Source organism: Dermacentor albipictus, chromosome 5 (assembly GCF_038994185.2).
Source record: "Dermacentor albipictus isolate Rhodes 1998 colony chromosome 5, USDA_Dalb.pri_finalv2, whole genome shotgun sequence".
NCBI lineage: Eukaryota > Metazoa > Arthropoda > Arachnida > Ixodida > Ixodidae > Dermacentor > Dermacentor albipictus.
The window spans coordinates 52,489,246-52,633,424 of NC_091825.1; the positions used below are offsets into that span (position 1 = coordinate 52,489,246).

Genomic DNA, 144,179 nt, shown 5'->3' on the forward strand with positions numbered 1-144,179 from the left:
CGGTCCCCAAACGATATTGGACATACCTAAAGAACTTGGTCGCACCTCCACAAATTTATCAACGAATGCATATTCAAGTACGTGCTGTGCGTCTTAAAGAACAACAACTGCATTGCGGAATTACCTCACACAGCTGCAGTTGGCACATGAGAGACACCGTAGATGAGGGCTCCTAAATAATTTTGACAAAATCAGTTTATTAAACGTGCACCGAATTTTCAATGTACAGGTATGTAGAATTCACGTAGCAGTAAAACGGTTTTCACATGGCAGGTATCGAACCTGCGATCTTGTGCTCGTGCGAAGAAAAAAAGAAAAGGTCAACACATCGATTCGAATTGTCTTTACTGTACGTTGTAATGGCACACAAAATTACTAAACAGGCAACGCGCCTCGCCTCCGCAAAATCCGCCGCCCTTCAAGCCACAGCAGGCATCTCGTGACGTCACGTCTGTCGGTTCACGTGACCTGGCCAGCGGAAGGCACTGGCACGCCCCGTCATCACTGGAGGCCCTTTCGGACGCGGCTGAGCAGTGGGAACTGCTCCTTATGCTGGCACTGGCAGTCGACGTCGTCCAGCTCAATGTGGTCTACGTAGAGGCAGCCCCTGTCCCTCGCTCTTCCCGCCTGCGTTAACGCGAATAATTTGATAATTTTTAAATCGGCGTTCGACATAGCGAAGCTGCACGAACTGTCGTTTGTGCCGTCGCACACAACAGAAGGGCTCCGGGCGCATTTTGATCTCATCTGCGTTTGTATAAGGAGACAACCATTTTTTGCTTTCCGTCCTTGTCGACATACGGCCGCTGTGGATGTGGATCCAACCCGGAACACTATATTCACTTTCCAAAAAAATAATAATAAAAAAGGTCGTTCTGTAGTTCGTACCAACGTCACCTCATTCACTAACTTGATATAAGTGCGCAGTTGGTAGCGGTACAATTTGTGACACTACCGACTAAACGAGCTGCTATTCAACTGTTATTGATGGGCGTCAGCTACCGATTCCAATCGCAGCTCGCACCACCGGGTAAATTGTTGAGCTGGTGGAGGAATTTCGAGGCGGTGCCGGTTCTTGCATTTTCACAGGAGTACCAAGCGTCTGGAAGGGTAATTCACTAACACAGCGCGAAGCTATTTTCTCTTTCGTGCCCCTTAAGCCCTCGTTTTTTGTCCATTTTCATCCCGTATGCCAAGCATCCGCGATCTTCTTGGTAAAGTATGTATTCATTTGAAACTGCAAGTAAAGTTATAGTAAAGTTGTATGGGCGATGTGTACTGTACCTGCAACGTTCCTGGTGTGTGCGTGGGTTTATTACAGCGTTTGCAGTAAATCAGGTATCCGAGCACTGCGGGTCGTTGTAAGCGCATTTTAGGGATGACCTAGAGTATAACCCGCTGTCTCAAAGTATAACGGCCACTGAGATAAAATTCAGTATACATGGGGAAAGTATGCCCGACGGACATACCAAGTTCACTGGTGTGTGAATAAGTTGCAGCCATTAAAAAAAAAGAAAAGACTAATTGAGCAGTTGGTGGAAAGTGTCATGTACAACCGCTATCTGATATGTTTACCAGTGTTCTAAGAGAGCTCTATACTTCCCACTGAGTTTACGTTTGGTAAAATATGGAGAGCATTTAAGGCAAAACTGACATTTCTGGCTTAATTATGAGCTCTACGAATAAACAGAGCGCTTCTTTTCTCCCCGTTTACATGCGTTACGCGAGGCGTCCGGGGAGTCCGCAATAAACTAATTGAGCGAGTCACCTTGTTTACATTTTACAAAAAATAGGGGGAAGGTTATGGGTCATATGGATGCAAAGTTTTAAACATCGTGGGTTATTTACGGCCTTTGTAATAAAAAAACCTAAAGACGAGCTTTCGAGCGTTTTAAACGGCTTTTTTATAAAACGGCCTAGAATTCAGTTTACTGTACTGGAAAACTGTAAAAGCCCCCGAGATCAAATTTGATGAACACGGGGAGAACGTTATGGGTTATGCGCACGCAAAGCTCAAATTAGTGGATGGTGCAGGGCCTTCGCAAAAAAACATATTACGCAAGCGCTCGAAAGCCTTGTACGCCAGCAGCTTTTTAAGGTGGTTTAAAATTCAAGTGGTCTTAGGTGGTTTTAAATTTACAGCTAGCTGAATTCTTAATGTGACTGCTTCAAAAAAACGACTTCGCTGTAAATTGAGCTGTAATCCTGTAACGTGTACAAGTCCGAGGCTACGCTACCAATACAGTGAGCTCTTTGAAAATGTACATTACTTGGCATTCGGAAATGAGATTAATCTTAAATTCTTTTTTCACATTTTAGAGGCGTGCGCGCTCGATTTTTCCCGCCTATAGAATTACATAAATTGTTTTTTCAACCTCAGGGGCAAGGAAACCCTATAGAGGAGCGGTGAATTAATAAAAAGAAATCTGAAGCAGCAGAAGCTTGATGTGGGCGAAGAAGAACATGTACGGCGGACAGGCGCCTGTCCGTCGTACAAGTTATTATTTCGGTCCGCGTCTTTGTAGCGCTCATTTCTTTTCTTCAAGTGTAATAAAAAGAAGCACTACATAAACACACAGCGTATAATATTAAATATACAAAACATAAAAGGCTACGCATACAATATTATCGAAACAGGTTTTCGTGCATTTGGGTTTAATTGGAGTGGGATATATTCTTAAATATAAGAAATGCAGTGTTTAAAATGGTTTTAGTGCCGCGTAAATTATTTACGGCCATTCACGGCAAAGCATATGTGTGAGCTAAGAGGCTACTATAAATATCTGCGACATTTCAAATTGTTTTTACGTATTTAAAACTCTCGTGAAGACGGGGTCGATCGCGCCCCGAATAATTGCAGTGGGTATTAAAGTGCACGAGGTTTAACCTACAATGCGAGAGAAAGGATTTCGCACCTTGCCCCAGGAAAATAAGCCAGCAGCACAAATATATTCTTTCTTTATTGGCGGGGGGGGGGGGGAGGAGGGTGAAATGAAATAGGCTTGCAGCGACGGGTTAAGAGCGCCCGCATCGCAGTTTTCGCTATAGATCTCGCTCGAGCACAACTAATTACGAGACTATTTGTTTGGTTAACACTATAAAAAATATATTTCTAGATAAGTATGCACGGGAGGTGTACTACGCAGGTTACGTTTACTTTATAGTTATGTATTTGCAAGAGCACTGCAGGCCTGAAAACGGCCCTTGCAGGAGGGACATCAAGCATAAGTGTCAATAAGAATATATATAGAGCATCAAAATCAAATAGTTATACAAATATAAACAAGCAAACATGCTACGAAAACCGCCAAGAAAAACCTAGTTTGTACAGTCTTAATAATTGGCTAGAGTGGTGAATCGGCCGATCTGGCCGCCATCTATTGCAGCAGAAAAAAAGAAAGCACAGGCCGACGGCGCAATAAGACCACGCATGGTCGGGACTCGGGACGCATACGAGGGTGGGTGCGTGATAGCGCGCACCCTTAAGTGGAACCTAGCAACCAACGCGAGGTAGCAGCTGCGGACGCAGGTGTACCGTTCGCAGCCGGCCACGTCACCACTCGAGACAACTGCGATTCAGGCCGCACCAAAAGTTTACGAACCATGCGAGCGCTAGCCCAACTACCTCTCCGCACCGCCTAAAGGAGCAATGTGTTTTCTCGTTAATCGTCGTCCTGTCACTTATCTGGTGCAGCGCAGCTTCCTTCGCCGTCAAAGCACTACGCTCAACAGCGCGCTCTCATGTAAGCAGGACGGCACGCAGCAGACATCAAGTTACACGGCTGTCGAGACAGAAGCGCGTCACCGTGGCTGCCGAAGAGCTCGTTGCGTGAGAAAGGAGACAGGAAAGCCTCGTGCCATTCAAGAAACTCGATGCGCCGGAGTACAACCAACGGACGCTCACATGTCCGGCCTAGCGCCGATTTCAACGGCAGGTGTCGTACAGGCAGCGTCGCGCAGACGCCGTTTGGTCCGTACACTTGTGCCATTGAGATGAATGAATGAATGAATGAATGAATGAATGAATGAATGAATGAATGAATGAATGAATGAATGAATGAATGGCACGGTCAGAAACTCGTCCACTTCGGAGCCCCTTTCATCGACGAGAGAAGTTTCCCTTTGCGCGCCGCGGCGTACCTTCTCCTGTATTTGGTCCGGGGTGTCGTATATGATGTAGTCGCCCCCCTTCTTCTTGCCTCGCGACTTGGCGTCCGTGATGACCTCCGAGGACGCCTTCTGGGTCTCGGCCTGCGACAGAAGGGTTCGGGAGTGGTCAGGATAATGATCGTGAGGCCGATGACGCATTAGCTGACTATAAGTAAGCGGGAGCGAGAAGAACACCGATGGGACCGCATTTTTGTATAAAGCGACAGTTTTCATTATCTGTACTTCGCCCGTTTTGGATTGTTGGGCAATTTCGCACATACAAGTGACCCAGGTTGTTTGCTAGCTTGGACCGGTAGGCATATCTCTTGCTAAGCACTAAAGCACTAAGCTAATCTCTTGCTAAAACAGCATGGCCCACAGGTTATGTGAACTGGATAGACCCCATGCCACTGGTTGCTGTCTAAGCATAGTACACAATTTGGGCAACTTCAGCATGAACGGACAAAAATGAATGGACAAACGGGCATGTGCCCCCCCCCCCCCTCCCGCCCTCCAGAACGGAAGTCTCAGGCTGTCACAAGAGTGAGTGAGTGAGTTAATAAGCTTTTATTGGGTCCAGCAAAATGCGATAAAACGCGCACCCGGCTAATCTCACGACGGGACTGACAGATCTAGCCTGCCGGCCCGATCGCGGGCGCGCTGGACGGCAAGGATTTGGTCCTCAAGGACGGGACTTCGCAGGAGCGCGTCCCCCTCTTCCTTGGTGAACGTCGGGCCCAACGACCCGCACTCTCACAGCATGTGAGACAAAATAGCAGCCTCACCACAGGCCACGCATGAACAAGTCGGATAAATCTCGGGATATACGCTGTTAAGGGACGCCGGATTTGGGTAGGAGTTAATCTGAAAGAGTCTGAGCTTGACCGCCTGCGGCCTGCTTAGCTTTGGGTGAGGCGGTGGCAAAACCCTTCTCTCTAAGTAAAAGAATTTAGTAATTTCATTGTGCGTGATAGGAGCGTCCCTGTGTCCGGGGAGAGAGTCGCCCGATCCGAAGGCAGCGCGGTCGCCAAAGCCACGCGCAGCCTCGTGGGCAGGCTCCCTGAGGTTCAGAGGAACCCCCTCAATCGCCCCAAAGTGTGCAGGGAACCAAAGGATCGAGTGCATGGAGGTGTTGCCGTGTTTGGCGCGTATATCATCATCATAAGCAGCATCAGCATCATCATCAGCCTGGTTAAGCCCACTGCAGGGCAATGGCCTCTCCCATACTTCGCCAACTAACCCGGTCATGTAGAAATTGTGGCCATGAAACTTCTTAATCTCATCCCCCCCACCTAACTTTTTGCCGCCCCCTGATACGCTTCCCTTCCCTTGGAATATATATATATATATATGCGTACTACGTGCTTAATACTATCCTTGACCGAGCAGTTCTTTACAAATAGCCCCCCCCCCCCGGTGTACATATTACTAGCAATCTTTCATGGAAACGACGCATTGAACACATTACGTCTAAAGCTAACCACATGCTTGGCTATCTCAGACCCCCCCCCCCCCCCCCATCACATTTCTTTAGCGAAACTAAAACAAGAACTTTACGTCACTTATGTCCGACCTAACCTCGAATACGCATGCTCAATATGGGACCCTGGGCATGCTACTACAATAAATATCCTTGAAAGTGTGCAAAATCGATCGGTCCGATTCATTCTTAACAATTACTATCGTACCACTAGCGTTACTAACATGAAACTTGCTTTTGGCATTCCCTTTCTCTCTTCCCGAAGAAAATTGTCTCTCCCTCTTTCACAATATCGACTATCATAACAACGAGCTCAAGTCCCGGTACATTACACCAGCATCTTATATCTGCGGACGTGTCGATCATCGCTTCAAAGTTCATGTACCTACGCAGCGCACAGTCACCTACTCATACTCATTCTTGCCGAGAACATGTCTCGAGTGGAACCGCCTGCCTGCGTCACTATTCGCTATCACAGATACGGACCGTTTTCGCAGAGCACTAATAAATGAATTATAAACCTACTTCAAAACTGCTTCACTATACCGCGTTGTCACCTATTGCTATAGTTTCTCTCGTTGCTTTTATTCCATGTTTTCCTTTTTTATTCTTGTTACTTGATTTTTAAGTGTTTCTTCCTGCTGTGTTACTTTTGTGCTCATTTACCTGTAGTTGCTGTATTTTTTTGCGATATAGCTATCTTCTTCACTTCTCCTTGTATTTATTTTATATGTACTGATATACTAAAACCCCTCCCATCTATAATGATTCTTCTAAGTCCTGAGGGTAGTAAATAAATAAATAAATAAACAAATAAATGCACTTGTAGGTTGAGGACGCACGTACGAAAAAACGACGATTCATTTGCTACGTTTCGGCCGGCGCCCGGCCTTCTTCAACCCTTCGTCAGGCAGGTGCCGGACCCAGGCCGAAACGTAGAAAATAAAGCATTGTCTTTTTTTTTTTCTTCGTACGTGCGTCCTCAATCTACAAGTGCCTGTTCAAATACCGGATCCCGGCAAACTCACTATAATATATATGTATCATGAAAGAAAAAGAACCGCGACTTCAGACGCGACGTTAAGACGAAGGAGTGGACAGGACGAGCGGTACCGTTCGTCCTGTCCATTGCTTCGTAGGACGTCGCGTCTTAAGTCGCGGTTCTTTTCCTCTTCAAACAGGTCGGACCAACTGGCCCAAGGTTCCCCCCTCCTTAACATGAAAAAAATAAAGAAATATTCACGCGCTTAACAACAAAAAATACTATTGTAACGTTTCTGCCGGTGGCCTGGTCTTCATCAGAGTGACACACACACACACACACACACACACACACACACACACATATATATATATATATATATATATATATATATATATATATATATATATATATATATATATATATATATATATATACGAGAAGAAAGGGGGTTAACCGAGGGACCCGATAATTATTAGTCATATTGTCACAAGCTGTCATGAACCACGCCTGCCGCTTCAGTGGAACAGTTTAGCGCCCACAGCCCCGCGCATCCATTGGTCACTGAGACCACGCAGTGCGGAACTAATACGTTTTTCTTGAGGCAGTTCCGATGTACAGGTTCCACTGCAGCATCGAACGAGAGAGGAGTCGGAGATGAACAGGCGACGGCAACACGCATCGCGGATAAGGCGGGCACAACTGTATCCTCAGACACGCACAGCACACTCTCCGGGCAAGCTTCACCTTCTAAGAGCACAGGTGAAACACTGGTGTCGACACTGAGTTCTCCCGTCCGGCAATCAACATTCGCACCACACAACTGCAAAAAGTCAATCCCCAGAATCACGTCATGCGAGGAGCGAGGAAGAACAGTAAACTCTGCATTAAAAACTTTCCCACCCAAAGACACATCCACGTTACACACACCAACCGGGTATAATGCTTCACCACTGACTCCACGGAAACTTGTGCACTGGTCCCAACGAAACATAACCTTGCGTCCCAGAAGGCCTTTAAACCCCACACTCATGACCGAGACAGTTGCTCCCGTGTCGACTAAAGCCATTGTGGAGACCCCATCAATCAGTACATGAACCTTATTCTTTAACATGAAAATAGTTGGAGGCAGTTGAGTCGGCAGCACACATTTTCCAGCGACCTCACCTCCATCGGCCGCGCTGGCTAGTTTCCCGGCGGGGGCGACACGAAACGGCGCCGAGGCGATGGTGACGTGAATCGCGGCCGAGGGGATGGTGATCGGGAGGCTCGGAAGGCTGGTGGTGGCGTCAGAGTACGGTCGGAGGCAGGGGAGCGGTAGCGGTTCCGGGTTCTTTCTGCTCCAAAGTAGGTCTCCTGGGTGGTGCATCGGTCCTCTCGAAAGTGGCTTCCTGAAGAGGAGTCTCCTGGCCACTGAGTGCGCAGTGTACGACCGCTAGACCGCGTAGTCGGCGCTGACGATCCGTAGTTTGATGCTCGGCGTCGGCTACAGTACCTAGCTATATGGCCAGGCATGCCGCAGCAGTAACACACTGGCGAAGGGCGAACTTCAGAATGCGGATTGAAGTAATCTGCCGAAGACATCGGTTGAGGGTAACGAGGCTCTTCCCCTTGAAAGTCGTAGGTAGCGGCGAGTCTTCGTGGACGAAAGTTGCGTGGGCGTGAATCAAAACGTTGAGGGGGCGAATCATTGCGTGGTGGTTCGGTCGTAATGTAATGCGGTTCGTCTCTGGAGCCGATAAGATCCGCGACGTTCACCGAGTGGTTCCAAGTAGCCGAAGGGGGTTCCCGAAAAGTGTCTCGGAAAACGGAGGAGCTGCAACGAGGCGCCGCATAACGTGCCTGTTCGTCATGTCGCTGGAGCTCCTCGCGGACTATCTGGCGGATGGCGGACGAAAGGTCTGGGAGCAGGGGACTCGTGTCAACACTTGCTACAGTCGTTACATTGGCCAGCCGTCCAAACTTTGGTGTAATTCGGCGAGTCTTCAGCGCCTCGAACGTACGGCAGTGCCGTATCAGTTCTGATACAGTGTGCAAGTTCTCTTTACCAATGAGGAAGTTGTACACGTCTTCCGCTATTCCTTTTACCACGTGCCCCACTTTATCTTCCTCTGTCATTTGAGGGTTCCTCTGTCATTTGAGGGCTTAAAATGGGAAGTCTGCATGTGCTACTTAGACGATGTTGTGATCTTCGGGCGAACGTTTAGTGAGCACAACAAACGTTTGGATTTGGTCTTGAACTGCTTGGAGAAAGCGGGTCTTGTGCTCAATTCAAAAAAATGCCGTTTTGGGGAACGGCAAACTCTTGTGCTAGGCCATCTGGTCGCTAAAGAAGGCATCCGACCAGATCCGCAAAAGACTGCGGCCGTAGAAGCATTTACAGTACCCAACTCTGTCAAGCAGTTAAGAAGTTTCTTGGGCTTGTGCTCCTATTTTCGCCGCTTCATTCCCCGGTTTGCTGACATGGCTCATCCCCTTACACGCCTTCTCCAAAAAGGCGTTCCCTTTGAATGGACTGCAGATTGCGACTCATCATTTCGCCAGCTCAAGTTACTGTTGACATCCCAAGCAATTCTTCGCCACTTTGATCCTTCATCACCAACTGAGATTCACACCGATGCCAGTGGCGTAGGCATCGGTGCTGTGCTAGTTCAGCGTGTTGGCGACCGAGAGCACGTGATCTCTTACGCTAGCGGGTCCTTGAGCCGCTCCGAGCGCAATTACACAGTCACCGAACAAGAGTGTCTGGCGGTCATCTTCGCTGTGCAACGGTTTCGTTCGTATCTCTATGGGCACCCCTTCACTGTCGTAACAGATCATCATTCGCTATGCTGGCTTGTGAATCTGCGGGATCCCTCAGGACGACTAGCGCGCTGGGCCCTCCGTCTACAGGAATACGATTTCGTTATTTGCTACAAAAGTGGTCGGCGGCATGCTGACGCTGATTGTCTCTCTCGGATGCCACTTGAAACAACTGAATGTGATGCGGACAATTTTGATGAGTACATCGCTTTTGTGTCCCCGGACTTTCTGGATATGGGTACCGTCATATCCGAGCAGCACAAGGACGAGAGCTTACAACCGCTCTTCGCGGCAGCACAGGAGTCACCTGCGGGCAGTCGCTTTCGCCCACGGGATGGTGGCGCGCTGTATAAGAAGAGCTACTCGACCACCGGTGCACGCTACCTCTTAGTTGTCGCCACGAACCTTCGCCACCAAGTATTACACGCCATGCACGATGACCCAACTTCCGGTCATCTTGGTTCCACACGCACACTCTACCGGGCTCAAGAACGTTTTTACTGGCCTAAGATGCGGAAAGATATCGAACGGTACGTCGCCAGCTGCTCTAAATGCCAGCGCTACAAGCGTCCGCCACAAGCGCCACATGGCCTGCTTCAACCAGTTCCCCCTTCTAGCGTCCCCTTTGAGCAAGTTGGTATAGATCTTCTGGGCCCTTTCCTGCGATCCTCCAAGGGTAATCGTTGGGTTATCGTTTGCGTAGATCACCTTACCCGCTATTGTGAGACCGCCGCATTGCCATCGGCCACAGCTACAGAAGTTTCTATCTTCTTGCTGGCTAACATTATACTCCGACAAGGACCTCCTCGCATAGTAATCAGCGATCGTGGGCGACAGTTTACCGCGGACGTGGTTGAAGAAACCCTTCGTCTGTGTTCATGTAGCTTCCGCCATTCTACGCCCTACCATCCACAAACTAATGGTCTGGTCGAGCGCACAAACAGAACGCTTGCCAACATGCTGTCCATGTACGTCGATTCAGCACACAAGAATTGGGACAGTATCTTGCCTTTCATTACCTATGCCTTCAATACCGCGAGACACGAGACCACTGGTTACTCACCATTTTTCCTTCTGTATGCTCGTCCGCCGCGCTACACCCTCGACACAATATTTCCCTACTTCGCTCATGACAACGAATCAATTGATGAGCTCCTATGTCGAGCAGAAGAAGCGCGACGCCTCGCTAGGCTACGCACCATAGCATCGCAGGACCGGTCCAAGATACGCTATGACGGGCGTCACCGCCACGTTTACTTCGATCCTGGTGACCTTGTGTGGCTCTGGACGCCGTTGCGGAAGCGTGGCTTGTGCCAGAAGTTTCTCGCCCACTACGTCGGCCCTTACGTTATTCTGGAGCGCCTCAGCGATGTAAACTACCGCATTGCGCGTCTCACGAGCAGTGGACGACGCTCGGCCAAGGCTGAAGTGACACACGTCGCGCGTCTGAGGCGTTACAATCCGCGAGATGACTGACTCTCCCGGCGGGCTTCGTCTGCCAGCGGGGAAATGTCACAAGCTGTCATGAACCACGCCTGCCGCGCAAACAACCAGATGAAAGAAAGAAGAGAACGACGTGAGCCAGGCTGCCGCGAGACCGCTCTTCAACAACCGCGCCTATCAACCAGATTCATCTGGTTCTGCATTAAAACACCGCGTGTGTAACAATATAATGAGAAGCCAACAAACACTGACACCAAGTACAACATAGGGGAAATTGCATGTGCTTAATAAATGAAATAAAGTAATGATGAATTAATGGAAATTAAAGTGGATGAAAAAACAACTTGCCGCAGGTGGGAAGTTGTTGTTGTCCCACCTGCGGCAAGTTGTTTTTTCATCCACTTTAATTTCCATTAATTCATCATTACTTTATTTCATTTATTAAGCACATGCAATTTCCCCTATGTTGTACTTGGTGTCAGTGTTTGTTGGCTTCTCATTATATGACTATATATACATATATATATATATATATATATATATATATATATATATATATATATATATATATATATATATATGCTGAGACTCGTGCTCTGAAATCTTTATTTCTGATGATAATCAGTCTGCTCTTTGATTCCTTTCTGTGTGCTCCCCGGTAAGCGAAATGCATGTGTCCCACCACTTCTACCACGCCTAGTTAGAGAATGAGTCAAGCCATCCCCTGACATCTGCTTAAAGAAGATGGTCTACAGTGCGTTTGTACACCTTGTTCCATGTCTTACTGTTCGTAGTCAAAACAGTGCGAGTTTTTTACCGTTCTCGAAGAATCGCAACAATCCACTTCCCCGTTTTACAGTCTGGATTCGGCCCTCTTGGAAATATTTATGTACCTCAGAATAAAAAGTAACGTTGCTTTGACGTGAAGCGAGGTATAGTAAAGGCCGGTGAAGATATTAGGGGCGATTTTGAAATGGGTGTCATCTAAGCTTGGTAGAAACGGCTAGACGCATGCATTTCACTTTATGGGGAGAATATAGAAAGGGATTCTTAAATAAATAAATAAATAAATAAATAAATAAATAAATAAATAAATAAATAAATAAATAAATAACAACATCAGAATTACGTAAGCTGCGCGCGCTGAGACGTCTGACGCGGTTAACATTGATCCGTTACACACCGCTTCTCTCAGGTATACCACTAATTTGTGAGTAGCACTTCTCCAGAACCTTCGTGAGCGCTGCAAAAATTTCAGGCATACTGTGAGCTTTTACATCAAATTTGTCCACTTTTGACGCTGTAACCAGGCGTAGTTTACAGAACTGCGATATCGACTTTTGGTTCTGCGTTCCAGATTGGTAAACGTAGTGTTTCATTTTGTTTAACCATTCCAATCTTCGTCAACTTTTGTATAAGTGCGAGGCCTTAAATCAGAACTCTGCTTGAAGTAGTTTCAAGAATCTAACTTCCTTTCTGGACAGCACATTTCATTAAATAGATGAAGTGGGCATCCTATAAGGGCATTCCTGCGGTTCCATGTCTTTGCCTATTTTACAATATTATACGTTATTAGTTTTGATATAGCGATTACTCTACTGCTAACGTTTAACTGAACTGGTCACCCTTTATGCACAATGAATTATGAAATTCCCGTTTATTACTCGACGCTGGTTTTAGTGTTCATTCGCACCAACAGCCCACTGTAACGGTCGTTCGGTAATTCGCGCTGTTGAGTAAACCATTCCGAGAAATTTGAGAGTAGTACTTTTTTTTAAACTTGTGGGCAACTTTTAGGAAAAGACGCACGGAATTTCACGCAGATCCACCAGTGCGTCCCTTCGAACAATTCTTGGTCTCAATTTGATTTAATTGCCTTTAGTTCTCTGTCTGTGGCGATGGTTTGCAAATAGCAATATTTTACAGATGTTCATAGTAGTTTACAGTGCTGCGAGAGGCTGCCAGTTATGTCATCATGTCGGCTTTTGCACAATTGTTATAATCAGCCCAAATTATTTCTAACTTTCTATACTCACAGCTTCCATTTACCCACAGACTAGACTCTGACTGCGCATTTCAGCTAGTTAGCTTGCTTAATCAGCCCGTAACAATCACTGCAAATCATTCGGGCAAATTGTGATGGCCACGCGCAGGATAGATAAGGACGCGACATGTATAGTGCGATACCAACAAAAGCTGCTGGCGCGGAAAGAATTACGATTAGAGATCGAACGGCAGATTACGGTAGACGAAAATACATAATAAGTGCGCGGTAGAGAAATGCAGCGCGCCAGTAAAAAAGAGAAATAAGTCAGAACTTTCAACTGCTAACTCTTTCAGCATGCGATGGCGTGTTCAGATTGTGACTTGTCCACAGCTTAGAGCGCGAGTGTTCTTGCACCCTCTCATTTATCAAGGTGACGTGTCGAGGCATCTCCTAGAAAATCGTGATTTCATGCACACTGTGGCATGCTCCCGCACGCTCAACACTCGTTGAGCTTTCTGTTAGATACCCCAAAACTGGACGAAGCCCGCCTGTATTGCTATAAAGAAAGCGTGGCCGGTGTTGGGATCGAACCCGCGTCTTGCAACACAGCGGACCAATGTTCTTAACCATTACCACGATGGCGCACGCGCGTCTCTTGAGCGACAGTCGCTCTTTGAAATGTCTTGCGCCTTCGGCACGTGCCAGTTATCTCCCATTATTCTCTCGCGACAGCGAACGGTTTGAGACGTCATGCTATACTGCACTACCTTCGGTATCGAACCACATTTTCTGATAGAACAAACAGCACTGCATTCAAGACATCTTCTGTTGGACGCCTCCAAAGCTACGGCATACGGCAGGCATTATGCCAAATCCTAACTGGGGGCTTACCACTGTCGTTGAAACTAAAAGCAAAATCGCTGCATTATACCGGTGCTGCCGTAAGGGGCTGAAACTTGTAGGTTAACGAAGAAGCTCGAGAAAATGAAGTACCACGCAAAGAACGACGTAAAGAAAAAAAAAATGTTAGGCGTAACGTTACGAGACATGAAAGCGGTGTGGATCAGAGAACGAACAGGGATAGCGGACACTCTAGCTGACATTAAGAGAAAGAAATGGAGCTGCGCAGGCCATGTATTGCGTTCGGGAGATAACCAGCGCCCCATTAGAGGTACAGAATGGGTGCCAAGGGAAGTCAAGCGCAATCGATAATGGCAGAAAATTAGGTGGGGTGATGAAATTGGCAACTTTGCAGGCGCAAGTTGGAATCAGCTATCGCAAGACAGGGGTAATCGACAATCGTTAGGCGAAGGCTTCGTCCTGCAGTGCACATTAAAATAGGCTGATGAAGATGACCTCCAAAACTGCCTGAAGTTAGCCTATAATGCTATCGCCCTAAATATTCTCATATAGTACACTTCGCCTTACTATTTGTGTGCAGTGCGGAGAAAGCTACTTGTGGCAACTGTGCCACTTTATTACGAAGGAGGGAAAGCACGGGGAAGGCGGGAGATGGAAATTCAAGACGATGAGCAAAACGAGAACAAGGTGGAAGCAGGAGCCAACGTTTCGACAAGTGGACTTGTCTTCTTCAAGGCAAGTCCTGGTCAAGCCTTGAAGACAAGTCCACTCGTCGAAACGTTGGCTCCTGCTACCACCTTGTTCTCGCTTTGCTCATCGTCTTTATTGCTAAGGAGGAGCGCTCGCGTGTGTCGCCCTAGCTGTAGCGCTCTCCGAAGATTGGTTTGAAGGGACATAAGAAATATTAGCGGCACAAATTTGGCGACAAATTTGTCGTTCCCTGGAAGATGCCGCCTGTTCTTCAGGACTGACTAACGTCACTAGAAAAGCTAGCCTCCTCACACGTTCTGATTTTCCCTTCAGGGGGCATCTAATAATTGCATAACTGAAGTCAGCAGTTACTCCAAAGGTAACATCCCGTTTGAAACTCTTTGCCTTGCACCACTATCGGGACACTACTACTGCATGCCCAGCGAAATGCACCGCTTTTACAGGTGGTATGTTTCCGCGCTGTGGAAACATATTTCCGCGAAATCCATCTCATGATGACTGTTGACATTAATGCGATTAGCATTCAATAAAAATAGCCACAGACCGTACAGCTTGATTTGCAATCTGTAGCGGAGGGACATTCAATGGCATTAATACAGGTATGCCTTACAGCGACGCCACTACCCCTTTGGAGGTTACAAAGAAATCTTCAATTCGTAGAATTTGAGTTCAGCATATGTGCCTTCGAATGAACTACCGCCGATTGCCTTGACGTCTATTTCAGGCATAAAGCTTTTATTCTCTGTCGGCTAGAAGAGCGGGAATTCTCCCTTTTATCAGTCGGACATGCACTATTGCAGGGCGCGCCCAGCGATTGCAGAGCGCCGTCGAAGAGTTTGTCAGCCGGCAGCCCGAAAAGTGCCCGAAATACAAAAAGAATGCTAATCAGAATAAAATGAAGTTGCATACATTGATAACTGAAACAGCAGTGCCTTTCAAGACAATTCAGATACACGTTTCTCAAAACTGGCCTTATGCATACGGTAGATAAATTTTCGTCACAGGTTAACTTCGATTCTGCAACTGCATGGGAACTACGATAATAAAAGCTTATAGGAGACGTTTTGTAATACAGTAATGCCAAATTTCGTGCAAAATTTCACGTTCGCACTGCCGTGAATCTCATTGAAAACTCATTGAAATACATTTTCATTTGATCTCGAGTCCTTTATTGTTAGTATTCAAAGGCATTCGTTGCGGAAACGATCAGTATTAGTCTGTCTTTTGGTCACGTAGCTGCCAGACTGGTTGCCGGACCAGAATTTTCAAAATATTTTGTCGACTTCACCGGAGAGCATGTTCTCGACGCGAAAGAAAGCGATTATATTTGCAACAGCGGTTTATGATGAACACGCTTGTACGGGGCTCCAGATAGATAGATAGATAGATAGATAGATAGATAGATAGATAGATAGATAGATAGATAGATAGATAGATAGATAGATAGATAGATAGATAGATAGATAGATAGATAGATAGATAGATAGATAGATAGATAGATAGATAGATAGATAGATAGATAGATAGACAGACAGACAGACAGACAGACAGACAGACAGACAGACAGACAGACAGACAGACAGACAGACAGACAGACAGACAGACAGATAGATAGATAGATAGATAGATAGATAGATAGATAGATAGATAGATAGATAGATAGATGGATGGATGGATGGATGGATGGATGGATGGATGGATGGATGGATGGATGGATGGATGGATGGATGGATGGATAGATAGATAGATAGATAGATAGATAGATAGATAGATAGATAGATAGATAGATAGATAGATAGATAGATAGATAGATAGATAGATAGATAGATAGATAGATAGATAGTCTTGTCCCACAACAATTATCGTCACGTGTCGTGCCCGCATTTCCTTTCTTCAACGATGCGAGCCCGGCACTTCCAAGTCACGAACGGCTTATGCATTATCAACGTGACACAGCATTCTCGACGGGAGAGTATCGAGCGCTGAGTTTTCATGAAAGGAAACGAAGCCAAGGCAGATCACTATTGTTGTTGTGTGGCAAGATACGACCCAGAGGGTGTAGGAGATCGCGAGAGGCAGCGCGTGGCTGACGCGTGGGCTCGAATCACAGCCGCAGCCGCAGACAGACGTCCGCTCATGCAGCGCTTCGTTTCCATACAGACGACGCGCGGTACTCCCGCGCCATCTCGTAGCCATCGTCACCGCAAACTCCGTATTTCGCGGCATTGCGCTTTTCTTCTCACGCTTTCGCCGTACACCTCCTCCGCTTTCCGCCTCATGGTTGCGCTGCACCCTCTTCCTCCGTTTTCCTCCTCGCGGTCTCTTCGCTATCGCCGTCTTTCATCCTCGGTCCGCGATCGCTCCTTCATCCCTTTGCTGTGCTCGTTCGCTCGGTTACGAGGACGCCGACGGAAGAGGCTGACGCTCGCCACAGGAACGGGCGCCCAGGAGCTGGGCTCTCAAGATTTGCTCCAGGCAATTGGTATACTTTGACGCTTACCCAAAACTCCAAGGCACTTCGCCAAAATCGGTGAAGATGTTGCTTATAAAGATGATTTCCCGGTTTCCAGGTATTTAACGAGCAGCTCGCGGAGAAAAGCTTCCTCTTATAGGAAATGTGAAATTACATTACTAGAACTTCCTGGCCAATTTGATGGTGTGTACTAAACTTTTGTTTTCGGCCGCTAGCTAGATGAGAAGAACACACTGAAGGACACACACTGACGCTTTGTGTGTGTGCGTGCTTACCTTCGCTATGTCGCATGTAGCAGCCAAAAGAAAAAAAATGTTTAGTCAAATTAGTATTACGGAGACAATTACAGAGGGGTTTTGGCAGAGAGATTCGGCGATACTTCTTTACCGGGACAGGCCCGCCTAACGTGCCATATGCGAAACAGTGTTTTCGACGAATATACGTTCCGAGTCACGTTAGTTTGAATACTGGTAAGTAGCTCTTAGGTGCAATTAGGAGTACCAGTAATTAGGCGTTCAGACGGGGCTACCTTGCAGTATCGGTAGAGGGAGCAACTTTGCGCCGACCCGCCCTTGCCGCTGGCGCCAGTGTAGAGGATGGCGCCCAGCATGATGGACATGCACGGCTGGTCCCAGGAGCTGATGATAGACTTGATCTCGTCCTGCATAAAACCAGCTCTGCAAAGTCACACGAGGCTGCGAAATTCACCGCCGTCGTCACCAACACTAATTACGACCACTGCGGAACAAAGGCCCTACGCAATGTTTCACAACTGCCTTCGTCCTGTGTCCCAGCTGTGTATCTGCGACGCCTACAAGTTTACTCTCCTGTTCAAACAGCCACTAATCTGTTCACAGTGCCAAATGCGTGCTAGACTTAATATCGAGCCGCTAATCATGCCCAGAGCCATAACATTGCTAATTCCCGCTTCTCGCAATGATAAACTTTCTTATCCTGATAGACAGGAATGAATGGATGAATCATTGACCCAGAAATTTGCATGCGTACAGTATCGGGGCTCGGATAATGCGGCAAAGTGAACCTGGATCACCTCTGGTAGATGCCTTGATTTCCAGTGTAGCTAATTACGCTGATTGTGACGATGAGGTCTCAAGAGTTTCACCTGCGCTGTGGAGACGAATGCTTGATCAATATCGGGAAGTGGTGCTCACTTTGTCAGGCGTCACCTTACGGTAGTTATGCGAGGGCTAGATGTCGTCGGTGTAAATGCGCGTCGAGCGCCCGTGCAACACTGTGGCGTCAATAGCTCTTTTTTTCCCTTTAACTTTTTCTCTCCGCGCTACGGTGCTTTCCGCTGCTTTTATATGCGCTAAGTAGATCCACTGATGAAATCAGCTTGCTTTACAGTTATGCAACCCAGGTGGTGGGACGCTAGAAATGGGGAAGCCTAAATTATGCGAAAAAGCTGACCATCACCTTACCACTTCAGCCACTAAGCGATGAAATGAAAATTGTTCGCTGGCACTGGCTCGCACATCTGACACCCATATATGTGGGACGTGTATTCAGACATTGGCCAAGATCAGTAGCAAGGAGACGGAGGTTCGAAAGTAGCTAGGTGGCGTCTGTCATTATTAAAGGCCACACTACACGTACGCGTGCCTGAACGCGAAAGCTCGCGACCACGCGCATCACGCATGCGGAGATGGTGCAGGACAAATCGTACGCGTTGAAGCGTGGCGCGGGCACAGGTATCTATAATGTTTACGCACGCTGAGCGTTTTCCAACATGGCGGCACCCATGGCTCCCGCTTCAGCGCGAATTCTCGTGGGTACTACGTTCTCACTCGCATTGATCGCCAGGAACCCTGAAGGAAGGCAAAAGATAGGAGAGAGCATACCGTAACGCGAATGAAATCTGGTGGCCAAACACGTGATCTCACGTCAAAGTGCGCGGTTGGTTTTAGTCTTGCCGCTCTGCAGGCAGAGCCACGGCAAGGCACCTGAACAAGCGTGCACCAAATAAAAACTAATGGCATAGCTACTGAGAACAAAACGTCGCAGTAAATCTCGATTCTTGCTCCGTGATCTCGACGCAAGAGGTCACGTGTTGGGCCACCACCATGGCTTCACGGAACCCTCGCTTGCCAAGGCTGGCTGCGTGACGTAATGCTCCCCCCTACATTTTTCCTTCCTCCATGCCAAGAACTATTGAAATGAGCTTTGGCTTTTTATAAACTCACCTCAAACGGTAGTTATGAGAGCATAGCGCATCCGATTTGTGAGCTCGATCTGCGATTCCACCGCCCGTATACGCCTAACGAGACGCACCCGCATAACGACAACATGATTATGGTGGCTAGAGCAGTAGGTGTGCCGACCGGCCCCTCTGGAACGTATGTTGCCCCTTCTCCGCATCATGATGCGAACGTGGCGCTGCGCTCAGTACTACAGTTCTCAGCGGCGCATGTCGTGTGGTACTTGTGGCAGACGGCATGCAACATATAAAGGACGCAGAGCGAAAAGCTGTAGTCTGTAGCCTTCAGTTTGTGCAATGAGGAGATACAGGTCTCCGCTATTGCGTGTTTGCAAGTCGCTAAGATATGTTGAAGCTTCTACGACGAACCGATGAGCGAGGTTTCGGAGAGACTTTCTGGACCTTCACTTTGAATCGAACTGCCAGGTGTGCTACATACTATGGTTTGACAACGATATCTCCCAAATCAACGGAATACGATCCGAGGAACGACACGCGGCCCGACTATTCTCGTAGCACGTGTGCGTCTCCTGGTCCAAAAACATTTCTGTGTAACTCTGTGTTGTACGTGGAGTCGTACCGCCGTGCCGCCGCTGGTCAAACACCTTCACAGGCTGGAATGGAGTTTCAATTTTTTCGACGTTCTGTTCTTGGCGCTTCTTGTGGACTCAACGCCTCGCGGGAAAGCGAACGCATTTCGATCGCAGGCGATCGAAACTCTCGCTCGAGAAAACGCAAGCGAGCGCTTGCTAGCAAGGGTTACGTGGCATCACGGCAATGCCCTCTCCCCTTCACGCAATGTATACCGAAGTAGCGCGTGTTGCCTTTCGACGGCTCAGCTCCGTGGAGGCCATATGGCGTCACAGCCAATGGAAATGTGAGCTTAGGTGTCGTTTCCTTGCTACAGACGACAGACCCGAGACTTTTTCGCTCAATGGACCTTTTGACTCTTTCGCATCAAAAACAAAAGTCGAGAAAGATAATCCTTGGAGCGTCCATCTCTGGAAAAGTGGGAATGACTTGGGACTTTAGCAGGAAAAACAGCAAACTATGGACCAGATATGAAAAAACCAGACGGCGGCGCTGGCGACTTCACTTCATCGGTTTTTACACGACTATGAGCGAAGAGTGACGACGCGCTAAAACTCGCTCAACTCCGAAACAGCGCCGCGCGAGAAACAAGAAACAAATACAAACTGCCTACGTCCATTTCACCATCAAGGAAAAGTCGTCTCGCAGGTTGATATGAACGCTATAAATCAGTGCGATGTGCACACCCTTTGTTCAAGCTCTCCACGCTATCGCACTGCAATCAGTTGAACAAGAACTTATTTCAAACTTCGCTGCGGAATGAGCTAAGAAAAAGAAAAGCCATTGACAGAGTTTGAGGTATGCTGAGAACTTCGTACACACACACACACAAAAAAAGATGGCAGCTAAGCGCACTATAAGAAAAATCGATCAGAACGCTTCCTTCGGGTATGTTTATCGTCAGCGATGCAATTATAGCATTTGAATGGTGGTGCACTTGTAATTTGGTGGTGGGAGATTCTATTTTTGAGAGGATTGGTAAATATTCTTTAAGGTTTTGTCATTGTGAAATATGTGTACATTGTAAGATTGGTGAGAGGTGTAAATATTTGTTATATATGTATGCAAGCCCAGGTAGGAAGTTAAACAGAACTCACTCAGACTCTCTCACAAATGTACTTTTTTGGATAGGGCTCGCTCGGACCTAGTCACACTAAAATTCTACTGAGCCGGGCTTACTCGGGCTCAAACACCAAAATTCCGCTCAGCCGGGCTCACGCAGACTTACGGGTCAGTCTGAGTCTTAGTCAACTCATGAGTGAATTTGCCGACATATGTATACAAGCGATGAGGACACACGTTTTTGCGACGGAAGAAAATTCGTAATATTGGTAGTGTTCGTAAATTATGTACCTTATGTACAGGCGCCGACAAAAGTGATATACTCCACGCAGCGGGAGCTGGAGCAGCGACACACTGCATCGCGACGCCATCTACATTGACACGAGTCAAGCGACATGCCTGTAGATAATAAAGGGCACCCATGGGCTGTCCCGATCCCAGATGCTGCCTGTAGATGGCGTCGCGATGTAGTTTGCCGTTGCTCCGGCTCCCGCTGGGTGGAGCATACCACTTTTGTCGGCGCCTGTACATTTGTTCAGATTGGTAACACATTGGGTAAGATTCGTGTGCTACATATTAGTTGTCAAATCTGACGATAGATATATACGGCATGTGCATCACGAAGTACTCGCGCGCGGGAGGGTGTTCAGAAATTCGACTTGATAAAGTGCGCCATTGCTTTCTTATCGCGTGATCCGGTTTATACGTCACTAGAAGGAACCACCGCTGAAACGCGCCATGCAGGAGCTATGTACTGCAGGTGGGCTCCTGTTCTGCGCTCCTTCTCGACATGTTGCGTGATCTAGCGGAGCGCGCGCACGACGCTCTCTCTTCTTTGTGTGGCCTCCATGACTGCACCGGTGGCGGGCCGGTGCTGACTAACACTGCGAAGTGATCCCTCGTTGCCCAGACCATGATTCGGGCCGTGCGGATACAGCGTCGGGCTCTTGTACTCGAGGACCCATGTTCGATACCGAAGAGCACGCACGATTTTCGAGGAATTCGTTGGACGGCCAGAGTAAAGAGCATTTTTATAGCGCGCACATACTGAGGTAATTGAACGGGCGGAATGAAAGATCGCTCTTTCACTCTGCCTGTCTCTTTTGCACTAGTATGCGTGCGCTGTGAACATATTCAAGATGCAACGTTACCAACTAGCCCAATATTCAACCCTTGGAGACTGTCATGAGTGAGTGGAGAGCGACAAAGAACTGCGGTGGAGCGGCAGCTCCAAACACCGTCGAGTGGCCGAAAAGGAAGACGGCGTTGGCAAGCGGTAGCACGAACGGCTGTACGTGTGAGAAAGATGATCAACCAATCAGTGGTGGGCACGAAACCACGGGTACGAGAAAGGAGAAGAGAGAGAGAGAGACAGGCTGGAACGCTCGGGGAAGAGGTCGCTCGAGGACGGGGGTTCGAAGATCGCTAGTGTCGAGGTCGGGGTCCAGATCCGAACCCGAGAGCCGCAACAGAACCAGGACGACCCCGGCTGTCCCAAGAGAGATCCGTCGAGCACAGGGCTCGGCTATTTCTGCTGCACCTCGTGCTGTCGGCGTTCCTGCTCCTGGTACTAATCCTGAGCTCCTGGTGCTGATCCTCAGCCACCGCGAAGAGAGCAGAAGTCACCTGGGGGTGACCGGAGGCCCGGAGCGACGCTGGCGAGAGGCGCCACGGGGGCACCGCGAGCCAAGGAACCAGTACGTGCGCAGCTCAGCTGTGGCGGTCGCACTTGGACGACTTTCGACTCCAACAACCTTGGACTGTGACGCCCGGGGCTGGCTCTACCGTGCGCCCGCGTCCCTCGTGTGCCACTGCCCGCTACACCCCTACCGCCGTCAACGCAAGTACCAGTACATGCTGGCAACGTACTGCCCGAGTAAATAAGACTTTCGGCGATCGAGTTCTTTTTTTATTTGTTCTAGATCGAGAGTCGTTTGAACTTCTCGCGTGGACTAGCGTGGCTAGTGGTACTTTTTTTATGTACTTTCTGTTTGCCGTTTAGTGTTCTCTTGTTATTTTTCTTTCTTGCAATGAATGTTAAGATTGTTCTGGGGAAAAATGGCTTCGCCTTTCCTGAACTGAGGCTCTGCCTCAGTTTAACAACTCGCACCCGAGGAACCTGTCACCACAGAGGCTAAAGAGGCTCAAAGCAAGACGCCAATCACACAGAAAGTTGAGCGAAGGGATGCGGCGAAGCAAATGAACACACCATGCGGCTGATGCTGTTGGAGGGGAGGGCGCTGCAACTGCCAGAGCCCGGAAGGTAGTGGATCTGGGCGATCGTTGTATCCACGTTCCTGAAAGACAGAGAAAGCGGTTGCAGGCCAGATCGGGTTGGGCGCGATGAGGTTACACAGGCTCATCTATAAAACACAGCCGGAATGGGAACAAAGACCAAAACGACTGCAGAAATGTTCCTGAGAAAAAAACAAGAAAAAGAAGATTATACGCCTGAAGTTACCACCCTTAACATGCAAAGTGTACGACGGTATGCCTAAATTGTGATGTCAAGCTGCACGCGCATGTGTCACGGGTGACCATGCACACTTGTTTATCACAGTGACGCTTCTAAACGCACCCGGCACCGGCCAGATGGCGTTGCAGCTATTTCAGCTTCCTACAACGTCTGCCGATACCAGCCGCCTAAACCAGAGGACGCCGGGTCAAATCCTCGTCGCGGTGTTCGCATTACGATGGGAGCGTAATGTAACACCATCCGTGTACCGTGCATTGGGTGCACGTTAAAGATGCCCGGGCCGACAAAATTCGGCAGGGACTGCTTACATGTGGGAATGCGAAAGTATAATACCGTTTGTAGACATCGGAACCTGACGAACGCGCTCAATTTATACACTGATGGCGTGGAGTCGCCTTCTCCCCAGTGGCTGCAGCGTCACGTGCCCAATGACTCGCGCACTAGGTCACCCCTTTAGTCAGCCAGATAACTGCGACGTGACGTGTGTAATGACGCACGCACTATACACGCGGACAACTTTCTGCGGCAATGAAGGGAAAGCTACGGTCACGTGGCTGCTGCACGTGTGCTACGGCAGTAGCCCGGCAGCGCTTGACAGCGCTTTTGGTTTCTCGGCACCGACGCCGAATCGACGCAGCGTCCACGTGCGACAGTTTCGCGTTTGCCCAGACGCGGAAGGGAAAAGCCGCAAGTAAACTTGTACATTCAGTTGTGTGTTATATCTTATTTACCTGTTGCTAATGAGCGGATAATATGCCGATAATGAATACCTTTTTCCGCAAGCGGGTTAGTCGAAAGTGGACGTGGAGGAGCCCGAATGGTGAGACTAGAAATGAAATAGACTTCATACTCTGCGCGAACCCTGGCATCATACAAGATGTAGACGTGCTCGGCAAGGTACGCTGCAGTGACCATAGGATGGTAAGCACTCGAATTAGCCTAGACTTGAGGAGGGAACGGAAGAAACTGGTACACAAAAAGCCAATCAATGAGTTAGCGGTAAGAGGGAAACTAGAGGAATTCCGGATCAAGCTATAGAACAGGTATTCGGCTTTAACTCAGGGAGAGGACCTTAGTGTTGAAGCAATGAACGACAATCTCATGGGCATCATTAAGGAGTGCGCACTAGAAGTCGGTGGTAACGCCGTTAGACAGGAAACCAGTAAGCTATCGCAGGAGACGAAAGATCTGATCAAGAAACGCCAATGTATGAAAGCCTCTAACCCTCCAGCTAGAATAGAACTGGCAGAACTTTCTAAGTTAATCAACAAGCGTAAGACAGCGGACATCAGGAACTATAATATGGATAGAATTGAACAGGCTCTCAGCAACGGAGGAAGCCTAAAAACAGTGAAGAAACTAGGAATAGGCAAGAATCAGATGTGTGCGTTAAGAGACAAAGCCGGCAATATCGTTAATAATATGGATCAGAGACTTCAAGTGGCTGAGTTCTATAGAGATTTATACAGTACCAGTGGCACCCACGAGGATAGTGGAAGAGAGAATAGCCTAGAGAAACTTGAAATCCCACAAGTAACGCCGGAAGAAGTAAAGAAAGCCTTGGAAGCTATGCAAAAGGGGAAGGCAGCTGGGGAGGATGAGGTAACAGCATATTTCTTGAAGGATGGTGGCCAGATTGTTCTAGAAAAAGTGGCCGCCCTGTATACGCAGTGCCTTATGACCTCGAGCGTACCAGAATCTTGGAAGAACGCTAATATAATCCTGATCCATAAGAAAGGGGACGCCAAAGAATTGAAAAATTATATACCGATCAGCTTACTGTCCGTTGCCTACAAAGTATTTACTAAGGTAATCGCAAATAGAATCAGGAACACCTTGGACTTCTGTCAACCAAAGGACCAGGCGGGATTTCGTAAAGGCTTTTCAACAATCGACCATATTCACACTATCAATCAGGTGATACAGAAATGCGCGGAATATAACCAGCCTTTATATATAGCTTTCATTGATAACGAGAAAGCGTTTGATTCAGTCGAAACCTCAGCAGTCATGGAGGCATTACGGAATCAGGGTGTAGATGAGCCGCATGTAAAAATACTGAAAGATATCTATAGCGGCTCCACAGCCACCGTAGTCCTCCACAAAGAAAGCAACAAAATCCCAATAAAGAAAGGCGTCAGACAGGGAGATACGATCTCTCCAATGCTATTAACAGCATGTTTACAGGAGGTATTAAGAGACCTGGAGTGGGAAGAATCGGAGACAAAAGTTGATGGTGAATACCTTAGTAACTTGCGATTCGCTGATGATATTGCCTTGCTTAGTAACTCAGGAGACCAATTGCAATGCATGCTCACTGACCTGGAGAGGCAAAGCAGAAGAGTGGGTCTGAAAATTAATCTGCAGAAAACTAAAGCAATGTTTAACAGTCTCGGAAGAGAACAGCAGTTTACGATAGGTAGCGAAGCACTGGAAGTGGTAAGGGCATACATCTACTTAGGGCAGGTAGTGACCACGGATCCGGATCATGAGACTGAAATAACCAGAATAAGAATGGGCTGGGGTGCGTTTGGCAGGCATTCTCAAATCATGAACAGCAGGTTGCCACTATCCCTCAAAAGGAAAGCGTACAACAGCTGTGTGTTACCAGTACTCACATATGGGGCAGAAACCTGGAGGCTTACGAAAAGGGTTCTGCTGAAATTGAGGACGACGCAACGAGCTAATAGAAAGAAGAATGATGGGTGTAATGATAAGGGATAAGAAAAGAGCAGATCGGGTGAGGCAACAAACGCGGGTACATGACATCTTAGTTGAAATCAAGAAAAAGAAATGGGCATGGGCCGGACATGTAATGAGGAGGGAAGATAAGCGATGGTCATTAAGGGTTGCGGACTGGATTCCAACGGAAGGGAAGCGTACCAGGGGGCGGCAGAAAGTTAGTGGGCGGATGACATTAAGACGTTTGCAGGGACAACACGGCCACAATTAGTACACGACCGGGTTAGTTGGAGAAGCATGGGAGAGGCCTTTGCCTTTAGTTAGCTTTAGTTTAGAGACCTTTAGTTAGCCAGAAACATGCTGGTCTCGCGTCGCGGAGGCCCGCGTTCGGTTCCCACCCAAACCGCACGACTTGTCGAGGCACTTTTTTGAATGCTTTGGTGGGTTTCTTTCAGGCCTAGAAAAAGCTTTTATATAGCACGTATTGAGCAACAGAAAGGTGGATCAGGAATTTTTCATGATCGCCTACTATTCTCTGACTCCCATTTTTGCTCAGATAAGTATAGTTTATTCTGTAATCAGATGAAATACAAGAATTGTTTGACTTGCTCGAAGCGAAGGCAAACAACATTATTTTGACTGTGTCCAGCTACGTGGCACTCGCACATTTTGATATTTTGGCGTCAGTTACGTGGTATAACCTGTATACTACGATCGTTGCAGGCAACTACGTAGGCAAAAAAAAAAGATTAGCGTCGGTATGAAAACCTTTATCAAGAACACGTCATACGACAGCAGATACCCAAACGACCCATAGCAATCATAATGGAATCCATATGCAATCCAAGGCTTCTTACGGTTTTGCCAATGACGAGCTATAAAATATTAGCGCTTTCTTGAAAGACTTCATTTTATGTACACAGGGAGCCTGCCCGCTGCCTCCTCTGCTCCCTCTAGTTCTTATAACGTTCATTTCATACTCGTTGAATAATTAAACCAATATTTTCCGGCTAATTTCCCTTCACGACAGAGAACGGGTGCGAGAAAGTGTGAACGAACTTCTGACGCTGCAAAAGCAAAGCAAAACAAGCAAGCAAAGCAAAGCAAAGCAAAGCAAAGTAAGCAAGTGAAAAAAAAAGAAAACAAATAAGTTGGTCGCGATGCACTTGTATCAAAATGGGGATGCGCTGTATGCCGGAGAGCAGCGAGACAGACGCGAGGCGAAAACTCACGAAGGGACCATTAGTGAAGTAAAAAACAAACAAACGAAGTAAAGGGCCCCCTAGATAGTTAACATGCATACTTATTTGAACACGCGAATTGAGTTCAAGTTGGAGGCAATCTAAGATGCTTAGCTGACTCCTCACGAGCATCTTCGTTCTCTCCAAAAGACGTGTTTTTTGCATGTTATCTATAGTGTGGCTAAAACATAACACTCCGATTTATCTCCGCATGTAAAATGACAAGCCGTACCTCGAAAAAGAAGAAAGAAGACGAAAGAGCCTTCTACTACCTCACCGGAAACGCCAGTGAGTGCATCACGAAGCATACTTATGGACTAGCGCGATTTAAAAAATATGGCGGTAAGGTTAGAATTTACACTTCTATTAGCCTAGTTGTTGCCTTAGCATTCAATACGTTTCCGTCTAATATGTACCGCGTAGCCTCTCACACTGAAGCACCAGTGCATGCACTTCTTTTTCCTCTCCCTTTCTCGTCTCTGTCGACGCCTCTGCGAACTTCACGCGAGAAAACAGGACCTTACGTGAGGCTGGCGGACTTGGCGAGCGTCCCACCGGGGGCCTTCCAGGAAACAGGTATGGCGACCGTGGCGATCACCCGCTGGACCTTGTTGACGGCCGTCTTCACCGCCTGTGGGAGACAGAATGCGCAGCGGCTCGGCAGGGCTCGACAGTTGCCAGCGTTCAGTGAACGACGGCGTCGACTACGACAACGTTCTTCTTCGCAGCAGTTACTCATTTCACACAATACCGTAAGAGCTATTATAATTAGTTTGCGGCATTCATTGCTGCGGTTAGCAAGGTGTTCATCGTTACGTCTTTCTGCCTTGTTGTTGTGCTACTGCAATTTTGGAAGAGCTGTAATATTTGTTTGGAGAATTTGTTTCCAAAGTCAGTTTCCAAAGTCAGTTTCCAAAAACTACGCCTTGACACAACAATGAGCCCATTGTTGTGTCAAGGCGTAGTTTTTTTATTATTGTTCATTGTTTGTAATGTACCGTTACTGTTTTGCTGTATTACGCCGGTGCCTGTTGTATGAACTCTTTGATGCACAACTACTGCGTTAATGTTTTGCTGCATTACGCCGGTGCCTGTTGTATGAACTCTTTGATGCACAACTACTGCAAGGGCATACAAATTAGGTCGACACTATCAAAGTGAAAAGTTATAACCCTAACAGTAAACTTCAATTGCATGCCGTTCATAATCCCGCAAAAGATCACGAAGGTAGGCCATTGCTTGTTAGGAATGGCCTGCCGAGGTGGCAACGTGCAAGTTATTTCAGCCCGCTGCACGTGTTTCGATCCACCCGCGGTGGGGGCGCCCTTCAGAGAACCAGCGAGGACAGCGCTAACAAACCGTGAACTTCCTTTGGAGAACTGCGGACTATGGCAGCTCGGGAATTTAGAGGCGCCGGCTGGGTTCGGGCGCGACCACCTGGCTACGGGGACGCAGGACAATGGACACCACGACGACTGCGCTGCAAAAGTCGTCTGCCCGCGGAGCGGGCACTGAAACCTGTGTGTGCGTGTGCGTGTTTGTAAAACGTCCCGCAGAGAGGCGGCTTGTTTACAATGTCGTCGAACGTTTTGCCTCGCCTAAGGATCTAGGGAACACGAAGTGTTTAAAAACGGTGGTTTGTCGGCTGCTAGGTGTGCTCGTCGTCGTGCTCTGCGCTCGTCAATGTACTCGTGAGCTGTGTGCTCGTTTGCTGTATGCTTCGTCTTGCGGGCTCCATTTGGGAGACACGCTAGACTGTGTAAATGTATCCCATGTTCAAATGTAAATAATGAAAATAAATCCTGCTCGCCTAAGTCGCGACGAAGAGTCAAGGTCCTCCTTACAACTACGACCGCCATCGTCCCCAAATCTTACACCCTACACTACAGCAGGAAGCTACAGTGAAAATACAACGCGATGTATTCTGAAAATGTAATCATCATTTATCGTCAATTATTAAAACTTGACCCTTAATGACTGCTTTTGGTGTATTACACAAGGAAGGATCTAGGAGATCAGTAACCACTATGCCGAGAACTGTACAAAGATATAAATGGCAGAAAAATAATTTGGTACATACGTTCTAAATGTGCGAACAAAACGAGAAGCGAAAACTCAAATTTACACAATGGAAACTACACATCGAGTTATCCCAATGCAGGTATATATGGCAATATGTCAACCATCATTTACGTGAAAACGAATGCAGAATTCTTTAAGTGCGCGAAGGGAACATTACAATAAGGTTACATTAAACAAAGTGACATCACAGCGATGGTGGAATAAACGTTGAAATAACATGACAGCAAGTGCTTAAATTTAACAAGATTACTCTAATTTACATAGCCTCTGGTATCGGTTGCAAAGTTCAACAGCAGCATATAAAAGTGATTTATTAAAGGCAATTTTGGTCCTGGGCAAACGTTCAATACTATGGCTCTTCATGGGGCCCCCAAACACTTTTTATCGATGTCGAGAAATGCATTTCAAGTTGAAATAGACTATTTCAGAAGTGTTTTGCAGCGAAAAGTACTGCAATGTGTTCAGCAGAAACAGTGTTGTAGGCAATCAAATATTGCCCGTGATTCACTTCGCGGTGCTCCCGCTCCTTCTTGAATGCCTTGCACTCAGAAAGCCACGGAGGAGCAGAGCCACAGCACTACGCCTGATGAACGTCACCGCGGCTCGCCGTTCAAACGTTTCTTATGTTCACGTAGACGCCACTGCTTCCAATTTTGGCGCCTATGACGCGCCAGACTCCGATGCGACCGCTCAACTTACGCTTTAGTTCACGCTGTCTCATCCCTTTGCTGTGTTACAATCTACTAGATAGCTGGGCGCGGCTGTGTTCTCTCGAACTGAGTGGCATGAGCAACACATTTCCTTTTGCACTTATCTCTACGGGAATCACACAACATCCGAGGGTCGAACGAAACGTCGGCAGTGTGCACAGCGGGTAATCAATGGATGCCGCACTGCGGACTCGCGTTGAAAGGACTCCTAACATAACGAGCTTCGACCACGATGGCGACACACCTCGGAAGTGTGCAGATCCAGAAGTCGACTTCCCGTTCCAGTCGGATGGTGGCACTCGGGCAGTCTAGCCACGCGCATGGAATGAATGAATGAATGAATGAATGAATGAATGAATGAATGAATGAATGAATGAATGAATGTTTGATGTTTAATGGCACAATGGCCAAGTATGGCCAAAGAGCGCCATGTCCGTAATTATGAATTCTATGAAGTTGGTGTGTCGTGGCTGAAAAGGGGCCTTAAATATAGTCGCTCTAAAGTGCGTAAAATCTGTATAATAAGATTATGGAGATGACGCATGACGTGACGTGAGATGCATTTCAAAAGAATGATACGATGTGTAAAATATATCAGGTTATAAGATTGGCTAGAGCACTACTGCCTCCTTAGAGCCCTTGAAACACAAGGGCCTGGAGACATGTGCTACGCAAAACAATTATCGCAGCGCATCCTCTGAAACGAGGATGCTCTACGAAGTTAATGGGCTTATAACATGCAGAACGACATCATTTAGGAAGTTGAGGAGTGCTTCGGTGTTAAAAAGCGGTTCCTTACCAAGGAAAATAGCCGGGTGTAGAGGGATGTAATAACGTAAATTTTTCTTTCTCTCCGTTTCGGCTTCCCTATACTCCAGCAGCAGGTGGAGGACTGTCAGCCTCTCACCACATCTGCCACAAGTTGGAGGCTCACTTCCAGTAAGTAGAAAATGATGGGTCCCAAATGTGTGTCCTATTCTGAGACAACAGAATAGGACATCTGTTCGCCGTGATTTTGTTGCGGAGGGCCAAGAACCTAACTGTGGCTTTATCACATGCAGTTTGTTATTTATTTCTGCATCCCACATGCGTTGCCAGTGGTTTCGCAGTTTCTTTCGTATGTAAGGTTTCAGATCTGCGAGAGGCACCGAAGAAGTAGTATTAACAGCAGGGGATGCAATTGACGAGGCCATCTGGTCTGCCAGAACGTTACTTTCGATTCCTCTATGGCCAGGTACCCAGCATATAAATGCTGGTTAGATCGCTTTGCACAGGCCCGAATAGACCTCACTAAGTACGGGATTTTTATGTTTGCAGAGTGACGTTAAGGCCTTCGCTACACTTAGGGAGTCTGTATATATAAGGGCTTTTTGGAGTTTTGATTTCCTTATATGCTTTACAGCCGACAATAATGCGTAGGCATCTGCCGTAAGGATACTTGTTTCTACATCGGATTCCGAGAAGGATGGACCGATGGCTGCATAGGACACTCCGGCATGTGACTTGGAAGCGTCTGGGTAGAACTCTGTGCACGAGTGCTTGTGCTGAAATTCTAGGAAATGCATTCGGATTTCGACCTCTAGAGCATGCTTTGAAACTTTTAGAAAGGATACGTCACATTCTGTCACCTGCCAGTCCCAAGGAGGTAATAGCTTGGTTAGGCGCATTGATGATGATGTGTGGTGTTTAATGGCGCAAGGGCCAGGTTTGGTCAAAGAGCGCCATGACAGGTGGTAATGTTGACGATGTGTTGGTGACGTGCACAATGAACTCATCATGGTAGATGAGATATGGCTGTAAAAGGGCCTAAAAACTTCCGCTGTAAGTGGAGTAGAATACATAGGTGCTAAAATAATGACGATGACTAGGGTTTGAGATGGGCTATGGCTATGGACTTTCGTTAAAACATGATGCAATAAAACTTAACATTGACAAGAGAGTTTCAAGAGAGCCCTTGAATGCAGGGCTGTTAGTCGTGTGCTAAAAGTTACCAGGCCAGATGATTTTCAGGGTGTCCGTTTCAGCTAAAAACTCTAAGACTGTTTGCAGATTAAAAAGCGGTTCATCGCTAAGAAAAAATGCAGGGTGAAGGGGTAAATTGTCGCGATATGCAGCAGGGAAAAACTTTTTCCTGTCTGTTTCTATTGCAGGGCACTGAATAAGAACATGGAGGACAGTGAGATTGTTGCCGCACCTAACACAAGTTGGAGGATCGCCCCCATTCAAGAGATGAGAGTGGGTACCGTATGTGCGGCCTATCCTTAAACGGCAAAGAAGTACTTCCTTGTACCTTGCTATTTTACCATTTACCCAGTTCCCCAGTTTTGGTTTTATTATGTGAAGCTTATTCATTGCTTGTTTATCCCATTCGCCTTGCCAATGATTCCGCAATTTACTGCGTAGAAAAGGCTTTAGGTCTGTGGCAGGGATGGGGATATTGGAATCTGCATCGCTAAAAGTTACTGACCCAGCGCTTTCGTCAGCAGCTTCGTTGCCTTTAATACCTTTGTGACCAGGTACCCAGCATATCACAGTCACTTGATTGCACATATATAGGGAGCACAACAGACTATACAGCTCACTAAAAACTGAGTTTTTATATTTTCTTGGTTTAAGTAGGGCTCTGACTACACTTAATGAGTGTAAATACAATAGCCCTAGCCAGTTTTGTGAGCCTTATGTTTTGAACAGCCGAGAGTATAGCGTAGGCTTCAGCTGTAAATATACTTGTGTGTGGATTTAGTGCTCCGGATACTGAAAATGAAGGTCCCAGAGCTGCGTAGGAAACACCTTTAGAGGATCTGGAAGCGTCTGTATAATATTCTTTACAGGAGTACTTCTCCTGAAGTTCACGAAAATGGAATTGTATATGTGCTTCTGGCGCCCTCTTAGATACTTCTACAAAAGAGACGTCGCATTCAATGGTCTGCCATTCCCATGGTGGGAGCAGGCGGGTGGGTGCCATTAGGACATTCTCTGGGACTAAGACACCTGTTTCTTCTGCCAGTGTTGTCAAACGAAGGCTCAACGGAGGTCTAATAGCTGGGCGGTTACGAAATAATCTGGCTGTAGACTCTTCATGAATAAGTGAGTGACATGGATGCTGAACGTCTGATTTGACCTTGAGAGCATAGGAGAAGGTTAAATATGTCCTTTGGAGATGTAATGACCATTCATTACACTCCACATACAGGCTTTCTACGGGACTTGTCCGAAAAGCGCCTGTAGCCAGGCGTATACCCAAGTGGTGAATGGGATCTAGCATCTTTAAAGCACTAGGTGCAGCGGAGCTATATACTATTGCTCCATAGTCGAGACACGACCGTATAAGGCTTTTGTAGAGGCTCAAAAGGCATCTCCTGTCACTTCCCCAAGATGTGCGGGACAAGAGCTTTAGCAAATTCATTGTCTTCAGACATCTCGCTCTCAGATATTTAAGGTGAGGGACAAATGTTAGTTTAGAGTCTAAGATGATTCCTAAAAATTTATGTTCGTGGCTGACAGATAGCCGTTGTCCATTAAGATAGATAGCAGGGTCAGGTAATATACCTCTCTTTTTCGAAAATAGAAGGCATGTGCTTTTTTGGGGGTTTAACTTGAATCCATTCTCGTCAGCCCACTTAGATATTTTGTTTAGGCCAAGCTGTATATGTCGCTCACAGATAGAAATGTTGCATGATTTAAATCCTATCTGTACGTCATCCACGTACACTGAATAAAACATTGTTCGTGGTATGACGCTATAGAGGGAATTCATTTTTACGATGAAGAGCGTGCAGCTCAGTACACCTCCTTGTGGCACACCTGTTTCCTGTGTAAATTGACGAGATAGCACTTTACCAACCCTCACACGGAATGTACGATTAGAGAGGTAGCTTTGGATCAGATTCAAGAGATTGCCTCTGACACCCATACAAGCCAGATCACGAAGAATTCCATAACGCCAGGTTGTGTCGTATGCCTTTTCCATATCTAAAAATACGGCTAATAGAAACTGCTTGTGCACGAAGGCATCTCGGATATTCGCCTCCATACGGACAAGGTGATCTGTCGTACATCTACCCTCCCTAAAACCACACTGCAAGGGGTCTAATATATTATTACTTTCAAGATAATGGATTAGCCGTCTGTTTACCATTTTCTCAAAGAGTTTGCATAGGCAGCTTGTCAGGGCTATAGGCCTGTAGCTGCAGACCGAAGTTGGATCCTTGCCCTCTTTAAGAATAGGAATGACGACTGCTTGCTTCCAAGCAGATGGAATGTAACTGGCAGAGAATATGGAATTAAAGAGTGATAGTAGTGTTTTATGTGTTTCGGCGTGTAGGTGTTCTATCATCTCATAAACTATTCGATCGCCTCCAGAAGCTGATTTATTGCAACAGTTCAATGCAGCCTGAAATTCCACCATGTTAAATGGCCGGTTGTAGGGTTCATTTTTATTTCCTTTCCGGTTCAGAGGCTGTCGTTCCGCTTGTCGCTGATATCTCAGAAATGTATCTGAGTAATGCGATGAACTAGAAATGTACTGGAAATGTGCCCCTAGCGAATCAGCCTGGTCCTCAATAGTGTCTCCTTGTGTGTTTACTAAAGGTAGAGGGTGAGTTTGGCGGCCTTTTATTTTGTTGACCCTATTCCAGGCTTTCCGTTCGTCTGTATATGAACTGATGCTACTGGTGTAGTTTTGCCAACTTTCCCGTTTGGCCCGGCGGCGTGTTCTTCTACCTAGTGACTTTATTTTCTTGAAATTGATCAGATTCTCGGTAGTTGGAGATTCGCGAAGGTGACTCCAAGCCTTATTTTGATTTTTACGAGCTTCTTTGCACTCCGCATTCCACCAGGGAACACGTCGCCTAGTGGATGATCCATTTGATTCAGGGATACAGAGTGACGCTGCATCAACAATAAATGCGGTCAGATATGCCACGGCGTCATCAATAGAAAGTGCAGATATGTCTTCCCAAGTCATGCGGGTGAGTTCTTCATAACGCTTCCAGTCGGCTGACTCGACTATCCAGTGGGGGACGCATGGGGAGCATTGATCCTTTTTTGTTGATTTTATGAGAATTGGAAAATGATCGCTCCCATATGGATTTTTAAGCACGTTCCACTCTAGATACGGTACGAGTGTACCAGATGCAATGCTCAAATCGATCGATGAAAATGTTTTGTTTGCCACGCTATAGAATGTAGGCTCTTTATTATTTAGTAAGCATGCACCTGTAGTGAAGAGGAGGCTTTCTACTAAGCGTCCCCTGGCATCACAACGACAACCTCCCCAAAGGGTGTTGTGTGCATTGAAATCTGCGACGACAATATAAGGTTCGTGCAGTTCATTAATGAAGCTTTGCAATTCCGTTTTTGAAAGATGGCAGTTCGGGGGGATATATAGTGAGCAAATTGTTACTAGTTTATTAAACAATATCGCACGGACTGCAACTGCCTCTAGGGGTGTTTTAAGCTGTAATTGCCGGCATGCAACACCCTTATCTACAATTATTGCCCCACCGCCAGACGAGGCGAAGGCGTCGTTGCGGTCTTTCCGGAAAATGGCATACTGTCGGAGAAAGTTTGTTTGTGAAGGTTTAAGATGTGTTTCCTGGACACACAGCACCTTTGGGGTGTACCTATGTAAAAGTTCCTTAATGTCGTCTAGGTTGTGGAGTAAACCCCTCACATTCCATTGTATTATCTGTGTATCCATAATGTATGTGTTTTGTGCTGTGTGCCTAAGAAATATAGCTTAGCTCACGAGGCCTTTCCAGGCCCCTTGATGCGAGCTCTCTCTTCCCGGCGCGCTCGAGGGAGCCGCGCCGTTCCTTGGGCGTCTGAGACGCCGGATTTGTGCTCGTATCAATTACCTCATCTGAGGCGGTGGATACTGCCCGCGGAGCGGGGATTTTCGCGGGAGTGGTGGGCCGATCTGCACGAGCAGTGGCCCTGGGTTCAACAGGCCCGAGGGTCTGCTGTTCCTTGTTTGCGGGGGCTGGAACAGCGCTGGCTGTTCCGGCCGGGGGGGGGGGGGGGGGGGGCTGATGGCGTGACCGCCCTCACACTCCGTGTGACTTCGGCGGCCGCCGAATGATGTAGCGCTGCCCCCCGGCGCGCCACATCAGTGTAGGACGGACTACATTGGTTCAACGAGAAGCGCTTGCGCGCCTCTTGGAAGGAAAGGTTATGTTTGACTTTGATTTCGATTATTTGGTTTTCTTTTTTCCATGATGGGCAAGAACGAGAGTATGCGGGGTGGTCCCCTTCACAGTTAGCGCAACGTGTGGCGGAAGTGCAAGTGTCGGACGAGTGTTCGTTTGATGCACATTTTGCACATGTAGTGCGCCCTCGGCAACTTTGCGAACCGTGCCCGAACCGCTGACACTTGAAGCATCGGCGTGGGTTGGGAATGTATGGCCTTACCCGCAGTTTGCAGTATCCTGTTTCTATTGAATCTGGTAAGTTGCTGGTTCCAAATGTGATGATTATGTGCCTGGTTGGTATTTCTTTGTCATCTCGCCTTATTTTTATCCTTTGTACCTTGACGACGTTCTGTTCTTGCCATCCTTCTAGTAATTCACTTTCGGAAAGTTCGATAAGGTCATCTTCTGAGATGACACCGCGCACTGTGTTCATCGACCTGTGTGGTCCTACAGAAACGGGGATGTCCCCAAAAGCTACAAGTTTTGTTAGTTTGTCATATTGTGGCTTGTCGCGAACTTCTAGTAGAAGATCGCCACTTCCCATCTTCGTAACTTTATAACCTGGGCCTATTGCTTCTGTGATAGATTTAGCTACAAGAAATGGTGATATCATTCGGACAGTCTTGGTTTCGTGCTGGCTGTGGACAACGTGGTATTTAGGGAAGGACACTTTCGGTTGCATGAAAAAGTTGAACTGTTCATCGGTGCGCCCCCTCTTCAGGGAGCGATCAGGTAATGGGGAAAAAGCTTCTGCCATAAAAAATTGGAAAATTCGGCGGCGATGGTGGCCACCCACCACGGAGCCCAACAAGGGGACGCTACAGGATTGGAAGCCTGAAGACGCCAGCCATGCATCGCCACTATAACCTACTATAAAATACCCAAGGTTGGATAATTACACCAGGTTAACCCTTGCCGCCAGGAATACGGAAGTAATTAGAAGTGAAGAGAAGACAGGAAAGATGGAAAAGTGGGAGAGAAAGACGAAGATTGGAGAGGAGGACAGGAAAAGGCGACTGCCGATTTCCCCCGGGTGGGTCAGTCCGGGGGTGCCGTCTATGTCAAGCAGAGGCCAAAGGGGTTGTTGCCTCCGTCGGGGGGCCTTAAAGGTCCAAACACCCAGCATCGGCTCAACCCCCAGGATCCCCTTTTCCCCAGACACGGCTAAGCCGCGCACGGCTACACGCGGGAGGGTCCAACCCTCGTGTGCTCGGGTCCGTGGTGTCGCCACACACCAAACGCCTGCTGACGCAGACGCCCCTGCGGGGGGTTAGGCGCATTAAGCGATGCTCAAGGTGTGGGACATGCATTTCGACGCTAAGCTCTTTCACACACAGCGAGAAAGGCTGTCTTATAGAGGGACGACTGCTGAAAAGTGTAGCACACGTCATATAGGTAAGGGTATTAAAACATGGATGTTCAAGATTAGAGTGCACTTTAAGGAAATATGTAAAGCTGATGTTTGATCTCTCTAGGTGGAGCGACCACTCATTCGATCGGGCTTGTTCTGAAAGCGCAAGTGGTTAAGCGGATATCTAGATGGTGAACAGGATCCAGCATCCTTAGCGCGCTGGGGGCGGCAGGCGGCAGACGGCAGGGGACGGCACCATAATCCAATCGTGACCGAATTAGGCTCTTGTAGAGATTCATAAGACACTTCCAGTCGCTACCCCATGTAGTGTGGTATAAAAGATTCATTATGTTCATTGTTTTAAGATATCTTTCTTTTAGATATTTGATGTTTGGAATGAAAGCGAGTCTGTAGTCAAGTATAATACCTAGGGATTTGTGCTCTTTGTTGATACGTATTTGTTGTCCACACAGTTCTAAGCAAGGATCCGGGACCAGGCCTCTCTTTCTTGTAAAAATAACAAAAGAACTTTCGTTAGGATTGATTTTAAATTCATTTTTCTCTGCCCACATTGCCACTTCGTTCAAGCCATGCTGTGCCTGTCTCTCGCACACTGCGAGGTTACAGGATTTGAAAGCCATTTGAATGTCGTCCACGTAGACAGAGTAAAAAGTTGCCGGTGGTAATGAAGCACGAAGCGTGTTCATCTTCACGATGAAGAGCGTGCAACTGAGCACGCCTCCCTGGGGTAGACCAGTTTCTTGCGTCAAAGGACGTGGCAGTACATAGCCGACTTTTACCCGCAAGGTACGACTGGACAAATAGCTTTCTATTAGGTTTAGCATATTACCATGGATGCCCATTTCTGACAAGTCTCTTAGGATTCCGTAACGCCACGTTGTGTCACACGCATTATCCATATCGAGGAATATGGATAAGAAAAACTGTTTGTGTACAAATGCGTTACGGATATTTCCTTCAATACGTACAAGATGATCAGTTGTGGAGCACCCTTCTCTGAAGCCACAGTGATAGGAATAAATTATTTTGCTCAGTTCAAGGAAATGAATGAGCCGCCGATTAATTATTTTTTTCAAATACCTTACAAAGGCAACAAGTGAGGGCTATCGGGCGGTAACTTGCCACCGAGGAAGGGTCCTTGTGTTGCTTCAAAACAGGGACCACAATAGCTTTTTTCCATGCAGTTGGAAGGTATCCTGCAGCCCAAATGGTGTTGAAAATTTTGAGTAGTGTAACTTGGGTGTCATTGCTTAAGTTTTTGATTATTTCATACATGATTCTTTCAAATCCCGGTGCAGAGCTCTGGTATGCGCTCAAGGCAGCTCTTAACTCGGTAATACTAAAATGACAGTTGTGCGGTTCATTCTGTCGACATTTTCTTATGTGTGGCTTACATTCTTCTATTTGTTTATATTTCAAAAAGGATTGCGAATAATGGTTTGAGCTTGACACGCTCTCAAATTGCTCCCCAAGTGAGTCTGCCTGATCTTGCAGAGTATCGTCCTGTGTATTTACCAGAGGGGGTGAATATGTTTGTCGCCCTCTTATCTTATTAACCCTGTTCCAGACTTTGGCCTGATCTGTATACGAGTTGGTACTCGATAAAAACTTCTGCAAACTTTCTCTTCTGGCCTGTTGGCGGGTTCTCCTGCCTTATGATTTTACTTTCCTAAAGTCGATATGATTCTCTGCAGTGGGAAAAGCGCGTAGCGACCCCGATGCTTTATTCTGTTTCTTACGAGCGATCCTACATTCGTCGTTCCACCACGGGACACGCCGTATGCATGCCAAGCCACTTACTTCAGATATGCATTTAGTTGCGCATCTATAATGAAGGCTGTAAAATACTGCACAGCAGCATCAATTCCTAAAGAAGACATGTCATCCCAGATACTAGTGAGAGTTCGAAATTTCTCCCAGTCGGCTGTATCAATCTTCCACTTAGGAACCTGTGGTGGATATTCGTTTTCTTTAGATGTTCTTAGCAGTATATTATGGGGAAGTGATCGCTCCCGTAAGGATTATTGGCAACTTCCCATTCAAGTTCAGGCAGTATAGACAGGGAGACTATGCTTAGATCAACTGAAGAAAACGTTCTGTTTGCAAGACAGTATTATGTGGGTTCCTTCTTATTCAGAAGGCACGCACCAGAAGAGAAAAGGAACTGTTCAACAAGACGACATCGCGCATATATAGGCGAGTCGCCCCAGAGGCAGCTAGCTGTGGGCATTGAAATCGCCAAGAACAACACAAGGTTCTGGCAATCATCTATAAAGAACTGAAATTCATGTTTATTTAATTTGTAATGTGGGGCTATGTAAAGCGAGAAAATGGTGATGAGTTTGTTTAGGATAACAGCTCGAACCACCACTACTTCAAAAGGCGTTTGTAGCTGTAAAAGTTGACATGCAATGATTTTATGAATAACAACGGCAACACCACCCGATGATGCGACATCTTCATCGCGATCTTTGCGAAACGTAACATAATGTCGGGGAAAGTTTGTGTGTTTTGACTTTAGATGTGTTTCCTGTAAACACAGCACTTTTGGATTGTGTTCGTGGATGAGTTCTTGCACATCATCAATCAAGGTTTTTAAGAAGACCTGTGACGTTCCATTGAAAAATTTGTGCATCCATATTGCAAGCAAATAGGTGCTGTGTGTACAGAAACAGAAGTAGTAATTGCAGAGAACAGAGATTAGATTACAGAGCTCTTTGGAGGCCCTGTAACTGAGGTTTTGTCCTTTCTGGAGCGTTCGAGGGCGCCTCGCCGCTGCTTAGGCGCTTGGTGTGCCGTGAGGATAGGTGTAGTGTCCATTGCCTCTTGTGAGGCTCCGGACACGCGCTCTTGCGAGCGAGAAGTTTTTCGGGAGAGTCTCACCTCGGAAGGCAAGACCCCTGCGCCCACCAGCCCGGAGGTCGATGGGGCTCCCTGTAAAATTTGGCTGCGCCGGCTGTTGCCAGCGCTGGAAGGGGCCGGGGAGATTGGGGCAGCTTTGGATGCGCCCACCTTCAGGGTCGATGGTCCCTTCTGCTGGGTTGGTGGAGCAGCGCTAGCTGCAACCGTCGCGGGGGCAGATGGCGTAACTACCGACTCACTACTTGTGGGCAGGACAGCCGCCGCAAGCCTTTGTGTCGATGCTCCCTGACGCGTCACATCGGCGAAGGTTTTCTTGGGCAGGTATGAAACCCGCCTGCGTGCCTCCTTGAAAGATATATTCTCTTTTACTTTAATCGTTACAATTTCTTTTTCTTTTTTCCAGGATGGGCACGACCGCGAGTACGCGGCCTGCTCCCCATCGCAGTTTACACAGTCGAGAGCGTTCTCACAAGCTTCAGAGGTGTGTTCATGGGCACAGCATTTCGCAAAAGTTTGGCGGCCTCGGCAGCTCTGCGAACTGTGGGCAGAACGCTGGAATTTGAAATATCGGAGTGGATTTGGCAAGTACGGCCTAACACGGAGCTTTATGTACCCGGCCTCAATTGACCCGGGCAGGGCACTTGAATTGAAGGTGAGTGTTAGGTGTTTGGTCGCAATTTATTTACCATCTCGCCTCATCTTTATTCTTTTCACATTAACGACATTATGCTCATTGAAGCCCTGCAGGAGCTCTGCCTCTGTCACTTGAAGCAAATCATCGTCTGAGACAACGCCGCGGGTAGTGTTCATAGTGCGGTGCGGAGTCACTGTCACTTGAACGTCCCCGAATGACACTAGACTGGGTAACTTTTCGAATTGTTTCAGATCATGGAGCTCCAAGAGGAGATCTCCACTTGCCATCCTTGATGCCTTGTAACCTGGACCAAGAGCCTCAGTTAAAGACTTTAAAACTAGAAATGGGGAGATTGTGGGTACTTGTGTATCTGATTCTTCCGAGTGAATGACGTGAAATCGTGGGAAGTTGGGTCTTTGACACCCAAAGAACTGAAATAAATATTCGGTGCGCACTGTTTTCTGAGGGCGATCAGGGAGGGAAGGGAAGAAGCTTGCCATAGAAGAATGTTTTTTCGGCAAGAACGCCAGCCACCCGCCATGCAGTCCTACAAGGGGACGCTGCAGGACCTGTGACACACGGCCTGCAGACGCCAGATATACATTACCACTATAACCAAATATGACATAACCTAGGTTGGTTATTCACACAAGGTGAACCCTTGCTGCCTGGAAACATTTGAAGGGGAAGCCAGAAGAAGACAGTAAAAGTGGAAAGTAAGGGAAAGACGAAGGTTGTAGGGAGAGAGAGACAGGAAAAGGCAACTACCGATTTCCCTCGGGTGGGTCAGACCGGGGTTGCCGTCTACGTGAAGCAGAGGCCAAAGAGGTGTGTTGCCTCCGCCGGGGTGCCTTAAATATCCGGACACCCGGCATCGGCTCAACCCCAGGATCCCCTTTCCCCGGACACGGCTAAGCCGCGCACGGCTACACGCGGGAGGGTTCAACCCTCGTGTGCTCGAGTAGGTGGTGTCTCAACACACCAAGCGCCTGCTGACGCAGACGCCCCTGCGGGGACAAATGGGGATATTGTACGGACGCGCACGCGCATGGAGCCACGTCACCCACAGAAAAAATACCCGGTTGTCCTCAACGAGCCGCAGCGGCCGAGCGCCAGCAGACGATAGTCGTCTTCTTCAGAAATACGCTCGGAGATTTCCACGTATTTCAGTCTGTTTATATATAGTAAACTGCGTCAATAAATGTTCACTGTACCAGCTGGAAGAAGCGCACTAATGCAAACACGCTTCTTGATTGATGTCCGCTATCGGCCAGTGGAAGCGCTGCATGGCAATCTGCCTGCTGACGTGAGGAGACAGTCAATGGGTAGGCGTTCAAGCCGACCTCGGCCTCGAAAAGGCAAGACTGATTTTGTAGATCAGTAAACTTGGAAGGTCCCAGAAGGAACGTCGGTAACATCAAGCGCACCAACCACACGGGAGGCATATACGGTAAAAAAAAAAGAAAAAAAAGAAGAAGGCAACACCCCGTGTACATCGTGCAAAGCCCTACCCAAGCCACTGTCATCGTCCATGGATGATAAATAAAGTCTTCGAAAGCTGTCAACAGAAGGCTACGAAAGCAAGAAAGTGAAGGCGCCTCGCCAATTTTGAAAGCGTAGTCGTTTCCTCGCGAGATGTATCTGTGGATATACGCCCTTACAGAAAGCATGGTGCACCGAACACGTGCTGGCTGCCTGGCCTACTAGACAACCTTGGAAATGGGATGTACGTACCCATTCTTGGCCAATCTGCCACACTTGATATGCTGCGGAGACACAACGCGCGCGAAACCTTAAATGTAGCTAGATATGTGACATACTTCTCTGCGCATATACCTCTAATCGATGTTCATGCCTCTGTAGCGTTATACACTGCACTCATCCTAGTAAAACAGACAGCTAGCAGCTACATGCGACAAGGCTGTAACCGTGGCCATCCGCTACTGATGCTACACCTTGCTAACTGAAAAACGCTTCGCGTCATATAGATTTTCAACGTTACGCGCTGAATCTGCGTGTGTTATTCTACTGCGCGTCCTAGCACGTGTGTCTCTAGGTTATAGTCCACCGTCTACACTTGCTTCATCAAGCGCGAAACTCATACGCGAAATTCTGGTGAGCACAACACACTCGAGCCACAATGGAGAGCAGTGTTATTTATTCCCTTCCTTCTGGTGCAGCTCGTGTGAGTGTTAACAAAGGCGGACGTTGTACTATTTCGTGCAGTAGAGAGAAATATCGCAAACCACAGTGACGGTAGAATTTTAAAAATCTCCTCTTACAAATAGCATAATTGTACTCCTTCAGGCGAAATAGTAGATGTCGGTATTACTTGCGCGAGAGATCGGATTGTATAATCAATTAAGTCTCAAAAATTCCCAATACCCTTTGTATTTAGTCAGGTTACAGCCCGTATTGCAATTTACGAATTGTAACCGGTGAGTTTCGTTTCTAAACTTTCTGTATGGTCTAAAGAGAAAATTCCCGCACATATTCGCTGCAATAATGCGAATGTCTTGAGTAAGCGTCTGCGTTGTCTCCCGTCCTGTTGCGTTACCTCGAACTCTGGTGGAGAATTTCAAATCGAATTTCATAGGGACCGGGAGGAATTAGCGCGCAAGGACTCACGCCGATGGCGGTGTTGAGCGCGGTCATCTTGCCGGCGTCCATGTAGTCGGCGACCGGTATGCCGCGCACCTCGATGCCGTCGAAGTGGCGCTTGAAGCGCGAGGGCACGTTGGCCATAAAGGTGTTCAGGCTGCGGCCGAACCCGTCGGTGTTGGACGTGACCACGGCGTAGTCGACGGACACGAGCGCCTGGGCCCCGTCCACCGCCCGCAGCCGTTCCACGCTCAGGGCTGAGCCTGGGTCGATCGATCGATCAATCAATCAATCAATCAATCAATCAATCAATCAATCAATCAATCAATCAATCAATCAATCAATCAATCAATCAATCTGTTTGTCTATCCATCAGTCTGTTTGGCCATCTCTCTATCCATCAGTCTCTGTCTGTCTGTCTGTCTGTCTGTCTGTCTGTCTGTCTGTCTGTCTGTCTGTCTGTCTTGTTTCGTTATCGTGATGACATCGTCGTTTCCTTGCCTGGATATATATCAGGATATGCCACGTGATCCCATGAATGGCATTGCATGACATGACATAAATGACATGACATGCATATCACGATCTGCCCTCTTACGCTGTCATGGCCGCTCTTTAACTGGATATATATCGTGACATGCATGCGATGCCAAGATATGTTTGACGTGATATGCATGACATGAGAAACCTTTCTTTTTGTCGTCTCGCTGAAACTCACGTAACCCGCACAACTGTTTATGCAAACACGTTTGCCCATCTGGTGACCGACGAGCACCGAACGATGCTGGATAACCAGCTGCCCGTAATATGATTTGCACAACATCGATTCCCCAGAGTAAGTGGCATCTGCGCAATTCCTTTCTTCTGTCACTCCTAAAATGCCGAAGAGCATTTCAGCGATAACAAGGTGCTTTAAATGGGGGAACATTAATAGGAACCTTCACCTCAGGGCGAACTCCGATTTTAGTGTTCGAAATGCACGTGAAACACAGAAATGCCTTGATGAGACAACCGCTGGGGCAACTTGAATGGAGAAACTCGAACTGTACTAAAGAGAGCGGACTTTTTATTCAGGAGATTGTAGGCCTTACAAAAATTGCCGTAAATCGGCCAGTTTCAAGAAGAAAATATAGAAGCACGGCGTTTACAAATACTTCCACGAAAACATATATCGCAGTTGTGTAAACGGCATTTATCAGAGTCTCGAGCAGACAAACTTGGCTTATAATATTACTGCTTACGTGCAAATATTATAACCTTCACAAATGTATTGTATAACTGTTACTCATAATTTAGGGCAATATTTGAAAGTGGTGCATTGCTTTTGTTTTCATATTTGCAGCAATGCTCATAGCTTCTTCTACTCGCTATTTTGTATTCTATAGAAATATTTGGTTGTGGTTATTTTTTCAACCTTGTAGCTCTATATCCTACCTGTAATACGTCTTCTCAGTGCTATAAGTATAAATAAATAAATAAATAAATAAATAAATAAATAAATAAATAAATAAATAAATTTTGCCAACCTTATATTTATTATTACGACCATTTTACAGAGTTTTGATGTCCTTTCTTATTGATGAGTTAGTTCTATGCTTGACAGTTAAGTTTTCTAGAAGTTTGAAAATTTTAAATGCGCAAATAATTCGCAACCTAAATAAAACAATTTAGTTACTGGAAAGAATGGACATTGTTTTCTTTTTTTGAATGAAACAAACCTGATCAATATCGCTGCCGTAGTTCCCGAGAAAAAAAAAAACGATTTCTCCATTCCCATGCATTTAGGTAGGTGGCACCGAGCTAAAGCTTCCACTTGGGCGACGGGCAGATATTCGTAGTAAATCTAAGCCGCGGACGCAAGAATCTCCAAGAACGAGTGAGCGCAAAAAAAAAAAATCATTTTCCGTTTTCCGTTCGAACCGCAGTCTACGGACAGTTAATGCGTTAGCAGTAGCAGTGTCAAAGTGGAATATATAAATGTTTAGTGCAACTGATGGCGGTGCGCTCCTGACCACCGTCAGCTGCACTTCGCTCCTCGAAGAAGCAGGACGAATATCCAGTGAGCTCCTGAAGAACACTTTCCAATGCGCAGAGCGCGGTTTGAGACATGGATCCGGGACCTCACAGAGGTGCAACGTAATGCTACCGCATTTCTTACGCATTTACTGCTAACTCGCCACTGCATTTTCGGACAAGTTCTTCATCGGTCTAAAAAAAAGTGTGTAACCCTTCCAAAGCTTTCAACAGATACGTATCATTGACAGCAAAGAGGTATGTCGCAGACTCTAGTGGTGGCACGCTGGTAATCACATCGACATCGAAACGACCTCCTGGGCTGACTTTATCATGCAAGCCTGGAATGCTGTCACTAACAATTCGAGCGGGCTACAGCTGGTAAACGAATGGGTGGGGCGGAGAACAGGCCTACAAGAACGAGAGAAGAAATGCCTGAAAGAAAGAAAAGATTTATTTTCAAGTTTGTTTCGCAAAAGCAACGAAAAGACCACAGTGGTGCGAGGGCGAAAACTCGGGATTCCGAGCGAGAACTATCAAGTGTCTATTGTTCGGAAACTACAGAACACGTGGCCTAATCCCAACAGCGGAACACGCCCTCCCATCAGGCTTGCCGAAGTCATTGATTGTCGCCAAATGAGCTAATTTCTTTCTTGCTTGAAGCTCTCAGAACTATGGAAGGTGCGCTAGAGGGGGTGGGGGGAGGCATGCTTGCCATGAAAATAAATCTTACTGACATGAGCTTGTATAAGTGCTCGAAGTCTTGTGTATGCGCACTCGCTGCATAACAACCCGCTGTCGAGTTTCCGGTTGGGTTCATTGCTTCAGCTATTCGTTCTTCCATTGCTGTTCACGCTGCACAGAAGTATTACGACAAAAGAACAAGCAGGTGGGTGTGCCCGGGGCAATCATTCGCTGCGTTTATTACTGCGACAACTGTGGATACAGTACACTCAGTATTCTTTTACTTCGTTGTTGGTTTAACTCGTTGCTAAAGATAAAAACTAATAAGGTAAAACCATAAGGTAATCCTGCAAAAAAATTTTCGCTAATTTTGATTACTTCAAGAAAAAATTAAGACAAAACATTCCTTTTTTGAATTTCGTGCCGGAATCCCAGCGCCGGTAGATAAGTGTTGGCGTTATATGTTTTTCGAGTTTGATTTTTATCGTTTTGGGGTCGTGGTGGAGCAGTAAGAATCTTTGAAGCTTACTAAGTTCAGTAAGGCTCTTTTAGTATGTAGAATGGTACATCTGTACCGATTAAATAATTACACCCGAGTAGATGCCGTCAAAATATGTGACGTCACGGCCTGCTGTAGTGGGAACTACAAGTTGACTCCGAACAATGTTTTGTTTCCAAATATTCTTTAGCTTATAAAACCTCCTGTCACGGTAAGGGTGGCATTTCTTTTTTGAGGAGGGATGGGGGGAGGAAGGAGCAGTCTGGAAACGTAACTTGAAAATAGTATTTCCTGTATTGTGTCGCAACCCACGACGGGTGCCCCGTGACTTATTGTTACTTTCAGTGCCCCAGCTTTGCTGACGTCACAGCACCTTCGACTGCAGCGTCAGCTCTCGGAAGTGAAGGCCACGTCTAAATTTAACATCGGTTCGACACTGGTCGCGGTGCTGTACATCATAGAGCAAATTAAATTCTGGTGTTTGACGCGCCAAAAAGCACGATATGATTACGAGGCACGCCGTAGTGGGGGAGGACCCCGGAATAATTTTGACCACCTGGCGTTCTTCAACGTGCACCCAATCGACGGTACACGAGCGCTTATGCCCTATTGCCTTACGATTAGAGAAAAACAAGCGAAGATTTAGGCGACCCCACTGGTCAGCAAGGGCGAGTACCTTCCCGGACGCTGCCATCGGACTGCGTCAGACCCAGGGCGACGAAGATGTGGCAGACGCCCTCGGGCAGGCGCACCCACAGGTTCTGGGAGCTGTCCTGGCGCACCGAGCAGATGACCATCTTGCCGTGCAAGAGACCTGCGTGTCAACGGGGCAGACAGCGCGTGTGCGAAATTCTGCGAGTGCTACGTTATACGTGTTGTGGAAGAGCGGAACAATCAAGGTGATCCGCTGAATTAGGAGCGCAAATTGAGCTAGTTGGATGGGCCTTATGGTTACAAACAAAGACTCAGCGCTAGGAAAAAGGACAAAGCAATAAGTGCACGAACAGCTGTCGTGTCGTGCATGTTCTTTTATTTTTTTGTCGTCCCTTATCTTAGCGCTGAGTTTTGTACGCAATCAACGTTATCTAGGCATCTCACCGGGAGCACCACAGGGGTAGCCTTTTGTTTATTCTCAAAAACCGTTTCTCTCTCTCTTTTTGTCTGAAGTCGGTTTCCGAGCCCTTCGCGTTAACCGTAGCGAAGGTGGCCAGCAAAACGTTTTCTTGAGCAAGTTGGTCACATAACTGAGAAGGAAAAAAACAGCAGCGCGAAAGAAACAAGGACGAGACCAGTACACAAGACTAGTCAGAAGAATGTTACTCGTCTCCTGCTTGTTTATTTCGTACTACTGTTTTTCCTTCTCAGCTATATGTGGTCAACCGGACTATTGTAGTGGGGATTTGTTACACACGGCGCCGATAGCAGTTGTAATATTGTAGTGCATACAGACGAGCATGCAAGAAGGCACATGAAAAACATAGACATGGCGCTGTCTCTGTAATATTGCGTCATAGTTGGTATGTGCGCTACAGTAATATTCCAAGATGCCATGCCAACAAGTCCGCATTGCAAAATAGCATTTGTGTCAGCAAATTCACTTTGGTTATTGCGATCGACGATATGCGCCGCGCTGGGGAAGCAATGCGAAAAAAAAAAAAGAAACGAGACCAGCACTAAGCGCAGACTTGCAACACAGTCTAATGCTAGGGGAAGTAGATGAATGCAAAAACCAAGGATCGTGCGCATCAGCAGAAACCCTAGGGCTTACAGAAGAAAAACAAAACAAAGGAACACACAATCCTGTGATAAGGCAAAATAAAGACGAGGCAGGAAATGAAACCAAGCCGAAGTGTCTGAGTTGAGGAGTTACCGCCTTGTTACCGCCCTGAAAGCCACGCCGCGGCGCACGATTCAAAATTCTGGAAGGCGACTCAGCCTCTTGCGGAAATCGATCAAAGACGATTATTTTTCTGAGCGAATTGCGGCTGAGAATAGCGCGGAGTCACTGTCCACGGCACTCTGTCGCATCACCTCTCGGTTAGTTGGACGCCTACCGGGGTGAGGGAAGCAGAAGGAGCGTCAGAATGCGAAATGTTTTGCATTGCATTACCTTCGGGATCGGCCCACGAAAAATGCTAGGAACGTAGATACCCGATACGGGAAACTGGAGGTAACTCGCTAAAGAAGGAGTCTGCTTCAATAACGCAAGCTCATTACCGGGCATTGTCAGACGTTTGAGCAGCATTGTTTGCTGTGTACTCCACATCCACGGAGAGCAGCAGGAAGCAAAGCACTCGTGTTCCAGAACACTGTCACACGCTCTAGATGAAGTGCACGCACTACACCATCCGGGGATTCTTGGCAGCAGCGCGCCGATTGGCTGTCGCTGCTGGTCGACCTGTCATTTAATAAAGTTTGGGAACTGACTTAACCTCACGCCCATAGCCACAAATGCGGGACGTAGCGTCAGTGGGCATCGGCTCCGTGCGGTAAAGCTGACTGAGCTTCAGAAAAAAAAAAAACGATGTATTTGGGAACATCTCCGGGAAATTGCAGCTATGCGGTAATAAAACTCCGGGGTCGTGAGCAGCTAAGATTGCATGAATAGGTGAAGCATTCAAATTACACTACCCAAGCGTTAGCGCTTATACGGTATAAACGGTATCTCAGGTAACTAGATGCATCAAAACGTCGCCTATATGTAGGCATATGCACGGTCTTACTTTTTCGAGGTGACCATTTATTGAACCTAAACGTCTTTTGTGAAGCGTTCGTTATCTGCGGATTGATTTGCTCCACACGAGAATAAAAAAGCAAGGAAGGAATCTATTTATTGACGACAAAAATAAGGCAAGTGGTGAGCAATTATGTCCTGTGCCTAGAAATGTTGCGTGTAGGGTCACTAAGAATGTCTTCAGGGATACTAGATATTTAGACCAGCTGCCATCCACTTCGCTTAGATGTCAGTACCCTCATAGAAATTGTACGAATTATGTTGTCTTTGCATTGAATTTTCGTTGCGTTCAATATACTTTCTGTTGAGATGCCATTGTGTGTCGTGCATCAATTTTCCGAGGTCACAGTAGTGGCGCAGCGCATCCAGAGCGGAAAGTGCGTCCTGAAGCGCCGGCCATGGAAGCCGCTTGACGGCGCTGGCAGCGTGAGGCCCGTGAGGCCCGTAGGCCCACGGGCCACGTGAGGCCCGTAGCTAACGCACAACTTCCACACGCACTTGTCAACGGAAGCATCATCCGGTCAGCAGTCGAGATAGGGAGACATTTAGAGTATTGGTGAGAAGAAAAACAAACAGGGTAGAGGTTGATACGACTCTATCCGTTACATCTAGGCATAGGTAACCGTAACAAGGTAGAGAAGTTTTAACGGAAGGGAGAAAAAAAAAACATTAAGGAGATGTATACGAAAGTGCTAGAATAAAAAGTATGTGTAGCATACCTGATTAACTCAAGCAGGCTAGGTGACTATTTGTCCCTGCCTCGTTTCAAAGGGGATGCAAAAAAAAATCATCATCACCGCCAAATTCGACATATCCAATGTCCAATTCATTTTATGGGGAAGTTACTTCACATGAGCATGGGGCAGCAAATTGTGCTTGCTCGATGTGGAGAATTCGTTGTCTCCAAGTCCTACTGTAAACATTGGGCGATGTGCATAAGGAGGTAAAACGAGGCAAACAATGCGACCCAAGAATTTGCGCAAGTACGCGTTAGTGGAGAGCAGACATCCACGCGGACAAAAAAAAAAAAAGTGCAATTCACTCACTCGGTTTGCCGCCGTCGGCTGTACCAGGGCCTACGTGCGAGAAGCAAAAAAAAAAAAAAGACATCGTGCATCGATCTCGAATGACTCGACCGCATACTTCGCGCAGAATAGAAATGTGGATTAAATGCAGTAATAAAAGGTACAGCAATTCAGTGCAGCATTACTCACAACAAACGCTTTGTACAAAGGAATAGGATATTTCAATCCATTTTGAATCTCACGGACACTACCAAATGCCAGTTATTTTTCAACGATGCTACAAGTAGGGACGTCTACATTGCGTATGTTGCCGAATTTTTATTACCCTGACGAGACGGTTGGACAGCCTATTGTTCGTGTTTTTAAAATGCTGTGCTGGTAAGCACCCAAAGCAGTCACACGGATGCACTAGTCAATCCAACCGCTTAATTAAAATGGAAAATTATTGGAGGGAAAATAGCTAGAGGAGCGCAGTATTGAACCGCAGTATCGCAAAACAATTACGTGAACTGACTACAGTTTCTTTGATTTCTTTCTTTAAGTCCATAGGAATTCCTTAAGAAAACGCATAAAATATTATGCGTACCTTAAAGCTCCTTTCGGCTAGGTGCTTGCAAGCAGCTGTTTAAGCCTGACCCGCGGTGCTGGCATAGCAGCTATGATGTTGCGCTGCTAAGCCCGAGTTCGCCGCATAATTTCTCGGCCGCGGGGACCGCATTTCTATGAGGGCGAAATGCAAAAACGGCCGTGGATCGGGCTCACGTAGAAGAACCTTAGGTGGTCAACATTAAATTCGGAGTCCTCCACAAGGGCGTGCCTTGTCATATCGTGGTGGTGGCACATAAAACACCAGAACTTATTTTTAAAGTTGTTTGTGTCGTGTCGCCTGTATTTCTTTCTAAAGGAGGGAAAGCGCCAAAGCGGTATACATTAGACGATGGCTGAATAAAATATACTTAGCAGTCAAGGCCACCAATCTAACCTAGGTCCACTGAATGGAAGGTTAAGCATACAGTGCAACTCTCCTTATGAGGAAGTCTCACACGACACGAAGACAACCTCATTATACTTTACAGTCGTTAGAAGCGTATATTCACCACACACTTAAATATATGAGAGACAGGGAAGACTTAGTCAAATCAAGGTTTATTTTTGTGCAGTTGAGACAGAGAAAGAAGGATTGTGTTTCCAATAAAGCTGCTTCTTTGAACAGCTTGACTGGTTCAGAGCCGGGTATACAGAAAAATTTGGTGACATAAAGCCACTTCGTTGTGTAGGACAATTCCTTATATCCGTGCTCATTATGCTGTGATTCCGCATTTGCGCTTATCCAGCAGCCAGAGAGACAGACTAGTATTGCTCCATAGTAATATTTGATGTTGCCCGGGCAATGTAAAGGGAAGCTAAATACAGGAACTTTAAGCTGCATTCGAACATTAGGCTTTCGCAAAAGCAAGCACGAGCAACCTCTGAGGACGACGCTCGGTTAGCCAGAAAAGGCGTAGAAACAAAAGAAGGGTGGTAACGCCGCCCCAAGGTTACTGCACCAGAATGCGGTGACGTCATGAAGTTTTACAACGCATACTCGCGCCTAGTTAAGTGCTGATCAGTAAAGAGAGCCTACGCTGCATTTTAAAAGGAGCATCGGACTCAGCCGAGCTGCGAGTTCCCCTGACATTTATTCAGCCAAAAAAGAAAAGACGAAAATAGAAGTGCCTTGAAATATGTGACGTCACAACGACGCGGTGGCGGTGTACGCTTTTTGGCCGTGGCACACAACGTAGGTATAGAGTGGCCCGCGATTGAAACGCGATGCTCGGACAGCAAGGCAGCCGGCGCTTTGTGCGCCACCGGTAAGCGCTGCGTGATCGCTGAAGGGGCCAAGTGGAGTCGCAATGTATCACATTGACCCCCGTGTTCATGCATTTCATGCCATGTAAAACATGCACGAGCTCGGCGTCCCCCAGCGCCCACCGAGAGCGCGAACAGTGCCGGCACCAAGTTCTCTGGATGTCGTGTTTCAATCACTCTGCACTGCACATTTGACCTTCAGTGAAAAAAAAAAATTGTCCCGCCTGATGAACGAAAATGTAGTTCTAGTGGGCATACTGGAGCACTCTCAACTGAATCATCATTTAGCGTCTTATTCAAATCCGCACATTTCTGAAGGTGTGCGTAGCTCGATCATGCTGTGAAGGGACAAAGAGTTTATTGATTGGAAGTACCTTACAGGCCCGTAGGGCATTGTGTAAGGGGGGGGGGGGCGAATAATCCCAAGAGTGCATACACAACCCGATGAAAAAAAAAAGTACAGTTCATGGTAAATAAATTTGTTGACATAATAGCAGTAAAGGAGACTAAGCAACGCGGAGATAACGAGAAGAAATATTGTACATAGTTTAAAGCACACGATAACATAAAAAAGCGGATGGCGCATGAATAAGTGCGCAATTCATCGAGCTTGAGATAGCAAAAAACGAAATGCTTAACTTCAGCATATGAACTGACACATGAATATGAAACATTAATAAACATGAACTAAAACATGAATATGAAACATGCTAAACGACGGCTTCAGTGAAATGTGTAATAAGTTGGTGATGGAATGTATCAGGACTAGGCATAGATGCGATGCTGTCTCGTAGATTATTCTATAATCTGACGGCCCGTGGAAGTGCTGATGAAATGAAATCTAAAGTGTCACCATAGATCAGTGCAAGACTGAAATGATTGTGCAATCGTTTGGACGGGCGGGATGGGACATCGAGGTGAAAGGAACATGATCTATTGGAGTGTACATACTTGTGAAATACTGTTAGTAGAGCAATGTCACGGCGTGTGCCTAAAGATTAGCGAAAGATCAGTTTTGATCTCAGTGATGCTTGAATGGTAGTTGTAATTTCTTGAGATGAGTCGTGCGGCCCTATTTTGGATGGATTCAAAAGTGGTCACCATGTTGTTATGATAAGGAGACCAAATGGAGGAAGCAAACTCAAGTTGTGGGCGAACAAAAGTAAGGTAGGATAGTTTGCGAATATTAGCAGGGGAATTTGAGGTTACGGCGTAGGTACCCTAGAGACTTGGAAGCGACGGCGCATATGACTGTGATATGAAATGACCATGAAAGATCTGATGCAAGGTTAACACCGAGATATTTGTAATGGGAGACGTGAGACAGTGTCATCTTGAATACGGTATGTATAACTAGATTTGTTATGTTTGCGGCTAAATTGTTGCCCTTAACATTTCTATACGTTAAGGGCCATTAGCCACGTTTTGCACCACTCTTTGATAAGATAAAGATTGGATTGGAGTGCCAGGTGGTCATTAGCAGATTTCATGGGGCGGTTGATGATACAATCATCCGCGAAAATTCGCATACAGGAAGAAATGTTATAAGGTAAATCATTTATATAAATAAGAAATAATAATGGACCGACAACGCTGCCCTGCGGCACACCGGAGGTAACTGGGGAAAGATTAGACAACAGATTATTAACAAGTATGCACTGTTGGCGATGCGAAAGGAAGTTACGAAGCCATGATAAAGTTAACGAGTCTAGGGGGAGTGATGATAATTTTGAAATCATGCGGCAGTGAGCAACACGGTCGAAGGCTTTGGCGAAGTCAAGAAATATGCAAACACTTTGTAGGTTATCGTTCATGTTAAAATGTAAGTCAGTCATTAGTTCATATAGCTGTGTTTCGCAGGAATGATTCTTTCTAAACCCATATTGATTAGCGTAAAAAATTATTGTCCTCGAGATGACTGAAAACATTAGATGCGATTATATGTTCTAGCATTTTGCAGCAAATGCACGTAAGAGATATAGGACGGTAATTTTCAGCTGAGGTTCTGTTTCCTGTTTCAAATATAGGTATTACTTCAGCTGTCTTCCAGTCAGAGGGAAATATTCCAGTAGTTAAGGATTGCTCAAAAATGCGAAATAAAAATTTACTAGACACTGACATTGTGTATTTTAATATTTTGGAATTATTGCCATCAAGACCGGCTGAAGTAGGTACTTTAAGGTTATTTATGAGGCACTCGATGTCTTCTTCAGTTATTTCAATGGGTGTCACGTAGTGGTAATCAAGAGCGGAAACTTTAGGAAGATTAAAGTGAACTTCTGAAGTAAAAACAGATGAGAAGAAGGTGTTCAATATTGCGGAGCACTCATTGTCTGGTATGGGAGTGCTCTTACTTTGTAGGGAACTAGGTGTAGGGAAACTAGGTGTCACGATCAGGGCATGATTGCTTGCACAACTTTTTAGGATTAGTTTTCATAAGTGAGGGAAAATCATGTGCAGAGCATTTATCTTTCGCAGCGGATAAGGCAGAGCAATAGGATTTTCGACAGACATTGTGTCTGTCCCAAACTGAATGGGTACCCGCACGCTTGGCAGTCTGGTGTAACCGGTTTTGTTGTTCCTTAGTTGCTTAAGCTTCCTAGTGAACAAAGGGTTAGATGTATATTTAGTTATTGGGATTAGAGGGACGTACTGGCTGACCAAACAGCAAACCCTATCTCTAAAGAGTGTCTAGTTTTAATCAATGCCTCGATTGTTAAATGAAGATAGAAATTCATCGTAAAAGAAGGTTTCAAGTTCTGTGTAGATATCTGTGAAATTAGCATTATTTTATTCGTAAATTGTCTTCTTCACATAGGCCATAAACGAAACCAGAGTGTCTAAATTTAGCTGAAGTAAATGATGATCACTGAGTCCATCCAAGTGTGTTATCTCTTTTATCGTTTCTGATGCTGTTGTAAGTATATTAATTAGATCTAATATATTGGTCTCAGGGGTAGGTTGGTTAATGACTTGAGTGAGGTTGTAATCGAGTGTCAAGTTACAGATCGAATCCTGTTGAAATATGTCAAGATGGTGATAGTTGAGCCCACTTGATTAAGGGGTAATTAATACATCCGACGAGATAGATGCCATTAGTAGGACATAGCTCAGTTGCCTTAGTAATACGGATGCGCAGCTCCTCAACGAACGAATGACCAGAATCTGGCGGACGGTAACAAGCGCCTATCAAGAGCTTAACGGAAGATATTAAACAGGCTGCTCACACAATTTCGAGATTTTAATCGGTGTTAACTGAGTAAGAAGTTATTGCCCTCTTGATTCCTAGAAGGACGCCACCGCCTCTTTTATCAGTACGATCACGCCTGTGTATGTTATATGAATGCGTACCGGGAAGGATTTCATCGTCTGTAATGTTAGGATTCAACCATGTTTCTGTAAGAATGACTACGTGCGATTCACTATCGTCTAGGAACGAAGAGAACAAATGGCGTTTTCGCACGAGGCTGCGGATGTTTGCATATGACAATGATAGTGAATGATGACTGATACGCGCACTCGACTCGTGGGGATCATTTGCACATTTACCGTGGCCTAGCTGTCTGCTTGTCAGCACAACACTGTCTGAGATGGTGTCATAAACGAAGGTCTTAGCTGCCACGTGCAGTTTATTAAACGACAACCTGAAATGCTTGTGTTGCGCCTTCGCAAATGCGTGTAGTTTCTTTCTTATTATTCTCGTTTCGAGCGAGAAATCTTCCCCCATGGAAAAGGAAGTACCCTCCAGTTTACGTGCACATGAAAGAATATGAACCTTTTCCTTGAAGTACGTTAACTTCGCTATAATTGGTCTACGTTTCTTATCATCATACTACCCTAGTCTGTGTACTCGCTCAAACTGTGTGCTTGTGTTCTAGCTATGCCGAGCTTTTCTGGACAAAATTGGATGATTTTTCGCTCAGATGCTGCCCAGTCTTCGTTGCGATCGCCCACCATTCCAAAGAACATTGCACCATCGCAAGCGATTATCCGTGTTATCGCACCTGGGTGTTATTAATGAAAGTTGGTGCAAGACAGAACCAACAACATGTGTGCCGACCTCATCAGAACGTTGATTGGCGATTGATGTTCCCAGCGTCGCTACCCTTTCATGCAAACGGTTTACCTCACTCGCTGAAACCGCCTCCTGTTCTTTCGCAGTTTTACCTTCCGCCTCCTCAGTCTTGCGCCTCTCCGATGCGGCCACTCTTTCACTTAAGTGCTTAATTGCTTTCTCAGCTGCAGCCTCCCTCTTTTTGAAACAACTGAGCCCCCCTAAGAAAGTACCTCGGACTTCTTCCAGCTTTAGAGTTGCTTCGAGCACGGATGCATACGCTCCATCTAATTTCTGCAATCTTTCTAAGGCAACGGCTAATGACTCAGCTTCAGCCTTCGTCATGGGACCGGGATTAGACTCGATGTCATCCGAAAGCATCAGAAGTACACAGATAGCGATCGCCACAAACAAATATGCAGACCGAGTAACCACTTCGACGCATCAAGAAACTTTAATGAGAAAAGTTTAATGCTTAAAAGTTTAGTGAGAGCTAGAGGTGTTAGCCCAGAAAAAGGCCTTGCACGCTACACCGCATAAAGGTGAAAGATAAAGTAAACGTCAACAACACCTAATGAACGGAAGAACAAAAAGAATAACTAACAAGTACTCGGTAAATAAAAGAGTAAACAAAATAAAAATGCGTTATTTATTAAAGAAAAATAAATTTAAAAAACGAGTAAGATGCAAACACTCTAACAGAAACAATAAATTACTGTATTAGTGTTTGCGATCATGCTTGCTTCGCTGCATCTTGATACCCACGAAAGGGACTGTAACATTCCTGCGTTCGCTACCAAATGGCGGCTGGCAGAATTGAATAAATAAAATAAAAATAAAAACAAGCAAACATGGTAAATACTACAATACTTGATTAAGGCTGCCAAGTCGGGACTTGGCAGCCGGAAGCAGGAACATCTGCGTTGCAAAAAAAAAAAAAACAATTCTGAGGTTTTATGTGCCAAAACCCCGATCCAATCATAACGCACGCCCTAATGGAGGACTCCAGATTAATGTTGATCCCCCCGTAGCTATAGAAACGCGCCTAAATCGAATCGCACAAGCGTTCCTTGCATACCGCCCCCATCGGGACGTGGCCGCCGCGGCCGGCATCCTACCCGCGACCTCGAGTGGAGCAACGCAACGCTAGCCACTGGACTACTGCGGCCGGTACACGTGCTTTTGTACGCATGCTTACAAACTGGGACGGCGACAACACTGTCGTCTTCAGCGGTCGTCTTCCCTGCTCCTGTTCAGAAGAGAGAGAGAGAAAAGAGCACTCCATACAAGTGACGAAGGCTGCAGGAGGACTCGAACGGTTGTCCTCGTGGTAGCGTTACAAAGGTGTAAAAGGAAAAACGAAGAAAAAAATATTCGCAAGTTAATTTTTTAAAGCGTGATTAGTATACCAAGTCCACTTCCCCCACTTTGTAGTGCTGCTACAGTATGCGCTTTCTAGCCCTAAAACGTCGCTAGCACTCGTGGAACAGACACACACAAGCACGCACGCACGAACGCACGCGCACACACACACACACACACACACACACACACACACACACACACACACACACACACACACACACACACACGCACGCACGCACGCACGCACGCACGCACATGCACGCACGCACGCACGCACACACACAGAGACACAGAGGACATTTTTATGCATGACGGATAGTTTCGAAATGCGGCTCCCTCAGCTTAGCAGGCCGATGCTCGACCCATTGCATAATATACTTCACCCCGCCCCTTCTTTACAGTCATTTAGACCACACATCCCGGGTAACACCTTTGCCAGGTAACACCTTAGCGAACTTCAATCGTGATGAGCCAGCGCTTCTATAGACGCTTGGCACGTGAAATGCGTCGCGCGGCAACCATTTACTCGTTAACGCGAGAACGCGCGCTCTTCTAACAGTGAAAATTCAAGTTTTACACTTCAAAGAAGTACGATATATGCAATTTGGACCATAGTTCCTTCGAAGTCGCATATGCTGGACCCTAATTCCACAGCACCGACGGGAGAAAACCGGCTGCAGTTGGAAGCCCGCGCGTATAGTAATGCTTTAGTTATAAGGCGCCCGCTCAAAACCTAAGCAATTGAAATTTCAGAACGAGAACTGCAGACTGTAAATGACTGTTTTTTCAACGACACGGTGTGTCGCTAGCTTGCTTGAATGCTAAGGGCATTAGTGTTGGCAGACATCCTGAGATGGGTTCTGCAGAATTTTTTTATTGTTGTAGTGAGCAATAACATGAGTAAGACGGGAATTCTGCGAAACTGTGTGCATGTATTAAGTTGATTTACACTTGAGAAACAGATTTAAATAATTGACTATCAGTGGCGTCGTACGGAAAATATACCACTAGGTACATTCAAGTGTTGTCTTATACATCGTTAGAAAGAATCATCTGCAGCAAATACACAACACTATTCCAGTTCAGCCTAACATCGAGTAAACTGAAACAGCAACGTCGAGCAATTCATTAAATTGCATAGTGATAATCATTGACAAAGGGTACAGTTCTCGGTGACCTATGGCGACCAGTTGTGGCTTTTTCTACGCCGCATTTAAATGGAGTTGCTACTTGGAACGAGGTCACCAGATATGCTGCCTCAAGGAATTTGACGTAACTAAGTGTCATATTTGACACTGACTAAGCTAATATTGTTTTCGGAGGCGGAAACAAAAACTTAATTTATTAATTCTGAGCTTTTACGTGCCAAAACCGCAATGATCCGTAGTGGGAGGCCTCCAGATTTATCTTGGCCACCTAGGCTTCTTAAACGTGCACCCAGTGTGCGGTACACGAGCATTTTCGCCTTCGGCCTGCATCGAAACGCGACCGCCGCAGTCGAGGCCGAACCCCCGACCTTATGGCTCAGCAACGCACAGGCGGCGACAACGGCGCAGCTGAGCGCGCGGGACCGGGGAGTACTTGCTTTCGCCAGCAGACAGGAGGAGTTCTACTTTCATCGGCTCTGCCAGGTGTACTGTGAGAAATCGCCGACGTCATGTGGGGGTCCTGTCCCCGTATTGTCAAACCGTACTCGACTCGAAAGTTCGTCCTCCACTGCATCGGGGTGGGTATACTACAGCACCATGCGTCGACTGAAGAACGCTTCGCAAAAATTGACGCGGAGTGCCGATAAAGCGCGACCACGTTTCTCTCGACGAGCAGCGCTGCCGTCACCTTTCTTGAATCGAGATGGAGCGTTGAGTGGAGGTACGTTTTAGAAAACCGGGGTGGGGTGGGGGGGGGGGGGTGCAGCATCGAGACTCCCGTATGCGAATGCCAAATTAGCAACCTAGGCATCAATTTTCATTGTTAATATATCGGCAGAGAAAGCGGTCTGGCAGTATCAAATAAAATGGAGCTTTCTTACAATACGAGTGCCTTCAACTTTCCATTATGAACGTTCTTTACGTGTGGAGAAACAGAGGAAAATACTATTTGCAGTGCACTTACAATACACTGTGACGTTACCACAGGATGCCTTAAACTTGAAGTCAGAAAGGGTATTTAACAGCCTTTCGTTCATAATACGTGCCTGTTGCCTGTAGGACAAATCTCTCTCTCCCAGAGTGCATGAAGTTGCTGTGTGACTATTCTCTGCGCAGTGAGCCCAGCCTTTTTATTAAAATTGCTGACACTCTGCCTTTCAAAACCATGTGTACGTTTACGTGCTAAGGTCTCTCGTTCATTTGTTGTTTTGCTGGCGCTTGCTGGTAACACGGTAATGGTACGGTATGTAATGTACCGTATGTAGTGAACCATACGCGTAATGTACCATATGTAACACCGTATTGGTGATCGGTAACGTAGCGTATATAATACCGCATTGCTACTCTACGCAATTTCGCGTAAGGATGTCTCAGTAACGATATACTTCTCGGCTGTTTGCCCTTGTCCAATCGGTAAGTTTTCTCTCTCTTTTTTTTTCTTATGGCGGCCTATTTGGTAACCCACTCGCTTAACCGTAAGTAAATCAGAGCGCATTAAAGACAAAGACAGACCGCCAAAAAATAGAATCACATGGCTCTGGAGTTTCAACTGAAAGCGCTGAGATACGCGTTCGCGTTCTTCAAGCAAAGCATACATTGCTTCAGATGCGCTAAAAGAAGTGTCGCAGGACGAAGCCGCATCAACCACTCTCACCGCGACGACGAAAGTAAGGGCTAACACTGCAGATGCTGCAATGACTCACCCCGCTTGCCGTAGATGAAGTAGAGGGCGCCGATGACGACCCAGAAGGCGCAGATGAGGAAGACGATAGTCAGCAGGTACTGCATCATTCCGCCAGTCTCCTGGGTCCTGCGGTTGCGCGCGGAGATATACGTTTGTGCGCGCGTGTGACGTCACAAACGCCAAATAGTGCGCGCCCGCAAATATAAAATATGACTACGGCACCATGCGCATGCGCAGTGTTGGCCCCACTTTTAGTGCTGCCACGTCGCGCTGTAATAACGCTCCGTACACACCTCGCATCCGGATAAAGATCGACGGCATCGCAAGCACAACACTGCTTCTTTGCGATGTTCTCGCCGCGCCCGCGACAATGCGATGTTCATACGACTTACTGAAATAAAAAACAAACCTGGGGATCTACGTGTTAAAACTACGACCTCATTATGAGGCACGCCGTAGTGAGCGGCTCGTAATTAATTTTTACAACCTGTGGTTCTTTCCCGTGTATCTCATATACGGTTCACAAGCTGTTTTTCTTTTTTTGTTTTGCGTTCCGCCCTCTCCGGAATGCGACCGCTGCAGTCGGGTTCCAACCCGTGGACCTCTGCGCCGCAACGCCTTTGCCACTGAGCTACCACGACGGGCGACTTCCTGAATTATTGCGGTTATCAGGCGGCTCCGCTCGGAACCAACGCCGGGAGGCAGAACGTTCCGTTATTCGTCTGCGCTCCTCCCTCCTACAGAGTAACTGAACCATGGCGCACTTCGCAGCTCAACGCAGACCGCTGGTCGGTTTTATCAGCGGAAGGCGAGGCTCGACACCAATTTGCGAGTGGATCAATCCCAATTGTTACTGTGACAAACGTGGAACAAAATGTGAAGCCCTGTTTCGCCACTGTGCCAGCGAGCCCACAACGTATACAGTATCAACGCAAAACTGAACGCTGAGAAATTTCATGAAAATTTCGAAGAAAAAAAAAGGCTTATCCGATTTCTCCACTCATTCGGGAAAAGTGACGGAATGCGGGGCAAATGCGACGCTTTCCTGACCACTGTTGTCAGGTGGCACACAAAGGTCACATGATCAGCAGCGTGGCTGACCCCTTTGCCTGCCATGCTTCTCCTGGAGTCCCGCGCGCGTTTTCGTGCCCTTTCGATTGTTTTCAACGTCGCACAAGGTAGCAAAGAATATCTTAACCTCGGTAATCCCTGCAGTACGCCTTATGCGCAGCACTTGCTTAAGATAACACATTGCATAGGGCGAGACTTCTTAACTAATTGAATGGACAAGTTACGATATCCTTCGACGCTTTAGCGCTGCAGTATAAAGGCTGCCACGTCACGAAATGCTCGCTTTATTCCTCAAGCCGCGTCTACGGGAATGTCACATTAGCATCCAATTTTTTCCAAGGCATCAGGAAGCTATGCTACTGGTCAGCGTTTGCACGTGGTGCCCCATCCGTCGCTCGGCAGTGTCCAAAGAAAGCTGAAACCTGCTCCCAGAGGGCGCATTTCGGCCACGCCAGAACCGTGTTGCCTTTTCCCTCCCCCTTGTTCTGGCGTCTGGCGTGTGAGTGCGCTTCGCCCTCCTAAGCGTATGTCCGCCGTTAAGACATGCGATTCCGAAATGTAGAACTGCGTGAGAGCGCTACTATGGCGCTGCAAGCAAAATGACTTGCAACTCACAATCTTAAACCCTTCTTGGGGGTATGGGTGTGAGGTTTACAGCGACTTACAACCTTATTCACTGTTGATGTTGCAGGTCATTTCACAGTGTACCAGCAGAAGCGTGCGCAGCTGGTGCGAGTTTTCACGCGAGATATTTTCTTCGTGGCGGCTTCAGAGTGTGGCTGTGTGATGCAAGTTTTCTGGCTCTTCTAACCGACGCGCAATTGCTCCAAGCGACTTACGCCGGCCGGATGACGACGGAGCGCTGCGACATCGCGCGCGACAACATCATCGAGCGTTGTTGCTCCATCTTGGCGGCCCGGTGCTCGGCTCTGGTCTCCGAAGCTGTGAAGTGACAAGGAATGGTAAGAAGAGGTGTGACAATACGTCACTGCCCATTCAAAGTGCCAAGAAAAAACAAAAACTAAGGGACAACATACAAATATGGGAGCCACACGCCACGAATAAAGTTTCCGGGATACAGCGATTCCTAGGTAATTCGAATCTACCGAGATGGAAAAACGGAACGGTTCAAGCATGTGTGATTAGTCGTTTCGTCTTTTGTAGACCAGTTATCCACATTTTTAACGCATTTCAATCATTTCAAACACTAACTCGGCATTACGCTGGCGAATTGCATGAGTTCCTCTACACTTTCAACCGAATGTAGCTGGGAGATGTAGGCATAGAACACATTGACTGGTTAAGTATAAATCATCTCGAGGCTGGAAGAAAAAAGTAAGGTGAACGAATATAAGTGAACGGGAATGTGATGCATGAGGTCATACACAGAAAGGGAACCAAGAAAAACGTGCCTGTGGTGGGCAAAGTTTTAGTCAGGGTAACCGCAGCAACTGGAGAAGAAAAGTTACGCATAGCTGAGGAACGAAATTTCACTGACCCTTTTTCTTAAAGGCCCAACCACATGGGGCTAATCCTACACGTCTGCGTACGTCTCTCGCGTCTGCGAAGTCTTCTAATTTTCAGCGTACGCGATTGAAGTACTTGAAGAAAAGAGCGCTACCAAACCAACTCGCCCATATCAAGCTTCTGCTGCGATTGAAGTAGACGCTTGTGCACCGAAATCAAACGACCGGCACATAAATTTCCTGCGAGGGTGTTGAAAAAGGTTGTTGTGGTATTTTTAATATTTTGTCATTCGGCTTTTATCTTTACACCGTAAAAAATGCGATAATGCGCAATGGAAGATGTCTACGCTGTTTCAGGCACGTCAAACGAGTGAAGCAGATGGTTCCACTTGACAAGTGAACCATCAAAAGTGAACCATCAAAAGTGAACCAGCAAAAGCCGCGAATATAGAAATAAGAAAGCAGGATGGGCGGGGGGGGGGGGTTGGAGGTTTCTGAAGTACAGTTTTCTAAACGATCCGTCGCACTTAGGAGACGACACTTCCGAAACGCCTAAATTGCGCGTTCACTCCGGAAACTGAAAAACAAAAATGTCAGCGCTACAACGTCTTGCTGTCGGCAAATTCTGGACTGGGCAAAAGCTCGATACTCACGGTTTGTCGGGGAGAACCAGAAGCTGCGTCAGGTCGGCTGGTAGCGGGTGCTCCTCCGAGGTACTGATGGCGCCCCTCGTGCTGTGCGTCGGGCGATTCTTGCGGTAGCCGTCGGATTTCTCGAGGAGACGTCTGCCGCGGAACGCGTTCGTTCTTCTTGGCTCGTGCGCGCGTGCCTGCACGGGCTGTTGCTGGTAACTTCTCGTTCTTCTTCCTTTAAGCACGCACTCTCGAAGAAGGACGAAATAGGGTATCGAGGTTACACCTTTTGGGGAATAACTTGCCTGCCACAACCATTCGTCCTTTTAGTAACTTTTTTTTAGTAACTGCGGGGGGATTAACGGTTACTCCCCGTGCGGTTACTCCTTCATGGAATAGCAGTTGCTCCTTTCCGACGCTCCACAAAGGAGTAACGGTCATTCTTTCCGAGGCTCCGCAAAAACGGACTTAACGAAATTAGCCGTTTATACTCTGATTTAAAAAGTTTATTGAGGTGCAAGAAAAAAAAAAAGTGCCCCAGAGCAGGATTTGAACTCACCTCCTCACGGTCGCAAACCAGATACTCAAACCACTACATCTTGGTAGCTTTACTTTTATATATTGCATGGTATTATGAGTAGTCTCATGCAAAAATTAGTTACTATACATTTATACCCACATGAAAAACAAGTGTGCACATACTACCCAGCCAAACGAAAGCTCAGAAATCGATAGTCACCTTAGCATACGCCAAAAAGGGTAAAGGCGATAGCCTGCGCACTCAAGGGATATCCATTAAATTATCTGAAATTCTCATTCTAATGTGTTGTTACTTATTATCACTTTTTTTTTCTCACACAAAAGATTGTGCCTTCGAGTGCCTTACTTAAAGCTATTCTAATTCACTGTGCCTTTATAAGCTTCCCCTAATTAGCAACAAAGGTCGAGGGTTTGACTCCCACCGATGGTAGCGGGTACCAGTGCATTTATTACCTCTATAATAATTAACCGTGCATTTTTTGACTTGGTTGGCCGCATCGATTTGGCAGCAATGTAGAAGAAGCGGACGACGAACGCGCGAGCTATGGCACGAGCGCACCGATTTCTTGTTCTTCACAACGGGGCCTTGAGAAATATAGATTTATGGCTTTCGCTTTAAAAAGGGCAAATAACCACAAACGTACCGATGCGAAATCCACTCAGGAACAGAATGAAAGGCTCCAACCACATTGTATACGCATTTGAGCCTCCCCTTCCCAAAGAGACGGACCTTATCGAGTGAGGTGGCTTGGCATGTCTGTCGATCATGCAGCTTCTCCATAATGAATAGAGTCCTATAACCTAAACAAATGATAACCTCTAATACTGATCGTGTTTCTGAAAGGAAGGAACCGGATACCATGGCAGCTCGGTTGACGAGTCCACAGGATACTGAGACAAGGTTAGGCGTGTGAACGCAGGTGCGGCAATACAGAAGAGACTCGGCATTTTGTGCACGCATAAAATAAAGCTGCCCGATTATTCTTAGGATGATTTAAACTGAGACACATTGCGCAGTGCTGGGCAGTATCGAAGATATATGTATCTTAGATGCTATCTTAGGTACTCTTTGGGTATCTTGTATCTGTATCCTGATACATATGGCAAGACGTGTATCAGTATCTGTACTTCCGATGCATGAAAGAATGTATCGTGCATCTTATGATAAACGATACTGGGGGAGGGGGGGGGGGGCTGTCGAAACATCACCATGCGAAACTATAATAGTTGGCTGAACTCCGCTTCTCAAGCAGATACTTGCTCTCAAGCCATATGAACAAAATCACAGACTTTCGTACAATAATTACCTACTAGAGCACACTCTTGAACCCCATGTCTTGAGCGAAGCTGATGGCGGAAAACTTTGCCCTAACAATGGTTTCACGGCAGCGCAGCATGTGCTGCAGCGAAGCCACACTTCGAGGTAAACTGTGCGCTGCCGCGAAGCTACACGGTAAAGCGTCGCCTATATGAATGCGTCGGCGTCGGCTCGCGTCGATTGTGCAAAAGGCAACTATTATTTCTGAGCAAAACGCTTCTGCAAGCGAGGGACCTTGTACAATATTTGTTTGTCTTTGTCTCTTTTGCCGAGGTGTTACGCGATGGACAACGCGCGAATGGCGTCCACATCTGTAGCTGCTAGATATCGGCGTACGCATCTATAGGATGGTGAGAGAACGGAATGTCAGCGATCTGTCCACTTCAATAACTTCTGCGCAGTGGATCTATCCATATAATAAAGGCACACCTCGGGTCCGAAGGGGATGGTCGCGAAGCCACTACGCGACAGTCATGCAAGTATAACCTTGGGATCGTGTGTATCCTGAGATATAAGTTGTTAGGATTCTTTTCTCCTGCTGCGGAGTGATCTTAATGCCCCATCGTTCACATTTCGTGGTATCACAAATGTTGTTAAATGATCAACGTGTCGCGACAAGTAATCGATAAAGCGCTACATTCAAGTATCGCAGCGGCCATTTCATTTGTAAAACGACAGCAAAGCTATATTGTGATGTGCTTGAAATACAATGCGGAAAATAATGTTGACTTGACTATGACCGACGCACGGCGCAGCGATCACACATCGCGCGCTCAACACATGCAGTCACTGATTTTATTACCGCGCAAAAATTGCAACGCAAGGCCAAACAAATCGTCAGAAAAATGACCAGCCTTTACCAACAATCTACAACAAAGGAACAAACATACTTTAAAATATACGCACAACGTATGCGAACATGTAAACGCGTAGTAGGTAACAGAAGACGTGACGTGCACACAACACTGCGCGTAGTTCAGTTAGTATCCGCCAGGTGACGACTCTGCTTAATCTCGCGGCCAATAAAGACTCGCTGACAAGGCTCCCTCCCAGTTGGCTGCTGCATCTGATGTCAGCGCTTCCGCGGCCTTTATGGTTAAAGAGTTGAGCCTTCGCCGTTACGAAAGCGCCAGGGCTCCACTGACTCTTCGAAAGTCAACAAAGATACGTTCACACCCTCGATAGTCGTGGGAAGAGTTGCATGTTTAAGTTCCAGTACAGGCACTATTGGTTCACCAAACGTCCAGCAACGCTACTGCAACTGTAACTACACAAGACCAGAAGGCATGAATGAACACGCCACCCGCCTCAGAAGCCTCGCACCGAGGGAGTTTGCCAAGGAAATCATCAGCAAGAACGCCAATGTAAGCTACCGCTGCGTTTTGTCGTTACTTAAACCTCAGACTCGTTAACACGTTTCGTGGCACCCATCCGAAGTTCGGACATATGACGTTCACTCGAATGCGCTGCTTTTCAAAGCCATGGAACAGTACCGAGAGGTGCTTGCATTACGAGAGGAGGCATCGGTGCGGCCAGGACAGTGCTGCGCATGCGGAGAGCGATACTTTCCAACGCTGCTTCTCCATCATTCCGTAGGGATTCGGGTGCCCTGTGGGCATGAAAAGGCCAACAGAGGTGCGACCTACGAAAACGCGTGGGCCCGTATTCGCAGAGCGTTTCGTTCGGTTGCTTTTTTTTTTTCTCTTGCCATTCGTTGTCCGTCCTCGCTAGTTCAGCATCATGATTGGCAAGAAATTGCTCTCGCGAACTATTCTAGTGACGTTTTTATGCACGCAGTGCTTTTAGCTCCCGTTGTCGGCGACCCTCAGGAGTCCACCGAGTCAAAAGCCAGAGTATTCGGACACTCAAACGAGAACATAAGTTGCATAAGTTGCAAGAACAAAACGAGATTGTCTGGGGAACCAGTCAAAACTTAAGTAAATGCGGTCTTTGGCCCCCAACCCGTTCTGCAGGACCACATTACATATGCTAGTTACTGCTCAAACAAATTACAAAAATATAGCTTCCGAGGTCATGTTAATGTTCGTTCACAATATCACTCACGTTGTAACTTCTAGTACGCTCAAGCTTTATTTGTCATTTCCAATAGCGACGTTCATATAGCAGATACAGGGATCGATACACCTCATGGTCATCTTTTGGCGCTGCGACAGGGTTGCCTGTGCTCTTTTGAACGCCAGCGATCTGAGAGTTGCGCGGCGTGGGTTTTGAATTGCCTCCTTCATGCGCTTTTCTTCAAACTGAGCAGCGTTCATATGGACCAGTGCACAGTATGGCGTGGTGCGGTGGGGTGTGTCGTTACGAACATGCACTACACCCGTTTTAAGATTGTGTCTAGTATCATCTCCAACCAATCTGCTTCGCCGGTTGCCATTTAATGCTCACATTACTCTCGATTACGGGGGAGCCCGTAATTCTTGTGGGTACGGGTCCTGAAGGCTCTTCGGAGTTGAAATCAGCGTCACAGACAGCCTAGCGAGCGGATTAAACAAAATCGAAGAGCCGTGATTGGGCATTTGCGATGACGCTTATCGCGACACACGGATCGCCCTCGAACTTGGCAGTAGGAGCAATCGTAAACTTTGGCTTTGGGCCGGCGCCAAGTTCGGCGTTTAAATCTCAGACAAGCGTCTCTTGAGGTTTGCAAGGTCGTGTCATTCATCGCAGCATTATACTGGCTCATAGCGACAGTGATACGATAAGTGAGGGTCGTAGTGTCCTCTGGCTGGTACAACAAGCCTATAATATTTGGGTTAACGGCACGCGAAGATACATGTATATAGTCTTCATTGAGCTTGCGGTGCAGGCACGCACGCACGCAGCTACATCTACAAGACTGCGGGTCAGGCGTGTGATATTTGACCGGATAACTATGTGCGATTTCCCGTGAAAAAGAGCTTTCTTTTTTAGGGCTGAACAGACCTCTTTCTGGGAAGCAGCCGTACAATGACGATGAAATTGCACGCCATCACGACAATACAATTCGTCTCTTGGTTTTCGTAGTTTCATTCTCACTCGCGCCGAAGTCGCAAAGATAACACGAGCGCGATAAGCCACAATGGTCAATCTTGGTATACAGCTATACAGCGGCAACAATGTGATAAAACCCCGAAAGCGGAACGCGGTTCTCTATTGTGGACTGGTGCCTGTGCGTGACCTGTGCCTGCACTTATCGCAGCTGTTAAGATAAAGAGTGCGTAACGGTAATCGCTAGGTGCAATGACCTGTTTTGTTGTCTCACCTGGTACAAAAAGCGAGTCACTGCTGCGAAATGGATCCTGTTGCTCCTTCCAATGTCGCAGCAGGAAAACAAAATGAAGCGAAACGCGCCGAGATGCATACAACCAGCCCTAAGTGCGCACACGAATTCCGGAAAACAGTTGAAACATCCAAACGGTTGCAGTTCCGTGCACTGAACCATGCGAGACGATATATAATGCGAAAATGCATTACTTGCGAATGAAGCGTAGCATTTTATACGGACAATCGAGGCGAATTGTCGTCTTCGCCGTCGGATTCCGCCTATATTTAGAAATATGCATACTCTGTTTATGCATGCCGTATACGCAAAGCAGATTGCTATACTATTCAACCACCAAAGCTGCTCAAACCAGCTCTCGCGTTCTTCGCTAAACTATTCCTCAGAATGAGGAATGGCAGCCCACCAACAAATATCGTGAACCATCTTTCACGGTGCATGACTTTTATATTAAATCTTCTCAGACTAATAAATATTGAAAGTGCAGAGCAATGTTAGTGCTGACAGGTGACAGTGATGTAATTTTACTGACGCGGCTCTTTACAGGCCGCGCTGTAGCGTATGGACGATGACATTACACGCCCTACGCAGCGTATTAAAGGCAGAAATTTTGACGCACCCGCCTATGTCACTCCTGCGTTATTGAGACCCGCGGCTGTGAGAGACCCTGTAATGGGGGGCTCCGGATTAATTAGACCACCTGGGCTTCTCTAGCCTGCGGCTATGTCTCAGCGCACCAACGTTTTTTTGCACTCCGACCCTATCAGAATACGGCAGCCGCGGTTGGAAATCGAATCCTCGGAATAGAGATTAGGAGCAGAAAGCCATAGCAACTGAACTATCGCGGCGGGTTCACTTGGAAAGATTTTTAGGGAAGCAGAGAAGGGCAAGAAGACGCAGACACCAGGATGCTCTCATTAGAATTCACTACAACTTTTGCTTTTCGTTACTGAAGATACACACACACGCACACACACAAAGCTGCAAATTAATTTCCTTAACGACCTTGTAGAAGTGACCAGCTTTCACGCATCCAAAACAAGGAATTCAAGGTGGCGTGATACCGTGTTTTGAACGGCACAATTTTTATGAGTGACCTAACGCTTGCAGTGGGAAAACCTGGCTGCCTATGTGCGAATTCACATTAACGGTAGCGAACTCTCGCACGGTTATGTCTCAGCAAAGAAAAGGAAGAAAACCTAAAGTAACCCGCCACGAGTATTCAGAGCATTGCTGCAGTTGTCGATTTTATTTTTACAGGACGGCATAGAAAACCCATTTTTCGTCGTAGACGTCGATGACCTGTTCTACAAGGTCGAGCTTTTGCTGAAGCATTTCCCACGAGTGAAGCCATTTTATGGTGAGTTCGCTCGCTTTTCCATTACGTTTCTTTAAATAAAAACTTTAGGCTTGTTCCACTGCACTGACCTTCGGATAAGCTCCCTTTTATGCTACACGGATATGCATTTGCAGCACACTTTTAAGTTCAGTTAAGTATCTTTATTTATGGATACTGACGTGTGCTCAAAATAACAAAAGCGAAGTTATGCTGCGATTTGTGTACTTTGTTGATGTTCCGTCTTTTTTGACGCTATGTTATGCTTTAGAGCTTGCGCGGGCTAAGAACCACGGCTAGTGCGGTACAGTGTCCGTTCTTTAATCCTTGTCCTTTTACGCTAGTAATCATGTGTTATTATGCTAAGGTTCCCTTTTTATTATCATTATTGTTTCCATGTCTAATTTTTCTTTGTATAATTTTCAAGTTAAACTTATTCTTTGTGCATAAATGAAATGCAGCAGCCGTAGGTTTACTGTTTCCAGGCCTTGCTTCACTCTCCCCACTTCTTTAGGAAACTTGAGCGTAGCAATATTTTAGTAGCTCCGTAGTGAAACAACCATAAGTGGATGGCTACAGCTAGTAAAGGCACAAAATCATAGGACTTTCCTGCATTCGTTAACTAAAGCTTTCAGGCATTTCAACTGCACTAACCTTTGGAAAAGTCGCTTACTAAGTTACAGCGAGATGCAATTGGCAGGGCATGCAAAATACATGAGTATGTTGCACTTAATTTAATAGCCCTGTGGTGAAACAACCACAAGCCTAAGCTAGTTTCGCAAACGCATGAAATCATGCGGTTTCTCTCTCGAAGGTGGTCCATTATAAAGCCATTCCTACCGGTATGCGCAGTCTAAAAACTCCCACCGTTATGCGCAGTCTAAAGATATGATGATATGATAGTATTTCTTGTCTACATATGCCGACAGAAACGGCTGTAGACTGCAGTACCTTAGGGATCGGCTCATATCTTTAGACTGCGCATACCGGTGGGAGTGGCTTTAGAATGGCCCACCTTCGGGGTCGGCCCACATTTCTTGACTGCACATGCCCGCAGGAACGGCTATAGACTGCAGTACCTTCGCGATCGTCTCATATCTTTAGACTGCGCATACCGGTAGGAATGGCTCTAGAATGGACCACCTTCGGGGTCGGCCCACATTTCTTGACTACACATACCCGCAGGATCGGCTTTAGAGTGCAGTACCTTCAGGATCGGTTCATATTTTTAGACTGCGCATATCAGTGGGAATGGGTTTAGACTGGACCCCCTTCGGGATCGGCCCACATTTCTTGACTGTACATGCCCGCAGAAACGGCTGTAGACTGCAGTACCTACGGGATCGGCTCACGTCTTTAGACTGCGCATACCGGTGGGAGTGGCTTTAGAATGGACCACCTTCGGGGTCGACCCACATTTCTTGACTGCACATGCCCGCAGGAACGGCTATAGACTGCAGTACCTTCGCGATCGTCTCATATCTTTAGACTGCGCATACCGGTAGGAATGGCTCTAGAATGGACCACCTTCGGGGTCGGCCCACATTTCTTGACTACACATACCCGCAGGATCGGCTTTAGAGTGCAGTACCTTCAGGATCGGTTCATATTTTTAGACTGCGCATATCAGTGGGAATGGCTTTAGACTGGAACCCCTTCGGGATCGGCCCACATTTCTTGACTGTACATGCCCGCAGAAACGGCTGTAGACTGCAGTACCTACGGGATCGGCTCATGTCTTTAGACTGCGCATACCGGTGGGAGTTTTTAGACTGCGCATACCGGTGTGAATGGCTTTAGAATGGACCACCTTCGGGGTCGGCCCACATTTCTTGACTGCACATGCCCGCAGGAACGGCTATAGACTGCAGTACCTTCGCGATCGTCTCATATCTTTAGACTGCGCATACCGGTGGGAGTGGCTTTAGAATGGCCCACCTTCGGGGTCGGCCCACATTTCTTGACTGCACATGCCCGCAGGAACGGCTATAGACTGCAGTACCTTCGCGATCGTCTCATATCTTTAGACTGCGCATACCGGTAGGAATGGCTCTAGAATGGACCACCTTCGGGGTCGGCCCGCATTTCTTGACTACACATACCCGCAGGATCGGCTTTAGAGTGCAGTACCTTCAGGATCGGTTCATATTTTTAGACTGCGCATATCAGTGGGAATGGCTTTAGACTGGACTCCCTTCGGGATCGGCCCACATTTCTTGACTGTACATGCCCGCAGAAACGGCTGTAGACTGCAGTACCTACGGGATCGGCTCATGTCTTTAGACTGCGCATACCAGTGGGAGTGGCTTTAGAATGGACCACCTTCGGGGTCGGCCCACATTTCTTGACTGCACATGCCCGCAGGAACGGCTATAGACTGCAGTACCTTCGCGATCGTCTCATATCTTTAGACTGCGCATACCGGTAGGAATGGCTCTAGAATGGACCACCTTCGGGGTCGGCCCACATTTCTTGACTACACATACCCGCAGGATCGGCTTTAGAGTGCAGTACCTTCAGGATCGGTTCATATTTTTAGACTGCGCATATCAGTGGGAATGGCTTTAGACTGGACCCCCTTCGGGATCGGCCCACATTTCTTGACTGTACATGCCCGCAGAAACGGCTGTAGACTGCAGTACCTACGGGATCGGCTCATGTCTTTAGACTGCGCATACCGGTGGGAGTTTTTAGACTGCGCATACCGGTGTGAATGGATTTAGAATGGACCACCTTCGGGGTCGGCCCACATTTCTTGACTGCACATGCCCGCAGGAACGGCTATAGACTGCAGTACCTTCGCGATCGTCTCATATCTTTAGACTGCGCATACCGGTGGGAGTGGCTTTAGAATGGCCCATCTTCGGGGTCGGCCCACATTTCTTGACTGCACATGCCCGCAGGAACGGCTATAGACTGCAGTACCTTTGCGATCGTCTCATATCTTTAGACTGCGCATACCGGTAGGAATGGCTCTAGAAGGGACCACCTTCGGGGTCGGCCCACATTTCTTGACTACACATACCCGCAGGATCGGCTTTAGAGTGCAGTACCTTCAGGATCGGTTCATATTTTTAGACTGCGCATATCAGTGGGAATGGCTTTAGACTGGACCCCCTTCGGGATCGGCCCACATTTCTTGACTGTACATGCCCGCAGAAACGGCTGTAGACTGCAGTACCTACGGGATCGGCTCATGTCTTTAGACTGCGCATACCGGTGGGAGTTTTTAGACTGCGCATAACGGTGTGAATGGCTTTAGAATGGACCACCTTCGGGGTCGGCCCACATTTCTTGACTGCACATGCCCGCAGGAACGGCTATAGACTGCAGTACCTTCGCGATCGTCTCATATCTTCTGACTGCGCATACCGGTGGGAGTGGCTTTAGAATGGCCCACCTTCGGGGTCGGCCCACATTTCTTGACTGCACATGCCCGCAGGAACGGCTATAGACTGCAGTACCTTCGCGATCGTCTCATATCTTTAGACTGCGCATACCGGTAGGAATGGCTCTAGAATGGACCACCTTCGGGGTCGGCCCACATTTCTTGACTACACATACCCGCAGGATCGGCTTTAGAGTGCAGTACCTTCAGGATCGGTTCATATTTTTAGACTGCGCATATCAGTGGGAATGGCTTTAGACTGGACCCCCTTCGGGATCGGCCCACATTTCTTGACTGTACATGCCCGCAGAAACGGCTGTAGACTGCAGTACCTACGGGATCGGCTCATGTCTTTAGACTGCGCATACCGGTGGGAGTGGCTTTAGAATGGACCACCTTCGGGGTCGGCCCACATTTCTTGACTGCACATGCCCGCAGGAACGGCTATAGACTGCAGTACCTTCGCGATCGTCTCATATCTTTAGACTGCGCATACCGGTAGGAATGGCTCTAGAATGGACCACCTTCGGGGTCGGCCCACATTTCTTGACTACACATACCCACAGGATCGGCTTTAGAGTGCAGTACCTTCGGGATCGGTTCATATTTTTAGACTGCGCATATCAGTGGGAATGGCTTTAGACTGGACCCCCTTCGGGATCGGCCCACATTTCTTGACTGTACATGCCGGCAGAAACGGCTGTAGACTGCAGTACCTACGGGATCGGCTCATGTCTTTAGACTGCGCATACCGGTGGTAGTTTTTAGACTGCGCATACCGGTGTGAATGGCTTTAGAATGGACCACCTTCGGGGTCGGCCCACATTTCTTGACTATACATGCCCGCAGGAACGGCTGTAGACTGCAGTACCTTCGGGATAGGCTTTCCCACCGGTACGCGCAGTCTAAAAATATTAGCCGATCCTGAAGGTACTGCAGTCTAAAGCCGTTCCCGCGGGTATGTTCAGTCGAGAAATGTGGGCCGATCCCGAAGGTCGTCCAGTGGAAAGTCCGGTGATTCTGACCCATTTTCAACCACAACTCGCTCAGGAAGACATTGTCTTTGGTCTGGGTCAGTCAGAGGCTGAATCGCCTTCTACCTTTTTTTTCACCTGGAACATTGCGTGGAAGAGAAATTGGTGTGCCGCTCTCTACACATGCAGCCGTCAAGTGCAACGATAACCCTGTCGTGCTGGAAGTCCTTGCGGCTCTTGATGTGGGATTTGACTGCGCCAGTATCGCCGAGATCGAAGCCATCATCTCACTTCGCGTGGACCCGTCACGTATCATCTACGCTCACACTCAGAAGCATGTCAGCTATCTTCACCGTGCTTGGAAGCTGGGAGTCGACCTTATGACCTTCGACAGCGCCGATGAACTTTACAAGGTAAATACGGTATAACGAGAACTACTGGAGTGACTGGGGCGCTCCTGTGGAAACTGCCCCCACCAATGTGACGTTTCAATCTTTATGGAAGCGATCTATGAACAACACCTCCCTTAACGCTGCTTTTAACAACCTTCAGGCGTTGCATATTGTCATCTTGACCTTCGTACACTGCTAGATCTCGATTACAACGTCCTTGAAGCATAAAGAAAATCACCATATATGGCAACGTTTAGCAAGAAGCACGTAACTAACGTATGTCAGAATTGAGAGATCGTGACTCCAATAAAATCATGGATATGTAGCTGACAATCTTACGTGGTGCTCCAGGTGTCGGTGTAAAATGTGATACAACGATTAGAGGGACATAGCAACGCCACCTGCACCAACGTACGTCCTATTGAAACGTACCGTATGCCATTCAAGTTACTCCACGTGTTTCAGCATAATTCTTGCGGAATCGGTATGAAATTCCTATAACAAAATTTCCATAAGAAGCGTACGGAAAACAAACGGAGTTATTGGAATGCATAAGGAGCATTTCGACAGGAACTGACACGCAAACACGCACTATGTCAACCTATTCACACAGTGCCAGTGACATGTTCACCTCTGTTAAATACTAGAAGCGCCGTCGGGCCTGCAACATGCAGACGGCGCTTCGCCACTGGCGGAGAATGTCCCCCCACCCCAACCTCGAATTTCAGGACATAGTTCAGTGCGGCCTTCACTTCGTCTGTCTAACAACGTAACTAAGGGTGGCAGTCTTATAGCATATGTCACACTTCCTCGGGAACGTTGCATTCGGAACACATTGGCAAATCTCAGCACAAAATGCATACTTACGCAAACTAGTTGAATAAGTTTGTGCCACATTAAATGTAGTTCGCCAAGCCTGAGAAGGCAGGAGCGCGTCCCTTTCACTGAATCGCGCTCAATGTGGCATAGCAACAGGAACGTTTGACACAACTTATGTATACTTGCCAAAACTAGTGCTCGAGAGGGTAAGTATGAGGGTAAGACTTAATCGATATGTCGCTTGTGCAATCACTACTTTTCTCTGATAAGAGATGCCTCCGTTTGTCCGAGTAAAATTTGAGTTGGGCTCTTGCCAATAGTCTTTGTCTTGTGGAATCGTGTATCAGATGTACAATGTGCAGTTCCTGTAAAAACTGAAGTGGTCCACATCCGCAGGTTATTACTTCTGTGTGTATGTTTACATTTATGGCAGTTGGTTGCTTGCAACGCCAGACTGTCTAATAGCCGCAATGGTAGAAAAGCACTGCTAACCTTACCAATTCTGCGTCTTACTGCGTGCGTGCCAAGAGGCCATGTGTTTCTAACTCAGCCTAATCGCAATAAAATAGCAAAGACCCAGTGTTGCGTTCACATCTGAGAATTACAGTTTGCATTCGGATATTCGCTTTATTGATTCTTCCACACTGCCAAAGTTCCTTTTGCCTCCTTAACTGGAAACTACAGCAAATCCCTTGAGGTTTTCTACTATATTTCTTTCGTTCATTCTTGGCGTCACGCTTATTACCAGAACAAGTAAGGAGTCATTTCTCCGAATCGCACCGTGTTTGACTACGACGTCGCCCTCACCACTAAAGCATTCAAACTACTATGACGCATCTTCAAGAAAACAACAGTGGCCGAGCGAGAAACGTCTCAGGCTGTAGCCAGCGCCTACACAAGGGCACAAGCCCTCGAGACAAGCAACCTGACTACGCGCTGACTACATTCTGAGACGTTTCTTGTTCGACTGCTGTTGATCGCCGCAAGTTTCCATGTTGCATTGTGTTTAAGTTAGTCTTGTGTAGGATATTGGTGCTGACCAGCTTTGAATTCGAGGATTAGCGAAAGCTGATGACCAGAGCTGAAAGGGCTGCCACCGCAGCTGGGGCCCTGGACTGAAGGCTCTACCCACCACGGCGATCTTCCCCTATTCGTGCAGCATCAAAAAAAAGTTATCTCTTTCTCTCCGCTTGTTTGAATGTTGATCGGCTGCTTCGCGACGCTTTTTATAGCGAAGCTGTATATGACTAGCCGATTCGTCCATCCACCCGTCTGTTGCCTGTACGCCACAAACTCCTCCGGCCCATCCCCATGCGCATGCACAAAAAAAAAAACTAGGAAGAGGCGCGCGATTGGCTGCGCCAGTGGTGACGTCGTTGCTCTCCTTCGCAGGCGAATGCGCGCGCAGCAGTTTCTCTCCGGCTCCGAAATGGGTAGGCCACACGTTATATGTAGCCCCGAGGAGCAGGCAGCTTTCAGCCAGCAACGCCGCGAGCAGAACCGGAAGAACGCCGTGCCGATGGTGCAGCCCGGGCAGAAGAACAGACTCGTGCAGCCGAGCACAAATAGCAACTGCGTACCGAGGATCCGGCAGCCTACCAAGCCGTCGTTTAATGAACCATCAGGATTAACCCAGTGATAAATACCAGTATTGCACGTTTCAGGTTCGCTTGGTAACCATATGTACGGAGTGCTTGGGCGGTGATTTTTTTTTTAATATTGAAAAATGCCGAGTCATTTTAGGCTCTCTTCAGGCTACCAAGACCTTGGTCTTTCCATTTTGTGCGCTGCAGTTTTATCACTGCGACAAGAGTTGAGGCGACTTCTCTTTCTCGCGCTTGGTGGACCGCTACCCAGTTAGTTACAGTGGAGCAGGCGTGCGCCCTCGATCTGTCTTGGGCTAAACCTTTGCCCACAAGCGCCGTGACTGTCACACTGTGTGGCAATTTGGGTTTATATCATCATCATCATCATCAGCCTGGTTACGCCCACTGCAGGGCAAAGGCCTCTCCCATATTTCTCCAACAACCCCGGTCATGTACTAATTGTGGCCATGCCGTCCCTGCAAATTTCTTAATCTCATCCGCCCACCTAACTTTCTGCCGTCCCCTGCTACACTTCCCTTCCCTTGGAATCCAGTCCGTAACCCTTAATGACCATCGGTTTATATACCTGTGTTTATTGACGTTCTGACTGTGGAGCCTTCTCTGCAACAGGTCGGTGAATCAACGAACCCTGCCGTAGCGAATTTGTGCGTTGTGGAGTGGAAGGGGGTCGTGCGGCTTCGATACCGTCGCTCGGAGGGTGAGCCTCACGCAAACCCATGCCACTAATATATATATATATATATATATATATATATATATATATATATATATATATATATATATATATATATATATATATATATATATATATATATATATATATGTATATATATATGTATGTATATATATATGTATACGCAAGCAACACTTTCGCTTCCTAACGTTTGGCCTTGGCAGGGCCTTCGCCGAGTATGAGCATACAGGGAATATAGCACTTCAAAGGGCTATTACATTGGCATTATTAAGTAACAAATTACGAATGAGAAAGTAAACTTCGCCTTCAGAAACTATTTCGATAACACCTTTTCGAGTGTTTACATTACCCCACCGGATAAAATATGCGTAAAATGTCCCTGAATGAAAGTACAGCGGTCAATATGGTGGCTATAAAGAAAAAGAAACAGAAGAATAGCAGTAATACTTGGAAGATCCATGGCACACGCAAACTTAAAAAAATTTAAAAAATGTATATATATATATATATATATATATATATATATATATATATATATATATATATATATATATATATATATATATATATATATAATCTCTTTGGAAGCCAGCCCCTTGTGATATATATGTGTCCACGTCTACCGCGCTGTGCTCGTTTCAGAACTGCGACACCTGCGATAGTTCATATCTACACTGCCATTATCCAATAACTTAGGCTTGCGATTTGTGCAGCTTAGTGTTAGTAGTGTCGTAGTCGTGTTGCTTTCATTTCTCTCTGTTTTCCGGCCACAGATAAAAGGGCACTATCCACGCGCGCGCCTGGTGTTGAGACTGAAGGTTCAGAACAAGAAAGCTTGGTTCCGCTTGGGAGACAAGTTCGGCTGTTCCGAGGGCGAGGCTGTCGAACTGCTTCACCTGGCCAAAAGCCTCGACCTGGCCGTCGTGGGCGTGTGGTAAGCATGAGAGCGTCATCATCGCAGAGCTGCATTTAGGCGGCAGGCGAAATTTACGGTAGCAATATTTGTACGGTGCACAGTAACGTCTTCAAGGACACGGGGAGGAAGCCGGTATTCCTAATTGATAGACAAATTGACAGCTTGGAAATTTAGCAGTGGTACATGACGCGCACAGCCCGAAAAACGACGATCTACGAAGCCGTGATAGAGCGTGTAAGCGCGGCTGAACGGCGACGTACAAAGAAAGACACAGAGACAGCGCTACTGTCAATTATGGATTTTATTTTCGCACGCATCATTAAATATGTACCGCACAAGCGGAAACAAACGAGTCAGCAAAAAAGAACATTCAATGGTGCATGGGTGCATGTCGATGAACCGTACACGCGTGCAAGGTGTGGTCAAAACATACATTGCAATAGTTACAACGATAAACGGAGTAATCGTACCTCTTTTTTCAGATAGCCACACTGATGGCTTGCTCACGTGTTGCTCGATACTGCGAAAGAGCAGAGTTGCAATCAGACGTGCGCCCGCTGTGCCACCCCTGCTGCCGAAGCACGTACTACTGTGAAATAAATAAATAAATAAATAAATAAATAAATAAATAAATAAATAAATAAATAAATAAAGTAAGTGAGTAAAAAAGTAAATAAATGAGTAAATAAATAAATACGTAAATAAATAAGCAAATAAATAATCAGAAGTTCAGGTCTCATTTTTAACAAGGCACTTCTGTCTATATTTAATGGCAGCTTCCACGTCGGAGGAGGTAACGAGGATGCCAGCGCTTTTGCAACAGCTATTGCAGCCGCGAGGCGGACCTTCGACGCCGGCCGAGACATCGGTTTCGACGTTACCTTGCTGGACATCGGCGGCGGCTATCCGAGAGAGAAAGGATGCCCGCCACTTTTCTTGGAGGTAAGCGTGGCCACCGTGCACACGGCCCGTCCTCTTAGCCGGAGAATGAGAAACGAAACGGAAACTGCCCGACACGCGGAGACGACTGATGCTACTGCAGTAATGCCCCAGCTGCGAGTTTTTACCATGTAACCTTTGCGCTAATGCGGCCTTAAATTTACAGCCATAGATATATCTATCATTTAGTCATCTGAAATAATTCAGTGCGCACTGTGACAAGGATCAGTGGACGAAGGAATGCGTAATTACCCAGAAATAACTTGAATCGCGCAGCAATACCACTCACACAGGTGTATAAACATGTTGGCATGGAAACGGCAGGGCGAAAGGAAGAGACGGTAGGGATAATACTCTGAAAGACATATGTCTCGCTATCCTATAGGCTGAGGAAGGAAAAAATGGCTGTGGCTTAGGTAAGGTTAAGCCCAGGATGCGAAGCATACTAGCCTTTATTTTAGTTGTTGAACCACTGTTTAGCCTGGTGAACTGCTGTTGCTTGGCTATATTTGGTTCGGCTAGACGAAGAAACAACTCATGCATTACTTCTTCGCCTTCAAGAGTGGAACGCGACAGCGTTCCCGTCGACCCGCCAAGGGGTGTAAGACAATGGGCTACAGGGCAGCGACTACGCGCCCCGCATTGGACGCGGTGAGCGTCGAGCAAAGCAGCGTTCGGCGCGGCAACGAAATGTGCGCCTGAGCAAGAGACGCACGCCTTAGAAACAGCTCGTTTCTAAGACAACACCGCATTCACTAGAGGCGCTTTTGTACCGCTTTGAAGCATCGTACTCGTGGCTCAGTGGTAGCGTCTCCGTCCCACACTCCGGAGACCCTGGTTCGATTCCCACCCAGCCCGTCTTGCAAGAGTTGAGCCAAAGCCACTTCTCCTCTGTCGTGACGTCACGGTGTCACGTGATTTCATGGCGACACCGCCGCGCCTGAGGAGCTGGATTGAGCTCTCGTAATATGCTTCGCATAAAAGGGGGATTTAAAATATGAGACAAAGGGAAAAAAGAAGCGGTGAATACTTGCACGCGCACGCGCAGCGCCAGGCTGTCACTGGCATGGGACAGTAGTCCTGAAAAGTAAAAACGGAACAAAAAGAAGTTACCTCTATTGCCATGCAGACCGACGAGCGATGGGCATGGTGTGGCGTCTGCAGTAAACGATCGTCCAGTAATTCCAATTCTGAACATCTTGGAAAGTAATTGCCTCTGTAAGCCAAATCACGGAAAATCACCCAACGAGTCAGCGATGTTCTCCTCGCTGGGCTCGGATATGTCATGTATAGCACCGTGAGCCACTACAATGCATGTTGAATAACCTTTCATGAAGGGTACTCCTAAAGGTGTATCCAGACGACGGACTACATCCCTGGTTTGGCCCGCGGACCAGGCGTCACGTGAGGTCTAGCTTCCGGTCTACGAGGTCCGCGCAAAGGTGGTGGCCCGGCCCGCGCGAGAAATGCCTGGGAATTTTTTCTGCCGGGGGCCCAGGGGCTCTTTAGCGCATTTGCACACAGAAAGCCTGGAAACTACACTGCACTGGCCTTTTTGGCAGTCTAATCACCACCGTCATCATACTGTGGACGAAACGACACAGCAGAAGGGGTCGTGTGTGTTACCATGTCAACGTGGTCGGACGACGCAACGTTTTACCTCTTAGCCTTAGTGCAACTGTTCCCGACGCTGTCGGACAGCAACGGGGATGATTATCACCGATGCCCCAACAAGGAATTGTGGCAAACTATTTGCAAGCAAATGTCGCAGAGGCATCCAGAGCATGGCCATGCTATAGTGCCTTCTAGGCACTGTAGCCATACAACGTGGGTACGTAAGCAATTTGTTTACCGAACTTCACACGTATTTAGTCTGTTTATAGCATGCTTACCCCCATATTTAGAAATGACTCTGGACTTGAAGCCCATGCTTGACTTGATATAAGTGACGCCTTAAATGCGTAGGCGCCCAAGACGCTCATAGCGTTTTCTTTGTACGTTCACGACAGGCGTCACTAAACCAAGCGCGGGCCTAAAATTAAGATGCATTTCTGAACACGGGTGTTAGCAGCCACTTTATTCCAGGAATGAAAACATATTATACGCTTCAGCTTGTTTCATTTGAGATTTGCGCTTTTGTAAAGCTAAAATCACGACTGGCGTCGCAATGTTCACGTGAAAGATCTCTGCTTAACAAAACACTTTGCGGGGCTAGTTGCTACTGCATAGTTCTCGAAAATCTTACCGGCGCTAGCATAACGGATGAAACGAAAACGCAGCGCCCGTTTTGTCATATGTGTATGAGTTTTGTCTGTTATATTAGCGCTGTAAATCTGGAAAACTTAAGCTTGCTACAGACCCTTTCCAAAACTCGGCAAGTCAGCTCCTCTGCACAACAAAAACCCCTTCACCGTGGTGGCTAAACCAGCGTGGGGGCATAAATTGGGCCCTGCGCTAGACACGTCTATTGTCAGAATAATGCCGCGCCGATTTCCTGCACGCCTCCGCATCGTATTGCTGTCACGATTACGGCATTAAGAAGGGCTCTGTCAAGCCCTCGCTTCACAGCTGCCGATCCCCCTAGCCGCGTAGAAATGGCGAAGGAATGCTAATGACCGGTCTTGTGGACGACTTGAATCTTGAAATGGAAGTTTCCATCGCTGCACCGGGCTTCTGCCCTAATGACGGGCCGCCATAATAAAGTGGCTTTTTCTATGCAAGAAAGCTGACTTACGGAGTTTTGCAAAAAAAAGTCTGACAAAATCCACGTGGTGTGTGCTATAGTTTTATTTCGATTACAGAAATGCTGAAAACAGCTTTCGCCGACAAGCGGCGGACGTACCGCAAAGAGAGAGAGAGAGCGAAAAAAAGCGGAGGACCGCAAAAATGGACAAGCCCAGGAAGATGGTACAACACCAAATGGAAATTATTTAGATGCATGAAGTTCTTGGACGTCGTGCGACTCCCGACGCACCGTCAGGCCACGGAAGCGCATGGGGGAGAAGGCGACACGGTAAGCTTCACTTATTTATCTAGTTACTTGCATGTGTTGCAGTGACGGAGGGGATGACACAAAGCCATGGACAAAAATAAGTACAGCATGAACACTTAAAATACAAGCAATAGTGCATAACTCAAAAATAAACACCGAGCTGCACCACTTCTTTTTCAACACAATAAGGGGCTATATGGCTTTGATTTTCTATTCAGCAGGTAACCTTTACACTCTTTGCCTATATTACAGCCTGCAGACTCAAGTTCAAGCACACCCGAGGCTGATGAAGCGCTGTTGCTTGGTGAGCAAAGCAGCATAGATAACTTTGCGCCGGACTACAGTGGCGGGATGTCTCGCTCACCACCTGCAAAACGACTTCGGCCCGGCCGAACAGCTGTTGCTGAGAGGCAAACTGCGCTGGAGATATTGGCTCAGTCTGCACAGAGGCAGACTGAGCCAATATGATGAGCCAGCGTTGAATTTTGCAAATTGTGCTTGCAGCCCGATGAGAAAAATCGTCCCTTCGATGCAAATCAAATGCCAAAAAGAAATTATAGGGACACTTGAGCGCTACCTAGAAATTAGTGAATAAAGGAAAAAAGACAGCTGTGGGAATGTGTTCTTTTTTTCACAGCACTCCGTCCGTTGTGTGGCTGTTCAGACAGGCGAAGTCTTGCTGCCATGGCACAGCACCTCTGTCCTTAAAATATACGCACATATCTTTACACGCACTGCATCCCCAAACGCATTGGGGCGTCCACGTGGAGCCTTGAGCGAATCAAAAATGAGTTGTCGCCAGACTGCTCTAGTTCAGGAGTAACTTGCATGTCGTTGCTCAGAAAATTATGCAGAGCACATGCTGAAAGGACTACAGGTACCACCCTCTCAAGCCTTGGTTCAATGACGGTGTGTAGGCACCCCAAACGGTTAGCCAGTATCCCGGACACGCTCCCACACACTCTCCGAGCTCTGGACAGCCTGCACAGTGAAATATACCCAAATAATTAAAGAAGGTCATGCTAGTCACTCGCAGAACACAATGCAGCATAGACACACATTGCCTGTGATATGCTAAAGATGAACCATTTCACACATGTGCAAGAAATTATATCATTATCAGAATCAAAAAGCAAGTGACAGTAACCTTGCAAAGGCATGTTCACTTCATTACATGTTTAACGAAAAAATATGTACTGCACATATTCTCATCACAGCTGTCTGGAATACGCAATACTGCCAGCAGTAAGCTAGACACTTTGGACAGTTTTCAAAATTGTAACAGATGATAAGGTTTCACAGTATCATGTTATGCTGCAAAGCTGGCGAATTATGAGGAATGAGTTGCAATATAGTCTATGGCACAAGATTATACTGCACCAAAAATTATGACAAGATATATCTTTGACATCTCACCTGTAATTGAAAACTCTTTGGTCATATGAGAGATTGCTGCCTCCTTACGGTTTCATAAGGTGCTTTCCAATAGGGAACGCGTCATGTCCGACGAACACAGGCGGCAGTAGTAAATCTGGTGCAGTAGCCACCTTTACTACTTCGGGCAATTTCGCCTTGTTAGTTTTCAAGGCATGTTGCAATGGCGTTGCTTGCCAGACTCCAGCATCTCCGTCGGATCTGGGTGATCCTACGTCAAGGTAGATGAACCGGTATGCAGAATCTATGACAGCAAACAGGACGATGCTGTAGGCCTTCTTGTAATTACAAGATATCGACCGTGAGGGCGCAGGCTTTTTAATCGCCACATGCTTGCCGTCTATGGCACCTATGCAGTTAGGAAATTGCAATCTTTCTCTAAATTTACTGTTGATTTCTTCGCAGTTTTCATTTGTTTTCGGCTTCTTCAGATAATCCTTCTTCAGTTCTTCATATAATGCGGTGCATCTTTCCGGTATGATGTCGTTTGCATTAGAATGGCCCACCCGGAATTGCCGACACAGTGATTAGTGACTTTCTCCTGGAAAACAAAAAGACATTTATTAAAGAATGTACGCGAGACCTACACTTAAAGCTCCTTTAAATAAAGCGCCCTACTTCTCATTGCTCCAATCCACCTATCAGTTGTCGGTGTAGTATATCTAGACATACGAAAGAAAAAGGTTTGACCTTTGTGTTACAAAAACTGTATGCAGCTGATACTGATCTGGTGTGAAAAGATACATGCAAGAGGTCTTAGCTGCTGCCCTAGCTAGAAGCACACAGCCAAGAGTTTGGCGCCTATCAGTGTGCAAGGACGTTTTTAGCAACATACAATTAAAGCTATAAACTTGTCATATGCTGCAACAGAACTGCTTGTTGGCATTGTTGGTGCTTGCTAAAAGACATGTTTCTTGCAGCAAGTTAGAATACACACAAAAGGAAGACACATAGACGACAACACGGGCGCCACCTCTAACTGATTTAGTTTGGCCGGTGACCCAGGAATATAAATACACACATACACGCATGTGCAGGCTGTTCACGAACCTTTGTTATCCAGCTGTCGAACAATCTTGTTTCTAATTTGTAGAACAAGACAGAAGTATCGGCAACTTGAACCTTTCTTTTTTATATAATATGCTTCCATTAACTCACGTGCTGTTTGATTTCTGCTTCTACCAAGAATCTTGATCTCATAAAAACGTGGTTTGCATGGTTTGCATGGTTGTAGTCTTCTGTGTGTCTTCCTTTTGTGTGTATTTTAACTTGCGGCAAAAAACGTCTTTTGCCATATGCTGTTTAAAGCCTGCGTGCGCGTAGATGTTCTAACTGCTCGCGTGGATTCTAATTAAGGATCAATACAAGCAACCTTACTCACCGGAGGCAAGGTAGCGCAGGGTGATCTGTAGCCTCAGCGTCGTTTCCTGTGGCGAAACCCTCGGTGCGGCGTACGCCAGGAGTTGTGAAAACTGCTCCGGGGTAACGCGAAGAAGTCGCCGGTATTCGCCTGGGTCAGACAAAACCAGTTCCTTATACAACTGATTTTGAATGCCTAACTCCTTGCGGTACACCCAGTCCTTCTGCCCACATTTTCTTTTTGAGGGAATGAAAATATTCTTCTACTTTAATGCATGTAACAAGAGCGACCTCAGCAGAACTGCGCTTCCAATCGGCGTCCATTTTGGATAACCGTAAACCTAGAGGAGCGCAGCTGTAAGAGGACCACGGAGCTTTAACGTCGGGAGTATATCACGTGGCCCGCCTCGTCGTCTGCTCTTTCGGTCCGTCGTGTGGGTGCTGCCACTGGCCACGCCCGACCGGGCCACGCGCGGTCAACCTCACGTGATCGGTCCGCGGCCCGGTCCGTGGTCCGTCGTCTGGATACACCTTAACCAGAGCCGACGCGGAAGAGACGTCTCACATCGGTGCACTCTGGGTAGGGGGCATTGGCGTAGCCAGGGTGGCAATTCGGGGGGTCGAAGCCCCTCCCCTCCTTCCCCCCCCCCCCCGCGAAATTTTCTGACGATCACCTCGGAGCCATTCCCTCGTTTCCCAAAGAACAAAGTTTCAGGAGGTGGGTTCCGCAAGAGCGGCATGGATGAAAGGGAAAGCTTGAATGTGAAAGCAAAGCGAGAGCTTGTGGCAGTCCGAAGAGGTGGGGGGGGGGAGGGCAGGGTGCAGAGCTGTCTCCAATGCGCCCACCATTCGGTTCCGCTCATCGCGCGGGAGATTAGCGCTAAAAATTCCAGACACAGATAAAGGTGAGACGAGCGCGTGCAAAAAAATTTAAAGAATGTTGCTCCAGACCGGGCCTTCGTGTAGCCGAAGAGCTTTTCATTTCTGATACTTGACCGTAAATGAAATCCTTAAATGATATTTTTAATATCATCATTTTTAAAAATAGCATACGGAAGATAGCATAATTGATGCGAAGTGGCTGCACGCCTTGGCAATGAAAAACATTTGTGAAGAGTTAAGCAAAGTGTTGCATCAGTAACGCATAAATGTGAATCCTCGATGTTAAAGCCGTGTTGTACGGGGAGTTCTACGAGTTTGTCTTTGCATGGTGTACAACCTCCATATATATATATATAAGGAAAACCCCTTCGGAAATAAATTTCCGGCTATGCCACTCGTAGGGGGTCACAGTTGCAGCGAGGGGATTATTTCGTGCAGTCTAGTGCGCCTTATTAGGTAAGTATATAGTGAAATCCGCTAACGACACTGAATCACTCTGACAGTGTGAGGTAAAAGCGAGTGCTTGAAGCATTGAAGGCCAGGGCTTTCCTTCATTTACAGCGAAGAGCACGTGTATTTGCAAGTTGTAACATCACTCTCTGCACTCTGTATCGCGAGTTAAGTGCATGTTAAAGAACCAGAGGTGGTCAAAATCAATCTGGAGTCCTTTCTCCCCCCCCCCCCCCCCTTCACGTCGTGTCTCATAATGATATCATGGTATTGGCATGTAATATCCCATATAAGTAATTTTAGCCCTCGCGCTTATAAGGGCCGATTTGCTCAGACCTCTGCGACCTTATATTATTGTAGGGCATCGCTTTCAGGCGTCGAAATTGATGTCATTGCTTTCAGTTGCCGGAATATAGCGTCAATCTGCCAGCTCACGAAAATCGAGAACTTCGCAACACTGGATGAAGTTATAAAGCTTCATGCAGTGTAACCCACAAACTGCTGATGATGTGTCGTGCTTTTTTCCATACACGGAATTAAATATCGTGTTTTCTTAACCTGCAGTAACGCTGCTATTTCCTATTACGCGATTAGCATCTGCAACAATACCCGATGATTTGGTGCCCCAATGTCACTTTGCTTCCTTTTTTTATGTACGTGTCTGTGTATCAAATGTCACGAATATGTACCTCTTTCTAGTGAGCCAGCCATCATGCCATCACGGGAAGCAATCAACTCTCTTACAAATTTCGCTTCACACAAGCGTGCATTCAAGGCTTTGAATGAGCTCTCCAGACACGAACGCGTACATAGACGCATCCTACAGCCTGTTCTCATCATCACTTCCCATGCCGCTCTTTCTCTCCCCTTCCCTCTGAGCAGAGTCGCAGGCTAGAGGACTGTCACATCACGACACGGTGCGAAAACGCGTACGCAACGAAAGCGAAAGATTGCGTGCGGACATGCGTGCAGACACACAGTCGGTCGCTGCGAACACGTGCTATCGCTGCATTGAGGCTTCGTCCTGTTATGCTCGATTTGGTTATACAGACAGCCCACTATAAGAACATATTTCACATAGTTTGCTCGCAGCCTTTGTCTACCTTTCACGCAAGGAACCGTTTCGGGAGACTCCATCGCGGCGACCGCGCGCGGTGGCGCTCACTGTACATATTCGGTAAAGAGAGAGCATGTGTAAACGATTCTGTGCTTTCAGTTTGCCAAAGATAATTACTTCGTCAGTAAAAATTTTCCCTCGTTTTGAGAGTACTCACAGAAATGTCCATGAAGGCTGCCGCGTGGTGTTCCTATTGAGCACCGTAAGCCAAACTTATGGGGAGCGCGCCGCGTTATCCCTCATAATACGCAATGGAGGCGCTTCCGACAGGTGACGACTCCATAAGACCTCGCCCCCAATACTGCTGCGTTTAGGTGCAGCGCGCATGGGTGGGGGCGACCAGGAGCAGATGCTGAAATGACATAAGGTTACAGAAGCGGCACTATATTGCGAGCGACGAATCAGGCGGGAAACAGGGGAGCGGCGGGGCATAACTGCGGGAGGTTTGGTTGGCCTAAGCGACGGGCTCAATTTCCGGCCATATGAACAACCGCGCATTTTTAGTAGTACAAGCAATCGATAAGAGAAGCAAGCAATGTTGCTTCCTCTCTATATATCATTAGATTTCAACAGCTCGGCATTCTTCACGCAAAACCACCACTCTGCGTATCGAGCCGTGTAGCACAGCCGTGGCTAGAAAGCGTACACATACTTTGGGCGCGAAGACGGCGAGAACGCACCAATGCCTATAATGTCGGATTCCTGCTTTCGTAAAGTAATGTTTGGCATTTGAAACGCCGGGCCAGTCTGTGCCTTCTGTGGTTGCATGGCGCACGCGCGCGGGTATTGTGTCGCCTTGCATTGTGCGAGAAGTTGCAAACTATAATGTCTTGCCTTAAGACCGCAGACATCGTCAACGAGTGCCTGGAGAAACACTTTCCTGAAAGCTACGGTGTAACCGTAATCAGCGAGCCTGGCGGTTTCGTCGTTTCATCAGCCCTCTCCATCTACACAAAGATCATCGGCAAGCGCATGAGCGAGGGCAGCGACGGTGAGCACACGACGCATTAATGAAAAAAAAAGCACTGCTACTTTAGGTTAGATTACTTACGCACGTTAACTTCTTCGTATAAGGTGTCGCACGTTCTTTTCGTCATTGTCTTCTCACAGTGGTGGCTTAGCGGCTGTAGTGTTGCGCTGCTAAGCACGAGGTCGCGGGGTGAGACCCCGCCTCGCCGCCCACATTTCGATGGGGACGAAACGCGAGAACGCCCGTGTCCCATTCATTGGGTGCACGGTAAAGATCCCCTAGTGATCAAAATTAATCCGAAGTCCCCCACAGTGGCGTGTCTCATAATCAAATCGCTGTTTTGGAACGTTAAACCCCAGATTACAATATCTATTTGACCGATGAGCAGTAGCTCCCACTCGTCCCACATTACTCAAAACTATATGTAGTCCCGCAAAAGTATCGCGAAAAGAAAGTTCGCATCCGTAGATAGAGGTTCCGCGACGACTCAACGTAGGTACAGTCAACCACAAAATTTCACGGAACTTGAGATCTGAGAAAAGGCTGAATATCTGCGCAGCCTCGCGACTCAGACTAGTATTCGCATTTAGAGCCTCTGCTAATATATGTGAACAACATTGTGATGCCCGGTTTTGCCGACTACTGTTACAGGCTGCTCGGAAATTGAACGTTTTCCGAGAACTCGTGGGCCGTAAGCTTTTGCGGCCGAGTGTGGATATACAGCTCTCAAATCAGGTGCACGGCTGTTTCCTTTTCGTAAAACATCCTGCGCCATGAAGATGACCTCATAAATTATTTCATGCCAAACCATTTGCTGACCGCGTTACTGCTTCCTTCAGAGAAAAGCGCTTGCGATTAAGCCCAGGAATCTAGAAAGAGCCGTTGAAATGTATTTGACACTGCAATATACTCATACCTACATATCAGCTCCGACATATCTATGTGCAAAGAATATTCATTTCTCAACTGCATCGGCTAGGGCGTTCCTCTAGAGAACGGGAGACCGTGAGATCGATTCTCGGCAACGGCGCTCGCATTCATATTAGTTCATCCCATTTATGTAGCTTTGGGAGAGTACAAGGCATTGCCCGCGAGTCAGGGCAAAAGGAATTAAATACGCTCCTGCCCTTAGCAGGCTGTGAGACCGGGCTAGTTGGCATTCCACGCTGAAGTGACTAGCGCAAGAGTGGACACGGGACACTAAAAGGGCGACAAGGACAAGCGCAAATTGACTACCTCCCTCCTTAGTGTTCAACGCAATTTCACGCCCAATGTAACTATATTTTTGGGAAAACTCGAATATGTTGGCTCGACATTGTCACATAGACGTGGTTTAATCTGGCTACACGTGATGGAAATTAATTAGACATAAATAGCAAAAACACCCTCGGCTTTCATGCGGAGTGTGCAGAACTGAAATAAATTAAACAACAATTACACCTTCACATTCTCACACCGTTAACAGATGATTGTTACTGCGATCTATCCTATCATCACCCACCTATCGTTCGCGCTTCGCTTTGGAATGCGAAAAAAAAAACGCTTGTAACCGCGAATGACTTCTAACGAAGCATGAACTCAACATTATAGCCCTGGGATTCCTACAACTTCCTTTAGTTGTAATTTCGAGCTTGAGTGTATTCGCTATGGCCAATGGCAGCGCTATCAGCATGCGCTGAACACACCAGTTGAATTTGTTTTGTAAAATTTGTGGTGGTCTTTATTTTTACCGCAGGCACCAATCCAAGTGTATGCATGTACTACATCAACGAATCCATGTACAAGTCCTTCATCATGTCCTTCTACAATGAAGATGTTATTCATCCGGAGCCACTTAAGGTGAGCTTCAGCTGAAACAATACGATGCTGCATGTAAACCGTTTTGATTTGCACTTCTCTCCGCTAATATAATCCAAATATTAATAATCACAAACATCAACCAATAATACTGTGAAGATAATATTGCAGACAGTGAGCCGCTGGCATTCGCTAATACAAGTATCCATGCCTAAGCTGGTGGCCGAGAACTTCCGCGGAGTGTGACGGTCACGTGATGGGGCATGTGGCTGGCACCACCTTCGCGGAAACGCCGAGTAACTTGCGTATAGAAAATGCACTGTAGAGTCGCTGCTTTCTTGCTGCTGATGTTTAGACTACCTCGATCCTTCCACCTCCACGTGAACATGTGATAGCCCAGACCCTCAAGGATAGGGCATCCTTCGGTCGGAATAATGTGTTTCAGGGCCTCTGTTCATGCTGGTTTCAAAGCGAATAGCTTTCATTGAGTCTTTTGATTTTTTTCGTGGTTTGTCGGTGTTCCCGATAGTCGATGGTCAGACTCGACAAGAAAAAATCTATCTATCTATCTATCTATCTATCTATCTATCTATCTATCTATCTATCTATCTATCTATCTATCTATCTATCTATCTATCTATCTATCTATCTATCTATCTATCTATCTATCTATCTATCTATCTATCTATCTATCTATCTATCTATCTATCTATCTATCTATCTATCTATCTATCTATCTATCTATCTATCTATCTATCTATCTATCTATCTATCTATCTATCTATCTATCTATCTATCTATCTATCTATCTATCTATCTATCTATCTATCTATCTATCTATCTATCTATCTCATTCGCTCATTTGTTCATTCCCTCTCGCTCGCGATCACTCTCTCTTGTTCGCTCGTTCGTTCACTCGCTCATTCGTTCGCACTGTTTGGGAGATCCACGGTTGTATACCGAAGCGGTAGACACGAAGACAAGACACCGTTAGGTAATATCTCTTTAAGTAACGTCACTGACACGTTTCAGAACCTTGTACGGTCGAAAATAGCGGCGTAAAAGTTTTTCAGACAAGCCTTGGCGTCGAATAGAGGTCCACATTCAGAGTCGGTCGCCGGGCTGTTAGGCGACGTCTCGACAGCGGGCGTTGTAACTTCGTGCATCGGCATCTTGTAGGTAACTGATGCTTACGCGAGCCAGTTGATGGGTTTCTCCGACATACTGAGTGTGTTGCCCGGCGTCTGGAGCAAGTTCATTGTTTTTGTTGCACGGAAGCATAGCGTCAAGCATGATTTGCACGTTGCGTCCGTAAACAAGATGGAAAGGCGAAAATCGCGTTTCCTGCATTGCCGTATGGTATACATCACCTTCTTCACTAACGATAGTCCGCAAAGGAATATCTAGTTTGTGGGTCTTGGCTGTAAAAAATGCGTTTAGGCCAGGCACGTACCCAGGATTTTTTTTCTGGGGGGGCCCACCACCTCCATCATCACCATCATCATCATCATCATCATCATCATGTTTTATGTCCACTGCAGGACGAAGCCTCCCCCTGCGATCTCCAATTACCCCTGTCCTGCGCCAACCGATTCCAACGAGCGCTCGCGAATTTCCTAATTTCATCGCTTCACCTAGTGTTTTGTCGTCCTCGATGCGTTTTCCTTATCTTGGTGCCCATTCTGTAACCCTAATGGTCCAACATTTATCTAACCGGCGCATTACATGACCTGCCCAGCTACATTTCTTCCTCTTGATGTCAATTAGAATATCGTCTATACCCGTTCGCTCTCTGATCCAAACCGCTCTCTTTCTCTCTCTTAACGTTATGCCTAGCAATCTTCGTTCGATCGCTCTTTGCGCGGACCTTAACTTGCTCTCAAGTCTCTACTACCCCATATGTCAGCACTGGCAAAATGCACTGATTGCATGCACACTTAACTTTTCAGTAATAATGGTAAGCTTCCAGTCAGAAGCTGGCAATGTCTGCCGTATGCGATCCAACTTATTTTTATTCTTCTGTGAATTTCCTCCTCATGATCAGCGTTCCCTGTGATTAATTGACCTAGGTAAACGTACTCCTTCACAGTCTCTTGTGGCCGACTGGCGATCCTGATCTCTTGTTCCTTTGCCCGGCTATTTATCGTTATCTTCATCTTCTGCATATTAATATCCAACCCAACTCTTACACTTTCACTGTTAGGGTCTCCAATCATTTGTCGTAACTCGTCTGCATTGTTCTTGAATAGAACAATGTCATCGGCAAACCGAAGGTTGCTGAGATATTTGTCGTCGATCTTTACTCCTAAGCCTTCCCAGTTCAATAGCTTGAATTCTTCTAAGCACGCCGTGAATAGCTTTGGAGAAATTGTGTCTCCCGTTTGACCCCTTTCTCTATAGGTATCTCCCTGCTTTTCTTGTGTAGAGTTAAGGTAGCTGTAGAACCTCTGCAGATATTCTTATGCGAAGGACGAGTCAGTCAGACGAGAAACTATTTACAGATTATATTTACAACAACGGTAGCAGCGAAGACCGGCCAGATTCACAGCGCGAGCCCAGTTCGTTCTTCCTCCTCTTTTCTGGAGTGATGGCGCCCAAGCACCTCGTTCAAACAAACAAATACCATACGCATGTAGCAATATTTTCCAAGCTTTTTACGTGAGCGTTCTGTACTCCTCGAATACGTAGTGCCTCTATGACTGCTGGTATCTCTACTGAATCAAATGCATTTTTGTAATCTATATAAGCCACATAGAGTGGCTTATTGTACTCTGCAGATTTCACGACAACCTGATTGATGACATGGATGTGATCCATTGTAAAGTATCTCTTCCTGAAGCCAGCCTGTTCCCTTGGTTGAAAAATCGAGTGTTGCCCTTATTCTATTGGAGATTATTTTGGTAAATATTTTATATAATACTGGGAGCAAGCTAATGGTCCTATAATTTTTTAATTCTTTAACGTTTCCTTTTTGGGGGATTAGTATCATGTCTACATTCTTCCAGTTTTCTGGGACCCTTGCAGTCGATAGACACTTCGTATAAAGAGCCGCCAGTTTTCCAAGCATTATGTCGCCTCAATCTTTGATTAAATGGATGTTATTCCACCTTCTCCTCCCGCTCTTCATCGTTTCATGTCTTGCAGGGCCCTTCTGACCTCATCGCTAGTTATAGGAGAGTTTCTGTATCCTTTTCATTACTGTTTCTAAGTGAGGTATCGTGACTCCTCTGGGTACTATATACAGGTCAGCTTAGAATTTTTCCGCTGCTTTTTTCTATATCTTCGACACTGCTGATGATATTATCCTTCTTATCTTTTAGTGCATACATCATGGTTTGTCCTATGCCAGGTTTCTTTTTTACTGATTTCAGGCTGCGTTCATTTTTTACGACTTCTTAAGACTTTCTCATGTTATAGTTTCGAATATCAGTTATTTTCGCCTTGTTGATCAGTTTTGACAGTTCCGAGAATTACGTAACGTTGTGCGGCCGCCAGTCCCATACAACTGCGTAGAGCGCAGGACTCTGCGATTCTAGACGTTCTGCGCTCACCGCGAAAGGTTAGAAAAACACCCACATAAGCACAGCAGAGAAGTGGCTACGTGAGGCGGTTCGACGGATAACTGTAGAAGCGTCATTCAAAACAAGTAATTGTTCTCCACTTCCGGCGGCGTTTTCTGTACTTACTTTCTAAATAAAAAGATGTTGATCCATAAATATTCTCATAAACAACGGTTAACTTTCTTATTATTCACTTTTGCTTGCAGTTTGGTTGTTGCGTTGGCTCTCTCCCTAAGTAGATCGCTTAATTTCTCAACTCCTTGCGATTTTCGCTTCCAGTTCCCAATTTGGCACGAAAAGTGCTATAGAATTAGGGAAAAACAGACGAGGTAACGGGTGACAGTCATCTTGCTTATGGGTTTAAGGGTTATTGCAGGGCTTCATGATGGACGCTCTTTCACATTATTTTATTTCCCACCTTATCGAACCCATATCACGTGTATATGGTTCCGGGCATCTGCCAGCGTCGCGGCGAGCCGTAACTCAAGGAAAGAATGAAGCAAAGGGAAAAGTGAAACGCAATTGGCGTTTTCTCCGGCCACAACTCGTTCCATGGGAGTACAGACCAGCTGAGTAACAGCCGCATCCCTCTCCTGGTCCCAGGATCAGCCTAAACAAAGAAGGTTGAACTAACAAAAGCAACAGCTATGCGCGTGATGGTTGAATAGACGGTGACAACTGAACGCATCTCGAGTTAATTGCGCGGGTGCGGAATCTATGAGATAACTGTCCTGCACATTACAAGAGATGCCGATAACTAGCGCCATCTAAAAGGAGTGAAAAAGGCAGCATAATGCTGACCGATGAACAGCTGCTATGCAGCTGCCAAGTCTCAACATTGATCTGGCGGCGCTTTAGGAATGAGTGAGGCGTGGTGGCGTGGATGAGAAGGGGGGGGGGGGTATGCCACATGATTTCGGGGGGGGCCCGGGCCCCCCCGGGCCCCCCCCTGGGTACGTGCCTGGTTTAGGCTATTACCTCTGCTATTAGCAATATCCCTCGCAAGTTTGTCAATTCCCTGCAGAAGTTAATAAACTTGGTCTTGACCCTAACGGCACTCTTCTTAATAGGCTCAAAATTCTTAGTGATTGCCACTTGCGCTTTTTCATTGTGCATCTCCTTTGGTAGAACAACAAACCCTGACTCTTTGTCTGCTTGAACAAGCATAAGGTTATTTCTTTTAAACAAAGAAACCACACCATTTAACACATTTCTATGATTCTGCGCGTTTTTTTACAGGCAAGACCCACAAACCAGATATTCCATTCCGGACTATCGTTAGTAAAGAAGGTTCGTGGCAAATAAACGTTAGTCAGTTTCTGCAAAAGCATCTCAAAACGCTTGCTTTGGATGATCCGTTCCTAACAAAGAAATCTACGGATGTCGCGCTGTTTCTTGAGAGCACCGACAACATTGGCTTGGGTTTTTCCGTAGATGTACAAGACTTGTTTTATTCTGTGCCTCAAGATCAGCTTTTGTTGGCTGTTAGAGAATGCGTAGAAGCAAACAGCGAAATGTCATTCCGGAATTCAACAGGCTTGTCAGTGGATAATTTTATATCGTTATTGCAGTTTTACCTCAAATCTACCTTTATTGTTTATGACAACCTGCCTTTTTTGCAGCGCAACGGTATCTGCATTGGGTCCTGCGTGGCTCCAATTCTTTGCGATATTTTTTTTAGCAAAAGTAGATAAATTTTTAGATAGGTCTTTTTTGGTGGGGTTCGTTTTAAAGGTTGTTAGGTACGTAGATGCCTTTTTAGTGCTTTCCTTCACCTACCTCGCTACAGTAGGTGAAGTTTTAAACGCATTTGACAAGCATGCACTTGGGCTAAATTTTTCCCACGAACTACCTGACGCAGATGTCTTACAGTTCTTAGACCTGAGACTAACCTTTCATGAACCCCGCAGGGACGTCTGCGCAAGCAGGCGTTTGGTGTGTTGCGCCACCACATACCCGAGCACACGAGGGTTGGACCCTCCCGCGTGTAGCCGTGCGCGGCTTAGCCGTGTCCGGGGAAAAGGGGATCCTGGGGATTGAGCCGATGCTGAGTGTCAGGACCTTTAAGGCCCCTCAGCGGAGGCAACACATCCCTTTGGCCTCGGCTTCACGTAGACGGCACCCCCGGACTGACCCACCCGGGGGAAATCGGTAGTTGCCTTTTCCTGTCTCTCACTCCCTCCAGTCTTCGTCTTTTTCTTACTTTTCATCTTTCCTGTCTTCTCCTAGCTTCCGTTTACTTCCAAGTTTTCCAGGCAGCAAGGGTTAACCTTGTGTGAATAACCAACCTAGGTTATCTCATATTTGGTTATAGTGATAACGTACAACTGGCGTTTGCAGGACCTGTTCTTACAGTCCTTGTAACGTCCCCTTGTAGGGCTCCACGGTGGGTGGTTGGCGTTATTGCCGAAAATTAAATTATTCTATGGCTAGTTCCTTCCCTACCCTCCCAGATCGCCCTCAGAAAAGAGGGCGCACCGAAGACGTATTTCAGTTTTTTGGACGACAAAGACCCAACTTCCCACGATTTCACGTAATTCATTCGGAAAAGTCAGATAAGCAAGTACGCACGATCTTCCCATTTCTAGTTTCGAAGTCTTTAACTGAGGTTCTTGGCCCAGGTTACAAGGCCTCAAGGATGGCAAGTGGAGATCTCCTTTTGGAGCTCCGTGACCTGAAACAATACGAAAACCTACCTAATCTAGTGTCTTTTGGAGACTTTCAAGTGACAGTGACTCCGCACCGCACTATGAACACTACACGCGGCGTTGTCTCAGATGATGACCTACTTCAGTTGACAGAGGCAGAGCTCCTAGAGGGCTTCAATGAGCAAAACGTTGTTAATGTGAAAAGAATAAAGATGAGGCGCGATGGTAAGGAAATTGCGACCAAACACCTAATTCTCACATTCAATTCAAGTGTCCTGCCCGAATCAATCGAGGCCGGGTACATAAAGCTCCGTGTCAGGCCTTACGTTCCCAATCCACTCCGTTGTTTCAAATGTCAGCGCTTCGGCCACAGCTCGCAGAGCTGTCGCGGCCGCCAAACTTGTGCTAAATGCAGTGCCACAGAACACACCACTGAAACTTGTGAGAACGCTCTCCAGTGTGTAAACTGTGATGGGGAGCACGCCGCGTACTCACGGTCGTGCCCATCCTGGAAGAAAGAAAAAGAAATAGTAACGATCAAAGTGAAAGAAAATATCTCATTCAAGGAGGCACGCAGGCGGGTTGCATACCTGCCAAAGAAAAGCTTTGCCGAAGTGGCGCGTCAGGGGGCAGCGTCACAACGGCGTCCGGCGCCTGTCCGACCCACAAACGGTGAGTCGGCAGTTACGCCGTCTGCCCCACGGTGGTTGCAGCTAGCGCTGCTCCGCCAACCGAGCAGAAGGGACCTTCTACCTCGAAGTTGGGCGCAGCTAAGGCTGCTCCAACCACCCCGGCCCCTTCCAGCGCTGGCAGCAGCCGGCGCAGCCAAATTCCCCAGGGAGCCCCATCGACCTCCGGGCCGGTGGGCGCAGCGGTCTTGGAATCCAAGGCGGGACTCTCCCTGATAACTTCTCGCTCGCAAGAGCACGTGTCCGGCGCCTCACAACAGGCAATGGACACAACACCTATCCTCAAGGCGCCCCAAGCGCCTAAGGAGCGGCGAGGATCCCTCGAACGCTCCAGAAAGGGCAAAACTCCCGTTACAGGGCCTCGAAAGGGCTCTGTAGTTTAATTTCTGTAATTTCGATAATCACTACTTCTGTACACACAGCACCTACTGACCTCCAATATGGATACACAAATAATTCAATGGAACATCAGAGGTCTTCTTAGGAACCTTGATGATGTGCAAGAGCTTATCCAAACACACAATCCACTAGTGCTGTGTCTACAGGAAACACACCTAAAACCACAACATACAAACTTTCTCCGACCGTATATTAAGTTTCGCAAAGATCGCGATGATGCTGTCGTATCATCAGGCGGCGTTGCCATTTTTATTCATAAAAGTGTTTCCTGTCAGCGTTTACAGCTACAAACGCCCCTTGAAGCAGTGGCGGTTCGAGCTGTTCTTCTGGATAAACTCGTCACCATTTGCGCGATCTACGTACCCCCACACTACAAATTAAACAAACATGAATTTCAGTCATTTATAGACGAGTTGCCAGAACCCTATGTTGTTCTTGGCGATTTCAATGCGCACAGCTCCCTGTGGGGCGACACTCGTACAGACGCGCGAGGTCGTCTTGTTGAACAGTTCCTTTTTTCTTCAGGTGCGTGCTTGCTCAAAAAGAAGGAACCCACGTATTACTCCCTAGCAAACAGAACCTTTTCTTCAACAGATCTTACCATACTTTGCCCGTCCATACTGCCCGAACTCGAATGGGAAGTCACGAACAATCCTTACGGGAGCGACCACTTCCCTATACTGATAAGAACATCTAAAGAAAACGAATATCCTCCGCAAGCTCCTAGGTGGAAGATAGACACAGCTGACTGGGAGAAATTTCGAACTCTCACTAACATCTCATGGGCCGACATGTCTTCTCTAGAAATTGATGCTGCTGTGGAGTATCTTACATTATTCATAATAGATGCCGCATCAAAATGCATATCCGAAGTAAGTGGTTTGGCATGCAAACGACGTGTACCGTGGTGGAACAGCGAATGTAGGATCGCTCGTAAGAATCAGAACAAGGCGTGGGGGTTTCTGCGCGCCTCCCCCACTGCGGAGAATCTTATCAATTTTAAAAAAGTAAAATCCCAAGGCAGGCGAACCCGCCGACAAGCCAGAAGAGAAAGCTGGCACAAGTTTTTATCGAGCATTAACTCGTTTAGGGATGAGGCCAAAGCCTGGAACAGAGTTAATAGGATTAGAGGGCGCGAAACACATTCACTCCCCCTGGTAAACACACAGGGCGATACACTGCAAGACCAGGCAGACTCACTTGGGGAATATTTTGAGAGCGTGTCAAGTCAAACAAACTATACACAATCCTTTCTCAAATACAAACAAACAGAAGAACGTAAGCCATTAACAAGAAAAGGTCGAGAGAATGAGCCTTACAACCGTCCTTTTTGTATTGCCGAATTGAGAGCTGCCTTGAGCGCATGGAACAGCTCCGCACCAGGATCTGATAGAATCATGTATGAAATGCTCAAACACTTACACAATGACACGCAGGTTACACTACTCACACTTTTCAACACCATTTGGGATGCAGGGTACCTTCCAGCTGCATGGAAGGAAGCCATTGTGATCCCTGTTTTGAAACAAGGCAAGGACCCTTCCTCAGTGGCAAGCTACCGCCCGATAGCCCTCACAAGTTGCATTTGTAAGGTGTTCGAAAAAATGATGAATCGGCGACTCATCTTTTTCCTTGAACAGAGCAAAATGCTTGATCCTTATCAGTGCGGCTTCCGAGAAGGACGCTCCACAAATGACCACCTTGTACGTGTAGAAGCAAATATCCGGGACGCATTTGTTCACAAACAATTCTTCTTATCCATATTCCTCGATATGGAGAAGGCGTACAATACGACGTGGCGTTACGGAATCTTAAGAGACTTGTCAGAAATGGGCATCCACGGTAATATGCATAATATAATAGAAAGCTATCTGTCAAATCGTACCTTCCGAGTAAAAGTCGGTAATGCACTCTCACGCCCTTTTACGCAAGAAACGGGCGTACCCCAAGGAGGCGTGCTCAGCTGCACGCTCTTTATAGTGAAGATGAACACGCTTCGTGCTTCATTACCACCCGCCATCTTTTACTCTGTCTACGTGGACGACATTCAAATAGCTTTCAAATCTTGTAACCTCGCAGTCTGCGAGAGACAGGTACAGCATGGCCTCAACAAAGTCTCAGTGTGGGCAGACAAGAATGGATTTAAGATCAATCCTAACAAAAGCTCTTGCGTTCTTTTTACAAGAAAGAGAGGCCTTGTTCCGGATCCTTCCTTAGAACAGTGTGGACAACGAATACCTATCAGCAAAGAGCACAATTCCTAGGTATCATACTTGACTACAGACTCACTTTCGTCTCCCACATTAAACATCTTAGAGAAAAATGTCTGAAAACAATGAACATAATGAAACTTCTATCCCAGACTACGTGGGGTAGTGACAGGAAGTATTTAATGAATCTATATAAAAGCCTCATTCGATCGCGACTCGACTATGGTGCTGTGATTTATCACTCTGCCGCCCCGAGCGCACTAAAGATGCTAGACCCAGTGCACCATCTAGGAATACGACTGACCACTGGCGCTTCTAGAACGAGTCCCATACAAAGTCTATATGTAGAATCAAATGAATGGTCTCTCCACCTACAGAGATCATACATCAGCTTTACATATTTCCTTAAAATACGCTCCAATCCTGAACATCCATGTTTTCATAACGTTACCGATATGACGTGCGCTACACTTTTTAGCAATCGTCCCTCCATAAGACAGCCTTTCTCGCTGCGTGTGAAGGAGCTTAGCGATGAAATGCATGTCCCACTCCTCGAGCATCGATTAATGCATCTAACCAAGCTCTTACCTCCTTGGGAATGGCAGATGATACAGTGTGACATATCCTTTAAAAAAGTTACAAAGCACGCTCCTGAGGCCGAAATCCGAATGCATTTCCTAGAGCTCCAGCACAAGCACTCCTGCGCAGAGGTTTACACAGATGCTTCGAAGTCAAATGTCGGGGTATCCTATGCAGCCGTCGGCCCATCGTTTTCGGAATCCGATGTACTGCATTCGGAAACAAGTATCTTTACGGCCGAGGCCTACGCATTACTCTCTGCTGTAAAGCACATAAGAAAATCGAAACTTCCAAAAGCAGCGATCTATACAGACTCTCTCAGCGTCGTGAAGGCCTTAATGTCACTCAGCAAACATAAAAATCCCGTATTTAATTAACTATATTCGGTCTTGTGCAAAGCGTACTCATCTAACCAGAATATCATAATATGCTGGGTCCCTGGCCATAGGGGAATCAAAGGTAACGTTCTGGCGGACGAGATGGCCACGTCAATCACATTGCTAGCTGTTAACCCTACCGCTGCAGTGCCTGTCACAGATCTGAGGCCTTTCTTGCGAAGGAGGCTGCGAGATCACTGGCAACACATGTGGGATGCGGAAACGGATAATAAGCTCCACCTGATAAAACCACAGTTAGGATTTTGGCCGTCTACTACAAAATCGCGCCGAACAGATGTCCTATTCTGTCGTCTCAGAATAGGACACACGTTTGGCACCCATAATTTCCTACTCACCGGAAGTGAGCCTCCAGCCTGTGGGAGATGCGGAGAGAGGCTGACCGTCCTCCATGTCCTCCTGGAGTGTCGGAAAGCCGAATCTGACAGAAAGAAACATTTTCCGTTAGCATACCGGCAGCATATTCCCCTTCATCCTGTAATGTTACTCGGCCCAGAACCGCTCTTCGACACTAACGCAGTCCTAAGTTATCTGAAAGATGTTGTGTTGCATGTTATTAGCCCCACATGTTCGTAGCGTCTCCTCTTTTCAGAGGATGGCGCTGTGATAGTTCTTTCGTGTAGCACCTGCCTCTAGGCCCTTGTGTTTCAAGGGCTCTGGCGAGGCAACAGTGCTCCAGACATTTTTACCATCTCATATATTTTCTATTCTGCATCATTCTTTTACGATGGATTTTAATGTTCATAGTATTCGTCATCTGTCATCGCCATAATTTTATAGCAAGTAGATTTTACGCACTCTACAGCGACTATTTTTAGGCCAATATACAGCCAAGTTACATCTTCCACAATACATCGTCAACATCACCACTTGTCATGGCGCTCTTTGGCCAAGCCTGGCCCTTGCGCCACAAAACACCACATATCATCATCATCATCATAACCTTTCATGAAAAGCACGTTTGCTGGGGCTACTTGCCTCGCGCAAAAAAGGACTTGCTGCCATATGATTCAGCGCATTCCAAAACTGTAAAAAGAGCTATAGCGTCGCACTGTTTGGAATCGCCTCTTCAGAAGTCGTGCCCGCACCTGATGCAGAAAAGTTTTGAGAATCAGGCCAGCCGACTTGTGGCGGCGGGGTTCCCCCATTCGGTCTTGATTGCGGTGTCCGAGACCCTCCTTCAGAAGCTAAAACTGGAACACGAGGAAAAGATGACCGTCGGAAGACCGACAAGCCTTTGGTTGTGCCGTACCTGCACAAGACTTCGCACAGTCTTAAGAAGGTAGCCAACAGGCATGGTGTTTCCGTTGTTTTTTCGGCACCCAACAAGCTGGCACAGTTATGCCCACGCATCTGCAACTCTAAAAAAAGAGGTTGCCAGCTAAAACATGAGAAGCCGTTCATCAAGTGTTCCACAGGAGTGGTCTACGCCATTCCCTTGTAGTGTGGAAACGCTTATGTCGGCCAAACCGGCCGCTGCATTAATGAACGCTTGGGGGAACATAGCCGAAATTTAAGCTACTTAAAGGACAAGTAAGCACATTTGGTCGCGCACGTAATTGGATGCACAGGATGCGAGGCTCGTTTGGGAGAGACGAAGATTCTCGGCAAGAGTGCCGACGCGACGGCGCGCGTCAGTTTGGAAGCGTTCCACATACACAAATATGGCAGCAAGTGCGTAAGCACCCCTTCTGTACCGCTTTTTGCGGCAGAGCTTCATTTTTTGGAAGCGACTGCTTACTGATTTCATTGTATCTTAATATCCCTCGCCTTTTGCTAGTGTTTTTCTAGTTTTTTCGTTTTCTTGTTTTTCGCGCCTGATTACGTTGACTGCTGGCACGTTCGTTCATCGATGCGCATTGTCATTTTCCCGATTGTATCACTCCCTTCCCCCTTCACTTCTGCCTTTCCCGTTATATAAGGTATCCGTCTTCCGTTAATAAAAGTTAGTTGACAGTCAGCGCTTGTGTCCTGTCCCTTATACTTTGTGTTTGCATGTGTTTGCGCTGTAACAGTTTTTATGTAAAGTATGCACCAACTCGCCCAGAAAGAAGTTTTAATGACTCTGCTCGATCTCGTGGCCAATATACTCGATGCTTTCTGAACCTGTGTGTTGTTCACTGCTTTTCATTTTTTTCCAGCGCATAGTTGAAAGCCATTTGGTGCCACTATCACCAAGAGACGTGTGCGCGCTCATGCTTCTTACCATGCAGGAGGTGACGGGTCCCATGCAGCCAAGCATGGTGTGGGGCATCACGTGCGATGGCTCGGACAGAATAAAAAGCGCCTGCGGGCTCCCTGACATGGACGTGGGTGACTGGTTATGCTTCGAGAACATGGGCGCATACAGCATCACCATTACCTCCCCCTTCAATGGGTTCCCCAACGCAGATATCCATTACCGAGCCAGCAAGTTTGTGCAGTGAGTGCAAATGTGAATCAATGAGTACTCTTTGAAAACCATGATTGTGAGTGCGTGTACGACCTTAGTGGTACCATAGCTTGGGCCGTGTCGGCTCAATCGCTGTGGTTTTCATCCAGTCCGCATGGTGTGGTCGCTTCGATTACTCCAGTCAATTCTGACAGGCGCGTGACGCAACGATGCGCGTGTGCATGTTAGATTCGTGTGCATGTTAAAGAACTGCCGGCCGTTGAAAACTAGACCCCCCCACCAAAACAAAGGATTCCACATGGGTGTCTCGCATAAATCGAACTTTGCGTTAGGACACAAAAGGTAAGAAATCACCAAATTCGAGCAGTCTGATCAGTACGCGTCCTGTGATTATGTAATACTTTGTCAGATAAGGGCACAAAGCTCGTGCAACGAGTCCTCGTATATTAAACTCAGATGCCGCTATACGTGACTATAATAAGCACAGTGACCACCTTTTGATGCGAGAGGGGGGGGGGGCATTTATTTGAACGAAGGCAAACAGCTAGGTCGGCCTGAACTAGCGCGCTCTAGCCTGCTACTCTGCATGGGGGGAAGGGTAAGCGGGGACAATAATGTGTGATAAGGGGTGATGACATAGAAATAGGGATGCGCAACGGTAAAAGCAAGTTAAACATTCTGCTGATAAACATTCAGAAATGTCATCTATGAAACTACCAGCGGGTGCCAGATCTCGGTGGTCACTAGTTCAAATGAACCTACAAAAAGAGACGCTAAGACAAAGTTAGTATGTGGGCTTCTGCATGAGCAGCACAGGTGCCAAGCAACACTTTTACAAAATGCAAAGAGCTGCGATAAGTGGCTTCAGTACAGCTAGCCCCTGCAGGGCACATTTAGCGGCCAGATTCTGGAGACCGCAGAGAATCACGCGCATTGACTATACCAGCTGCTTCAGCACTTGCTGAACGCTTTCCTTTTCATTATATCCATCTCCACGCTTGCCTCTTCTATAACCGGTTTTAATGCGCCTATCATTCTTAGCTTCTTGGCGCAGACGACCACTATACGGCCCGCTGTCATGGCAGTGGGTTTAGAGGGCAGCAAAGGACATTCCGTGTCTGTATCAACCAGTGAAGACGAATAATCACCGTACCCGCCTTGGTTGCTCAGTGGCTATGGTGTTGGGCTGCTGAGCACGAAGTCGCGGGATCGTATCCCGGCCACGGCGGCCGCATTTCGATGGGGGCGAAATGCGAAAACACCCGTGTACTTAGATTTAGGTGCACGTTAGAGAAACCCAGGTGGTCGAAATTTCCGGAGTCCTCCACTACGGTGTGCCTCATAATCAGAAAGTGGTTTTGGCACGTTAAACCCCATAGTTTAATTTTTTTTAAATAATCACCATGTGCTCTCACGGACCTTGAATGAGCTATAGGTGTGGTTACTGTCCTCGATGCATTTCTGAAGTGGCTTGTTACAGCTTCGCGCACGCTTAAGTGCAAATTAGTTTACAGTGTACCGCATCGCGGCCCACGTTAGAGGCCGTGGTTCCACCACAAAGCTCGCCTTTGTGCATAACGTTCGAGGCAAGCACTTCCAGGTAAAGATTACGGTTACATACGCTCCAGCTGCTGGGAAGCGCGTGAAGCAGTCAGGCATATTTGAATGCTATCATGTTCCACTCTTAAAGGCGAAGCTTCAGCGTTCTCCAAGTTTTTTGGACGTCGGGTGGCGGGCGGCCGTCGCCGACTGGCTGACGCCGAAAGTTCGTTGCTTCTCGTTTCATGGAGGGTGGCCGGACGTTATCGGCTTAAAGATCGTCACATTCAGTTGGATAGCGAGCAAAGCTCTACGGATTGCGCTTGTACTTTGTGGTTTTAATGTGTACGTCAGGATGTGCAATTAAAACCAGGCAGTAACGAATTTGTTACTATTTAACAGCATCATGTCCGAGATATACGCACCCTGAGTGTGCACATTGGTGCTTCTGTTGATACTTTGCAGGCAGTCTCCATCGGGCATTACGAGACAAAAACAGCTATAAGATCGGCATATCTTGTGGCTGATTTTAGGGACGAATGTATCGAAACGAAAGGTCATTATTTTCTCGGAGGACACACGTTGAGCCAAGCATAGGCTCAAAGTGTTGCCCTGGAGCAGCAACACTTTCTTTGAAGTAATAACAGATAACAATAATTGAAATTTAGTTAATAAGATCATAAGTGACTATCGCGTACTTCTATGATATCTGGTACTGCTATGAATGCTACCCAAAAACATTTTTTACCTTGAATGCCCGAGTTTTAACCATGGGAAACAGCCATGACTGAAACATCGCCGTGTACGCGTAACTAATAAAATATTTAACGTTTATTGTATTTTTTATTGCTTGCTGACTCTATCAGGTCTGAACCGTGTTATTACAGACCGTGGCACTGACTTTCTATTTGGACTATCCATATCCCAAATGTTCGGGTAAATTGACTGGAGAGACGTACGGATGGCTGGAGTATCTCAGTATACGCCTGTAGGATAAAACGAAACCTTAGTTATCATTGCGCAAACTGTTGTGTGGTAGCGCTTGCAGAAATAAACACGGAAGGCACATGTTTGTCACTCAGTAGGCACTCCAAAAGAGGTGCAGTCCCGTTAATTCCGAGGCAATGGCACCGCATCAGGTTGGTTCGGCAGTTAATACAGAGTAAACCTGCACACAGTGGCATGTACACTTGCTAGACACCCATATCAACCTCCGACATATAACAGGGACATCTTTTCTTATGTTCAACAACACAGAGGCATAAATAGCACTATCCCTTCTATTCAGATTATTAAACGATAATAGGTAGCTGTCGGCATTTGTCAAGCTGCCTCTACGAAGAGATTTTACCTATAGCTTCCTTCGTCAGTGTGATGATGAAAATAAACATTAATATTATGGTAAACACTATATCATCCATGCCCGACAATATGATGTTTAGCATGCATCGACTCCGAAGCCACAGTACCTTCTCGCATAACTTTAACGGGGCTAGGCCTCATTTTTGAATCTTCATGTGGTCTATTCGATCTTTTTAATGTTCATCTATACTTTCACATCTACTTACTCGTTCGCATGCTACCAAATTGTGAATTACTGCAGACTGCCCGTGAAAAAAATGATATGCGCGGTAGTTATAAAAGTGCAGACATTGTCAACCTTCTCTTGCTTATCGTGTGCGCGAATATTGGCACCCTCCTAATAAGAAAGTGCACAAAACCTCAACTACACTTTACAGGGACGAAAGGTTCCTTGTAATCTCTTGGTGACATGTTCCATCTTGAGACATGGCATGCATGTTATAGTTTTTCATAGTTCCCTGGTTGGGTCACTTTGAAGTTGAACTGACATTTAGTAGGCTTGCCTAGTCACCCATAAGGTTAAAAGAAAGTTTATTGCCTGCCCTTTTCTTTTTATTTCAGAGAACTCCTGCGCCGAAAGCAAATTGTTTCCTTCCTGGATACTGCTTGATAAGGCCCATACACTATTTTACCTCGTGGCACATTTTGTGGTAAATTGCTGGAAGGTCACATGTCCCCGACACCGTGACTATGGTTTAAGGTATCTTCAGTAGGAGATGCAATTAGAACTTACATGCTTAGTTAACCTCAAGTAGGACAACCTGTGGACATCCTTATGGATGCGTATACCCACTGGACCACAGCGAGCTGCAAGTACATGTAGGCATATTCGTATAAAGTAGGTAAACGCCCTTCTATATATATATCCCCGACAGTGTAGTATGCTGTCAAGGGCTCCCTACCTCCTGCGAGTAACTATATTTGTGAGATGTGATAACGGATTGTACTGTTTTCTGCGTCGATTTCATTGAATTCGTTTATCAGCGTTCCCACATTCCAACATGATGGCTTTTGTTAATTGAGATATTTTTTCTTTGAGAATTTGTGAAGTAAGCTCCGCCGTCATGACAGTGACGGCCTGATGTCTCAGCTAGCAACGGACGAGCGGATGCAGATTCTTTAGCGCTGGAACTATAAAACAAAACGTTGGAACGAACACAGATAGCCCAAATCGCGCTAACAAATGCGACGCATGTATGTTTCCTGCCCTTGACGAAAGGTATGGATGCAAACAACTTTATTGCAAATCCGGCAAAGTTTAACGACGCAGGCTCAGGTCTCTCATGAAGGGACTTCGAGGCCTTGCCTCGTCGCCGTCTCTTGGGCCCGCTGGACTGCCCACTCTAGCATTTTGAGGTTGGAGCTGCGCACAGCGGCGGCCCAATTCGACGCAAGAGCCTCGGGAGCTGCTGCCATTTTATATGATATAACAGGAATTTCCACAAGATGTGCGAGAGCGTCGCTCTAGTTGCCTGACATAACTTGCAAAGAGCACTCGGGTATTTTGCGGGGAAAATCTGCCGCAATCGCACCGGGCTGGGGAAGGTATTTGTCTACAGTTGTCGCCAGGCGACTACCTGGCGGCATTTCAGTTTGGGGTGAGGTGTGGGCAATATCCCGCCTGCGTAGGGTGCGTGCGCAAAGCGGACATAATAAAGTTTTCACCCTAAAAACAACAAAACATGCTGGGCGCTTTCAGCTGGCAGCTCAATGGGCTTGAATTTGCGCAGCCAACGTCTTGCTTTTGCGCCTTACAGCATCATTCATGTACAGAAGGCGCGTTTCTTCAATGCGATTGGGCGGCGGCGGCTTTCGGTTGGTAGAAAAGGTGGTTTCTAGTAAAAGTACTTAATTTCTTCGACAGAAACTCATGTTCCAGTTACGGTTCAATATGTTAGGTATCTCAAGGCTTCTAGGCCCCAATTATGCTCCACAAGTTTTGATGAACTTAGCTCGGATGCAGCAACGAATGTCAAAGGAAAACATTTTTTGGGTGGTTTACGTGCCGAAAGCACTGTTTGATTCTGAAGCGCACCGTCGTGGGGGACGCCGGATTGATTCTGACCACATGCGGTTCTTTAACATGTGTCCAGCGCATGTGGTGCACGGTCTTTTTTTGCAATTCGCTCCCATCGCAATGCGGTCACCGCCGCCTTCATGATTCGATACCACGCCTTTGAGCTTAGCAGCACAGCATTAAATCCACTACGCCACCATGGCAGGTAGAAAGGAATGTGCCGCTTTAGCACAACAAAACTACCCACTTTCGGTTGAGGTTGCACAACGCAATTAAGAGCAACACGTGGAGTGCCAAGTTCTCTTGCCACTCAGTGCACTTCAGAGCTTGCAGTCAGCCTCATAACACGCGGGACGCATGACCAGTTGCTCTATGTAAGAGTTCTCCGTCAAGCCCTTTCTAGGGACATAACATCACCCAATGGCTGCCGTGGCACTGTGGCGTCGTTCGCAACCAACTTGCTGCATATGCTATCCAGTCAGTTCATAAATAATATGGATACTTCTCACACATTTGTGAAGAACTGACTCTGCGAGAGTTCTTCATTTGCTCGCTCACACCAGGACACAAATTTGTTTCAAGAAACACCCACAGCCACTCTAATTATCTCCAGACTTCGTTACAGCCGCAACTTCCATCTCAGTTCTCACTCGCCGCAGTGGCCCAGTGGCCATGGCGTTAGCATCCCGAATTCGATTTAGGCCACTGCGGCCACGTTTAAATTGTGGGCGAAATGCAAAAACGCTCAATTACCATGTATTGAGTGCACGTTAAAGAGCCCCAGTGGACGAAAATTACCCTGGAGTTTCATACTAAAGAGTGCGTGATAACCAGATCATGGTTGTGGCGCGTAAAGCTCTGGAATTTGATGTTTTAATCGCCCTTCTCCCATCGTGACACAACCTTTATGGGCCGCCTCTAATTAGGGGTGTTTTTATTAATTCCTCATTAGAGCGCCAGGCACACCCATTTTTCACCAGTGCAACTGTGAAGAGGCAATGGCGCACTTTTGTGCGTTTTTCTTTTTTTTTAAAACACGGTAAGCTTTACGGGCTCCTTCCAATAGCCGTTTCGGTTGGCGATGGTGTCCGCCGCCGGTGCCCGTGGTCCGCAGCAGCTATCACCGGAAATCAAAAAAACAATTCACAACTCCCTCCGGGATCAAAGCCGGGCCCGCTGCGCGGGAGTCAGCTATTCTACCACTGAGCCACGCCAGCGCTCGCTAGCACGCAGCGGAAAAGTGCCCTATAAGAGCGCCCTAAAGCGCGAGGAGACATGAGGTGTGACAAGTGAGCCGCTTAACGTCGATGCGTGCACATTTTGCATTGCAGTTGCATGCCACCAGGTAGAACCCCACGTAGCAGATGCAAAGGTAAAAATTAAATTATGGAGTTTTACATGCCAAAACCACTTTCTGATTATGAGGCACGCCGTAGTGGAGGACTCCGGAAATTTCGACCACCTGGGGTTCTTTAACGCGCACCTAAATCCAAGTACACGGGTATTTTCGCATTTCGCCCCCATCGAAATGCGGCCGCCGTGGCCGGGACAGATGCAAAGGTCCACAAGGCAGATAAAGAAGGTTTGAGGAAGAGAAATTTTTCGGAGATGTATACACGAATCATAGAAAAAATATGTACTATGTAGGTGATTAAATAAAGCTGGCTAGGTGACTATGTCACCGTCGAATTTCAAAGGGGATGTCGATAAACTACCATCATTACATCGTATCGCGCCACTTGTCAAAGAAAGCTTGCTAGCTGACTATGTGGCCGCTGCGTTTCAAAATAAACGCCAATCAATCATCATCATCATCCTTAGCATGGTATCGTGCAATTTGTCTTGCAGTGTGAGATGAGCACCGCGCATGCAGCACCTATGCGTGCGCCTCTTGCATTGCCGTTGCATATTAATACACCAGGTTGCACGCCATGTAGCAGTTGCACAAGCGGTACAAGGTAGACAGATGTCTTAAGGAATAAAAAGACGGCTATGGAGATGCACAAATATTGACGTAATGAAAAACATGTATGGCCTACCGGATTAATTCAAGCAGGCTAGGTGACTGTCACCGTCCGGTTTCAAAGGAAATGCCATTAAATCATTGCCATTATCATTAGCATAGTATCGTGCCGTTTAATTTGCGATGTTACATGAGCGCCGCGTATCGTCGATATGTACAAAGTTTGCATTGCAGTTCCGTTATACTCCACCAGGTGTCCCGACATGTAGCAGTTGCATGCTGCATGTAGCTGGACCTGGTTAACTCAAGCAGGCAAGGTGAATATTTCTTACCACTACGTTTCGAAGAGGATGCCAATAAACCATCGTTGTCATCACCATCAACAGCAGCGTACCGTGCCAAGGGTCAAATGATGTGACACGTGCGACACGTAGTCTGGACCAGTGGCGTAGCCAGAAATTTCGTTCGGGGGGGGCTCACTTTGCAGCTCGGCCTGATATATATATATATATATATATATATATATATATATATATATATATATATATATATATATATATATATATATATATATATATATATATATATATATATATATATATATATATATAATTCAACAACCTTGTTTACATTTTTGTACATATGCAACGACCAGGGGAAAGTCTCAATGACGCTTTCCTTTGTTAGAATGTATTGCGCAGGAGCAGCTGTCACCGGTTGTGCATTGCGAGTACTTGCTCCTAAATTATAGTCGCAACAGAGAGCACATATAAAAAGCAGGAGTTCTGCAACATATACGAGGGCGAGTCAAATGAAAGTGAGCCAATGCGAATATTTGACAAACGAGGTACTTTATTTAAAAGTAGTCACCATGAGTATTTAGATACTTGTCCTACTAACGAGTCGCGTAATTCCCGTCTCATAAAACTCCTTGGGTTGCTGCCTCAAAAATCTGTAAATGACTACACATCATCTCCCGACACGAATCTGGTTCCCTTGAGCAGTTTCTTCAAATTTCACCAAATGTGGAAGACGCAAGGCAACAGGTCTGGGCTGCATGAGGGATGTTGCAGCGTTTCCCACTTGAACTTTGCCAGTTTTGTATTAACCACAGCAGCGACGTGGGAACGGGCAATGTCGTGAAGCAAGATGTCCCCAATGCTCAATTTTCCACGTCGTTTGTTCTTAATTGCGACACGTAGCCGATCCGATCTTTCACAATATCTGAAACGATTTAGAGTCTCTCCAGGTTTAGAAAATTCGATCAATAGTGGCCCCTAACGATCTAAAAAGAAGTCAACGCTTTTCCGGCATAAATGACGGCCTTTGTTTTCCTTGGGAGTGGTGAATTCAAATGTTTCCACTGTAAGATTTACCGTAGTGTTTCAGGCTAGTAGTAGCGGCACCATGAGTCATCCCCGGTCACAATTGCAGACAAAAGTCGTCACCCTCATCTGGGGTTCTTTGACGTGCACTTAAATCTAAGTACACGGGTGTTTTCGCCCCCATCGAAATGCAGCCGCCGTGACCGGGATTCGATCCCGCGACGTCGTGCTCAGCAGCCGAACACCATAGCCACTGAGCAACCACGGCCTTTTCAATTGTTTTGGGGGTGATTGCACGGTGGCTTTGGCCCGGCCATGTATCGTCTTTGTAACTTTCATGTGCTTCTTTGAACAGTTTGCTACAACGCTTCTTAGGCGACAATGAAACGTAATGTTCAACGCATACGGCAGCCATATTGCGAATAATTTCTTTTTGGGAAACATCTTCATTTGTCAAAAACCTCACGACACCAAGCTGTTCAACTTTTGAAGTGTCCATTATGTCACGCAACCATGTTCAACCCCGTGTATGAGAGCATTAAAGAACATTTAACCTCACCACTGCATGTCACTTGTAAATGAGATGCGTATGTGCTATGCGCATGCCTCGAAAATAATGAACCAAACCATTATTGCGCGGGGCGGGTTGTCTCACTTTCATTTGACTCGCTTTCGTACATTAGAAATGCGAAGATACAATGGAATATACAAATGTGAAGATACAGCTTGATACAGGGCAAAAAATTGTCACTGGAAACAATGTTCACTGCGCATATGCACAAAACCTCGCAACAAGATATTTAAATATACGCATAAGTCACCAATATATCTACGTACCTAAGAAAAAGTCACTATATATAATGCGTCAAACAAGGCAAATAAATAGGTTGCGCAACCACAGATTCACAAATCACAGCACCCCACCCCCTTCCCTCCACTCCAAAAATGTATCGGGTGCGACGGAAGGCGGCGCGCTTCCTCCCCGCTTTTCTCCCTTGCGCACACCAGACTCAGCCACCATCGTCGGCTCAACCCCTCCCCTTCCCCCCCGCACGCTTTCACTCGCACATAGAGCATGCGGCGCGCGGTCACGATGTTATCGCCCTTGGCCTTTATTTATACGGAACATGAGGGCAACGACAGGAATGCGCCTGGAGTCTTCATAGAGCTGCCATCGCAATAATAAAATAGTATCCGGAAACTGAAGCGTCCCGTCGCCCATTACTTTCCGCAAAAGAAGTAACAAAATCGTACTTTCCCCATGCAAAAATTCGCTGCGCCGCAACAATGTCTTCTTTTTTTGTGTGTGTGGGCGGGGGGCGGCGAAATAGAATAACGCAAAAGAAAGCATGTTGGTTACAATCGAATGCGTACTTTGGGCACCTAGTGTGGCTACCGAAGGAATATCGAAGAAAACGTGTGACGCTTGGTCCACAGAAAACCATACGCGTACTGCTCGGTATCATACAACGGCGAGACAAAATTTTCCGGAGAGGTTGCGCTCAAGCGGACGCGTTGCAATCCATCGAGTCCCCGCAGTGCTGGCGGCGAGCGACTATGCATTGTTTCTTTTTCTCGTCTGCTAGCCAGAAAGCGTCCAAAACTCTGCCAGGCGAAAATGCAGTCGGCCAGAGAAAAACAAACGCGCAGCCAAGTGCGCCGCGCGGTTATCGATGCAGCACGAGAAAAACGCATGCGCTCTGGCTGGATCGGCAGCCCGCGGGTTGCGAGAACAAAAAAAAAATTAAGAAGAAATGAGAAAGAGGCTCAATATATCCTCGCGAATAAAAGTCTAGGTAGAAAAATAAATAAGAACTTAGTTACAATGGTGGCTTTAGTGTCTTGACATGGATGCTTTGGCGCAGGTGAAAAAAATGTGTATATTCTTTTCTGTGACCTGACGGCACAAATGAACCACCACAACGCTTTGTCTCATCGGACCTCGCTGCGTGCTTTGTCGACTTGTCTGATAGTATGTTGATTTGGCTTGTCTCGATGTATAGCCCGATGTACGACTTTAGAAAAGTCGATGCACCTTTGGCGTCAAATGTTTACAACAGCATTAAACCCAAAAAGTTCCGGAATCGAAAATCTAAAGCACGACTTTGAAAATGTCAATGGACCTTTCGCATCAAAATGTTATGAGAACTTTATACCCACAACGTTTCAGAATCGAAATCCAAGCGCTCCGTAGATTCCGCGGCTTCCTCGAGATGCCGCGACGAGCCCGCTCGCCTTCAAAACGCCCTTGAAATTTTGTGCCCGGTGGGGCTCTTTGCGTTACGATATGTGACTCCTGATGCATGGACATTGCCCAGAAATCCAGCCCGATTTGGCAATGTTCGCGCTCAAATGTCTTTTCGAGCGTGAATTAAGGACATTCTAGACAAAATCGAGCATGATTTCTGGCGCCGGGAGTTGCTTTGGTCGGCGGCACATGACAGCACGAAAAAATTTCGGAGGGGGGCTGAAGCCCCATAAGCCCCCCCCCTGGCTACGCCCCTGGTCTCGACCCCTGTTTACTCTTCGGTACCCGTTATGGCGCCTCGGCGCAATTACTAACCGCTGCTGAAGAAGCGAATCGCAGAGCTACGCGCGCGGCTTGAAACAGGCAACATCGGGTTCAGCAGGCCGCTGTGCAGAGAACAGAAAAAGCCACAGCTTGCCTCGACGCAAGACGGACAGTTCAGATCGTTCTCGGAAAAACGACGCGAGGACCCTGTAGTGACGGGTGCCGAAAGTAGAGCTCCTATATACGAAGCCGCTCCTCCAGCTTACGCTCTGACTATGCTGCGTGTGCCGCGCAGGCGTGTGTCTTTTTGTAGGGTCACTAACTCGAGTTAGAAGGTCAAACACACACACACACACACACACACACACACACACACACACACACACACACACACACACACACACACACACACACACACACGCGCGCGCGCACTAAATAGAGTTTATAATAATGGTAGTATCGTTTAATGAGGCATAAATGTTATGGAGCGTTTACAGCGATATGTACCAAAAATGTCCGGCCCTTCTGGCACCCTGGCCGAAAGCTTTGCCATACAACTAGTGCTTGCCGATGCCACTTCTTCACATAGCAGACATGAGGGAATCGCAAAAGGTGCACTATGTCTCTCTGAAAGCCTTTTCAGCAAGTGACCGCTGTAAGTTTGAAAAAAAAGAGCACTCAACAAGCAATGGTGTAACGTGGTAGTGACGGTCAAGAACAGAGTAGCAAAACTGTGAATGAGGAAACTTTTTATTGGGCGAACCGCTGCCAAGAAAAACAGGCTACACTCAAAGCACAACGATAGCGGCGGACACAGTCGGTGATTGTCGGAAATTTGATCAGCGGGTCAAGCGCGTCGGATTTTGTAATCATTCATCGAAAGTTCCAGAGTAATCGCTGGTGCCCGCGTGCCTTCAAGAAAGTACTACGCAATATGCGTCGCACATACAATCACAAGAGACAAAAAAATAGAACCATCGATAACATTCGAGATACTTCCGATACATGCAGGCGCTTCCTGCGCCGAGCGATAACGTTTAACATTTGTTAGCCGGTGAAAAGCGGTCACCCGAGAAAATAAAACAAGTACACGTGTCAATAGCATCCTTGACTTCCTGTATACTTGAGCAAACTCAAGTACCTGGTCTACAGTACCTGGTCATTGCAACATAGTTTGCAAACGTCTTTACAAAAAACGCTTCAAGAGACTGCTCGTGTAGACAATGCGCTAGTGTAATCGAGCGGGCGTTAAATCAAAATAATTTCGCACAACACATTGTTAGTAATTATCGCAAAGGCTCAATGGCAGAGCATGCCTCATTATTCCGCTAAACCAACATTTCTCCGACTTTCTTTAATATTTCTTTTTAACGCGCGAAAACACAAATGAGGTCAATATTGTCCTGTGTAAGCCGCTACGACGAAAACTCCCAGCGAACTGCCCTGCCCACAACGTCTTAATCAACGAAGATATTTAATTTATATTCTGTTTATAAAGTGTCTTTTTGATCAAAATAAATGTTATGAATATTGTGCTGTGCTTGTTGGTCGATAGCTATTCGTTTAAGTAAAAACGCAAGGAAAAAAGAAACAAGGCAGCAGGAGCACCAACTTGCAACTAAATTAATTTCAGAGGCAACACCAAACATTTAAGCGGATCTAAGACGCGCAGAACAAAATTACAAGCGATGCATGCAGACACGCCTTTACAGAGCAGTATGTAAAAAATGAAAGAAAAATGAAATTGAATTATCGGGTTTTACGTGCCAGAACCACGATCTGATTGTGAGGCATGCCGTGGTGGGGGACTCCGGAAATTTGGACCAGCTGGGGTTCTTTAACGCGCTCCTAAATCTAAGTACGCGGATTACGGAAAATGAAATTCACTCCACTGAGGAGAAGCTGAAGCAACACCAATGCCCTAATCACTGTTTTTCTTTATGTAGACATGCTTCGAGCAACACTCGAGTCAGCAACCCAGCAACTCTCGGGTTCTTCCTATCACATGCCGAAAAGTGCGGTACCCTGCTGCATGAGGCACATTAGACGGGCAGGTGTCGGGGTTGCAAGTTAACCAAAGATCGGTGTGCGGTTGGCTTTGGGAGCCTACGGTAAATGCACAAATGAGGTATTGCAGGATGACATGGATTGAGCCTCTTTTGATGTCAGAGAAGCACAGAGCAAAATTAGTTTTGAAGAAGTACTCAGAAACATTGATCAAAGTAAATGGGCGGCTAAGGTGCACAAGTATCTGTACCTAAAATGCGTGAACAGAGAATGGAGGAATAGGTCAAGAAAGTTGGCAGACAAGTAAAGGGTGATTGAAACAGTAGATAGACAACCAGGAGTAATCAGAAAGAAAGTGAGAGAAACAGGGACAGCGAATTGAATGCAAAGGATGGAAACAAAAGTGACCATAGATATTTGCAAGAATGAAACAAAAAGAAATTAGAAGGGAAAATATGTACAGTAACATGAAGGAAAGGGCCCCACTATTTGAGACTCGAGCTGGTTGGTTATAAAAACATACCGGAGTAAATATTCGCAATTAGATGAGGCATGTGCATGCTGCAGCGAAAATCCTGCGACCACTCAGCACATTCTGGTGGAATGCAAAGGGATTTACCGAGCGAGACTAGCACTTGGATTAAATGTAGACCGCAGTATTAACCGGTCAGCAGTCAAGAGTCAGCAAAAAGGAGACTGATGGATCGGATTCATTGCAGGCATAACAGCGGTACAAGTTAGAGACGATCAAAGAGATGTATGCAAAAATGCTAGAAGGAAAATCATTCACAGCATACCTGAGTAACTCAAGCAGGCTAAGCAACGCTTTGTCCCCACCCCGCTTAAGGGAGGCTGCCAATAAATCATCATCATCATCATCATCATCATCATCACCACCACCACCATCATGTGATTCGGCACCCTCCGCCACGCCGTCGAATAAAATAAATTTCATTCGGCAGGGGCGTTTGCGCATCCATTACATCGCTGTCGATGAAACCGTGCTCTGCAATGTAATAAAATTCACAGTTGTGCATTGGCCAATAAGGGAGGCAATGTTTGTGAGCAGTAGAAGCCGTGAGCACGCCCAGACGATCCCAATATTCAGTCAGGTATGCCTTGAGCCTAGAAATTGTTTTGTGAACACTCTTTATGTGCTCTGCGGGAATGGGCTCGACCACCTTAGACAGAAGTGTAGATACCTGTACGGGTCTGTGTTTCCGTTTCGTGTGTAAAACTTCCACGCGCGCTTGCCTATGACCGCAGCAGCATGCCTCGGAATAATATAGACCTCGTGGAGTTCTTTAACGAGGAGCGAAATGAGTTACACAAACGTTTCTTCGACCTTCATCGAAATTCGGTTCGCGCAGCAGGTCATCGAAGCCAAAAGGGGCGAGGGGGGTGAGGGATCGCAATCACTCAAAGCAAGCGCCATATACAAGAACTGCAGTAAAATGTCGATGGCAGGGATAACGAGCATTTCGCCCGATACTATCAATCACACGGCACGGCGATGTTCAAACTAGTGACCCTAAATCTTCGGTTTCCAAATAGCGGTCACGTTGATATCCACAGATTACCGTTTCGCCGTGCCTCGACCTCCTCTGTTTATTGCCGTGTCCCTTACCTAGTTCACTTTCCTTATCTCTGTTTCAAGCTCCACGACAGCTACAGCGACGCGAAACTCGCGGTTTCGGTTCCCTGAAGAAGCCGCAGCTGCAGCGAAAAAGCGACCACCTGCAGCGAATATAGGATTTTAGAGCATCGCGTCATTGCCCGTAGACCATATGTTGCAGGGAGGCGTACGTGTACAAGAACACATTCAATTACGTTGTGGGGTTTGGTACGCTCACAATGCACATCTGCCACACACTGCAACATCGTTGCTCTGCAAGGTGCCAAAGGTCTGTGCGCTTCCGTATATTCCTTCCGTGTAAACAATGCTCCTTAGTTTTCTCTACAATAACAAGCTCCTGCGTGCAGGCCTCGTATCGACGACCTTGTCTTTCAGAGAACTCCTTTCACGTCTCTTCAATTCCTTTCAAACAACGTTTGCTACATATACCTTCTCTCGCAAAACTGTACCTGGCTCACAATATCAACACCTCATGATTGCCACCTCCCCCCATTTTTCCCTCTCCCTTTTGTTCTAGTTATCCTTCACCTTTTCGATATACTGCATTTGTCCCTGAAGAGAAGCACGGCCAAGCAGGCTTGCTCACGCCGAAATCTCTTTGGTCGTCCTGTAACTTCCACCTTTCCATTGCTTTATCAGTTCCGCCAGAGCGAAATTATGTCTTCAATTTAAAAAATAAACCTGCCAGGCGCTACGCGCTCGGCGTACAGTTACCACGTCGTCTTTGTATCATTTCTGTTATAGCATAAAAGAGGCGGGAGCTGGAACGGTGAAATTTAAGAGAAAAGCACTGCCGCATCTGAAACAAAGAACGTTGAGCAGCTCGTCCCGTTTCCGCGATGGTGGGGTAGGAAGTAGACGGGACAATTCACTCTTGGATATCCCATGTCCTAGCGGGCACACCACTCCATGGTGGTGTCCATGGAGTGGTGCTCGTGGTGCTCCTCGACGCTCAAGATCCTCAAACAAATATGTGCTCTTCCGAAGTTCTTAAAGGGGCCCTGAGCCACCCCTCGGGCTTAGTGAAATAACATAATCCGCGGGTAGCATACGCTCTTGTGAGCATCTCAGCCAAGTTCTGCTGTCGTACACGGTCCGTGGAGCTCGCAAGCGGAGCGCGAAGTCACTTTTTTTCTCAAACGCTCTCGTTTCAAAAACCCCATGCTTCTCGTTTCAAAAACCCCATGCTCCTCGCTCTTTTATGTGTGCTCTATTTCGTCATAAAGCACACTCCAATACGCGGCTGCTATTCGTCGCTGCTCTCGGCTACACCGCGGCCGCCGCGAGGTGCGGCCACGAGTCCAGTGGCTAAGCGCACTGCGGCTCCCTGAGGACAGCCGCGTTTGGCTTACATTTAGCGCGGCATAGGCACCAAACCAGAAATTTGAATTGCGCGCCATGGTAACGTCTCCGCCGTAGCCTTCGCAGTGCAAGGCACTGGTGGAGGAGAAAGGGGAGCACCGCTAAGGCCATGTTTGATTGCCGATAACTCCGCTTCTACTGAACGCATTGAAGTACTTTTTGCGGCAAAGTGGTTCTGAAATAGCCTATCTTCACTTCAAATGTCTTTCTCTACTTCGATAAAAAGTAGTTCAGGGCCCCTCTCAGCAACGCGCTGTTTGAATGTAAATGTCAACGCTTAGCACACTACTTTCAGGACGTTCCGTCGGGGGTGGACAAGCTCACGCGGAACCTTGCCCTGGACGGCTCGCAACTGCGGCCTCAAGGTCGTGTTCTACCTCGCCGCGCGCATCTTGTTCAGCTGGCTCACGCTATGCTTGAGGATGACGATGCACTGGAAAACTATAACCTTTGCGTTTCTTAAACTACGTTAAAATGTGGTCGCTCGGACGGAGTTATTGCCGGCAATGCTCTCTAAGATAAATCGGCTTGCTCTTAACAAGAATTATCCTCCTCCTCCAACAAGCGTCCCTTGCTCTGCGTGAAGTAACCATCCAAACTATCAGTGGTCGAGGCTCATGTCCAGCACCCAACATCTGCTGGCATGCTATCAGCACGCATGCGTAATAATTCTAGAAAACAGGCTTTATGAGGAACATATGTTCACTAATACCCACACCACATGCAGATCACGGTATGTATATATATATATATATATATATATATATATATATATATATATATATATATATATATATATATATATATATATATATATATATATATATATATATATATACAGTGAAAGCTCGTTAATTCGAACTTCAATAATTCGAATTTATGGATAATTCGAACTGTACGATTTGGTCCGGCCAAGCTCCACACAAGTCTATGTATAAAAAAGTCCGTTAATTCGAACGCGAGAAGGTTCCCTCACGGATAATTCGAACTACGCTCACCTGGCACACGGCCAGAGAAACGCGCCTACTGCCTACACACAAGGCTGTATTGCCTCCGAAACGGAGAGAACGGCGAGAGAAGGCAAAATCGGAAAAAATCTAATCAACGCGGGGTCAGCCAGAAGGCAGCGGCGGCTGCCGCCTCTCCGTTCTACGTAACCTCCGAGACTTCTTGCCCGTTGCGAATCTCGGAGGCTTTCCAAATCTTGTACAGCTGCTAATGTTGTGCGGAGATGGCACGGCAAGCTCCAAAACACAGCGAATCTAGTACGTCGCAGCTGCGCTTGCAATCAAGAACCAACGAAACAGGGCCTTCGCCACCTTGACATGTTCAGCGTCTTTGTCTCAGCAGTCTTCATCGGTTGTGCACCTCTGTTTTCAGCTTAGGAGGTATCGGCCGTCGCGATTCATTGTGATGGTGTTAAGCCTCGGCTAACTTTCGTTTCAGTGGACATCGGTGGTGTGGCACAGTCGGACTCAGTGCTTCGACTTGAAGATGGCGTGTGCCCGCGGCACACGCCACCACTTTCTGACACGCCAAATTTCTGACATGCCCTACTGCTTCCAAATCACAGTGTACTGTTGCCCTCCTTCACTTTCGTTAGTTCGAACTTTCGTTAATTCGAACTGAAGCGGCTTCCCCTTGCGGTTCGAATTAACGAGCTTTTACTGTATATATAGTGATATGATTTTAAATTCTAGCGCTTCAACCTCTATTATTGAATCTTGGCTACCAGAATTTTTTTCTTGCTGAGTTTTGGTGTAAAGTATGAACTTTCCGGCCAAATGCCTTCGGGCGACGCTGATTGACAGGCAGCAAGGCTCATTTGTTCGCTTAGAGTGGGAACACGGGACGAAAAACGATGAGTTTGGCAAGCGACTAGCTTTGCTTTGAATGCACGCACATAGGAGACAGACCGATGGAAAATCTCCGGCTGCAATTGTGTCAGCCACGGGATGTAAAGGAAATGAAATAAGCACTCATGGTTCACATATGATGAAAGCTGTCTACCTATCAAACTACAGCTTGCATACGACGCCATAGGTGGCTTGGGGTGAAGTCCAGTTTCAGTTTTCTGCTTGGTGCTTACCTCCTGTTGCTGAGAGAGCTCTAGAACAAAAAGGAGAGGAAGAAAATAAACGTTATAAAAAGAATGGTTCGGCAGTTTTGGTTGTGGTGACCTCAGGTGGCGGCTCGAAGTCCTTGGACTTCGAGCATCTTCGGCTTGCCCGACGGCCCAGGGATGCTCTTCCATTTCCGAACTTTTGAGAGCAGCTTACAGAGCTCTAGCAAAATATTATCTTTTAAAAAAAATTTTGTTCTACATGCTAATATCGATCTGTATTGCGCACTTAGATCGAACATAAGAACTTTTTGAGTATCTATATGCGTTGTCATGTAATGGTTCATTTCCTCAAACACGACTGCGGCTTGACGAGGGACAGCGAAGTGATGGGTTGCTGAACAAGTTTTGACCACTGAAAGTCCTGCACCCGAAACACGGTACACCAGGGCACGATATTATCATATAAGTATTTTTGCACTCTGTTTCTCATCGAAATGTGAGAAGCACAGCGCCTTAGCCAAAGAGCGTTCGCGCCATGTATGCGAAAAAGAACAGTTCTGCGAAATTTCCGTTTGAAAACCGGCGACCGTAGAAACTGCAACATAGAATCGCAGTGCGTTACCCCGCACTAAGATAGCCGAGAACGAAGCATTGTTTCGTTGAAGTGCGGCAAGTCAAGCTGCTTGCTTAATCTGCAGCTTTTTTACCTTTCTTTGTACCTGACATAATGCACACGTTACGTTTCGAACAAAAAAAAGTAAATATTTCCATCTTTCTGGATTCCCTTCTTCAGTCTCTGTCATTGAACCAATGTCCGAAAAAAAAAGCATTCTTATTTCCACAAAATGCGCCAAGATATTAAACAATATTTTCAGGCAGCCGTACAAAAATAATCTCTTGACTAGCGTAAGACGCCGCCTCCCCTGTAAGCAGACCGTCCACGTAGTTAGCCGAGATTTTAACATCTAAGAGACGAGGAGCAGCGGTGGCGGTTGGCCCGCATTACTCGTAAGAATTGGCGCTGGCTGATATAGAAGTCAGCGGGAACGATACCGGCACCTGTTGTTGACGTGCAACGTCAACAACGGTAGGGCGCAAAGGGCAACTACGGCAGAATAACGCCTGCAGGACCGTCGGCACGTATAGCGGTTATCAAAAGTGCCTGAAAAGGATAAGCACAGGATTATGCACAAGCAATCGCAGCAAGCGGCTCATAGTTGCAAGGGGCTCCTACTTATGAGGTTTCGTTGCAACACAGCGATTGTAGCTTCCTGGGGCGCAACCGGAGATCGTTGATCGAAACGCGCGTTCAATTTGCGTTCAGTTTCGCCTCACGCGAATCGCCCAAGCAGTGCCGACTCCGCCAGGCGCGCCAGTCGGCCCGACCGAGGGCGCTCGCGTGGGGCTAAACTGAACGCAAACTGAACGCGCGTTTCGAAGAGCGATCTCTGATCCAGACCCTGCTCTGCCTGCTGCAACGAAATATTTTAGCACACGTGCTACGCGAAGAAAAACAAAACGAAAATCCCACTGTTCTCGACGATGACGGCAGAAAAGCAAAAAAAAAAAAAATGACCGCACATGTCAGGTAATATTTGTCAGTTTCGTTTTTTGTATTTTTAATGTGCGCCCACAAAGCAACTGCGGTGTTACTTCAGTAGTACACCGCGTCAGCTCACCTTTTGATTAGTATCGTAGAAAAGGGTCTATCAGTTTCGTATCATACCAAATCAGATTGTGGTTCTGGCACGTAAAACCCCATAAATGAATTTTAACGACAATTATATCACATAAACAAAAGGCGAGAAGAAAATAAACATGTCCTAGTCTGGAATAGTCTGGCGCGTCCCTTTCTGTTATTCAGACATAGGCTCACGTTTCTCAAAAATGTCTGCAAGCCTCATCTGGCATTCTTTAAAAAATATATTTCCGGTATATTCTTTCGTTCTTTACGTTGGTGCTCACTTGCATAAGTTTTTTCTAGCTTATATGATATGCGCCATCGTCGTCACCGGACCACTCGCTGAAACATTTTATGTTCCTTTGAAAGACAATAAAGCACAAGAGGGTTCTTGTATAACGACTTTACTAGTCCGCTGCGCTGACAGTTCACGCGCTTTGTTTATTATTTAACGAAATAATTGTACGATAGGCAATGTCAGCTTAGGCCGCGCACCCTGTAAGTGTAATGACTTGTGCTTTACAGTTATTTATTGAGGAATTTGTCGCAACTACACGAGAGGCGCGCTGTTCGCTTGGCTGCGAAACATTTAAACTTGTGGAATCATCATCGCGTTCCGCTTACGTGCGGTTCCACTTATAGCGGACTTCATGGCGCAGCCTAGGAAACGTTTAGCTTGGCGCAACAGCCATGAACATAGAGCGGGCAGGCAGTACTTTCACCACCATGGATCAATGCATAGCTGGAAAGGCTGCAAGCGTGTGGCCGGGGTCGTATTGCAAAGACATAACTTAAAACGCCTCCTTGAGTCCTGCAGTGCCTCATTTACTATGGCACTCTACTGCCAAGCACAACGTCAAGGCGTAGGAGGAATGCAAAATCTCTTGCGTGTTGCCATGTTGGAGTACGTTAAACAAAACTCAGTGTGGTCAAAGTTGACCGGGAGCCCTAGAGTTTGTCGTCACTTCATATAGTCCCGTTTTGCTGTCGGAAGTTCATCTCCAATCATGCAGTATTGGAAGATAACGGCCGCGCAGCCTCCTTACAAAAATACTGTACACATAAAACGACGCCCTCATTAATTGCCTATTGAATGCAAGACTCGAGCCTTCTTCAATGCAAAAGCTGGCACTACGAGAAAATATGGCCGCGGTGAGCGATAAGGGCTTCACTCTTGCAGCTCACGATTCGATTATTCCAATCGTGCGTGTATTGCGCATATTATTCACAGTGAAGAGGCTACAGCAAATGAGTGAATACATATAGAGATAAGGAAGACGCTACTTCATTTCATTTCATTTCATTTTATTACCTTAAAGACCCCATTCGGGGTATTACATAAGGGGTGGTTAACATGTGAACATAGGAAAAGGCAGGTGTTACATTGAAATACAAGTTTCAACAGTTTCTAGAAATTGTGAATGACATGTGATGGCAGCCACATTAATGGGTAGGTCGTTCCATTCCTTGGCAGCTCGAGGGAAAAATGATGATTGAAAAGTGACAGTTCGTGTTCGAGGAGGAGAAACTTGGAGTTGATGGCTAGTGCGCTGTGACATGCGTGAAGATGATGGCGTGACGTAAGGCGGGCGGCTTAGTGAGCTGTAAAAAATTTGTGATAAAGAGAGAGCGTGGCGATGCGACGACGAAAAGCAAGAGATGCCAAGCTAGATTGTGCCTTTAAGTGTGAAACGCTGATGTTATATAAATATGAAGAATGGATGAATCTAGTCGCACGATTCTGAACCGACTCGAGTGAATTGATGATATATGTTTGATGAGGGTTCCAGATGGCGGCGGCATATTCCAGTTGTGGCCTGACAAATGATTTGTATGCGAGTAGTTTGACGTGCTGTGAAGCATGACGAAGATGACGCCTCATGAACCCAAGGGAGTTGTTTGCTGACGAGATTACGTTAGTAGCATGCGCATTCCAGGAAAGGTCGTGGGACAAGGTTACGCCTAAGTACTTATAGGTTAGAACTGATTCTAGTGGGACGTTTGCAATTGTGTAAGTAGACAGATAAGGATTACGACGGCGGGAAATTGAAATAAATTTGCACTTGTTAGGGTTCAAGGCCATTTGCCAATGGTTGCACCAGTCCTGCACGTTATTAAGGTCATTCTGGAGAGATGCTTGGTCAGAGATGTTAGTCACAGTACGATAAATCACACAGTCTTCAGCGAACATACGAATAGGACAAGATACATGCAGCGGAAGATCGTTAATGTATATTAGGAAAAGAAGCGGTCCTAAGACTGAGCCTTGAGGGACACCTGAAGTGACAGGGAGGGGTTCGGGGGAGACGTTATTGACAAAGACGAACTGGGAACGATTAGTAAGGAATTCTTTTATCCATTGTACTACAAGAGGATCCAAGTTCAATCTAGATAATTTTATTAGCAAGCGGTTATGAGGCACTGTGTCAAAAGCTTTAGAGTAGTCTAGAAAGATTGCATCGGTTTGAACGTTGTTATCAAGATTAACGTGGAGATCATTAAGGAAGATAGCTAGTTGTGTTTCACATGAAAGCCCTTTACGAAAACCATGTTGTGAAGGATGAAAGAAGTTTTCCGAGTCTAAAAAGTTCATGATATGCGAGTATATGACATGTTCCATGATTTTGCATGGAACACTAGTTAATGAAATGGGGCGGTAGTTTAAGGGGGAGTCTTTGCTACCTGCTTTGAATACTGGAACGACCTTTCCCACTTTCCAATCATCCGGTAAAGTACCTGTAGACAATGATTGCGTGAACAACAGAGTGAAACATGCCGCGGATATATGCTTAGTATTCATTAGGATCTTTGAGTTAATTTCGTCTACACCAGAAGAAGTACATAATTTGTTTTTTTCAATGATTGATAGTATACCATCTACCGAAAATACAATGGGTGGCATATGTGATGTTATGTTAGTAGGCAGTGGAGAGTCTGGAGTGGTAGTTTCTTTTGTAAACACGGAAAAAAATGCTGTGTTGAATATATCGGCGCACTCGGCGTCCGTGGCGGTGTCGCCTGCTGCATTTGTCACGCTGATGGTACGAGCTTCTTGGGGATTTAAAATGCGCCAGAACTGCCGACGATATTGAGTAAGTAGCTTGGGCAGGTCGACGTTATAAAAAGATTTTTTAGCAGTGCGAAGGGCACTCAGGTAGGCGTTCTCTGCCGTGTAGTATTTCGACCAAGCCTCGGTGCTTCCAAGACGCGTGGCTAGCCGGAAGCGACGTTTCTTTTGGTTTTCAAGCTTCTTTAAAGCTCTGGTGAACCATGGCTTATTTTGATTAGTGTGCATAGTTATTCTTGGTATATGTTTGTTTACGAGCTCATTAATTTTATTTTTAAATAGTGTCCAGTTTTCTTGAGGCGAGCGCATATGGAATAATGTTTCAAAAGTAGAAAAGAAGTCACCTAACTCGTAATTAATAGCTTCGTAGTTCCCTTTATCATATAGGCATATAGTTTTGTTATATAGGTTGAAAGTTGAAGGTGGCATGGATTACTTTATGATCATTTACCTCACGGAGGTAAGTTATGGATGATAGACTGTCAGGATGGCTGCTTAGTATAAGGTCGAGTACATTAGATGTGTCTTTTGTAACCCGCGTAGGCTCTAGCACAAGTTGAGTTAGACTGAAATTAAGACACACATTAACAAATTCTTTAGCAGCCTCATTGCCTATGATTAAAGCACTATTGTTAGTCCAGTTGATTTCCGGAAAATTAAAGTCACCGAAAAGCAGGATTTCTGCGTTAGGGTGTTTTTCCCTATGTTTGCTCAAGATGTTATTAAGTTTATGCGAAAAATCAGGAGTGTTATGCGGTGGTCTGTAAAAAACGCCCAAGAGAACAGTCTGTGGTGAAGCGCGGCAGATTAGCCATATTATTTCCAAGTCAGTCTCAATGGTTGCAAGCGTGCACGATAAATGGTGATGCGCGGCGATTAGCACACCACCACCTCGTGAGATTTCGCGGTCTTTCCGGAAACGGCAGAAATTCGGCAAGTCAGCAAGAACCTCAGTATCGGTAATATCGTCAGTGAGCCAGGTTTCAGTTATTATCAGCAAATTACTGTTAGACGACAACACGAGGTTAGACAGAATATCGCGTTTAGGAAGGAAGCTGCGTGCGTTGGCAAAGATTACGAAAAGGTAGAGGTTAGCTCGTGTCGATACCGTAGGGCGTTTCCCGCGTCCAGTTGGCTGCTATTGCAATTCTTTCACACTCTGTGTGCGTTCATCGAAAACATAGCGCTTATTACCCATAAACAGAGTTTTAAAGTGCAGGGAGTAAGGTGCTGAGTTGCTTTTTGCGAATGAAAGAAGGTGTCTGCGGGCCAATTGAACAGGACGTGTAAAATCCTCGCCAACACTGAAGTTTGTTCCTTTAAATTTAGGGCCGTTAGAGAGAACAAGATCTTTTGTTTTATGAAAGGTGAACTTCACTATTATGGGGCGGTTACGATTAGCTGCACGATTGCCCAAGCGGTGCGCGCGCTCGATGTCTTTTGGGTCAAGAGTGATGCTCATAAGTTTGCGACAGTGGTCAATGATTATGTGCTCGGATTACGCGAACGACTCTGACCCTGAAGATTCATCAATACCATAAAAAATTTGATTGTTGCGCCGAGAATGATTCTAGGCATCATCAAGACGCGCTTCCAACCTCTGAATTGCGTGTGCTGCACGGGCAGCATCACTCTTCACGCTTTCTATATCAGAACGCAAGGGGATTAGGTTTTGGTAGTGGGTCTCCAGGTTCGTCATGTGCACGCTCAGATCGGATATTGCTTTGTCAGTTGTTAGTAACTGAGACTTGAGGCCTTGAATCTCGGTGATCAGTCGCGATTGACCTGCGGTTAGGTTCTTAAGTTCCTTTAGTACGGCTTGACTATCAGGTCCAGGGTTAGTTTCGATGTCACCCGCCAGCAACAATAAAGAGCGAATAACATCACAACACTGAACAAAAATGGAAAGGCAGCAATGTGGGCCCGGCAGCTGCAGTAGAAAGTAATTACTTGAATGCTTCGTGAAAAGACTGTATGATTTACTAACCTGCATGTAGAAGATCAGCGTATTAACGTGCTGTGTTGATGCACAGCAGCCGGGCCCACAAAACGCCTCCGTGCGCGCCTGCTCTTTTATATCTGATGGGCGAATTGATGTTGGTGGCGATAGGTATTCCGGCCGCAAGTCGAGTGACGCTGCCGGGAACAGTGGCGCTGCCGGACACACGGACTGTGTCAACGGTCTGGAAGTCATGCTGGCATTCATTGGGTGGTAGAAAGCAGTTGTGTCGTAGTCGACATGCCAGGCAGGATGCGGTTGGGGTGCGTCTAGAAAAACCATAACCAGGGCAGGGAATAGAACGTAGATCATCGTGGGACATGACACCTGCATGTAGAAGATCAGCGGATTAGCGTGCTGTGTTGAAGCACAGCAGCCGGGCAGTCTGACTGACAGGCAGACTGACAAGGCAGTCTAAGACTGCCTTGTCAGTCAGTCCGTCGGTCGGTCGGTCGGTTGGTCGGTCAAAAACTTTATTGAAGTCCTGAGGAGTTTCAATCCCTTGGAGATCCCACGCGGGGAACTCCTCCGGCAGAAACCGTAGGCGACGCCCAAGTCGGGACGGGAACGTGGTGACGCTCCGCCAGTTCTTGGGCCCTCTGAACGGCCTTGAGTTGGAGTTTGAGGTCCGGGCTTTTGAGGGCTTCTTCCCATTCGGGTTCACTGGAGAGAGGGCCCTTTGGTAACGCGGTACATAGCCATAGCATGTGCGAGAGTGAGCAATAAAGTTCTGGGCAGTCTGGGCAATTTGCCGGGATTTCTGAGTTATAGTGACTTAGTAGGCCTCGTGACGGATACGAGACCGTTTGTAGCATTCGAAACGCGGCCGCCTGCGCGCGTTCGAGTTTGGCGTGTGGAAGCGGGAATTTGGTTCTGCCTTTCCGATAGTGGGACGTGATTTCTTGTAGGTGACTGCCTTGTAAAATATTTATTTACAAACCAAAACAGAAAACAAAATGAAGGCGCTGCCGACAATTGCCTGCGACTAGCTCCTCGCATGCCGTACTTGTCGCAGTTATTGGGCTCAATAAACAAATGTCTCAAAAAGAAAACACACACACCAGGTTGATCCTTTATTGTAAGCAAAGCTTTTTTATATATCCACCACACCGAAGTCCCTTTCGATGTAGCCACAGAAGACTTCTTATCACCAATTACTCCAGATAAGAGTCGAGGCCTAGGCGAATTCTGTTCTATTTTCCTTTTTGCCATCTGTGCAGGCACTGGGAATTCTGTTGAGAAGTTGTTTACGCTAGGATGGACTGCCTGAGATATCTTATCTCACGCTGACACATCCGATATCCTGTATATAAGGCGGCAAAAAAGTCCTCGCGGCACCATTTCCTGCGTGGTACGGTCGCAGACAGCTTGAAAAACCGGCTCTGTGAGACAAGGATCGCAATGCCTGCGCCGTCCGCTCAGAAAACCGACTCTCAGTCAGTTTTGGATGTGGAAGGCTACAACTACTTTGAACGCCACACGATAAAGGAAGACATCGAAGCCCTGAACAGAATACGGTTCCACGTAAAGCCACGCGACGGCCATCGACACTTGGACATAGGGTGCGGGCCGGGGACCTTCACGACAGACTACCTCGTTCCCGTGTCTTCGCCGTGCAAAACGATTCTGGCCATTGACAAATCGCCTTCGATGATCGACTTCGCGAAGAGAAACTCCGCGCACGAGAACGTAGAGTACCGTGTGTTCGACTTCGGCGGCACTGACGTCGCGGAGCTGCTGAACGCGTACGGTCACTTTGATCGCGTCTATTCGCTCCTGTGCTTCCATTACGTCAAAGATCAGCCTAAATCCTTCAGAGATATCGCGCGGCTGCTGACACCGAAATCCGGAGAGTGCCTCTTGAAGTCCGCACTCGCCTGTGAGCCAGTGGATGCTTGGCTCCAAACGCACCTGATGGAACGCTGGAGAGATGCGACTCCCGTGAGTATCAGACGACTTCGTATGCGTGCGCCACTTCAGAATCACTGTACTCACGCATGCGCAGTATTTGCAAATTAAAATGGCCTTTATGCTATGGTGCTTACTGCATTTTAGGTCAAAATAACGAGTGCTCGTTCCCGCGCAAATATGCCTGATTTTCATGGGGAACTAACAAAAATTTATAGGGTTGTTGAATTTGAGTACATTGTTCGCTCGAACGCTCATCAAGCCGACGTACACCCATCTTAGTATTGAAGACTCCGTCCATATTGAGAGAGAGAGAGAGAGTGTGAGAATGGAGCAAGTAAAGGCATGAGGGTTAACCAGACGGGCATCCGGTTTCTTACCCTACACGAGGGAGAGGGGATGAGGATTAAACAAAACAATAGGGGAAGGCGAACGAGAGATTGTTCACTCGCAGACTAGTAGACACAGAGTGTCTATAAGCGTCTTTTCAGGTGCGTTGACTTTGAAAATGTCAGCAAGCCTAGCGTTCGGGGTTGACGATGGATGAGGCTAAGCATACAGGATATTTGCCTCTGTAAGGGAATTCAGCAATACTATTGGGCCTTGAAATCAGTGTCGACAAAATCAAAGTACTCATTGCTGAAACTAGCCGAACCATCTCGTTATATGCATGTATTTCTTACCTTAAATACGGTGCGCCCTCCTCGTAGTAAGAGACACAACTTAAGGCCGTCCAGCAGGTCTCGGCTGCTCTAGAGAGGCAGCGACCGCGCGAAACCGAGGAGAAGGGGGGCAGCAGCCCCAGGAAGGGGGCGGGGGCCCTCTCGGACCCGCGGAAGTAGCGAGGAACCAAGACCTCGAGGAGCACAACGCACGAGACTGACGTTGTGGCCGCGTCGCGGTAAAAGCTCGTCCTCCCTGCGTGGAGGTAGCCTAACCGACTCCGCAGGCATATTCAATAAAGTCGTTCTCTCTCTCTCGTAGTAAGAAAGCAATGCAGTAAGTAAGACCCCATATTCAGACCACAGTTGTAAGATGTATGTTCTTGCTATTACCTGAGCAGATAATAAGCTACAAGAATTTCTTTCTAAATATGTTATGTGACATAGGAATGATGCCGCAAGTAGCCACAGTCGGATGCGGTAAAAGCAGTATCTGCTTTCCGACCGATCCCTGGAGAAAAAGAAGGTAGAACATACATTCAAGGTCCACTTTTCCTTGTTGTTTTTCTTTCGCACAGAAATGCGCTCAGGTAATGTTTGAACGTTCCCCTTATGTAGCCGTTAAGGTATTGTCAAGTAATTTCTCTAAAGGAGTAATTTACGAAAGGAACGAACTACGTACATTGACATGGTCAAAGGAATGGGTACAAATGTTCACCTTGCTAGTGCGTTCTAGTTCAATGCGCGTTCAATGTACGCTACCAAGCAAACGTCGCGTGGCAAAGTGAGGTACCACTCATTGTAAGCGTTAAGGAGTTCGAAAAAAAAATGAGTAAGAGACGAAAACACGACGAGAAGTTGAGTACGCTGTTTGAACACAATGTGCCGTCGTTCGAATCCCGCATGGCGAAGACGGCCGACGCTCCACGGCTTTAGCAGAAATCGAGGCAACGCAACCGAGGGAATGCGTACACAGCGCCGCTGTGCAACCGTGGTGGTTCGCATTCAGCGCACACCTATTGCTAACGTTTCGCTTGCTGAACTGCAGTCGGGAGCAAGGTGCATCATTCATGGCTGCATTGCTTGATCGCGAAGCTGAGCATTTCTCTCATTTCTCTAGTAGTAAAAATATGATATCCATGCCGTAAGAAGGGACGGGATGCACCGCTTGGATTATGGAAAATGGAAATCAGTTGCCTCCTTGGCTACCGACTATGAACCACTTGTAACACATTACGCCACTCGTATACAGTCAGCCAGACCCAACGAACCCTACATAAAATGGAACGCGCACCCTCCGAAGCTTGACGTCGCGCTTGACGGTAAGCGGCGTGCAACTCGTTGAAAAGCTTGCTTAGGAAACAAGATGATCGAGGGATCGGCTTCGTCGTCTGACGTGGCGTCACGGCTCGGAGCGCGCACGATGAACTTTAAGAGGTATTGTGAAGGGTAGAAAAAACCCGGATATATCGAACACAAAAGAATGTTTCGGATCCCGTACGAGGACCTTGCCCACGACTGAAAACGAAAAGATGTCCGCTCACAGATGTGAGCAAGGCCACCGCGTGGGAGCCGAAGCGCCTTTTTCTCTTACGTCTATACTTTGGTTGGCATAGTCAGCTGGGTTTTTACTACCCTTCGCAATGTTTCATCCCTACCGGACGATTTGCCGTCAAACCTTCAACTGATTTGAGGTATTGTACACACCGGCCAGGGAGCTGCATTCGTATGAATAGCGAGAGTTTTGAGAAAGCGCAAAAAAGAAGCGCCAGTCAGGAGAAATTAGTTGCTGAGACGGCCAGCAACTAATTGAAAGTGAAAAAAGGCGTCTTTCTCGGGGGGTCACTGCTATAAAATACCCACTGATAGAGCAGTCCCAGCGTGCTGATCCCAACAATGCTATCGCGCGTATGTCCTTTAATTTAAGAGGAAGCTTTAGCTCGGGTGCGCCTATCTAAATATATGTAAAAGGAGAATTCGCTTTTCTCGGCAACCAAAGCACCAAACTTGACAAGGTTTGTTGCCTTCAAAAGAAAAGCTTAAAATCCAGTGACTGCTGGTTTCGAATTGTTGAGTTAGATCGTAAATTTTTAATAAAAATTGGCAAAAATTGAACATTTTCAAAAACGAATCAAGTTTACAACTCTGTACCTCAACAACAAAAAATTATAATATAATTCTGTACATCTGTACATGTACATGTACATGTACTATGTAGATGTACATGTACTATGTACAGATGTACTATGTACAGATGTACTATGTACATCTGTACATAGTACATCTACGGCGGACAAAATTGGTATGTTACACATGAATACAAAAACAATTTAATAACATGGAAATACACCTTTTGCAGAACCCTTGTAACCAATGTAACAAATTCACGTAAGTTGTAATATGACACATCGGATTTATCCGCTTTGAATGATTTAATGGATGCCGTTTACAGAACCGCGATATCTGTTCTTGATGCAGAGCTATGAATCTGTAAACTTCGTGTTTCTATTTTTTACAGACTTTCCAATTTTTGAAAATTTTTTTAACAAAATTCAAGCCCTAAATCGAAATTCCGCTTCCAACAGTCACTAGAATAGAAATTTTTCTCTCAAATGTAACAAAAATCATTAAAATTAGTGCAGGGGTTATCTCACAAAAACGTTTTTGCGTTTTACATGTATTTGAATAGGCCGCGGTGGAGTTGGGCCCGAGCTAAAGCTTCCTCTTAATGCTTGTGTGGCGCAGAGCCGACGACCGCCAAACGACCTTAGATAACACAAAGCGCTTACGCTCTCAGACACACGAGCATGCACTTCTACCATGCGACTTCTGCGCAGCGATAAGGGATATACTTTTACGGTGATTAAACGACTGTTGGCTTATACGCCAACAGATGTGTGAAAGAAAATCAGTCATTGCAGTAAAAAGACACGTGCTTCACTTTGCAGGGTGTTCAAAGATTTCATGTTATCAGAGCCATGCGGCTAGCACGTCTCGTCTATACCTAGTGAAACACGTAAAGAAACTGGCTTCCCGGCAGGGCTGCAGACGTGTGATATCAGTCAGTGCGATTTATCTATTCCTATTTGCGCGGAACTCCTTGCGCTCCCCCGGATCTACTGTCTCGATTTTTATCACTGTCGAGTGCGTTCAAACATTTCAGAGAATTCTGACAATGCATAACTGTTTTTCAGGACCCGAGGTTAGTGTACTCAAATCAATTCAAGTTTGACTTCGACAAGAACACGTCTGCCGCCGAAACGGAAATGCGATCTGTGGTCGCCGAAGCCGGGCTGACTTGCCTTGAATGCTACGTTTACGAAACAGAATGGCCGTTTCCTGACGTCAAAAGTTGTGTCGGTAAGTGTCAAAGAGCGTTACGTATGAAACACTTGTCGAAGAATGATTTCTTTGTATACGTGATCGTTTTGGTGCTACTTATATTTTCTACAGGTGCGAAAAGTTACGTTTCACGATTTCTACACTCACATATGCATTGCATGTTGGAGGTATCGGCCAGAATAATGGACGTTTTTACTCAAACAGTGATTAAGATCACGTGATAGCTCATAAGCAGAGACTGTGGCTGAAGCATGAGCAGTTCTTTACGTCTTGCGGATTAGGAAAACCTACAGATGCCGCTAATAAGCGCAAAATGCGCTAATTATGTACCGTTAGCTTATGCTCTCTTTAATCAAACAGCTGCTTCAGCTTGTTGGTTCGTGCACATGTGCTAACTCGCACACAGCACCAATGAACAACCGATAAAGGAAAGGAAGAACATGCGCCGGCGAACTGCGCCTACGTGTCAAGCCGAAAACGTATCTGGAAACAGTGGGTGCGCTGTGTGCACCTGCGCCTGTTTTCCCCGATTGGGTGTTATTTTCACCATCCGGTGTGGCTTTCCCCCATTCCTGCCAAACGACACGACACGTACTGGCGTTGTCATTTGAACCAAGTAGAGCTGTGGATAAAAAAAGAAAAAGAAAAAAAACGACCATGTAGCGCGCATGGGGATGCGTATCGCTTGTCTCCTGTTCACTAATAGACAGTCTTCTTTATTCTGAAAATACCGTCCGGGCTTTTCTCGCACAACTTGTGAATATGCGCAACAAAGACAACTTGCCATCATAATATGCAGAACTGCCTTCGTCGAGTTTGGTTCGACCATTCCATCATCTCTTCTTCGTCTACCTTTTTATAATATTCTTGCCAGCTGCATCGAGCCACTATGCGAAGAGCAGTCCGCTGTATCGCTGGTGCTGAATGATCCTCGCTCACGAAATGTTATTTCGTTAACTACGACCTTGTGTCCATACACGGGGCGTATTCAGTAAAGTCGGGAAAAAGGTACGAGGAAGATCTTCAGGGGATCAAATACGCAAGTGACGCAAGAGGAACATTTCAAACGTTATATTTTGCGGTCTTAGCCTTCGTAAGAAAATGTTAAAACACACTATTACCAGTGTTGGTCAATGAACTCCAAGGCAATAGAACAAAACTTAAGAAGATGATTTCTGAAGTGAAGGCGCTAAAATGACGGAGGACAAAGAAGAAACACACACACACACACACACACAGGGCGCCCTGTGTGTGTGTGTTTCTTCTTTGTCCTCCGTCATTTTAGCGCCTTCACTTCAGAAATCATGCTTAACCAACACGCCCAACTATCCATCCTAATGAGAAGATGAGTAACAGAATGCTCGCTTGTATTTCTTTTGTTTTTTTTTTGTTACACTAGGGTGACACTGTCACTCCCTATAATTTTGTTTCTTAGTGTTTCTTGGCACTTAACTCTTACTGTTTGTAGTATAGCACCGAACACTGTAGCATAATAACGTTCTATCATGTACAACATGACAAAGTTATGTAACGTATCCCTTTATAAATATTAATTGACTGTATTTATGCACTTTACACTCAAACTACTTTAGCATTTAATGAATACATTGTTGCGCCAAAAAAGGAAAAATAAAGACTTGAGAGGGAGAGTACGAAACGACAGATTGAGCGCTGAACTTCAACTGATTTTATTCTTACAGCAGGGCAGGGAGAATGAACAAGTGCGCATGCGTACATCAGTGCTGCCTAGAGCGATTACCGTGATGTTTTTAAAGGTTGTAACTCGTTTTCAAACAGAAAAACAGACGCATCACTAATACAACTCGTGCCTCTCTCTTTTATGTCATATACCTCCAAAAGTTCTCTTGCTAACGTATCACCACTCCTGCCAAGTATCTTTATCTCACGCAGTAGTGGCTGTCATCTTCTACTTCAGCATTATGGTGGCTGTCAAGTATACGGAGGCTTTGAGCTCTTCAAGTGGATACGTTCCTTCCTGGACTAGGCGTGGCAGATTCTGCTGGCTGCTGCTGGGTGGGCCGGCATATCGGCGGATATACTTGTGAATAGACATGCGAAACTCATATGTGCATCGTACGCAAGTACTAGCGAACGGGCTTATGTAACCCCTGCATGGCTGACCGACGAAGAAGTGCCAGTAAACGTGCCTCTGTCCTCAGAAAAAAAGAAAAAGGATTCCTACATAAAACGTAAACATATGATGTCGGCTCATCGGTATCTCTAACATGAAGCAACGCTACACCTTTAAAAGAAATAGCGCAATTTATTTAAACTATCATTTCACTTACTTGATTTTTTTTCTTTGGTTGGGCCTTACTCTATATGCCACCTCGGTATGTTCCCGTTCTTGGTCAGTCCTCCAAAATGGGTATGTGCCGCTGTGGCACTAGAGATACAGAATACTTAAATGTTGCCACATATGTGTCGCCCTTCTCTGGGCCTACACATGTCGTTACCATGCCTCCCTCGAGAAGCATCACACATCGCATTCGTCCTCGTGATGATCGCTGCGCAGATGTCTCCCAGTGTACTGATTTGGTGCTTGAATTGCGGCATTGCTTGCGAGCGGTGTGTTGTACGAACATAAAGATTCCATGGTTATTATGTTGTATCCTTTGAGGTGGCTAAACGCAAACATTGCATAAGGACACGCTTTGCCGAGGACAAACGTAAACACAATATTAAGTGTCGCGCTTAGGTGCATAGCATTTATTTAATTGCATTGCTAACGCTTTGCTTCCCCCACATGCCAATATGTGCGATGGATCCGCAGAAGTTTTTTTTAGCCCTTGCCTAGCCCTTTGGTTTGTAATCGACAGAATAATATTTCCCTTGATTTTATTGATAATCTATCGACTCAACTCCGCGCAGACCTCAAAGGTATTTTATCGCAAAATGCACTTAATTCTTGTTTTTTTTTCTGCGACCAATATAGGCCGACAGAACGCACGTGTTTAGTAAATTTTGAAGCGTTTTCACTAAGGTAAAGGCAGCGTGTAACGCACCATTTCAAAACGCTTAATCATTTTGTTTGAATATACTTGATTAAGAGGGAAATAATTACCTCGCCTATTGCATTTATTTTTAAGCTCAAAGAATCTTTAACTAGCAGAGACGCTTACACTGCCTTCCGTGACGAGGTGCATTCGTGGTTTGCTGTGCACTGTGAATGAGTGAATAAACATTATTTCGGAGACCAAGCTTTTCATGCCCGAAGGTGGGTGGCCACCCTATTCCAGGTAGCCGTGGCCCTGTGCTGATAGCGTGGATGTGTTCACCAGCCGAAGTTGGTCCTCAGGTTTTGGGCTCGTCAGCAGTGCCTCCCCCTGGTCTTCTGTTGCTGCTTGGATACGCGTTTTCCGCGGATTCTTTGCATTCCTAGACCACGTGGTAAAGGGCGTTTGGTGTATTGCAGAATTAGCAGCGTCTTGTAAATGTTGAGGGGTACATTTCGTGTAGTAGAGTGCCGTGATGGTAATTTTCCACCTGAAGTCGGCCTATTATGACGGCTTCTTCTCTGCTGAGCTGGATGTGTGTTGTCAGGTATTCCCTCCTGTTCTTCTTTTAATGTTCTAGAACGTTGTAGTGTTTTATTTGTATCGTTTCGTCTTGCTCTGACGGTGGACGATGTTCTGCTGGGGTTGTAAGGCGTACATCTTCTCGGGTGGCTGCGCGAGCCGCTTGGTTCCCCCCCCCCCCCCACCCCGGCATTCGTGTCCCGGAGTCCAGGCAATGTACTTTTCAGGGATGTCTTAGTTATTGATGATGTTGAGTGCATTGTTGCTAATGCTTCTTGTGCGAAAATGGCGAAAGACTGCCGGCGAGTCTGTGACGACGGTGACCGGCACGTCACATCGGCAGGTCCGTATAGCCGTTGCTATGGCGAATTTTGGCTACCGCAATGTCCCTAGCAATTACTAATGCTGATAATTTTTTTTGCAGACGCCTTTTTTGACGCGTTCGAATTATTCAAGAGCGTTCCATCCTCGGATATCACCGACTTCAAGAAGGACTGGACGCGCATCCTTGATCACCGCTCGGGACAAGGGCCTGGAGCGTTCGCCATGAAGATAACGTGGTGCTGCGTTCATGCGCAATCGCCGTCTACGTGAATGGACTGTTCATGAAGCACAACATCAGCTGAAAAATTGCAGCTTATAAATAATGTTTACTTGCGTTTATATTGTTCTGTTCTTTCTCCCTCATCACCCACAAGGATTCATTAGCAATTTACAAAACGTATAAGGATCGCTGGTATATATATGACAAGATGAGTAGCAGCTATAGCCTAATATTAGGAGAAAGATGTAGCAGCGAGAAGAAACCACGTACATATATCTGTTCTCTGGTCTTGTGTCTATGTCATGTCTTTGTCTACAGAGATAGAGACAAGAATTTTAATCGTATGAGGAGAGATTAGCTTATAATGACTGGCCTAGCGTGTGACGCAAGGTGAAGTTGTGACGTCTGAAAGAATGTGGGCGAGATAAAAGCAAAAACGGAACGCACAGGTACACATCAACACATACGCTATCAGTAATTCACTAACACAATAGCTCTGGTTTCATTTATCCCTACGTTTGAGCTTTTCATTGCATAACACAACGCAAGAGTTAGGCATCAGCAGGCTTCGCTCCAACGCTTCTGTATGATGAAGCACAACGTTGATTTTTGTTTTTCTTTGTTATGAAATTATTCTAAAGGAGGGGGTCGCGGGGCTGTTCGAATTGGAATTACCGTGCAAAGACCTTTCCCAAACCTGGTGTCTTGGAGAGGACGTTGAAAGCACCCTGGGTGAGAAGCAGCGCCACGGGTGTGGACAGTACAGACCTCTCTCTGTTCGCAGACGTGACGTCACGGCGAATGACCCTCCCATCTGCAGAACCTTCGAAGTGGGCGCTGCTTGGGAGAAAACATTCATGAGACCTGTTCTCTCTGCTTGTACATCAACTGCTGCCGCCGTAATTACGACATATTGCTTATTTTTGAAGTGACAGCATCTACGAACTGTACCTAAAAAGTTTAAGCGTCCCCGTTTTACAGGCACAACAACGTAGCGTTATTGCCGAGTGTATGGCTCCCTTAAGTCAGGAGGTAGTGATATTGTAACAGTGTGCCTATTCGGTAGGCCAACGGCCACAAATATGTATTGCCCTTCGAAAGCGAACATTTTAACACAGACGATGCACATCTTCAGTGTACCAAAATTATACTACGCCTAAACGACTGGTCTTCGGACAAAAATTTGCATAGCATTGGCGTGAAAGTACGCATTTGAGCTACATTTACGCCGTAGCTTTAAATAACGTACAAGAAGAACTTCGTCTAGAGCTATCAGCCATACTCGTCACGGCGGATTAGTGGAGCCGTACCATATGGCGGCGTCCAAATTGAGATGAAGGACCAATATGCAGAACCATAAAGCACGGTAAGAAACCCCAGGTGGTCAAAATTAATCTGGAGCCTTTCCTTACTGCGATCCGCATAAGGCGCTGTACAGCTTAGGGATGTTAAACACCAGAATTTAATTTTAATTATTATTCATGTGCATGTGAATGTACAAAGCACAAGTGTACTTAAGTACATCATCCGTTGCGTGGTATTGAAGTGGGAATGCCGACGCTGCGCAAAACGCCGGGTCTCGATTGGCTGCTCCGTTCAGTGCAGTACCCACTTCAATGTAATCTCGCACAGCAGCACCACTATCAGTTTGCTCAGGAAGACTCGGAAGCTGCAACCACCAATCTAAGAACCGCCAGGGTCACGCCTATTTTTCGTGAATGTTTACTCCTCCGACTCCTCTAGCAGAACTGATTCGTCTTACAGCTTGCAGCGAACTTTATCTTTGTCTGCGATTGAAAGGGAGTGCAGCTTTCCCTCATGTTTTAAAGTGAAGCTTTCTTTGCGTCTTTCTTCGACTTTTCAACTGCTGCTGCTGCCATTGCTGTGTTGCACGCCGCGTACGAAGATGGTTGAGAACATGTGCAATGTATATGGTACAGGCGCGGAGGGGAGTCTATGATATGTTTCCACAAAAACGCTGTGCGCGTTGCGACAACTCCTTCTAGAGTGCCTCAATGTTGCCACAATGCTCTCTGAAACTGCCTGACCATCCACACAGTGCCTCTGGACAGGCCGTAATTACTCCTAGGCTGCCGCAAAAGCATTGCAGAAGCTGCAGCGCTTTCCTTTGTACTCAAGCGCAAACAGCCAGGAGGGCAAACAGAATGGTAGAAAAAGGAGATAAAGCAGGCATAAGAGCAATGCCGTGAGGAAAAGTGAATAAAATCTTTGCCATTCTTGACTCGTGGCGGCTTGTATATCGTATACATGGGAGCATCGCGGGAGAAGGAAAAGGCGCCGTAGAAAGCATACTTCGTTTGGGGTCTCTTCAATAAAAGAAACACTACTACTAGACCTGACAACAGTTGCTGACAAAATGTTAAATATGTAATTCAAGGTGCTCTAAGGTATGGTTTTGATATTATATCTGAGAAGTAAGCGCCATGCGTGTTTGTCCATGCGGACAACTGACGCATGGCACACAGTTTCAAAGCTGCATAAAAGCACCATACGCTGTCAGGATTGGGGGCTCAATCCCGTCGCTCGTGATCCGTTGTCAAGATTGGAGTCGGGCATAAATTAGAAGGTAGCTGGCCCATGCCATCGTCCAATTTATCCACGCTGAGGACGTTGATGAAGGGAAGGACTGCTTCTCGTCCAGAACGAGGAACATGGGTATATTTACAATATTTATATAAGTCTAACATGACTGTTTGAGAAAGTAAATCAGTCTAACATGACTGCTTGAGAGAGAGTGTCAGTCCAACATGACTGCTCAAGAGAAGTGTGTCGAGCATCCGCACAACAGCAGTTTTTAAACACTCGGTCCGCCGGCGATACAAGGCAGCGAATGTTCGTTTCGTCATCGCAAAACTAGCCGCCTCCCGCAGGACGGCCTACGCACACAAAGACACACACGTTCCAATGCCCGGAGCCGACGTCAGAGGGGCCCCGTAGAACTTGGAGCCGTTCTGGGTAGCGCGTTGGGGAGTTTGGGAACAATAGTTGGCCCGCCGAACTCATTCCGTCACAAAGTCGATTTATACCCCAGTCACACGGGCACTTTCAAAGTCCTTGGAACCGAAAATCCTTCACTTCAAAGGAGAATGCGCACTGTCACATAGGCACAGTGAAGGAGCCCTACTGGAAGGGAGCTTTGAGTCAAAGGAGTGCGCGTTCGTCATTTGAAACCTCAAGGGAATACTCTCGAGCCTAGAGGGCGTTTAGGCTCGAGAGTATTCTCTAAAAAAATCTCTAAAGATATGGCAGTTCAATTTTTACCACTTCAGAACCAGCTTATAAGTACTGAATACTGTTGCTAAAGTACTAAACACTTTTGGGACACCCGCAATCTCCATCATCGAGGCGCCGGTACAGCAGCGCTGGTACGGCCTGTCGTCAGTAGCAACATCGACACAACACGGGTGCCATGTGCGATTTGGTTCTTTGATTAGAGGCTGCTAGGCATCCCAGTGCCTCCTGGGCTTTTTTCTGCGCGTCTGCTTTTCTCGTCACTATTGTTTTGCAAGGGCAGCAACGAATGATCGACGCCAACATGCGGTGTGCGAAGCGGTACACATTGTGGCCATCATTACAATAAATACATCTGTATTTGGTAAAGTAATGCCTTTAATACGCGTGCATTTTGTTTTGATGTTTCTGTGTATTAGGAAAAATAAATATTGCTGAAGAAGATATGACAAATTTATTATAAGACGCATTTGGGTCATATTTTTTATTATACTTTCGAGGCGATTGCAGCGCTAAGGATACGTTGCGGTTTCTGTTAAAATCTTCAACGGAGACCATCTGGAGACCGTGTAGCACCGACACATATCCCTTGAACTATTGTCCCTTTGAAAGCTCAATGCTCCTTAACTTCAAAGCACCTTTGGCATGCTCGTGTGACTGGGGTATTAGTCACGCTGTGGCTAGAAGTTGGCGGCGAAGCTCCCGGTAGCGTATTTGGAACATCCAGAAGGGACAACGCATGGCAACCGCAGCGCCACGCTGTTGGCTGCCGGCTGCGGGGACGCGCCGTGGCGTCACGCTTAACAACGTACTCTCATCACCAGCGGTTTCGCGTAGCTTGTTGTGGGTCGTGGCCAACGCCGTGGCCAATGTTTTGTCGTGGCTGGCACGCAGACGCGGCTACGTGAAACTGGCGTAACTGTGTGCTGGCGCGGTCGCGAGCCGAGGGTGACGGGACTTTCCGTCTCATCCATCGAAGCGCCCTCTCCGCCCTGCCGATTGATAGAAATCGGGACCTACGCCGGTGCGACAGTTTACGCTGCGAGGATCGCTGTGCGAAACCCATGCCGACAAGATCGGAACCTCTGAGATGGAGTAGTATTCCGCCACTACTACTAATGATACGCAGCGCGATGCCCTCAAGAGGAAACAAAACGCCCTTGCGATTACTGTGCTGCTCACGTCCTGTTAATGCAATTCGGCATACATCGACACGGCGTGAAAGCACTGAATAGTGTTTTAACGTATGTGCGCTGGCACAAAACGTTATAAACAGTCCCGAAAGAGCCTATATTGTGTTGGATGTTAAAGTTCACTCTAGATATCAATAAATGTTGCAGGTATGTGCCAATTTCTTCACTTAATTGCAGAGAACTCTTTCGGGCCGTTATTGCATTTTTATGGCTTCCTCCATGTCCCAATATGCTGAATTTCAAGTACATTGAAGTTGTTGCAGATGGGAAATGCACTTTTATGATGTATTTGGTTCGCCTTTTAAATATAGTTTAAAAAGTCCCGTTCAGAAAGAAATTCCCATCTGTTTACAACTGTGATAAAAAATGTTATAGGTGGAAAGCTGTTATAATGGCATTGTGCAAGCTAATACTTTAATTTAAGAGCACTGCTTTAAGTGAATTTCTAAAGCACAGCAATTTTGCTTGCCTTTTTCTGTTTTATGAACTAAAATGTACATCTTTGAAAGGCAGCCTGACCCTCTTTAAATTCGACATATTGAACACAGACTGCGAACACTGCTTTCCAATACACTTGCTGAAACTGCCATATCAGAACACCCTAGTACACAGTGCAGATCCATTAAGAAGTGACAAGACAGTTTGACAATTTTAATCATCGAAATACTTAACGAAACCTTTTTGGGTTGTTTTTTCTTGCTTTCAGACGCTGCACATTGCCTTTTAAAGCATGTTTTCAGTGTTTCTGTTTTTTATGGGGAGGGCATGTTAACATCTTTTACACCATGTCAATTATGTGGTGCCATAAAGTGTTTCTGGAAGGAGTCTTGCCCTTTCATTCAGTAGAATATAATGTAGTTTTTTTGTGTCATAGGCCTTTTTACATTTGAGTATGAGTGTAGCATTTTTCTAAGTTTTGCCTCTGTCACCCAAGCTTGCAAGTTTGCTACCCACTGCTGGTGACATGTGACACATATGACTTTTGTTCAATAAAAGGAAGTCTGTCACTTATCCTGTGCACGGGTTGTCTTCTTGAATTACAATTTGTTGCCTATACTAGTTCTTTTGTTGCATCTCAGGTTAGCAATGGCTATCATAGTTCACATCATTTAACCATATTGCACACAATGTGGATATGTACTTGCAATATATGGCCCCCATAACTATAACTAGAAGTTAATAATTCAAGGATAGTGCCTTTGCATGGTGGGACAGCCATGAATTGTAGCTATAAGGTACCAGCGCTACAAGTAGCACTGTTTGTGCAGAATATAGTTCAACTCTACTACTTT

General features: G+C 46.6%; 3 protein-coding genes and 2 long non-coding RNA genes across 5 annotated transcripts; 3 read left to right on the forward strand and 2 right to left on the reverse strand.

Moving 5' to 3' along the window:
- Window positions 1-328: 328 nt before the first annotated feature.
- LOC135899161 (uncharacterized) lies at window positions 329-62,604 on the reverse strand. The gene is made up of 11 exons (XM_065428419.1): window positions 62,578-62,604; window positions 60,687-60,793; window positions 57,669-57,719; window positions 50,587-50,616; window positions 47,483-47,620; window positions 43,638-43,873; window positions 27,683-27,789; window positions 22,969-23,056; window positions 17,418-17,549; window positions 4,141-4,251; window positions 329-627 (listed from the first exon to the last, which is right to left on the reverse strand). Exons 2-11 carry the CDS (start codon window positions 60,772-60,774, stop codon window positions 502-504), a joined length of 1,107 nt encoding a protein of 368 aa, XP_065284491.1. The 5' UTR covers window positions 60,775-60,793; window positions 62,578-62,604; the 3' UTR covers window positions 329-501.
- Window positions 62,605-66,766: 4,162 nt separating this feature from the next.
- On the forward strand, window positions 66,767-108,972 carry LOC135899159 (ornithine decarboxylase-like). Its single transcript, XM_065428417.2, has 9 exons — window positions 66,767-67,058; window positions 70,235-70,334; window positions 74,862-75,085; window positions 78,958-79,118; window positions 79,877-80,042; window positions 89,114-89,264; window positions 90,979-91,082; window positions 103,734-103,942; window positions 107,375-108,972. Exons 1-9 carry the CDS (start codon window positions 66,981-66,983, stop codon window positions 107,421-107,423), a joined length of 1,242 nt encoding a protein of 413 aa, XP_065284489.1. The 5' UTR covers window positions 66,767-66,980; the 3' UTR covers window positions 107,424-108,972.
- LOC139059877 (uncharacterized) lies at window positions 81,685-83,508 on the forward strand. Its single transcript, XR_011514454.1, has 3 exons — window positions 81,685-81,870; window positions 82,841-83,052; window positions 83,284-83,508. It is a non-coding gene; the product is annotated as an uncharacterized lncRNA (long non-coding RNA).
- On the reverse strand, window positions 83,676-89,389 carry LOC135899160 (uncharacterized). The gene is made up of 4 exons (XR_010563545.2): window positions 89,325-89,389; window positions 85,847-85,975; window positions 84,448-85,006; window positions 83,676-84,012 (listed from the first exon to the last, which is right to left on the reverse strand). It is a non-coding gene; the product is annotated as an uncharacterized lncRNA (long non-coding RNA).
- Window positions 108,973-129,801: 20,829 nt separating the features above from the next.
- Window positions 129,802-138,550, forward strand: LOC135899158 (juvenile hormone acid O-methyltransferase-like). Its single transcript, XM_065428416.1, has 3 exons — window positions 129,802-130,388; window positions 134,212-134,377; window positions 138,323-138,550. The coding sequence occupies exons 1-3, from the start codon at window positions 129,849-129,851 to the stop codon at window positions 138,490-138,492; spliced, it is 876 nt and encodes a 291-aa protein (XP_065284488.1). The 5' UTR covers window positions 129,802-129,848; the 3' UTR covers window positions 138,493-138,550.
- Window positions 138,551-144,179: the final 5,629 nt, after the last annotated feature.

What these genes read in the sequence shown, in the direction of transcription:
- LOC135899161 (XM_065428419.1), bottom strand. Translation starts at nt 60,774, where the DNA reads ATGATGCAGTACCTGCTGACTATCGTCTTCCTCATCTGCGCCTTCTGG. An exon ending in CCAACAGCATCAGCCGCATG is followed by an intron (nt 17,550 to 22,968) that starts GTGTGTTCATTT and finishes GGTTTTATGCAG; the next exon opens with GACGAGATCAAGTCTATCAT. An exon ending in CCCTCTACCGATACTGCAAG is followed by an intron (nt 4,252 to 17,417) that starts GTAGCCCCGTCT and finishes CTTCTGTCGCAG; the next exon opens with GCCGAGACCCAGAAGGCGTC.
- LOC135899159 (XM_065428417.2), top strand. Translation starts at nt 66,981, where the DNA reads ATGAATGAACACGCCACCCGCCTCAGAAGCCTCGCACCGAGGGAGTTT. An exon ending in TCATCAGCAAGAACGCCAAT is followed by an intron (nt 67,059 to 70,234) that starts GTAAGCTACCGC and finishes TTATTTTTACAG; the next exon opens with GACGGCATAGAAAACCCATT. An exon ending in GCGCCGATGAACTTTACAAG is followed by an intron (nt 75,086 to 78,957) that starts GTAAATACGGTA and finishes TTCCGGCCACAG; the next exon opens with ATAAAAGGGCACTATCCACG.
- LOC135899158 (XM_065428416.1), top strand. Translation starts at nt 129,849, where the DNA reads ATGCCTGCGCCGTCCGCTCAGAAAACCGACTCTCAGTCAGTTTTGGAT. An exon ending in GCTGGAGAGATGCGACTCCC is followed by an intron (nt 130,389 to 134,211) that starts GTGAGTATCAGA and finishes ACTGTTTTTCAG; the next exon opens with GACCCGAGGTTAGTGTACTC. An exon ending in TGACGTCAAAAGTTGTGTCG is followed by an intron (nt 134,378 to 138,322) that starts GTAAGTGTCAAA and finishes TTTTTTTTGCAG; the next exon opens with ACGCCTTTTTTGACGCGTTC.